Source organism: Mustela putorius, unplaced genomic scaffold (assembly GCF_011764305.1).
Source record: "Mustela putorius furo isolate JIRA1106 unplaced genomic scaffold, ASM1176430v1.1 tig00000174_pilon_pilon_pilon, whole genome shotgun sequence".
NCBI lineage: Eukaryota > Metazoa > Chordata > Mammalia > Carnivora > Mustelidae > Mustela > Mustela putorius.
The window spans coordinates 32519571-32641466 of record NW_025421304.1 but is presented as its reverse complement, the minus strand read 5'-3'; the positions used below and the strand labels follow the sequence as shown (position 1 = coordinate 32641466).

The 121896-nt window shown below is 44.4% G+C and overlaps 1 protein-coding gene across 4 annotated transcripts; it reads left to right on the top strand.

Moving 5' to 3' along the window:
• The first annotated feature begins 4247 nt into the window (after positions 1 to 4247).
• On the top strand, positions 4248 to 97286 carry WDR59 (WD repeat domain 59). Of its 4 annotated transcripts, none has more exons than XM_004754003.3 (27): positions 4248 to 4438; positions 22311 to 22360; positions 27048 to 27183; positions 31609 to 31694; positions 32734 to 32814; positions 35802 to 35839; positions 39104 to 39192; positions 42081 to 42197; positions 46308 to 46385; positions 48264 to 48420; positions 51650 to 51729; positions 53101 to 53233; positions 53368 to 53492; positions 55485 to 55649; positions 58672 to 58767; positions 58900 to 59056; positions 59537 to 59606; positions 68062 to 68215; positions 71868 to 71924; positions 77380 to 77513; positions 78862 to 78943; positions 81950 to 82062; positions 83492 to 83642; positions 83724 to 83796; positions 85710 to 85836; positions 85991 to 86133; positions 96416 to 97286. In XM_004754003.3, exons 1-27 carry the CDS (start codon positions 4385 to 4387, stop codon positions 96649 to 96651), a joined length of 2982 nt encoding a protein of 993 aa, XP_004754060.1. In that variant the 5' UTR covers positions 4248 to 4384; the 3' UTR covers positions 96652 to 97286. The 4 variants fall into 4 exon arrangements, with proteins under 4 accessions (XP_004754060.1, XP_004754061.1, XP_044932241.1 ...); XM_045076306.1 differs by lacking the exon at positions 4248 to 4438 and adding an exon at positions 6763 to 6946 and having other exon boundaries at positions 27092 to 27183; XM_004754005.3 differs by lacking the exon at positions 4248 to 4438 and adding an exon at positions 6763 to 6946.
• The last annotated feature ends 24610 nt before the right edge of the window (positions 97287 to 121896 follow it).

Here is a 121896-nt window from a genome sequence, read left to right as displayed (position 1 = left end):
TCAGTGGGTTAAGCTGCTGCCTTCAGCTCAGGTCATGATCTCAGGGTCCTGGGATCGAGTCCCGCATCGGGCTCTCTGCTCAGCAGGGAGCCTGCTTCCCTCTCTCTCTCTCTCTGCCTGCCTCTCCATCTACTTGTGATTTCTCTCTGTCAAATAAATAAATAAAATCTTTTAAAAAAAAAAAAAAAAAAAAAAAAAAAAGAAGAGGCCAGCCTCTGTCACCTCTGGCACCACGGAACAGTTGAGAGCCTGAGCTGGGGGTGAATCCTCTACTCTCCCCAGTATGATGACACCAGGCTCAGGTGCCCTGTGGGATTCTGACTAGCAGCCTCTCTCAGGCAATGCCCTTGTTATCTCCTTGTGCACTTAGTAAAGAGCAAATTTCCTTTGAAATTAAAATATTCAAATGCAGAACAGGGCAAGTTCCTCATTCAGTAGCTTGGCTCTACCCTTTACATCTTAGGGAGAGTGTCTCAGGGCATAGCAACAGGCATGCACAGAGACTTGCAAGCTCCAATTAGTTGATTAGTTTCATTTTGTCATTTGTTGCATTCAGAGTCCAGTAGGGGGGCTGCAAGTTTCTCCTGTGGATTCTTGGTCGGAAGTTAATGGGTCTGGGGAGGTTTTGAGTCATTTTGGATGCTCTCAATGCAAGGCAGTCAGATGCAGAAAGGGCCCCAGCTAGACTGAGGACTCTGTTTTATTATTTTTTATCTTCCTGCTCTCTCTGACCCTGGGTGAGCTGCTTCCTGGCTGTTCTTCGGCTGTGAAACAGGGTTAATAAACCACGGACCCACCTACCAGAACTGATAGGAGAAAAGGCTGATGAGACTGGTGTTGCCAAACCCTGCAAATACCAGAACATAACAATGTTACAAAGCCCCAGTTTCAAACATCTCTGGGAAAATGTAAGTCTGGGAGATTCCTGAAAGGTTTGGAAAATGAGGGAAACAGCTTGCTGGGGCCAACTCCTGAGAATCCTTGGGAAACCTGTGGCCTCCTTCCTCTCTGTCTCCATGAACCACGTCTTTGGGGGAAGTCCTCAGCAGTCCCTCTAGGGTAGATAAGTTTCTCCCAGTAAGAAACTTCCCCCCAGATTTCTCAGAGCTCATTACATTTGTATTATTTTGCTTGAAAAGAGAAAACTTAGAGAAACCAGGCCAATGGGCAACCAAATGCACAAAGCCAGGAGCACGAGCTTGTGTGCACGTTCACAAATATTTGTTGATTGATGGAGAGGAAAATTACTAGTGGGGCTCAGGGCAGGATTCCAAGATTCCCAGATGTAGAGAGACTGAGGGGTGGGCTAACTCCGCATTCTGCGGAAGAGGAAACGAAGGACTAGAAAGATAAAAGATCTGAGTTAAAACTTTGCAAGGGCAGTTGCTGATAACATCCAGCAAAAGCCCTGGATTTCTGGGTTGACCATATCCCCTGCTTTCCTCTGGGATGGCTGGCAGGTGACCTTCTGAAAAGAGTTTGCTTGGTGATCAGAGCCCTGTGGCCAGGTCAGCAAGCTGAAATCTACTTGACAAGGGAACCCCTCCTTCCCCGCCTCCCACCAATAGTTCCCAGTCTCTGATTGAGGCAGGACATTCATCGGTGGGTCTCAGAGGCACACAGCAATCAGGAAGCAGCCACAGAGCTCTAGATTTAGCTCCAGAGTCCCCACTCTTTTGTGATGACAGTGTGGGTAGGAGACAGAAAAAGGAAGGGCCCCAGGGGGCAGTGTGAGTGGTGCTCATGCTCCTTCTCTCAAAAATTCTACTGGGGCCCTTTCCACATCTAACAGAGAAAATATTGAGAGAACAGAGAGCACCAAGGACTTGAAACCCGAAGTACTTTCTGTGCCTACCAACCATGACAAGCAGATTTGGAGAACTAGACAAATACGAAGCAAAGAGGTGGGAGTGGGGGAGGGTTGTAGAAATGCTCAGGCGAGGGCAAACCTACCAGTTCCAGTGGGAAACAGATTACCAAGCTATATATAGACAGAGAGCTTTGAAATACCTGTATCTCTTTCTCCATCTCCAAAATAAAACTCAAAGGCCTAAGCAGGGCCCTTCCTCACTAGCCCTTTCCAACATTTTTAGCTGTACTTCTCGCTACGTCCTGTCACATACCCTAAGTTATAGCCATACCTGATTATTTGTTAGTCACTTAGTGGATATTTATTGAGCACCTACTATATCCAAGGCTGTAAGCAAATAAACAAGAATATGACATGTTAGATGAACGGACTCATTTATTCCCCTGTGACAGTGTGAACGCTCATAGAAAATATTCTTTATCTTTTCTTTTCTCCGGCCTTGAACCTGCCTTGGGATTTTTGTTTTGTTTTGTTTCTTTTGCTTTCTGGCCTGGTGAGCTGAGGCTCTTCTCTCCAGAGCAGTCTTTGGCCCTTTGTGATAGAGAACTGGGAGGAAACTTGAGAGGCAAGAAGAAAGGCCACTACAGAAGGGTGAAGGCCAGGGCTGGAGGGGTTTTTGAAGGGCTGCGGCGAGTGAGAATAACTAAGAAGTGAAGTGTTTTGAAGAGAAGGTGGTGTGGTTCTGAATGGCCTTGTGGGTGTAAAGAGTTACAAGTAAAGGGGTGCCTGGGTGGCTCAGTGGGTTAAGCCTCTGCCTTTAGCTCAGGTCATGATCTCGGGGTCCTGGGATCGAGCCCCACATCGGGCTCTCTGCTCAGTGGGGAGCCTGCTTCCTCCTCTCTCTCTGCCTCTCTGCCTACTTGTGGTCTCTGTCTGTCAAATAAATAAATAAAATCTTAAAAAAAAAAAAAAAAGAGTTACAAGTGAAGACCTTGAATGGTTTTAGAAATTACTTTCGGTTTCACAGAAGACATCCTTTTGGCCTAGACAGTACTCTGACTCTATATGCTTTTCCCATTCATTAATTGGACCAATATGGAAGGTCTTGATGCGTACTTACAAAGCAAGGCTGAACAAAACAGATCTGGTCCCTAGCCTCCCGAAGCTTGAAAATATTAAATAAACAAACAAATATTGAATTACAAATTGTGATGTGTCTTCCGAAGGAAAAGAAAGCAGCACGGCTCTGTGACTGTTTTGGGGGGAACTGCTTTATCTTTGGAACGCATCCCCTGTCTTCACACTTAAGGGTCTTTGTTCACTTTCAATGCTGAAGTGCTTTTTTTTTTTTTTATAGTATCTTCTATGAAAATGCTGATATTATACTGAGAACCTTAAATGTCACCTTGCATGGGATGCCATGTCGGGTTTCATATTTAGGGTGTCCTTTCCTAGTACATTGCTTGCCAGTCTTTTATAAAGCCCAATTCAGGGGTGGCTGGGTGGCTCTGTGGGTTAAAGCCTCTGCCTTCAGCTGGGGTCATGATCCTGGGGTCCTGGGATGGAGACCCACGTCGGGCTCTCTGCTCAGCGGGGAGCCTGCTTTCTCCTCTCTCTCCACCTGCTTGTGATCTCTGTCTGTCAAATAAATAAATAAAATCTTAAAAAAAAGAAATTAAAACTGAGAATTTAAAAAATATTTTTTCATGATTTCACTTTAATATCAATGCACATTAATATTAATAATACATTTTGTAAGTAAAAATATCTGTGTTTCATAAAATGAAAAAAATTTAGTGGGAAGAGTGGCAAATCTTTTCAATGTCTGGCTTAATAGAAAACCGCTGGATTCTCCTATCTGCTTCTGACGTTCAGCTTGTCACTATATACTACATAGCCTCTGGAAAACCACTGTATTTTACACTGGTGAAAAAAAGAAACTGTAGAAGGTAAATAATGGCCTTAGTAGAATTATGGGAAGTTTCGCCTTTGGAGACCCTCTGGGGTCCCTGGTCACTTTGGTAGGCGCTGCTGTACTGTAAGAATAAATCGTGCCTTCAGACTTATCAATGCCTTTACGGCAGGCCTCCGGGGATGGAGTAAACCTTTGGTTTGCGCGAATGCTGGGCTTTGGTTTGTAGGCCATCTGGGCCTCGCAGGGGACACGAGCGACGAGATAGGGAGGACAGCATGCACCTCCCCTCGCCAAACCCGCACTCGCGAGCTCTCGGCGAGTTACCCACGCGCTGCTCACCCTTGGACTACGACTCCCGGTAGAGCTTGCGGCAAGGGGGCGTGTACCACAGCGGCAGGGAGCGTGGGTCACTCAGGCCGAGTGACGGAAGTGGAGGGGGCGTGCCTGTTTTGGGTCGGTGCTGTGTCGCAATTGGAGGATCCGGGAGGAGGGGCGGAGCCTGTATTTGGGTCAGCCAATGGTTTGAGGTCTGGAGGAAGAGGGGGACGGGGCGTGGCAGGGCTTACTCGCGGGCTGCCTGGGGCTCACCGAGCCCAGGAACGCGAGTTTGCGGGGTGTGGAACGCGAAATCCTGGGGTGGGGGCGGTCGGGTGCAAGAGATGGCGGCGCGATGGAGCAGCGAGAACGTGGTGGTGGAGTTCCGTGACTCCCAGGTGAGTCGGGGGCCAAATGGAGCCTTCTGGGCATGCGCCCTCTCTGGTTCCCCTCCCCCACGCTGCCGGGTCCGTCTCCCGGGTGGCGGAGCGACCCTCCATCCTGGGCTGGGGAGATGGTTAAGGGGGTGACCCGGAGCTGTCAGACCCGAGCGAGCGAGGGGAGCCTTGATGACCGTTGGGGGCGGTTGGGGCGGGCGCGGACGGGGTATGGGTTCCCCGCGGGGGTCCGGGGAATAGGGTCTGCCTTGGGACACCGAAGCGCAGAGACTGCGCGAGAGTGAGTGTTGAGGGGAGGCTTCCCAACACCGGGGTGGTGAGCGAGTGGGTCTGCTCTGCAAGGCTGGGGGACTCGAGGCTTAGTGACTTTGGATAAGTCGGGGGACTCGAGGCTTAGTGACTTTGGATAAGTCGCAGAACTTCTCTGAGCTTCAGCTGCGTGGAGGTATCCTTGCCTCACAGGACTTTGGAATGGATTCGATTAAAAGAAACACAAAACTATAAAGTGCCTGTTTCGGCAGCTAAGCTTTGAAGTGGCTGCTGATGCTAGAATAGTGGAAAATACCTTATAGGGAATAGGAGTGTGCGATGTACATATTGCCCAGGTTCAAATACCTGGTTGGAAATCCCAGCCGAGCCCTAGCCTGTCATCCCCTCTCAGCTCATCACCTTTCTCACCTGTGTGAAGGTGAGAGTCGTGCCTGCCTCACAGGGCTGGCGTCAGAATTGTATGATGTATTATTATATTTAGGATATGTGGCACAGTGACGGGCACGTGTTAGCCTCAAGGAACTTTAGCATTTACTAGTTTTCTTTTTTGTTTGTTTTTACCATTTTTTAATCTCGTGCCTTCCTAATGCTAGCCCTTGTGCTAAGGGATTTATCTGCATTTACTTTCTCTAATTCATGAGAGAACCAAGATAAATAGTTATTAGCCCTTTTATCCAAATTGGGGGTGGGATGGATCCGTGTATAGCTGATCTCAGGTAACTTGGCCAAGGTCTCCCATTATGTGGCGCATTTGGGCTTTGAAGGCAGGTATCTGACCTCAGGGCTCTTGTTACTTTGCTTCATGTTTTAGCAATCTGGGTCCAGTCCTTTCACAACAACTAACCCATTTCCTCTTCTCCATCACCTAGGACAGTGTCTTGGTGATTCTCTCCATTGACTCAAGAAATATTTATTGACTACCTTCTGTGTGCCAGGCTTTCATCCACAGATTCATTCAACAAGAATTTACTGAGCCCTTGCTAGGTGAACACTGCACCGTGTATCAGGACTCAGATGATTTATACTGAAGGCAAATCTGGATTACAACAAGGGGTGAAGTGGTTTCTTCTTTCTAAAACTCCATCCCTTTTTTTGCCATAAAGATTTACAAGTGGAGGAGCCCCCCACTGATTTGCTCTGTGGTTCCCTCTGACACATAGCCCCCATGGAGAATGTGAGCAGCAACATACAGATTAAAGCATTCTAAGGTACTTTGCACTGTCAGCACGGTGTCTCTGGGAGGCCTGCTGTCCCATGGGAGGCGCCAGACCCCTAGGGAAAAAGAACTGTATTCTTGTTACCCTTCTTGTTAATTGCTTTCCCTGGAGACTGGGAACAGTCATGTATAGTTACCTCTGAGCCTATTAATTTGGAAGCTACTAATCTGCAAATGCTTTAATTCTCAGGGAAGCTCAGGTAGTCTCACCCCTTCTGTATAGAGCTGTAATTGGAGAGACCTGCAGAGAGGGTGCTGACACATATATTAGGATGTATGAAGTAAAATCAAGTAATTAAACCAGAACAGCAGTGGTCATAGTAAGAGAACAAAGTAAATTGGGTAATTTCACTGCCTTGCGGGGGTTTCTGTTTTTTCTTTTTGATTTTTCTATTCAGTTGGAAGGGTACGACTTAGTTTGAATTAGCATGGTTTTGTGGTTGTTTCTGGTGGCAACTGGAAGGGATCTAGACCCACTTTATTAACTTTATTTATTCATGTGGAAAGAAAAAAAATCAAAGCTCTTCATACTGTTTTTCTCACAAGGGAGGACAGACCGATAAACTTGTCAAAACCCCTTGCCTCTAATTAAAATATTTTGTTTTTTCAGAGGAAAAAGCCCAGCCTGAAAGGTGAAATTCTTTTTCTTCAGTTTCTTTCTTTTTTTTTTTTTAAGAGTTTATTTATTTATTTGTCAGAGAGAGAGAGCGAGAACACGAGTGGACAAGCAGGCAGAGTGGCAGGCAGAGACAGAGAGAGAGAAGCAAGCTCCCTGCTGAGCAAGGAGCCCAATGCAGGACTCGATTCCAGGACCCCAGGATCATGACCTGAGCTGAAGGCAGCGGCCTACCCAACTGAGCCACCCAGGTGTCCCTTTTTCTTCAGTTTCTACAAGTGCCATTCACTTTATGAAACCATGCCTTCAGATGTTACCATCCCCGATTAACAGCGAAGAAATTGTGGTACTTAACAACTACTCTGAAGTGATCCCTGGAATGGATGAGTGTTAAGAAAATGTAGAGGTAACTTTCTAGAAAATTCAGTAGAATTTTCTGCGATGATGGAAATGTGGCATTGAACAGTTGAAATGGGGCTAGTGCAACCGAAAAATTGTATTTTTAATTTAATTAAAATTGAATTAATTGCCATGTAAATAGCCACTTGTATCGAGTGGCTGTGCTTTTCCAAAGTGCATGGGAGATGAGATCATTACCCCTGGCAAAGTGGTCGGATGGCAGAACACGTAGTTCACAAGCCTCTAAAACAACGGAAAGAGCAGAAACAGTTCAGAAAATGATGGGAAGAAGACAGGAATTTGAACTCATGGCTCATAGCAACAGTTTGCTTAATGTCTCTGCTTTGGCATCGTGAGATGTTTCAAACTCAGTTTTCCAAAGTAGCCAGCCATACTCGGGGGCCACTCTCCCTGTACCCTAGCTTTTCGCTGCTTTCCAGTTCATCCTCCACAGAGTCAGAGCGGGTTTTTTGTTTTGTTTTTCCTTTAAAACCAGGTTTACTGGGGCGCCTGGGTGGCTCAGTCGTTGGACGTCAGCCTTCAGCTCACATGATCCCAGGATCCTGGGATCGAGCCCCACATTGGGCTTCCTGCTAGCATGGAGCCTGCTTCTCCCTCTCCCACTCCCCCTGCTTGTATTCCCTTTCTTGCTCTCTCCCTGTCGAGTAAATAAAATCTTTAAAAAGAACCAACCAGGTTTATTGAAGTATAATTAATATACAGTAAAATTCCCCTTTTAATGTGGACAGTTTGTTGAGTTTTGCCCGTGTATGTAGTCCTGTAACCAGTGTTACACTCAAGAGTAACGCTCCAGAATTCCTTGGTGTCTCTGTGTAGCCAGTTGTAGTGCCTCCCTCTGGCAGCTGCTGAGGTGATTGCTGTAAGAAAAGGAATGGACAGTGTGGAAATCTCTGAACTTGGCCTCTCACCCTTAACTGAGTGCCTTTGAGATTGATCCATGTTGTTGAGCATCAGTTAGTCTGTTCTTTTTTTTTTTTTTTTAAGATTTTATTTATTTATTTGACAGAGAGAGAGAGATCACAAGTAGGCAGAGAGGCAGGCAGAGAGCGAGAGGGAAGCAGGCTCCCCGCTGAGCAAAGAGCCCGATGCGGGACTTGATCCCAGGACCCTGAGACTGTGACCTGAGCCGAAGGCAGAGGCTTAACCCACTGAGCCACCCAGGTGCCCCTAGTCTGTTCTTTTTTATTGCCCACAGGTAGTACTCCAGTGTATGGAGAGACCACAGTCTTTATCCGTTCACCTGTTTGTGGATATACAGGTTGTTACCACTTTTTGGCGATTATGATTAAAGCTGTGATAAGGGGTGCCTGGGTGGCTCAGTCAGTTAAGCGGCTGCCTTTGGCTTAGGTCATGATCCTGGGGTCCCAGGATCAAGTCCCATGTGGGGCTTCCTGCTTCGTGGGGAGTTCGCTCTTTCTCACAAATAAATAATATAAAATCTTAAAAAATATAAAGCTGTGATAAAATATCACGGTGATTTTTTAAAACCTAACTTTAAAACCTTAGGGGAACCTGGGTGGCTTAGTCAGTTACGTATCTGACTTCAGCTCAGGTCATGATCCCAGGGTTCTGGGATTAAGCCCCACATCCTGCTCCCTGCTCAGTGGGGAATAAGCTTCTCCCTCTCTCTTTGCCACTCCCCCTACTTGTGCTCTCTCTCTCTCTTATTCTCTCTCAAATAAATAAATATCTTTTTTAAAAAAACCCTTAACTTGGGATGCCTGGGTGGCTCAGTGGCTTAAGCCTCTGCCTTTGGCTCAGGTCATGGTCTCAGGGTCCTGGGATCATGGGATCCAGTCCCGCATCAGGCTCTCTGCTCAGCAGGGAGCCTCCCCCCTCCCTCTCTTCCTGCCTCTCTGCCTCCTTGTGATCTCTCTCTGTCAAATAAATAAATAAAATCCTTAAAACAAACAAACAACAACAACAAAAAACTCCTAACATCCCTCCTTCAATGGAAATGCTTCAGTGACTTCCTCCTGTTGGACTGAGTGTAGAATATAAATTCCTTATTTTGGACTGTTTCATGGGCTGGTCTCAGCCTACTTCTCGGATCACATCTTACACCTACTTTCCCCCTCTGTCCCTGTTTGTTTTCATCTTTCTTCATCTGTTCCAGTGTGAGCTCCCTGAGCGTAGAGATTTTGTCTTGTTGACTCCTGCTGTCTCCCTGGTGCCTTGAATAGTGGTTGGTATACAGTAGCACCCAGCAAGTATTTGTTGAATGAATAAATTTTAAAAAATGAATTATGTTGATTAGTAGTATTAACAGGAATTAGGAAAAAGTGTTTAGGTTATCATGGTTTTTTAAAATAGATTTTAGAATAATTTTAGACCTACAGAAACAATGGGAAGATAGTACAGAGGGTTCCCATATACCCCACACCGGGTTGTCCCTACTAAAAACATCTTGTACTAGTATGGTACATTTTCCACGATTAATGAATCAGTATTGATATTATTAATGCAAATCCGTACTTTCCTCATATTTCCTTTGTTTTTACCTAATGTTCTTGTTCTGTTCTGGGATTCCATTCAGACTACCACATGCTGTGTGGTCATCATGTCTCTTCAGACTCCTTGGCTATGACAGTTTCTCAGACTGTCTTTGATGACTTTGACAACCTTGAGGAGTACCAGTCAGGTATTTTATAGAATGTCCCTCGGTTGGGATTTGTCTGATGTCTTTCTCGTGATTAGCCTGGGATTATGGGTTTTGGGGAGGAAGACCTCAGAGATAAGGTGTCATTCTCATCCCATCATATCAAGGCTACTTGCTGTGAACATGACAGATCACTGTTGATGTTGACCTGGCTGAGGTAGTGCTTGTCAGGTTTCCCTACTGTAAGCTTGACTCTTTTTGCTTTCTGTCTGTTCTGTACTCTTTGGAAAAGAGTCAGTAGATGCAGCCCAAAGTAAAGAGTGGGGACTGCTTTCTTCCTTCCTACCCCCCCTTCCTTCCTTCCTTCCTATCTTTCTTTCTCTCCAATTAGTTGCTTATATCAGTGTGAATTCTTAGATACTTACTTATACTTTGGATTATAATCCAGTACTACTTTATTTTTATTATTTTTACTTTGTTTCTCAGATTGTCCCAGCCTTCACCTTTGGGAGCTCTTCAGGTGGTTCATGTGTTCTTGTGACATACCCCCATCGTTGTTTTCATTTGTTCGTATGTCTTTTACTTTTTTATTATTTATTATTTGTTATTATTTTTAAAAACATTTATTTGAGAGTGAGAGCGAGAGAGAGCACAAGCAGGGAGGAGAGAGAGGATCAGGTTCCCTGTTGAGCAGGTAGTCCCATGTGGGGCTCCATCCCAGGACCCTTGGATCATGACCTGAGCCCAAGGCAGACACTTAAGTCACTGAGCTACCCAGGTGCCCCTGTGTGTCTTTTAAATATACAGTACTTTCTTATTTTTTGGCACTGCAAGTTGCTAAACTCTTTTTATTTTATTTTATTTTATTTTATTTATTTGAGGGAGAGAGAATGAGAGAGAGAGCATGGGAGGGAGGGTGAGAGGGAGAAGCAGACTCCCCGCTGAGCAGGGAGCCCCATGTGGGCCTCCATCCTGGGATTCCAGAATCAAGACCTGAGCCGAAGACAGTTGTTTAACCAACTGAGCCAGCCAGGTGCCCTCAAGATGCTTAACTCTTATCATGTATATTTCCTGCCGTAGTCCCCAAACTAGCCATTTCTCTAAGGATCCCTGGTTTCTTTTATTGGAGAATGACATCAGAAACCAAGATCTGGTGCTAGATGTGCTCACTGCTCTTGGGGTGTTATTGCCTGTAGGAACTCTCATCTGACAAAACAGGAAATGTATGTGCATACTAATTCGAGTGTGTGTGTGTGTCTGTATATCTCCATATGTAATCATCTGTATATTAAGCTGAACATGAGTTTACACTTAGCATCTTCTACTCTAATCCATTATCACAAGTGTCATTGTGGCACCCTTTGCCTACTAGTAACCTCCCACTCTTACTGTGAGAAGCAGGGCCTCCCCTGCCATCCTCCATGCGTTTACGTACTTGTTCATTCCAAAAGCCTTGTACAGTGGCTTCAGAATTGTTCACCTGTATAGCAGGGACTTTATATACTCGAGCACAGTGCTTATGTACAGTTCTTTTCCCTGTTAGTCTTACAGATTTCATTAAGGTTTTCATCTTTTTTTTTTTTAAAGATTTTATTTATTTATTTGACAGAGAGAGATCACAAGTAGGCAGAGAGGCAGGCAGAGAGAGAGGAAGGGAAGCAGGCCCTCTGCTGAGCAGAGAGCCTGATGCGGGACTCGATCCCGGGACCCTGAGATCATGACCTGAGCCGAAGGCAGTGGCTTAACCCACTGAGCCACCCAGGCGCCCAGTTTTCATCAATTTTTTTATTTTAAAGATTTTATTTATTTATTTATTTGACAGGTAGAGATCACAAGTAGGCAGAGAGGCAGGCAGAGAGAGAGAGAGGGAAGCAGGCTCCCCACTGAGCAGAGAGCCCGATGCGGGACTCGATCCCAGGACCCTGAGATCATGACCTGAGCCAAAGGCAGTGGCTTAACCCACTGAGCCACCCAGGCGCCCGGTTTTCATCAATTTTTTTTAAAAAATATTTATTTATTTATTTGACAGGTAGAGATCACAAGTAGGCAGAGAGGCAGGCAGAGAGAGAGAGAGAGAGGGAAGCAGGCTCCCCACTGAGCAGAGAGCCCGATGCGGGACTCGATCCCAGGACCCCAATATCATGACCTGAGCCGAAGGCAGTGGCTTAACCCACTGAGCCACCCAGGTGCCCGGTTTTCATCATTTTTAAGCAGCCTTTTTCACTTCTCCACACTGTGGTCCAGTCGTTTCTTTCTTTAATTTAATTTAATTTAATATATTTTTTTGAGATAGAGAACACAAACAGTGTGAAGGGGCAGAGGGAGAGGGAGAAGCAGGTTCCCTGCTGAATTGGGAGCCTGTCTTGGGGCTTGAGTCCAGGCTCCTGGGATCGTGACCCCATCCAAAGGCAGATGCTCAACTAGCTGAGCCATCCAGGCACTCCCTGTTTTTTTTCCCCTCCCTAAGATTTTACTTTATTTAGTTTTTAAAGATTTTATTTATTTAGAGAGAGTGCACTTGTGTGTGCTCAAGCAGGGTGGCGAGGGGAAGGCAGAGAAAGAGAGAATCTTAAGCAGACTCTGCACTAAGCATGGAGCCAGACACTGGTTTTGATCCCATGACCCCAAGATCGTGACTTAGTTGAAACCAAGAGTCAGTCGGGAGCTCAACTGACTGAGCCACCCAGATGCCCCTTAAGATTTTATTTCCAAGAAGTCTCTACACCAAACTTGGAGCTTGAACTCACAACCCCAAGGTCAGCTGTCCCATGCTTCACCGACTGAGCCAGCCAGGTGCCCCTGTCGTATAATCTTTATGAAGCATTACCTTCTCTTTTCTTTTTCTTTCTTTCTTTCTTTTTTTTAAAGATATATTTATTTATTTTAGAGAGCTACCCTACTTAGGTACCCTAATATTGGGTGACTTACTAGTCTCAACATTACTGCTACTTTTCCAGACAGATAAAAATTGAGGCCTTGCTTTGTTTTCTGCTCTAAATAAAATAAAAAACAAAACACAACTTGGCAAATTTTTTAGCTAAGAGGAATGTTGTGAATAGTTGATAGTCCAGACGTTTCCTGGGGCCATCCAGCTTTGGTCCCTGCTTTTCTAGTTTCTCTTCAAGTTCATTTTGGAAACTATGGGGATGGAAGGGCACAGAGGGCTGTTTTGGGTGGAAGAGACTATTAGGTTGTAAAAGCTGCAAATTATTTGTTTTCTAGAAAATTTGATAGCAAAATGCAGTGAAGAATGGGGGAGGAGTAGGGTACCGCCAGGGAGTGCCAGTGTTAGGACCCAGGTTCTATCATCTCACTGCCATGTGATCTTGAACAAGTTAGTTCCTTTTTAACCTCAGTTCCTTTATCTATAAAACAAGAAGAATAGTATCTGCCTGTGTCCAGGAGTCCCCGGAACCTTGCCTAGTTTCACTAGGAGGATTCACATTCGTATTTGCAGTTAGGATTTATTGCAGGGAAAGGATACAAAGCAAAATCAGAGCAAGAAAGCACATGGTGTGAAGTCTGGAGGAAGCTAGGTGCGAGGGAGCTTTCACCGTGGAGTCCCTCAGGACATGCTTAATTCCTCCAGCATCAAATTCTAGCGATACCTAGGAAATGTGACCAGGGAAGCCCATCAGAGTCTCAGTGGCCGAGTTTTTATTTGGGGCTGGTGACGGAAGCATCGTCCAGCTAGGTGAACCACACCCCAGAAGGGCAGCAGGTGCTCAGCATAAACCACATTGTACTCGAGGTGTGGGTAGAGTGAGCCACTCTTATCAGTTGGGGAATGGTGGGAACATTCCAGATCCCAAGTTCCCAGGCGCCAGCCAAGAGCCAGCCTTGCAAGCAGGCCTTTCTGAGGTGAGCAGTCTTGTGCCTGCTACGCTCTTTTCTGCAACATTACGTGACAGTGACTGCGAGGATTAGATGAGATAGTTCCCACCTAGCACTTGGCACAGTGACCAGCTTATTTTAAGTACCTGATACATGTTAATTATTATGGTTATATCAGAAAACTTGGTAAGGAAGCAACAAATAGCCTGACAAAAGAGCCTTATGGAGCTGAGGGAACCTTTGGAAGACAGCTCATCCACTTTCTTATTTTATAGATGGGGAACCAGGGACTTAGGAAGGAGAGGTGATTTTCCTAGTCATACCCAGTGTGAGCCATTCAGCTTGTGAGAACGCAAGGATGTTCTCATTTTAAAGAGGGAGACTTCCCGGAAGTGCCTGGGTGGCTCAGTGAGTTAAGCATCTGCCTTCAGCTCAGGCCATGATCCCAGGGTCCTCAGCAGGGCGCCTGCTTCTCCCTCTCCCTCTGCCACTCCGCCTGCTTGTGCTCTCTCTCACTCTGTCAAATAAATAAATAACATCTTAAAAAAAAATAAAGAGTGACACTTCCCAGAAAACACCCACTGTGCCGAGTGTGTGAACACTCAGATAGAAACCTCTAGAAGGTATTATATGAAGATGGTTCAAAAGCAGCCCTAGCAGCAGTGTCTCTGATTTAGAGACTGGATCTCGTCATTTGAAACGTTCTGATCCTTTTTATGTCCATCGGTTTTAGTTCATGGTTTTATTCTGTGAAATCCAAGAGTATGTACATTACAGTCGTTACTCGGGCACGTAACAGACTGAGTTTCGGGGACCTGACCTAGCTCTGACTTGTGTTGATTGGATGTTTCTACTCTGCATCATTTCGAAGGATGAACGGGCAAAGTGTTTTTGTATTTTTGAACAGCTCTTTCTAATTCAGCTGAGGTTGAGAGAGGAAGAGTTGATTTCTTTCCTAGTTCCTTCAAGTAAACCGAGATTTTGTTCTACAGACGGCAGTGGTCTCTGTAGAGGGGCTTTCTTCTGTGTTGAATCAGGGTAGAAAGGTAGTCTTATGAAGTTATATATTACAGATTCTTCCTAGAGAGATAAACTTTCTGAGAGAAGCATTGTGTTTGTACCAAAATTATTTTTTTAAAGATTTTTATTTATTTGACAGACAGATCACAAGTAGGCAGAGAGGCAGGCAGAGAGAGGAGCAGAGAGCCCGATGTGAGGCTCGATCCCAGGACCCTGGGATCATGACCTGAGTGGAAGGCAGAGAGGCTTTAACCACTGAGCCACCCAGGTGCCCCTGTACCAAAATTTAACAGTAAATCCAACATGGATTGGAAATGCAGTCTATCTCGAAATTCATTGTCTCCTGACTATTGTGAAGTATCATCCCTGTTGTTATCTAAAAGATGAGAATATTATAGTGTAAGCCTTTTTCAGTGGTAGTTTTATTGAAATATCGTTGACACATCATATAATTCACTTCCTTGAAGTGTACACGATTTAGTGGGTTTCATTATATTCACCAACTGAGACCAGTGCCACCATCATTTGTAGAACATTTTCCTCACCCCCAGAAGAAACCTTGTACCCTTTAGCCATCACCCCTTAGTCCTCCAACTCCCCCAGCCTTAAGCAATCACTGATCTGGTGTCTTCTCTATAGATATGCCTTTATGGATGTTTCATAGATACGGAAGCACATATGCAACGACGTGGCTGAAACTAGAGGGTATTATGTTAAGCCAAGTAAGGCAATCAGAGAAAGACAATTATCATATGATCTCACTGATATGAGGAATTTGAGAAAAAAGACAGAGGACATAGGGGAAGGGAGGGAAAAATGAAACAAGATGAAACCAGAGAGGTAGACAAACCGTGAGAGACTCTTAATATCAGGAAACAAACTGAGGGTTGCTGGAGGGTAGGGGGGTGAGAGGGATGGGGTAGCTGTGTGATGGGCATTGGGGAGGGTATGTGCTATGGTGAGGAAAAAATAAATGTAAAAAATATATATTCTCATATAAATACAACTAAAAATAAAAAGAAAAAAATGAATCACATAGTATGTGGTCTTTGTGATTAACTTGTTTTGCTTAGTTTTTGTGTTTTGTTGTTGTTTTTTTTTTTTTAGAGAGAGCATGTGCGTCAGGGAGTGGGGGGAGGGCCATAGGGAGAGGGAGAGAGAATCTCAAGCAGATTCCCCGCTGAGTGAGGAGCCCGAGGATGGGCTCCATCTCATGACCCTGAGATCAGGACCTGAGCCAAAACCAAGAGCCTGGCACGCAACCAACTAAGCCACCCAGGCACCCCTCACTTAGTTCTTTTTTTTTTTTTAATAAGATTTTATTATTTATTCGACAGAGAGAGATCACAAGTAGGCAGAGAGGCAGGCAGAGAGAGAGAGAGGAGGAAGCAGGCTCCCCGCTGAGCAGAGAGCCCGATGTGGGACTCGATCCCAGGACCCTGAGATCACGACCCGAGCTGAAGGCAGTGGCTTAACCCACTGAGCCACCCAGGCGCCCTCACTTAGTTCTTTTTAAGGTTCATCTTTGTTATGGTCAAGTAATATTTCATTGTAGGGCTATGTCACATTTTGTTTATCCATTCATCAACCGTTGAACATTTGGGTGGTTTCTCTATCTTGGCTGTTAGGACCTATGCTGCCATGAGTGTTTGTGTAGAAGTTTTGATGCCGCATAAACTTTTAAGACCCCTGTTGTCCATGGTAGCTCACATTTATGCAGTACATACCATGGGCTGTGCCAGGCATTGTACTAGTGAGTCAGTTTTTACCCTTAAGCAATTGCAGTCAAATGGAGGGGATGTATCAGTAAGTAGAGAGTTATTATAAAATATCACAAGTACTGTGTACAGATAACCCTGGCGTACTACAGAAGCACGAGGGAAGCACTGGTGAGCCACTGGGTGTGTGCAGGAGGGGGTGGGTCAGAACTTTCTGGGACAAGCATGCCCTGAACTGTGAAGGACAAGAAGGGATTGGCCAGGTGAAGAAGGGAAAAAAGTGTCATCCAGGCATAGGAAGCAGCAGGTGTGGGGATCCAGAGGTGAGGGGGAGGGTGGTGCTTGCTTGAGTTTGGAGGGCTGGCGGGGATTCATAGTAAAGAATTCATCATGGCCGGAGTGTTGGGATGGGGTTGGAAGGTGAGCGATGTGAGCTGGGCTGTAGAATTGAGCCCAAGAGAGGCCTTAAGTGATCTTTACTATCATGCTAAGGGTGCTGTCCTTCATTGTGTGGGGTGTGGGAACCACTAAAAGAGGTGCCGGAGTAAGGAGTAAGCCCCGTGACATACCCTGGATGCAGCAGAAGCCCTGAACGGGGAGGAGCAAGGCAGGTATCTTGCTGCACAGGTGTCTGACCCGGTGAGGACTGACACAGGTCTGACCGAGGCAGAGATTGGGAGAAATGGATTGATGAGGAACAGACCAGAAGGGGACATCCAGAGTCAGGGGGGAGCTCAGAAGAAGGTCAGTCATGTCATGGTAGCCATAGGTTTTCAGGAGGGAGTGATCATTTGTTTTTAAAATTTTATTCATTCATTCATTTATTATTTTATTTATTTATTCGTCAGAGAGAGAGGCTGAGCAGGGAGCCTGATGTGGGGCTCGATCCCAGGACCCTGGGATCATGACCTGAGCCGAAAGCAAAGGCTTAACCGACTGAGCCACTCAGGCGCCCCTCATTAGTTCTGATACTGCCTTTTTTGTGTGGAGGCTTACACAGTCTCACGGAGTTGATACCTTTTTATTTGCCGTCAGCCTGCCTTTCCACATCTATTAGTTACATATTTTCCAGGCCAGCAAGAATCAAGCACCACTGTCAATGCTATGGTAGTCTTATTTCATAAAGGTCGTATGACTCCTGAAGTGTGTCACCAAAGCCACCATCATTTGGAGGAACAAGGGCTAGGAAGATCTTTATTCTCTTTGGTTTAAAGATACTGCTTTCGATAGGAAACAGTTCTGAACAGTAAGTCTATTTTCCTGCAGGCGGGAGAGGACTTTTCAGTATCTAAAAACAAGGGTTGAAAGAAGGTATGATTGGAATTTTACATTATAAAGCGTGGCTAAGATGCACACATTTTGTTCCTTGGGTTTCTCTATTCTAGTTGAAGGCTTCACACAGCAGGCAGTGAGCTACTGAAGTTTATTATTCTAGAAGGTATTACAGAAGAAAAGGAACTAAGATAAATTCATGCATGGTAAATTATCAAGGGAAACTACTGAAAAAAATTCTTTGAGATGTCAAGGAACACCTCCTTGGCTCATTATGGGCTGGAGGAATCCAGATTTTGACCTGCTTCTGATCTGCTTTCCAAACAGCACATGTTCACAGAGCCCCTCTTTGGGTGCTCTGGGAGAAATAAGATAGATCCTGCTCTGTAGGGGATCCCTAGCTAGTGGGAGAAGATAAATGTGTTCAGTAACAACTACCACATAGCCATTTCACAATGTGAACACAAATGTGTTCAGTAACAACTACCACACAGCCATTTCTGTGTCGGGGTTAGGAGGTGCTTTGCGAGAAGGTAGAATCCCCGTCGTGGACTCTGGGTGAGTTTCTTAGAGGAGGTGTGTCTTAGGACCTAAAACATGAGCAGAATTTCCACAGCAGAGTAGGAGACAAGGACTTTCCAGGTGGAAAGATGAACTTAAGCATCTTAGAACTGGGAACTTTGCTGACCTTCCAGAAAGGTGAATGCTTCGAATGGGTGTGGCCTGGGCAGGTAGAAGAGGGAAGGTTAGATTGGAAGGTTCTATAAGCATCTTATTTGGAAGGATCTGAAGGCTGAGAAGTTGCCACTTGATTATCTTCAGTGGAAAACCTGCAAGGTTTTAGAGCAGTGGATTGATGTAATCAGAAGTCTGCTTTCAGAAATTTCAGTGTGGGGCGGGAATGGAAAATGGAGAGGGGAAGGTACGCTGTTGGGAGGGAGTTGCTGTAGGCTGTGGGGGTGGGGGGGGGCAGGCCTGGATGGCCCAGGCCAGGATGAGAGGCATGGAAAGGGCAGAGGCTTGGGATGCCTTGGAAAAATAGTATTTTTTATTATAAAATCATGTGAATTTGTAAGTAATACAAAAACGTAGGCTCATGTGGAGGAATGAAACAAAAACCCCATAGGAGTAACTACCATCTGAGCATTCTGATGGGCTTTCTTCAGGGTTTTTTAGGCATAAGTAGCTGCTTGAAATTTCATTTCATAGCACAGTATAAAATTACGCTTTCTTCACTCCTGTAAGCTGTCTGTAATCTGTCCCAAGCCCCTTCCTGCGGGCTAGTGGGAAGTTCTCTATCCCTATCTCTCTCTCTCTCTCTCTCTCTTTGTGTGTGTCAGTCATCATTGGGGCTGCGCTCCCTCTCTTGCAGTGGGATCTTGTGGTTCCGGGGATTTTTAACTCCGTGACTCCCAGACTTAGCATCTCTCAGCTGCTCCCTGCCCGGTGCCCTGAGGTGGGGAGGCCTCCAGGGGGACTCCTATCCCCGCCCCCCCCTGAAGCGCCAGCTTTACTCTGATGAGGTCCCTTTCTCCTCTCCATTCTCTCTTTGTGACAGCCTGGCATGACGTTCCTCAGTGTGCTACGAACATGATGTTAGCCCCTTTTTTCTGGGGTAGGAGCAGGAACACATCAGTTCGGTGTGTTTTTGTGTCTTTTTAAAAATAGCTTCCTCTGATGAGGTGATATGCTCTCTTTGCAGTTTTGGATCCTGTGTTTTTCAGTGTCATTTTTAAACACTTTGAGAATGTTGGTATAAAAATATGCATCATTTACTGGTAGATAACATGAAATAAGCCGCTCTGTGTATAGAAGTTTTTCGGTGTTTTGGGTGGATTCTGGAGGTGGAATTTTTGAGTCAAAGGCATAACTTTTATCATCATGATTATTATTATTATTACTACCGGGCCACTCTCTGTTATCACCGCAAACTTAGTGGCTTGGAACAATACCCATTTTTTAGATCCCAGTTCTGTAGGTCAGAAGTCCAGGCGTTGCTTGTTTTCCATTCTGAGTCTCCCAAGCTGAAGTACAGGTATCAGTTGCTGGGCTGTCCTCTGGAGCCTCTGTTGGCTAAGGAAGAATCGAACGGGCTCATTCAGTTTTTTGGCCGAATTCACTTCCTGGGGGTTTTAGGATTGCGGTCCGTCCCTGTTTTCTTTCTCTTTTTTCCTTCCTTTCCCTTCCTCCCCTCCTTTCTTCCTTACTTTCTTTCATTTTTTTAATTAACCTGTACTCTCAACATGGGGCTCGAACTCATGACGCCTGAGATCAAGAGTCACATGCTCTACCAGCCGAGTCAGAGCCAGGCACTCCTTTTAAAAAAAATTATTTAAAATAGGCTTGATGTCTTTTATTTTATTATTTTTTAAAATTTATTTATTTATTTTTCAGTAATCTCTACACTCAGCGCAGGGCTCGAACTCATGACCCCAAGATCAAGAGCTGCATGCTCTTTCCACTGAGCCAGACAAGCACCCCAACCCTTTTCTTTTTTAATTTTCTTTTTAAATTTTTAAAAATGTATCTAACAGAGAGCGAGAGAGGGAGAGAGAAAGAGAGCAAGCAGGGGGAGCAGCAGGCAGAGGGAGAGGGAGAAGCAGGCTCCTTGCCGAGCAGGGAGCCCAATGCGGGGCCCAGGTGCCCTTTTTAAGATTTACTTTATTTGTTTAATTGAGAGAAAGAGAGAGAGGGAGGGAGAGAGAGCACGGAGAGCAGGACCGAGGGGGCTGGAGGGATCCACTCAGCATGGATCCCACGACTGTGAGATCTTGACTCGAGTGGAAATCAAGAGTCAGACACCCAACTGACTGAGCCACCCAGGTGTCCCGAGGTCCCTGTTTTCTTGCTGATGGTTATATAGGGTTCACTGTCAGCTTCTGGAGGCCACTTTCAGGGCTTTCCTTTCACAGCCAGCAACCATCTTCCTCCCATTAAATGCCTTACCTTTAGAATCTCTGACTACCTCTGTCTCTAACCTCTGGCCCTAGATTTAAAGGGCTGACGGGATGGGGTTTCTCTGTCTCCCCACAACCCTCAAGAACTTCTCATCATCTCAACAGAAACTCTGAGGGCACCTGGATGGCTCATTCGGCTAAGCGTCTGCCTTTGGCTCAGTCCTGGGATTGAGCCCTGGGTCCAGCTCAAACAGGGAGCCTGCTTCTCCCTCTCCCTCGCCCCCTGCCGCTCCCCTGCTTGTGCTCTCTCTCTGTTAAATAAATAAATAACATCTTAAAAAAATTCAAACACAAACTGTATTCATTAAATAGTAACTCCTCATTCCCTACTTCCTGCCCCCTCCACCTCTATTCGACTTTGTGGTTTAATGGATAGACCTATCTTAGGTACCTCATGGAAGTGGACTCATGCAGTATTTGTTCTTTTGTGCCTGGCTTGTTTCACTTAGTGTAGTATTTTCAAGTTTCATCCCTATCATGGTATGTGGGCCATTGTATGTGTATACCACGTTTCGCTTATCTATTCCTTTGCTGGTAGCCATTTGGGTTGTTTCGGGTCTCTTTATCTTAAGGTCAGCCGATTTGGGTACTTAATCATGTCTGCTAAATCCCTTCTCAGCAGTCCTTAGATTAGTGTTTGAATAATGGGGAGAGTGTGGATATGTACCAAGGGCCCAGAATGTTGGAGCCATTTTCGGATTCTTTTTCTTTTAAAGATTTTATTTATTTATTTGACAGAGAGAGAGAGATCACAAGTAGACAGAGAGGCAGGCAGAGAGAGAGGGAGAAGCAGGCTCCCTGCTGAGCAGAGAGCCCGATGCTGGGCTCTATCCCAGGACCCTGAGATCTTGACCTGAGCCAAAGGCAGAGGCTTATTAACCCACTGAGCCACCCAGGCGCCCCCATCTTTGGATTCTGCCTACCACACACCTTCTAGAAAGACTGGAGGTACCATCTTGCCTTCTTTCATACCTTTGTCTATGAATTGTTCAGAAGAGTGTGAAAATCACATCTCATTTCATTGCCTGCCTTTCCAGCTGGGCTTTTCTCTGCTCACAACTCTGGTTGGACGAAGAATGCATAACAATGACTTTTCAGCCTCCACTGAGTGCTCTGGCTTCTCTTCCCCGATATTACCTGTGACATACTTCTTGAGGATATATGAGATTGTGCAGTAATGTCCTGAGAATGTAGCAGGATTTGAACTTGTCCAAATTAAGAGAATTTAGGGCTATAATTGTCATGATTAGAGTTAGCCTCATGCTTCAGCCTGAATGCAAATTCATTTGACTCGTTCTGGTCTTCTGGGAATTGGACATTGGATCCTGAAAAGATGGTGCTCCCTAGGACCTGGGATACTTGGGAAATGGAAATCATTAGAATGTGCTAGAAATCTCAGATTAAATTGGAGCTGAGCATCTCAATAACAAGACTGTGGCCATGGATTCAGCATGGGTGGTGTTTGAATATTACTTCTTGCCATTTGGCTTGGAGGAGGAGTCGAGGCCCTTTGGGAAAGGGATGGGGGTGGTGTGGTCTGGGATGAGGGGTGTGTGTGTGTGTGTGTGTGTGTGTGTATGCATGTGTGATGTCCCAGGTTAGGTTTTGCTCAGAAGGGGAGGGGCTCTTAGTTGCTCTGTTAGCTCTGAGGTACTTAGATCCTCTAAGGGTCCTAGGACGATGTCTTCTCAATTTAGAATATGCCAGCTTGCTTGTGGGTAATCCTGGTGTTGGGGAACAGATAGCATCAGGTGAGTGGCAGGTGAGTATGAGGTGTGGATGAGGATTTGAAGTGGGTAAAAGCGTCCACTGCAAACAGTGAATCCTTCCTGCCCGCTGGGGACTTCCCCCTGGCCAGAGGAAGAGAAGACGCCGAGGTGACAACCGGCGTGTCTTCTCTCTCCTGAGCTCGCTTTGCTGGCAGAACTGAATGTGTGTTCTCTCTCGCAGGCAACGGCGATGTCTGTGGACTGTCTGGGACAGCATGCTGTGCTTTCCGGGTAAGTGAGCGTGCAGTGTTCCTCTGCTGCGATTTCTGGGAACAAATGGCAAATCAGGAAGGAGGTTTCTGGGAAGTCAGAAAATACTCCTTCTCTTTAAGGATTGTGGCCCTAGGGCTTAGTTCTCTCCTAGTGACCTCGGGGGGCACTTAGAGGGATTGTTAGCAGTTTATTTTTGTCTCTGCCCTAACGTGCAAGCAATAAAATTCCTTTGAAATTTTAGTGACTGGGACTTTGGTCTTGGAATTACAGTTTTTTGTTCCTTGCACGGACTCTGTAGAAGGATGCTCTCTGTTGTGGTCTCACAGGTAGTTACCGGGATGGAGGGCATCTGGGTCCTAGTTTGGCACTGCCATTAATGACAAGGCCTGGGACATTTATCCAGTCGGCCTCCTTGGACTTCAGTTTTCCTGTGAAGGAATTTGATTTCATTATGAAGACATCAGCATAATTTCTGTGGTGTCTTCTGGCCCCAGCATATGTAAGATTTTGGCAAGTAAGCACTACCCCAGCATTGCTAGTTACTCCATCACAGTACCAGAGTGATCCCACTTAATGGCCAGAATCTCACCTCCCCTCTCATAATCACTATCTCTCCAAGTTTGCTGTATTTTCATTAACTTAGTTGTTTATGAACCCATTTATAAATTTTTTTTTTAAGATTTGATTTTTAAATAATCTCTACACCCAATGTGGGGCTTGAACTCACAACCAGGAGATGAAGAGTCACATGCTTTACTGACTGGGCCAGTCAGGTGTCCCTGAACCCACTTAAAATTAATGAATTATTTTCTTTCTTTTTTTAAAAACAATATTTATTTGAGAGAGAAAGAGAATGAGAGAGAGCAAGCAGGAGAGGGGGAAGGGCAGAGGGAGAAGCAGACCCCCTGCTGCGCAGGGAGCCTGATGCAGGACTTGATCCCGGGACTCTAGGATCATGGCCTGAGCCAAAGGCAGTTGCTCAACGCACTGAGCCAGCCAGGCACCCAATGAATTATTTTCTACTTCATTGTTTTATTTTGAAATAATTTTTTTTTTTTAAGATTTTATTTATTTATTTGTTAGAGAGACAGCGAGCGAGAGCGAGCACAGGCAGACAGAGAGGCAGGCAGAGTCAGAGGGAGAAGCAGGCTCCCTGCGGAGCAAGGAGCCCGATGTGGGACTCGATCCCAGGATGCTGGGATCATGACCTGAGCCGAAGGCAGCTGCTTAACCAACCGAGCCACCCAGGCGTCCCTTGAAATAATATTTTAACTTACTTTAAAAAATGTAGCAAACATTTAAATAATTAAAAAGGCTATAGGTTGAAAAGCAAGATTTCCTCCTCCCTTTGGCCCCCTTCCCCAGGGACAGTTACCATGACCATTTTCTTCTGTCATACTGGATGCATAGATGAGGAACGATTGGTATGTCTCTTCACTGCCGCCTTCTCACTCAGAAAAAACAGAAAAAACAGCTTTATTGAGATATAATTCACAGACCATGCAGTTTACCCATTTTAAGCATACAAGTCAGAGGTTTTGGGATATAGTATTCATTAACTACTCAGTTTTTAAGCCTTGTTTTTTGAAAATCAAGGAAATACATATATATAGTTGAAAAAGGCAGTATAGCATTACAAGGATTATATTGTCCAGACAGCAGAATCCTACGTTTTGCCTACCCCTGATCCCACTTACTGGAAGCAACTAATTGAGACTCTTTTAGCTATTTCTTCGGGGTTGCCTCCCATTTTTCCAAATAGTATACCTATACTCGGTATCTTGATTTATCCATCAAAGATCTAACAAATTGACTTCTAAAAACAGGTGAGGAGTTAGAACTTTTATTTTCCTCTGTGAGTCCCTTACAGGACCTTCCCCCTCCTTCCAGTATAGTTATATAACAATTTTTGGGTTGAATTGGTATTTGGGGTTCTTTTCTCAGAGTAATTGTGAGAGGTCCTATACCATTCTGATTCTGGACTTTGTAAGTGACCTATTTTTTTGTCTTTGGAAGCTTTAAAATGCTATCTTCGTCTCTAGTGTTACTTTTACCTCCAGGTGTGTGAAATTGTTACTGCCACTGCCTTGGTGTATGTCTTTTTTTCATTTCTTGCGCTGGGCACTTGGAGGGCCCCTCTTTTTTTTTCCATCTTGCCTTGTTTTATCTAAACAGATGAAACATAGCATATACCTGGCATCATTTAGCTACATTAACAACCCATAAAATACTGAGGTGCTCAGGAATAACTGTGTGTCAAATGTTAGACTTTTCTGCATTCACTGATGTGACTCTTGTCATTTGTAGCATCGTAGGAGAGGATGAGATCGTGTCACTGGAGAGCAGGTCAGCATTCCTTCTTTGGTGTGCTCTAACATACAGATATATTTGTCTTCTTTTTCTTTTTTTTAAAGATTTTATTTATTTTATTTTTAACAGACAGAGATCACAAGTAGGCAGAGAGGCAGGCAGAGAGAGAGAGAGGAGGAAGCAGGCTCCCCGCTGAGCAGAGAGCCCGATGCGGGACTCGATCCCAGGACCCTGAGATCATGACCTGAGCCGAAGGCAGCAGCTTAACCCACTGAGCCACCCAGGCGCCCCATATTCATCTTATTTTTCTACAAGATCTTGAAGGTTCACCATTTCATATTCTTACATTGAACTTGAAAATATATAAATGAATATTTATATTCATATAAATATATGAAAAATATATACAATAGATAATATAATAACTTTATTATATAAAGTTTATATATAATATATAAACTTGAAAATATATACGTATATAATATATATAACACTTAATATATAAATATATATTTATATATTTAAGTGAACAGCTCAAGTAAATTTATAGATGTATACACCCGTGTGATCCCTAGTCAGATTGAGATCCAGAGTAATTTTTCGCAGTGTTGGAAGGCCCTTTCAGTCTGGAAGTCTGTGTCTTCCAGAGAAGTTTTCCTGCACTGAGTCTCAATTCCACCGCCCCCCACCCTGCAACTTCCTGCTCTCATTCTTTCTGGAGCTGCTCTTAGTCTATGTTGGATATCCTATGTGAATTCTCTTTTGGTCCATTTTGTTTTGCATTCTGGACATTTCCTTCAGCTTTAACTTCCCACTTTTAGATCAGATTTCTTTATTTCAGTTATGCTTTTCATTTCCAGGAGCTCTCTCTTGTTCTCTGTTCTTCACCTTTTCTTCTTTTACCTCTCTGAAGGTGTTCATTCTAGGTTTCTTCGTTTCTCTTTGCTATTTCTTTCTAGTTCTTTCGACTGAGTTGGTGCCGGCCTTTCATGTTTCCTCTGGTGACTGATACTCACGGGCTCTCTGTTGCTGTCAAAGAGTGATCAGTTTACATGTGTGACGGTGGGGTTCATTGGAGGGAGATCAGGTGGGAACCAGACCCCCTTTTCTCAGAGGGTGCCCAGATGTCGTTATCTCTTGGGTTCTGTGTTGTTAACTTGTTTGCTTTTGTTTCTTTCTTGGGCTGGTCATTTTCCCCTGAGAAGAATCCTCTTGTCACATGTTATCTGAAGACAAAAGCTCAGTGTTGTGAGTGTTGAGGAGGGAAGAAGCCGGGGGGCATCATACTCTACCTCATGCCCTGTTTTGAGCCCAGCTCTTCATTCTCACCCGCCCCGTGCCTGTTGTCCCAGGCCCGGGGCTCCCCTCAAGTAGTTTCTCCGAAGCACATCTCCCCTGTTCTGCCGGGTGAAGGAGAGGTGGTCATCTGGCTCTCTTGGGGTGCACATAAACTGCTCTCCTTAGTGCTCTTTCGAACTCTGTTTCTTCCGTTCAGTGTTTGGTTCTCCAGCCCTCTGTGTTCCCCTTGCCCGGAGGCTGAAGCTTCCAGCTCCCCGGCCGGCCTGGGCTCTGCAGTGTCAGTCAGCGTCAGTCAGCGTCAGTCAGCGTCAGTCAGCTGCCTGTCGTTCCCGGCCCCTCTGCGGTTTGCTTTCTCTCCATCAGTTACCATTTGTCCTTGCGCTCTCCACTTCCTCTCTCTGTCTTTGTCTTTGGGGGTTTCTGTATTTTACCTTGAATGGTATCAGCGCTTAATACGTTATTTTCATTATTACTTTATTGGTTATTATTTCCTTCCCGGTGGACTTAATTTAGTTGCTTTCACCAGGTTACCGACTTGCAAGGGAATTTGAGATTTTCTCCAGAGTAGTTGGCTAAGGGATGAGTGATGTGTGTAGTGCCTGTTTCCGAATGCAGAGCACTGTGCCTGGTGAGGAGGGACCTGCAGAGATGGAAGACACAGTCCCTACTCCACTCACTCAGTTCAGGACCGAAGTCTTACCATCAGTAGTTGTCCTGCACAGATGAATGCTACCGTCATAATGCAAACTGCTCGGGGGGCATAGTGCAGAAGCAGGGGACCTATCCTAGCAGGATGATTAGGAAAGACCACAGAGGCTTGGACCTGAATCCGGTGGGCAGATGTCAGACTCCCAAAGATCTGGGGTGGGGAAGGTCATGTCTAGAGACAGGCTCTCCCAGGGATGTGGCTCCCACTCACTGAATAGTCACCTTGACGTCCTCTTGTCCCTCAGATGCCTTTCAGACGAGGTAAAGGTCGTACACATCCAGGGATATTTTTGAACTCTGTTTGCAAACCATATGTAATTCCAAATGTGCTTTTCTGTCTTAATGCTAATGCTGTTCTCTCGTTATAATGTTGATGTTGTTTTCCTAGCCGCCGATTCTTATACATCGTTAATCTAGATGCCCCTTTCGAAGGTCACCGAAAGATCTCTCGCCAGAGCAAATGGGACATTGGAGCCGTGCAGTGGAACCCTCATGACAGCTTCGCACACTACTTTGCAGCCTCGGTGAGGTCATTTAAGGGGTACAAGGAAAAGGCTTTTTATAAGTATGAGCTGGGGCCGGTAGGTCTGTGTTCTATGTAGAGAAGAGAATGTAACCCTCACTTGTCAGGCGGAAAAGAAGTATGGATGGTTCTAAAAGGAAGATTGAGGCAAATTGCTGACATATATGTACACGTGCGTGTGTTTGTAAATGGGAGCAGATTTGCTGGCACTCATGGTGCAGGATCTTGTGTTTCTGAGGCTCCAGATTTTGAAAGGGAAATGAGTAGATGCCTCTGTTCCTCTGTGTGATAGGAACCTGTTTTCACTGGCAGGAAGGTAACTGGCTAGTGACTCTGACCTTCATTGCTTGCTTTTCAGAAGGATCAGAAGACTCCACACACCCTTCCACTCGAAGGGAGGGATTCAGTCTCGATTGGGATTTTATTAGATCAGCTAAGCCCCTGAGATTTTTATGTGCCTCTTTATCTGTGAATTTTTCCATGGAAAATGTGCACACGTTTTACTAGGTTTTTCAAGGGATTCATGGCTGAAAAAAGATCTGGGCTAGATCCATCTCTGGAATCTTTCGCCAGATTCTCTATTAGCATTTCTATTCTCCTAGAACAATTCGAAATCTAAACCTTTGCCTCTTTTGCATGGGACCGGGAGGACAGTATTTAAAGGAAACCCTTCTTATCATCCAGGAGATGCAGCCATTCACGGGGCTGTCTGGGTCTTTTCTTATCAGAAATGACAGTCTGTGAGAGGAAAGCATCTGAGGAAAGAGAAAGAAGAGCAGTGTTGTCAGCTTCAGGAGGAACAAAAAGCTGCTCTTCCCCGTCATTTCCAAAATAGAATCTGACTGTCTCACTCTCACCATAGACATCTGAGGTGGAGCTGGTTTAGGGACTGTTCCAAAGGAGAAACGGGGGCCGGTCTCCTGCTTTCCCATTCCTGACCCCTTTCCCGTGTGTTAGGAAAGTGCTCTTTTTGTTGGCTTCTACCTTTAGGACTCTCTGTCCCCTCTCACCCGCAGCCCCTGTTCATTTGGTCCAGGGGTCCTCAACCTGGATACTAGTGACATCTCAGGCCAGATAGTTCTTTGTGGTGGGGGGTGTCCCCTGCATTGTGAGAGCTCCAGCAGCATCCCTGGCTCCCATCCGAAGTCCCAGTGGCCTCCTCGTCTTCCCCCTCATCGTGACAACCGGAAATGCTTCCAGACATTGTTAAATGTCCCTGGCAAGTAAAATTGCTGTGATGAGAAACCACTGATTGAGGCCAACCAGTCAGTACTTGGCCTGAGTGGATTAGCCCTGCATTTGTTTATGAGTGGTGAGATAGTCTTTTTTGTGGGGGGTAGGAGAGAAACAGTTGTTTTCTTTTCTTTTTTCTTCTTAATTTCTTTTGACAGTCATTTTAAAGTGGACTGTTTAATGTCAGTTACGACATTCACGATATATACAACCACACTCCTCTCTAGTTCCCAAACATTTCCATCACTCCGAAGTAAAACCCCTTACCATTCAGCCATCTCTCTGAATTCCCCCTTCCCACTCCCCTGGCAACCACCGGCCTGTGCTCTGTCTCTGTAGATTTATCTGTTCTGGATATTCCACATAAACAAAACCACACACTATGTGCCTTTTGTCTCTACCTTCTTTATCTCTGTCGTAGCATGAATCAGTGCTTTCCTCCTTTTTATGGCCAAATACTCTTCCATTGTACGGCTGTAATGCATTTTGTTTAATGGTTCTTTTACCAGTGGACATTTGGGCTGGCTCCTGTGAATAAAGCAGAAATGAACATGGGTGTACATGTGCTTCTTTTGAGTACTTGTTTTCCGTTCCTTTGGGTATATACTTAGGAGTGGAATTGCAGGGTCATATGGTAAGTCTGTGTTTCACTTTTTGAGGAACCATCAGACTTTTTTCTGTGGTAGCTGAATCATTTTTTAGTCCTACCAACAATGGGTGAAGGTTCTGGTTACTCTATATCCTCAACAAAATTGTTGTTTTCTGTTGTTTTTCTTCTTTAATTTTAATTTTTTTATTTTTAAAAATATTCTGCTTATTTATTTGAGAGAGAGGGCATGCAGGAGAGCACAAGCAAGGGAGAGGAGTCGAGGGAGAGGGAGAAACGGACTCCCTGCTGAGTAGGGAGCCTGACGCAGGGACTGATCCTAGGACTGGAGGATTATGATCCAAACTGAAGGCAGATGCTCAACTGACTTAGCCACCTAGGCGCCCCTTTTTTCTTTAATTTTTAAGTTATAGCCATCCTAGTGGGTATAAAGTAGTATTTCACTATGGTTTTGATCTGCATTTCCTTAATGACTAATGCTTTGAGCATCTTTTCGTGTGCCCGTTGGCCGCTTGTACATCTTTTTTGGAGAAATGTCTGTTGAAGTCCTTTGCTTATTTTGAAATTGGACTGTATGTCTTTTTGCTGCCGAGTTGTCAAAGTTATTTATATATTCTTGATACTAGACTTTCTCAGAGATACAGTTTTTTTTTTAAAGATTGTTTATTTATTCATTTGAGACAGATACAGAGAGAGAGAGCATGAGCAGGGGGAGAGGCAGAGCAGACTCCCTGCTGAGCTGGGAGTCTGACTTGGGGCTCAGTCCCAGGACCCTGAGATCATGACCTGAGCCAAAGGCAGACCCTTAACCATCTGAGCCACCCAGGCTCCCCAAGATAAGATTTTTAAAAAAGGTTTTATTTATTTATTTTAGACAGAGAGCAGGGAGAGGAACAGAGGGAGAAGGACAAGCAAATTCCCTGCTGAGCACAGAGCCCAACTCAGGGCTCAGTCTCATGACCCTGAGCTCATGACCTGAGCCAAAGCCAGGAGTCGACTTATCCCACTGAGCTACTGAGATGCCTCAGACATATAATTTTCTTTTCATTTATTTTCTTTTTTTATTAAAGTTGGTCTTTTTTTGTTTTTTGTTTTTTAAGATTTTATTTATTTATTTATTTATTTGACCAAGAGAGACACAGTGAGAGAGGGAGCACAAGCAGGGGGAGTGGAAGAGGGAAATGCAGGCTCCCCCCCCAGCAGAGAGCCTGACTTGGGGCTCGATTCCAGGACCCTGGGATCACGACTTGACCCAAAGGCAGACGCTTAACGAGTGAGCCATCCAGGCCCCAGAGATATGATTTTCAAATATGTCTCTAATTCTGTAGCTTGTCTTTTTACTTTATTGATAATGTCCTTTGATTTTGATGAAGTTTAATTTATTGATTTTTTTTTTGTTTTGTTTTATTGCTATTGGTTGGAAGACAGCGTTTTTCAGAAGAAAGAGCTTTGGAATTACGGACATCTGAGGTCAAGGCCTAGTTTTGACACTGTTTTATCTCTAGTGCTCTCCCATCTCTCCAAGCCTCAGCTGCCTCCCTTGTAAGGTGGGTGATGGCAGCCAGTGTGCAGCGTGGCACGGGAGAGCAGGAAGCAGGGCTCTTAAGATTCCTGGGACGTAGACTCGCAGAGCCGCGCAGCGGAGATGGGATAGTGTTGTAAGATGAGGGGAACTTAACTTCTCATTCCTGTTCCCGTTGGAAGCTGTTTTGAATCCTAAGCTTTAGACTGGGAACCTTATCTATTTAGAATTGGAAACTGGCATTTCTGGATTAAAACCTTAGAACTTTGTACATCTGTCTATCTCTGAGCCTAAAATGAAAATCAGTCTGGTAATATATAGATATTAATGAACCTGCATCTTTTGTATTTGTTCAGAAATTATTAGATACCTATTAGTAATCAGACTATTATAATCTTTATTCACTTTTGGTGTGTTTCTTAAGCTCTTAATATTTAAGTATTTTGCTGGCTGGTTGAAACATGGCTTTTTCTTTTCTCCTTTCCCTATTGTAGTGTGGTTTCTTCTGGCCAGTTTTTTCCCCGTATCTTTTTACTTAATCTTTTAAGAAAGTATAGGCATATTTCAAGCCTCCTAGGACATGCCTTTGGTGTTAGTTCTGTTTTCTTTCTCTGCATATGTGTTTTTAAAGCGTGGTGAAAGGACTCCAGGCATTTGATAAGTGGGAAGGGCGAACTAAAAACATTTCTAGTGTGACAGCAGCTGGAGAGATGGGTGTGTGACCTTCCGAGTTGGGAGGCAGTCCCTCTAGCGGCCAGGAACATCTCCATAAGCCATTGCTCATATGTTCAGTACTGCTTCTGTAGCTTCCGTTCAGCTGTACCTGTTCAGGGTATCTTCACTCTGAAGATAGCACTGCCCTTTAGTGCTGTGGACTGAGCTAAGGGTGGCTCAGATGTTAAGTGTATTCATTTCTCTTGGCTTCATAAGGAAGTCAGTCTGTAAATCTCTGCCATGCGAGTTGGTTTCTGCATGGCTTCCCCTTCTCAGCCCTCGGCAGATTGCGGTGAGAGCATATGTTCTGATGTGCTCCTGCCTGCCTTCTTTCCCTTGTTTCTTTTCAGAGTAACCAGCGGGTCGACCTTTATAAGTGGAAAGATGGCAGCGGGGAAGTCGGCACCACCCTACAAGGCCACACTCGTGTCATCAGGTAGGTACCAGCCCTCTGCAGCTCCTGGCCTGTCTCCCTTTGTTGTAGTCTCGTGGGAACTAAAATGAAGACACCGTCCTCCTTGCGTGGCCTGACCCTCTGTGTTGCGTTGGCCGTGGGTGGCTGTTGGGTCCTTAGCGTTCATGGTAGTGATGGCCCTCATAGCCAAGCAAGATCAACCAGCTTTGGTGTAACCGCTAACCCCGATTCCAGGAGACACTCAAGACAGATACAGCCCAGTCTGGAGTGAAGGATTAGAGCTGATCTTTTGCCATGGGAGGGAGCTAGCAGAATTACTCTGCTGACAACCAACAGTGCCCAGGAGTACAGAGGGCAGGATGCAGCCCTTTGCTCTTTCTTCAGCAGCTTGGGGCACAGATCTCCTGCAGCAGAGTTTATTACCCAGCTACATGGCCGCCTCCTGCCTGTGGCCTTGGCCTCTGGAGTGTTCCTTGATCCATCCTATCCTTAGGTCACTATTTCTGGGTGGGGAATACTCCTTCTGGGAGGTAGCAAGAAGAGAGTATAGGAGTAGGGCAGCTGGCCCAGGAAATGCTGGGAAAGGCTGGATCCCTGGCCTGTGTTAATTGCACAGGAACTGCCTTTCTAGGAGGGAGGACATGGGTAGGGTGGCCTTGCCCTTCTTGAAAGCTATGTGGCAACGTGGCAGTTTGCCACTGCTCTAAGAGGTGTTGGTTTTACTCAAGGTACCTGTGGCTGAACCTGATTTAGAGAATGATAAGTCAAAAATTACTTTGTGTTTTTGCTGTGTGTGCACACACACATGCACTTGAAATTGAAATCCTCCATCTCTTTTTTGGGAGCAGGTGATAATATAGCTGGGGATGACAAGGGGGGAGGGCCTGGAAGTTTCCCCTGGAGCTCACTTAAGTCTTGTTTGGAGAAGTTTGGAGATTGCTGCCTTAAGTCATGTTAGGGAGGACCATGAGTGGTGACTCTCGGAAGCTACTAGAAACTGAGTCTGCTGGCACTTTGGAACTGGACTCTGAATTGTTCTGTTTATATCTCATATTCCCAGTGACTTGGATTGGGCCGTGTTTGAGCCGGATCTCCTGGTTACCAGCTCCGTGGACACCTACATCTACATTTGGGATATCAAGTAAGAACAATTAAAATGCCAAACCACCAGGCTTTGGGACGATCTGGGATCTTTGTTTTAGAGATCAGGGGTCTTAGTTTGGTTTCTCTGGGATGCGGACCCTGAGATGAGGACACGTGGCCGGCACATTGTTTAGGAGGTGACAGAAATGCCTGTGGGGGACAGAGAAGAGAGACAGGACCAGGAAGGCTCCAGGCAGGGGCGTGTTATCCTTCAGGTACCCCTGTGAACAGGTGGCGTTTACTCCTACTGGGGGCTGCTAGGTGCTAGTGCAGAACTCCCTCCTTGGAGGTGTCCCGCCCTCAAGAGCTAAGGAAGTGGGGGTGCTACCCATTGGCAGTCATTGGTTGAAGCCTGCACTCTGGGGCCCCCCTTCCCTGGCACTTCAGGCCCGTCACGGAGATTTGCAAAGCAGGCCTCAGCAAGCAGGGAAATCCCTCTGGCGGAGAATTAGGTGCTGGTATCTGGAAGTCCAGTGGAAGTTTAACTGAAGTGACAGGTGACGGTGGGGGGGCTTGGTGGGTACAGACACACATGTGCTACGGCAGGCAGTGCTCTAAGGCACGTCTGCTTTGCTCTTGGCGAAACTTCCATCGCCCACCTGTAAGTGCCACTGAGAGCCACCTCTCAGGGTTACTCTTCATGAGGTGACAAGTGAAGGAGCACCCGGCTCGGGGCCTGGCGTGTCAGAAGTTCTTAGTAAACGTCTTTTCTTCTCCCTTCGTAGAACAAAGTTCCCTTTGCCATAGCAGCTGCGACTAACCAGAGGGTGTAGTCCGTAGAGTCCCCCGGACGGAACCCCCCTGCTCTGCTCCCAATTGGCAGGGACTCTGGGATGATTTACTCTAAGAGGTGGACAGACCAGGGAAAGGGAGCCACGACTCAGGATGTGTGTGGCGGACTTCACCCTTAACCCTCTCTCGTTAGTGCCTCAGCAGCAGTTGGTCTAATGGCAGCACCGAGTGGGGAAGGGCACAAAATCCGGGAGTGATGGAAGGAGGTTGCTCTTAAATACACAAAACCCCAGGGGGCACCTAGATGGCTCAGTCGGTTAAGCCTCTGCCTTCAGCTCAGGTCATGGTCCCTGGGGGCTGGAGTCGAGTCCTGCAGGAAGTCTCCTTTCCCTCTGCCTCCCCCCTGCTTGTGCTAGCTCCTTCTCTCTCTCTCTGACGAATAAATAAATAAAATCTTTAAAATAAACAAACAAACAAACACCAAAACAAAACCCCTAGGAACTACGGGGCAAGGTTAGTGTATTCCTCACTGACGTGAAATAATTTGTTTTCATAATTTAAAGATAAGGGACACTGAACAGATGATTCCTTCTCAGATTTTCTGGATTGTAAGTAAGCCTCAGCTGCAGATTGGCCATCCATGCCCAAGGTCTAGATTGACGCCCAGTCATGTCACGTTACCATTTGGAGGTGAAGTTGCCCTCTGGCTTTACAGTGAACCCAGGAGTCTCTCTCTGAGAGTCTCCCGTTCTATCCAGGAGTAGGTTTTTGTTTTGTTTTGTTTGGTTTGGTTGGTTTGGTTTTTAATTGTGGTCAAAAAACCCAAAACATAAAATTTACCATCTTCATTATTTAAAAAAAAAAGATTTTATTTATTTATTTACTTATCTATTTAGAGAGCAAGGGGAGGGGAAAAGGAAGAGAGAAAATCTCAAGCAGGCTCCACACCCAACTGAGAGCCTGATGAAAGGCTCTGTATTGGGACCCTGAGATCATGACCTGAGCTGAAATCAACAGTTGGTCAGTCGCTCAGCCAATGGAGCCACCCAGGCGCCCCGATCCTCGCCATTTTTTTTTTAAGATTTTATTTATTTATATGACAGATAAAGATCACAAGTAGGCAGAGAGGCAGGCAGAGAGAGAGAGAGGAGGAAGCAGGCTCCCCACTGAGCAGAGAGCCCGACATGGGGCTCGATTCCAGGACCCTGGGATCATGGCCCGAGCTGAAGGCAGAGGCTTAACCCACTGAACCACCCAGGCACCCCAGATCCTTGCCATTTTTAAGTGTGCAGTTCAGTAAAGTATATGCCCAGCACATCCCCAGAACTTCTCATCTTACAAAGCTAAAACTACTCATCCCACACCTTCCCACTTTCTGTTTCTGTGGCTTTGACTACTTGAGATACTTCATATAAGTGGAAATGAAATCATTTGGTGTTTGTCTTTTTGTGACGGACTTATCTCACTTAACCTAATGTCCTCAAGGGCTGTCCCTATTGTAGCTTGTGACAGGACTTCCTTCCGTCTTCAGGCTGAATAATATTCCATTGTACGTATAGACCACATTGTGTTTATCCACTTCTCTGTTGGTGGACCCTTGGGCTGCTTCCCCCTCTTAGCAACTGGGAATTTGAGAGTCACCTTTTACTTCACCTCTGAAGTCCTGCCGGGAAGGTCCTTGCAGAGTTAAGCCTCCATGACTGTCACTTGGTTGCCACTAGGAGAAATGGCCCCGGGAAGGGATTCTTTTGGCTTCTTCCATCCCTATATCAGGGTCAGGCAGGCCATGCTGAATCGTGTAGTTCACTTTCTATGGCTCCAATTATGTGATTTGAAATTCACCTTCAGCCTCATTTGAAGGAGCTGAGAAAGTTTGTCCCTGAAGGGAGATAGGGCTCTCTTTACCTTTGTTTTTTGTTTTTTTAAAAATATTTTTATATTTTTATAAAACAGAGATAACAAGTAGGCAGAAAGGCAGGCAGAGAGAGAGGAGGAAGCAGGCTTCCTTCCAAGTAGAGAGCCCGTTGTGGGGCTTGATCCCAGGACCCTGGGATCATGACCTGAACCAAAGGCAGAGGCTTTAACCCACTGAGCCACCCAGGCGCCCCTTTACCTTTGTTTTTAAGGCCCTCATGTTCCCTCTGAACTCTAAGCTCCCACTGAAAGGGGAGGGCGAACTGTGTGCAGAGGGCAGAAAGTACCAGGGTGGTAGCATACGGTTCGGGCATTTCATCTCTGACTTTTCTATTCCAGAGACACAAGGAAGCCCACGGTTGCACTGTCTGCTGTAGGTGAGTGTATGCTCCCCCGGCTTAGGTCATTCCTTCCGTCCCTCCTCGCATGGGGCTGCCCCTGCACCAGTCTCCAACTCAGACGGGTGGGATTTTAGGTCCCTCCTGGCAAAGGGCTTGTTTTAGGTTGCTTTCGGAAGTTAGAGTCAGGAGTGCTAAGCATGGTCAAGACCTCATTTCAGGATTCAAGGACAGGAGCCAAAATGGTTTGTTTTTAAACTTTTTATTGTGGAAAATTTCAAACACGTATGAAAATAGAAGATGAAATTGCTCTATGTTTATGATCCAGCTTCAACAACGGTCACTGGCGGGCCAGTCTTATTTATTTCATCTTTGCCTCTACCCACTGTCTCAGCCCAACTCCCATCTCTTTTGGAGTTATTTTGAAGGGGTGCCTGGGTGGGGTGGCTCATTTGGTTAAGGAAGGGTCTGACTCTTGATCTCAGCTCAAGTCTTGATCTCAGTGTTGTGAGCTCAAGCCTCACGTTGGGCATGAAGCCTGCTTTAAAAAAAAAAAAAAGAATTTTTTGAAGCATTTCCTGGGTGTTATATTATTTCTCAATGAATATTTCAGTAGGTGATATTTATGCAAGAGAAGAACCCTGTAAGAAAATATGATCACAGCAGACCTAAAAAGGTTAACAGTGGCTCTTTAATATCAGATATTTAAGCAGTATGCAGATTTCCCTAATCTCAGTTGTTGTTATTTTACAAATTATTTAAGTCAGAATCCAAATAAAAAACGTACTTATAAGTGGTTGATCTATTTCTCATCTTTTGCAATTGGTAGGTTTCTTCCTCCTCTCCTTTTTTGGTTTATTTTTCTTTTCCTAAGGTTTATTTATTGAGGAAACCAGGTTGTTTGTCTTATGGTTTCCCCATAATCTAGATGAGGCTGATTGTGTCTCGCATGTTGTCATTTAATGTGGATGTACTGAAACTTTGAAATTACTTCCCAGTCCCCCTGTTTTCTCAGTTGGAACTGATTGTTTTTGGAATTCTGCTTTGGGACTGTTGTGGGGTATTTACAGAGAGTAGAATTTGGGCACAGAAATAGTGTATCTTACAGTGATGAAGCCCAGTCATCAGCATTGTGTTTTGAAGGTTTATTCATCTATTTTTGGAAAGAGAGAAAGAGTGGGGCAGGGGCAGGGACAGGGAAGAGGGAGAGAATCTAAGCAGACATCTGCACTGAGCCCAGACCCCAACGCAGGGCTTGATCTCAAAACCCCAAGATCATGGCCTGAGCCGAAACCAAGAGTTGGTGGCTTAATTGACTGCACCACACAGGTGTCCCATCAGTATTGTATTTTGACATCTTTGTTAAAAATATACATTATCTGTCTCTTAAATCCTGCTCCTTTGTATTTTTTTGGTACTTTTTTTTTTTAAAAAGATTTCATTTATTTATTTCCAATAGAGCAAGAGCAAGCAACACAGAGAGCAAGAGTGAGAAAGCACAAGCAGGGGGAGTGGTAGAGGGAGAGAGAGAAGCAGGCTCTCCACTGAGCGGAGAGCCCGATGCAGGGCTCAATACCGGGATCCCGGGATCATGACCTGAGCTGGAGGCAGAGGCTTAACCCACTGAGCCACCCAGGCGCCCCTCAGTGAGATTTCTCAGTGGTAGCAAAGCTGCTTTGGGAGAAAAGAGGCAAATGAGAGGCTGTGGATTTGGTGAGCTGCTTGATCTACCATTCCCTGAAGGTGAAACTTGGCCAGTTTTGCTCCCTGGAGTCCGTGGTCCTTTATCTCTCCATGAGCGTGTTTCTTATGCCTTTGGGGTAAGGAGTAAGTAAGAGCCCGTGTGTACTCCAGACTATTCTCTGTTCGAGAATACCCAAGGTCTGGGAACTGTTTGACCCTGTTGTCGCAACTCTAGTAGAACAGATTGAATCAGGGGGTTCCCAGAACCCTTTGGCAATCCTCATGGTCTGATGGCCCTCCACACTGGGGAAAGTATATTTCTTTTGGAAGTCTTCGAGTAATCTGTCTTGAGGAAATGGGGCAGACTCTTCCTACTCACTTTCTCCTGCAATTGATACCCTTTCTTGCAAAGAAACTGGGTCTCCTACGCTAGCTTCCTCCTTTAAGGGTCTCCACTGTTCATTCCTAGGTGACTTAAGATTCCTTGTGTCTCAAGCAAAAAAACACAAAAAACCAAAGCCAAGCAAGGATAACTTCTGGGTCTTAACTCCATTTCCTGTTAGATTCTGAGTCCTTGTTGTGTCAAAAAGCCAAAGCCAAGCAAGGATAACTTCTGGGTCTTAACTCCATTTCCTGTTAGATTCTAAGTCCTTGTGTTGTTCCCACTCTTCTTGGATCAGGGCACCATAGTGTCCCCAGTAATAAACACCCCACCCAAAGGGGGAAATGCTTGTGGCCTGAGCAAGGACAAGAAGAGATGGGAAGGAGAGCCATTGTGTTGTTCTGGTGTAACTGAATGAACTTGGTTATTTTTCAGAGCCAACTACCAGTGCTGATACGTCCTAGATTTTCACAGGTCTCAGCCCGTCTGGCATCTTACGCTAATGCCTCCTCTCAGATAGCTCCCTTCTTACTGTTGTTACCTCTTTGTGTTGGTAGAGTGGGGAAAGGACTCAGTTCACAGTGTGGGGGGATATTCCCGTTCTCTGACTGAATCCAGGGCCGGGGGTCATGTGCAGCCGCTGATGGAAAGGGAAGCACAGGAGGGGGCAGGTGCACACACCCTTCTGAGGGCAGAATTGAGCAACTCTGGGCCTTATTCTTCAGCTGAGCTTCGGGAACCTTTGTTTCTCCAAGGTTGCCCTCCAAAATAGGGGAGTGAGGGAGGGAGGGAGAAGGTGGGAGCCAGCATTGAGCTGAGGCTCTTCGGAGTGGGAGAGCTGGGCTGGCCCCGGTGATGGGGATGAGGAAGAGACAGACCAGACCGTGTGAGGAGTAGTCATTTGCCCCCACCCCCACCCGCCATGGCGCAATGTTGGGCTGCTGCTCATTAGAAAACGTGCTTCCCTGCTGATTCTGCGCGGAGGTCACCAGTAGGGTTTTTTCCTGAGTGCGATTATTTCCTCAATTAGGTGACTCTGATTCTGTTCCGACGAGTTAATTCATTAATTTTTTGGCTTCATTTTCTCTTTAATGTGGGGCTGGTGCAGTCACAGACACTTGACGGGTTCTGTTCTCCTTCAGCGGGACCTCATTATCCAGCCGCCTTGGAAGCGCTCGCTACTCTGGTGCCAGGGGGGTTGAGGGTAGCCGCTTTCTTCCCCTGATTTTCCTTTGCAGCCGGTGCCTCACAGGTCAAATGGAATAAAAAAAATGCTAATTGCCTCGCCACCAGTCATGACGGGGATGTGCGGATATGGGACAAGCGGGTGAGTAATCTCTTGTCGCCCACCCCAGTTGGTCCTGGGGGTGTGAGGATGGTGCTGTGAGTAGCAGGACTCATCTAGAAAGGCCAGGGTGCCCCGTGGACTGTGGCAAATTGCCATTTTAAGATCATAGTCCTGGAAGACATTTGCTTCCTGATCAAAACTCATGTTGAAGGAAGATAGAGAGTATTAGGATCAGTGGTTAAGAAAATGAACTGGGCCTGCTAAGTTAGAGCCCCATTTTGCTGCCTCCTAATTACATTATCAGCTGAGCCACTACACTTCTCCAAGCCTTGGTTACCTGATCTTCAAAATGAAGATACTGATTGTGTGTCACTGAGGAGGTCAAGCCCGGGGACCAGACACTGTTCTAGAAGGTCAGCCTGCTCCATATTGCAGAGGGCAAACTGGTTGTTCTAGGACATATTCCACCCTGGATGTTTCTGGTAGAAATCACCAAGGCGAGGGACTTAGGGTGCTCAAATCCTTCCTTAGACATCCAGCTGTCCTCTTAGCCTCACAGAAGCTCGCAGAGCATATATTCTCCCTGCACAACCCATGTAACTGATGGGCACGGGAGAGGGACAGGCTCCCGGGTGGCTGCCGCCATGGAGAGTCTATTGAGAGTTTGGTTTGTTGGCATCAGTGAGGACAGAGATGCGGGAAAATGCTCCCCCGTGTCCGACTCCCAGATGATGGGGTCATAATGCACGGGGCAGTTGACTTTGTAAGACGTGGGTGTCATGCCACTTCCTGCTTTCCGACAGTGGGGGCTAGAGCTTCTCAGCTCCTGTGGGAAGCAGCCACTTGTAGTTTCCCGAAACTGTCAGCCGGGATGCGGTCTCATCCCAGCATGGCTTCTGGCAGCCCTGTCCTTTCCCTTGTGGCAGGGAGTTGGTCAGACGGTTGGGCAGAGGAGAAGGAAATGAAGCAGATGGGGGGTCGGGTGAAGTGGGTGCTACAGCTTGGTAGGGAAGCTTGTGCTGGCCGAAGCCCTCTGCCTTCCATGGCTCCTGGGTGAGAAGGTGATTTTGTACATAAGGGTTGGTTGGGTACGTCTTCTGTGTGTTAGTTTTTGTCCCTGTCCCTTAGTGCGGTCTCGTATTAGCCATTCTCCCCTCTCTTGATTCCCTAAAGTGTTGATTGGTTTTGTTCCTTTCATCACTAGTATAGTGTTTAAATATGTAAATGGTTTAAATAAAACATTTGGTTGGTTTGCAGTGCGTACAGACTTGCTTTAGACTGTTTTCAGGCCATCCGCAATATGAACCATTTGGTAGTTTGCCCTTGGAATCCCTGTCAGTATTTGTCTTCTGAACTAGTGTTGAGAAACTAGTAGTGTTCCTGATCTTCCAGAAAGAGACGGCCAGACTGTTCCTGTCGATCTACTGAGAATCCTGACTTCCCTCAGCAGTTTTATCTGTTTTGTTTAAAGGATTTTAACTCCCCCTGCCACCCATAATTAATACTTGGGACTTTTGCTCAGATGGGTTGTAAAACTCGTAGGTCATATTTTTACTTCTCTGGCACTTCCCAGTATCGAAGTAGCACTCTTGGCACCAGGCGTCAGAGGCTTAAAAAAGTGCAGTATCGGTGGCAATGTTGGATTTCATTCAAAAACCCCAAAGACGAATAGTCGTAACATTTACTGCATGTTTTTTATGCACAGGCATTGTCCTAAGAACTTGCTTTATAACTAGCCTTTAAAGTAAGTACTGTCTTTATCCCCATTCTATAGATGAGTAAACTGAGGCCTGTTTGTTGTTGGGATTTGAACTCAGGGAGGCTGGCTCTGAAGACTGCTCTTAACCTCACAGACTAGCACTGATTATAGAAGTAATACATGCTCTTTGTAGAAACTGTAGAAGAGAAAATAAAAAACATTCATAGGCCCATTCCCCAAAAACAAATGCTAGCATTTTGGTGTGTTTTTTTGTGCTTTTTAAAAAACATGGTTTATCCTGTTACATACATGGTCATACTTACTTTTTCCATTTAATAGCATTTTCCCTGTCCTATAATCCCTGTGTCTAACATTTAGTCTCTCTTCCATACTATGTTGGATAGCTGTACCGTAGTTGATCTAAAATTTAATTATTCCTCATGTACTGTTTGTGTTGCTTCTAGCTTTCTGGTATTCCCAGTATCACCAAGATGAACATCTTTAGTTATCTAAAGCTTTTTGTGAAATTGGAATATTCTCCTAGGAAAGGAAAATCTTAAGTTGCTTGGTAAAAATTGTCAAAGGTTTTTGCCGAAAGGTTGTACTATTTTGTATAAACACCAGCAGTGACAAAGGGAGCCTTGCCAGCGTCGAGTATTATTTACAAGTATCTTCTAATTTGATAGTTTAATAAAATCTGACTTTAACATGTATTTCTGAGGTTTCCTCCTGAGTTTGCTTATTTTATATAAGCTTATTAATCATGAAGAGTTATCTTCTGTGATGTGTGTTCATTCTCTTTGAGGGGTCTTGGTGCACGATTACTTTAAGATTGGTGGTTTTCCCTCCGGTTGCGAGGTTGAGTCTGTCTGGACATCACAGCCCCTCTCCTTGGGGTGATAGCGAGGAAGGGAGCGGTGATTGCAGACTCCACCAGTCAGCGAAAGAGCTCCCACTACCTGGTATCCTTCATGAAAGCCGTGACTGGGGCTGGAGCGGAAAGAAATGAGGTTCACAGGCCTGAATACAGAGCATGTATGAAGGAGGGTTGGAGAAGGCTTTTTCTGTTTTGTTTGTTTTAAACAAAATAAAGTGGAGTTTCTTAAGGATAGAGACAGTATCGGGTAGTGTTTCTGTGTCCCCACCCAGCCCCCAGCAGACCATTTTATGGTAGACACTCAGGGAGCTCTTTATAAATTGACAACACTCTGTGCCCATCCTGTCGTAGAAACCCAGCACGGCAGTGGAGTATCTCGCAGCACACCTCTCCAAGATCCATGGCCTGGACTGGCACCCAGACATTGAGCACATTCTTGCTACCTCCAGTCAGGACAACTCTGTCAAGGTGAGTGACCCTTGGGGACAGCTAGGGGTGCTGCGTGCAGGAAGCATTAGATTTTGAAGCAGCACCTGGTTTGGAAGGAAAGCTACACCAAGCACAGTGTGTGTGTGCTGTAGGGGTTCTGGGCGGGTAAGCCTGGTCGTGTGGGCCAGTAGGAACGGAGAGTAGCATATCTCTGATAGGGTTCCTGGGATCTGCTTGGAACATTTTTTCTTTCCCTTTGTGAAAGGAAGTCGGAGACTAAACCACTTAGAAAGGAGAAGTTTATTTGCCAAGAAGTTGCCAGGAAATCAGATTTCAGGGGAAAAAAAACCCCACCACCACCACACTAAACCAAACCAGATACATCATAAAGGAGAAAAGCTGATAAGGTTAAGGTTAACAAATTTGTTAAGGTTACCAAGTTTCTGACTAGTCTCCCTGGGATGAAAAACCAGCACTCTTCGAATATGATTATCCCATCCACAAAAGTTAGGACATCTTCAGCCAGCAGCACTGCAAAAGTCAGGGACAGGGGCACCTGGCTCAGTGGGTTAAGCCTCTGCCTTCAGCTCAGGTCATGATGTCAGGGTCCTGGGATTGAGCCCCACATCTGGACTCTCCACTCAGCTGGGAGCCTGCTTCCCCCTCTCTGCCTGCCTTTCTGCCTACTTGTGATCTCTCTCTGTCAAATAAAGAAATAAAAATCTTAAAAAAAAAGTCAGGGACAGAGTTGACAGAGAGTCTCTCTCACTTACAGGAAATGCTCTAGGGTTTTTATGTGTTTCTGTAACCCTATTATTTTTGGTTTATCTCAGAGTGCAGCATTTCTTGTTTGTTTTTCCTATCTCGACTGATGTGTTTAGAAGGATGCAGGGCACAGGGCCAGCCTCATTCCACAGGCCCTCCTTGTGGTCAGGTCTCTGTCTGGAAGGACAGAGATTTGACCACACTAGTTGGCTTAGCAATTTTCTGATTCAGCATCATTAACATAATGATTTGTTTACATGGGCACACAGACAATGTCATTTTATGGTATGGTGAGCAAAACTAGAACCATAACACCGAGGCCTGAAAAGTTAACTTCTGTCTTGAGGTTTGAAAATCCCTTAGGGTTGTCATTTACTTTTATGTGCTGGAATGGGTTTTTTTGTTTGTTTATTTGGGGCTTGGATTTTTGGCACCTTGTCACCCAAGTTCAGAACCCAGAAACCATCCAATTTCCCTCCTCCTCTTTCCTCAAGTTTGTCCTGTTCAGCGACATCTTTACTACCTGTAGGCTGGATTCCGTGGGTATTGAAGCAGGCAACAGGTCAGTTTCCACATGTGAGACTCAGTCCTTGTTCCTTACTTGTAGGCAGAGCTTAGGAATTAAATGAGACTTTTGACATATTTAATTTATTTCACTATATCCTGGTGGAAGGGAGGCGTTTCTGTTGAATGTATATAAATAGCATAATTGTGATTGAAGCCGTATCAGAGCTACTTGCATAATATTCAACCATATTTATTAGTAATTTGTATGTTAGTATCAATATGTCATTTTTTCCTACATAATCTTTTTTTTAAGATTTTATTTATTTATTTGAAAGATATCTCTATCTGTCAAATAAGTCTAGATATGAGACAGATATCTCTATCTGTCAAACAAGTAGGCAGAGAGGCAGGCAGAGAGAGAGAGAGGAGGAAGCAGGCTCCCTGCTGAGCAGAAAGCCTGATGTGGGGCTTGATCCCAGGACCCTGGGATCATGACCTGAGCTGAAGGCAGAAGCTTTAACCCACTGAGCCACCCAAGCGCCCCTGTAGTAACACATTTTTATTATATTTTTGTTTTCTGAATTGAAGGGGTACACCAGAACAAGATACCACTGAATGTTTCACCTGAGTTTATAAATTGTTAAACTGTGAAACTGTTGAATTGAGGGTTAGAGCTAGATCGAGAAGAAAGAAAAGGATTTTTCTTATCTGGCTGTTAAAAATAGAACATTAACCACAATGAGATGACTTCATACCAGTTTAATGATTGTTTTTGTCCCGATCCTGGGCTAAGCTGTCAAATTTGCGATATTCCCTTCTTCTAGAGGAGCAGCCCTGGAAATCCAGACACAGATCCTTGGTCCATCCTGACAGATGTGTGTCTGCCTCTGGGTCAACAAGGTCAGCCTTACTGAGAGTCCTGTACCCACAAGGCTGTTGAGAAACCTGGTTCTTTCTTGCCTGAGGCTCTTCTGATATTTCTTCAGAAGCCTTCCTTTCTGATCTGTAACTTGTAGCAAGGGCCTCCTGGCAAGTAAGAAAAAAGCAGAAATCACCTATGGGCGAGAGGATGGCATGGCTGCTCTGGTACTTTTACTAACCAGTCTGTCAGATGAAATAGACTGAAGCCATTCACATGCAGCATATCATCATTTCGTAAGACTGACAGTGGTTCTTTTGAGAGTAAGATCAGGTTATGAAATGAGTGAGGACTTGGTTCAATCCCCAGGGTCCTCTAACTTGTCCATCATTATATGTTGTTATTATATGTTATAATGCTCACTAGTCGAGCATATTTAAATCTGGAAACGTCCTTTTTTTTTTTTTTTAAGATTTTATTTATTTATTTGACAGAGAGAGATCACAAGTAGGCAGAGCAGCAGGCAGAGAGAGAGGGGGAAGCAGGCTCCCCGCTGAGCAGAGAGCCCAGTGCGGGGCTCGATCCCAGGACCCTGAGATCATGACCTGAGCTGAAGGCAGAGGCTTAACCCACTGAGCCACCCAGGCAATCCCATCACTGTAGTTTTGTCGTTTTGAGAAGATCATTTAAATGGAATGATTCAGTATGTACTATTTGGGTTGGTTTCTTCCATTCAGGATATCACCTTCAAGATTCATCCAAGGTACTTTAAGAATCGATAGATCATATACTTTTAGTTGGCGAGTGGTAATCCACTGTATGGACATACTACGTTGATCATCTGTTGCCCCATTGAAGAACATTGACTGGGCTGTCAGCAGTTTTTGATGATTGTGAATAGAGCTGCTGTAAACATTCACAGATAGATTTTCCTGCGAATGGAACTTTTCACTTTTCCAGGACAAATAGTTAGGAGTTGGGATCAATGGCCTATGGGTCAATGGGTCAATGGCATATGCGTGTTTAACTTTTTAAGAAGCTGCCAAACTGTCATCTATTTTTGATAATAATTTCTTAATACTGGAATAGCGCAGAGTTGCAGTCTTGGTTCTCCTGCCTCTACGGTTTTCCTGCTTCACAACCGAGGCTCAGGCTCCAAGTATAGTTGTGTCCCTTCATTGAAAGCGCAGGCATCCCTAAGGTGGAGTGTGTCTGGCTCACCTCTGTGCATTTCGCAGTCTCGAGTTCTGCATGGTCAGTGGCGGAGTGGGTGATAGTGTATGTGAGTGCGTTGGTGTCCAAACAGCCACCTCTTCCCTGTGGGACCTTGGGCAAGCTGGATTGTTTTCGTCATTTAGCTTCTACACTTGAGAAAGAACTGAATGACACCCTTAATTTGGTTGTTGCAAAGATTAAATGGGATAACAAAACCTAAAGCTCTCAGCTTGGTCTGGAATGCAGTAAGTAGTTAGCACATTGCCTGTCATTAGTTCTTACTTTGCCCTGCATGGTATAAAAGTGACATGGGGGAAAGCTTGTCACTCTGACCTTTTACCTCTAGGCCTGTTTAATAGGCAGACGGAAGCTGATGATCGGCCCCGAGGGCTGGTCCTGGTGATGTTGGGAAATTCTCCTGTAATGTTGATATATGGGAAAGGTTTGTGTGTCTGCCCTGCTCTCTTGGCTGGCAGTGCTGCTGGGAACACACCGAGGACAGAGAGTGGAGCGTCTGCAGGCTGTGCTTATTTCAATTGTTGGTTGGTTTTTTTTTGTAAGATTTTTATTTATTTATTTGACAGACAGAGGTCACAAATAGGTAGAGAAGCAGGCAGAGAGAGAGATGGGGAAGCAGGCTCTCTGCTGAGCAGAGAGCCCGATATGGGGCTCGATCCCAGGACCCTGGGATCACGACCTGAGCCGAAGGCAGAGGCTTAACCCACTGAGCCACCCAGGCACCCCAGTTGTTGGGTTTTTTAATGGCATTTGTTTAACAAATTACCCTGTTTTCTTTCTTCTAGTTCTGGGATTACCGCCAGCCTCGGAAATACCTCAGTATTCTCCCTTGCCAGGTGCCTGTCTGGAAGGCCAGATACACTGTGAGTGGGACACCCCACATCCTGCTGGGGAGCTTCCCCTTAGTGTCTAGACATGGGGGTCAAGGACCCTTTTCTCTTATTTTCTTTGTGAGGCAGTTTCTCTTTCTGTCTTGGCTGGGGGGTGGGACAAAGGCAGTAATGGCGGCATAAAAGCTGGTATGTATTTAAAAACTTGTCCTTGAAATGTTGGGGAAGAACCTGTGCAAGAGTTGCTGACCATAGCCTGGGAGCCCAGGCCACGTGAAGGTCGTCACTACTGGCAGGGAAAGCGGGGAAGACGGGGCCACAGGGTTTGGGGCTTGCAGTCAGTGGACCATGGTAGAAAGAAATCTGGCTTAGATTCAGAAGACCTGAGTTTTGGGCCCATTGGTGCCTTTTAATTTTTTCCCAACATTTATTGAGATGTAATTGACCTGTAGCATTGCATAAGTTCAAGGTATACCCCCATGGATTTGATATTGCAAGACTGTTAGTACCCGAGGGTTGGCTAATACCTCTGTCACATCACATAATTGCCATTTCTTTTTTGTATTGAGAACATTTATCATATACTCTCTTAGCAACTTCCAAGAATATAATAGAGTGTTATTAACAGTCATCCCCAGGCTGTGTATTCGATCCCCTGAACTTGCTCATCTTCGAACTGGAAGTGACTGAGCCACCCGGGCGCCCCTTTATTCATCCATTGATGGACACTTAGATCACTTAGATTGTTTCTGTATTTGCAATGAGCCATTTAATCTTTGTGTGGCCTTGGGCAAGCTGCTGGATGCTTTTGAGCGATAGTTTCCTTTTCTGTAGCATCTGAATAATCATTTTTACCAGGCCTTCCTTTTTATTATTGTGATAAAATTTACCATTTTAAAGTATGCAATTCAGTGGCATTTAGCACATGTACAATATGCCTTTCCTTTTGAGAAATGGTATGTGAAAATGCTTTATAAACCATAAAATGCTGCAGAATAAAGCTATTAGTCTTTCAGCAGTTTTTCCATTGCCACATTGATAGCTTCTGATCAGAGATAATATATTTTCTTCATTGTCAACTTGAAAGGGAGCGCACAGAGATGAATAAAGCTGCCTTTATGTGTTAGGCTGTCACTCCGACGCGCTGTGGAACATAGAAGATAATTTAGGTATTAAGTGGCTTTTGCATCTGGGAGTGCTTGTCAAGAAACCAGACATTGTTCTTATGAATTGAAATAGTTCTCTGGATTAATATGTTTACTTTAAAAAATAAACAGAGAAGTCCAGGAGTACTGCCAGGAGAGAAAGTGAAGATAAATGTGCTTTTAGGTGACCGTAGTTTATTCCTTCAAGAACAGAGTCTGATTATTTACCCAGTGGGCCCCTTTGCTACTTAGCTGATGAGGTGTCGATAGGTAAAGCATGCCAGTCCTGAGATTGGAGTGTTTCCCTCTGAATAGCTGTGGTTTGGGGGGCGGGGCGTGGGAAGGTGATGCTTCGTGTGGCTGTCGTGCTGCTGGTGCGTTTCCACATGGCAAGAATCCTGCCCGCTGCTCTGGGGTTTTCCCCAGCGTGTCTTGCATACTTGCTCTGGATGTGAAACAGTGTGTTCTGGTGTGCAGCAGTCAGAGCCGTTTGCTTATTTTAGAATTTCAAGTACTCCAAGTATTTGGCTTAGCTTTATTTTTTTACTCGCTGCGGTCCCTTCCATGCACAGGAAAAAGTAGAATAAATGCAAAAGAAAAGTGGAAGGATGGTTAACTTACGGTATTTGGAAAACGTTTCCCCAGATGGGTTGGGGCCCTCCGTCATCTCATTTATGTTAGTTAGGAAAGCATTCCAGCCTTGGTAATTCAAGATTCAGCTGACTCTCCCTGGAATAATTCCCTGCTTTTCCCTTTCCTGCCATAGCCTTTCAGCAATGGATTGGTGACTGTGATGGTCCCCCAGCTTCGGAGGGAAAACAGCCTTCTTTTGTGGAACGTCTTTGACTTGAACACCCCCGTCCATACCTTTGTGGGGCACGATGACGTGGTGCTGGAGTTCCAGTGGAGGAAGCAGAAGGAGGGTGAGTGGGGGCCTGATTTCCTTCTGAGCCCTGTTCTACAGCAGCTCCAGTGGGATTGGCTGTGTGGTCCAGTGTGGAGGACGTAGACCCCTCAGCACTGGGCTTGAGGAATGGGAGAGTCAGGGGGACTGCCACCATTCACTGTAGATGAGAAAAGGGGTGTGCCTGTGGCTTCTGTCCCAAGCTAGTGCCGCTTCTTGTAGGTTCAGTGCCGTCTCTCACCTGCACGGAAGAGATCTGTAAGAGATGGATAGACTTGCTTTTGGATCATCTCTAGGGCTGAAAAACTCTGGGGTCACAGTCCTCAGAAGTCTGATGTTCGCTCCTTGCCACTCTGGGGAGGAAGGAGACCTGAGGTCGCCATCAGGACCCCGCCTACCACGTGTTCCTAGTTCCCTTCACAACACATAGTGGTGTTTTATCTTGCATCTCCTTGAAGATGGGTTTGGCCACATGGCTTGCTTTGATCATGAGACATAAAGAGAGGGATGCGATCTCTTCTGGGTTGAAGCATTAGCAGCCATTGTACAATTACACGCTGTCTTTGCTGCGGCCACCACAGCTGGCAGAACTCCAGCTGGAGCTGCATCCGTGAGCAAGGTGTCCTTGCTTTAAGCCCCTGAGATTTGGGCATTGTTCGTTATTGCAGCTTCGTCTAGCCAGCCCTGACCAGTGCAAGGTCAAGTGTAATGGAGTCAGAAGCCCTTGGCCTTCACTTCTCCACCAATTCATGCAAACTTAGTAGCAGCTTCTCTTCTCCTGAGATCTTATTGTCACGATATCTAAAGGTTTTAGGGAACAGAAGCATATTTCTTGGTCTTTCTGTATTAAAGAAGGAAAACCAGGCAGTGGAGTGATGTGACCTCTCCAGAGTCCCAGGAAGGGTCTTGGGTAGACCTGGGATTAGAGCGCTCAGCTTATCCCGGCTTCTTGACCTTCATGAGCCTCTCTTCCAGGATAGTTTTTGAAGAGACTCTTTTGGTCATCCTCTTAATTTTCTTATCTTTATTTCCCGAATATCCCTGCTTCTAGAAACATGAGGCTGCTTGGTCTTAATCCCATCAATTTGCATGCATAACTTTGGCTTTCATCTTCGTCTCTTGCTTTTTGCCGTAGTAAACAGATGATGTCGTTTCTTGTGGTCTGGCAGGGAGAGGTTGGCCTGTAGTTTTGGCTTGAAACGAAAAGTTTCTAGCAACCCGCTTTCAGTTATCTATCATCTGTAAGCTGGCAAGGTGAATTGTGTAAATTGAGACTATCTAGTCAGTAGTGAGATTCTGAGTGCAAGTTACAGGTATTTCTTCAAACTCCTTTTTCTTGCAAAGTATATCATCTGTCTAGAAAGTTGCATAAAACCTGTACAGTCTTACAAATTTGGAAGAGAAAAGCTGTGTAACTACCAACATGGTCTAGAAAGCGAACATTGCTCAAGCCTCGGACCACAGTCCTGTCCCTTCCCGGGAAGGAAACACTGTCCTTCTATTTATGAGAGTGATTGCTGTTCTTATTTTTATTGTTTACCACCCGTTTACGCAGCCCCTGAAATGGCTTCAGCTCACTTGTTGGACCTTTCGTAAATGTAATCCCCCCACACGTTTCTTGTATTTTACTTCTTTTTCAACCGTTGCCACTTCGTTTTATTTTACTGCCATGTCTTAGTTTTTACTGGGTTATCTCAAGCTTTGACTTGGGTTTTCACTGTGGTGCAGGAGCTCCTCGAGAGCTATCAGGAGAAGCGGGGTGTCCTGGCCAAGGGGCAAGGGTGCTCCACGAAGGAAGCGCCAGTCACTGTTTCAGATGTTGCTGAAGAATCACCTTGTAGAATAAGAGAAAAGCCCTCAATTGTACAACTAGGAAGCGATGCGATCATTAGGAGACGAGTTCCAGAAGCAGACTGAAGATAGAGGCCAAATTGTAAGGCAGCGTGGACAGAGGCAGCAGGAACTGGTTTTGTGATTGAAGTTCCCTTCACAGGCAAGAAGCAGACTGAATTGATCTTAGAGCCTCTGCCTTCTCCCTCTGAGGGTGAGGAGAGGATGCAAGAGAGTGGGTATGTGGGAAAGCTAGGGCCTTGTGAGGGTGAGAGGGAATGGGGGTGGAGGCACTGGTAGAGGGGTCGGGATTAGAACGGAATTAGGAATAACTTTTCTCCACAGTCAGGGACACGAAAAGGAGCCAGATGTGGAGGCAGACGATTGCTGATGTAAACCTGAGTCTGCACGGCCGGGGGACTCCTGGCAGGCAGCTGTTCAGAAGACTTGTGTCCTGTTAGGCACACACAAGGATACGGTAACACGCTGAGGGAGTGAAGCCCGATTGAGGGCAGTGACACAGAGAAGGAACTTCTGTCGCTTACCTCCCCTTTTAGCTCGGACCCGTCATGTTCTCTGTGACCTCCATTTTCCCACCTGTAAAATGAAGGAATTGGATGAAATTCAATTCTAAACTCTTCTAAATTCTTTGCTCTCTAAGGATGGCCATAAAGGAGATTCTAGATATGACCTAATTACTCCGAAGTGCCCCGATCTTTTCATGAAGCTCCCTAAACGATTTTGGAATAATTTCCCTCTGACCAGATGTGACATGTGAAAATATAACTCAGTCAGTTAAGAACACTCAAGATCGATTATCCATTTCATAAAGAGGTGCTTCTCTTTACCAAAGAATTCTTTTCAGTGGTAAGATTCCATTATGCATTTAAAGCAATTCATTTCACAAAAAATCATATTCACGCTCAGCTCCTCTGGAGCGTATAAAAGGAGGAACATTTGTGGAGGCGAAAGTTCAATGTGACGTTAAATCCCAGCGTCCCTCTTCACCTGCTGGGCTGCCAGATATCATTTCACTTCATTTAAGTTTCTGCTCAAATGTGACTTCCTCAGGGAGGCCTGTCTAAAAATAGCTTCGCCATCAGTTCTCTTATCCTGGTTGTTGTTTCTTCTTCTTCTTCTTCTTTTTTTTTTTTAATAACACTGTCCCTACCACACATTTTATTATGTATTTATCCATTCTTCTCTTGCCACCGCTGGATTGTGAGATCTGTAAAGACAGACACTGGAACAGTCCTGCTTGTTCTAGCACTTGGAGCAGTGCCCGGCATGTAGAAGAGGGTCAGCAAGTCTTTGTTGACTGGGTGGGTGAAGGAGTCTCACCCCATCGGAACCTGTAGCAAAAGTGATGTCGAATTAAAAAAAAAAAAATTGCAGGATTCTTACTTGGTGATTTCTAGGGTCCAAGGACTACCAGCTGGTTACGTGGTCACGGGATCAGACCTTGAGGATGTGGCGGGTGGATTCCCAGATGCAGAGGGTACGTACTCCGCGCTGTTATGGAGGAGCGCGCCTGGGTGTGCTTACAACTTACAGAAAGTACAGGCCTGAGTCCTTGGAGTCAGAGGACGTGTGAGAGACATTCACTAACACTTGCTGTTGGCCGAGTGGTGTATGGAGGCCACACTGAGGCTTTCAGGGCTTCAAGAGCCAACTCCAGCGTTGGGCACTTTTAAGCATCAAGAGCCTCTGACCGCCTTTTCTCTGGTCCCGGCATGAGAGTGTGGGCAGCCTACCGAGCAGACGGCCTGTGGGCTTCATTTCTTTCTCTTCTTCTAACTGAACTGGGACGTCTGACCTCACCTGCAGTGTTCAGAGCCCTTAACGTCCACCCGCAGCACCTGTCCTGTGAAGCCCTTTTCAATTTTTGCCCCTATTAAATGATACCTGTTTCTTACGTGAAGCACAGTGGTTGGTACCTGGTGTGAACTGCCGTGGCCCTGGCTGTGCTGTGCCTCAACACGGTTTTTCCATTCCGTGGCGACGTGCCTTACAGGCAGGAACTGTGCGTCCTCATGTGGCCTCCCGCGTGGGGGTGCCTGGCTGGCTCAGTTGGTAGAAGAGGCAGCTCCTTTTTTTGGTGCCAAAACCTGGGAACGAGAACATGCAACTCTCTCTCTCTTTGTTTTTGTTTTTTGTTTTTTTTAAGATTTTTAAAAATTAATTAATTAATTAATTAGAGAGATCACCTGTCTGGGGAAGAGCAGAGGGGGAAGGAGAGGGACACGCCAACTCCTGGCTGAGTGTGGAGCCTGATGTGGGCCTCGATCCCATGATCCCGAGATCATGACCTGAGCTAAAACCAAGAGTCAGACACCCAACCGACTGAGCCACCCAGGCACCCCAGAACACATGCAGCTCTTGATTTCAGGATTGTGAGTTCGAGCCTCACGTTAGCTGTAGTAATTACTTAAAAATCAGCCGATCCATCAGTCCTTCAATCTTAAAAATAAAATCTGCAGCACTGCTCAGTACAAAGTCACTCTTGAGTGTTTGGGTCCAATATCCTCACCTTACTGCCTTTCAAATATATTTTTTCTAGAAAGTACCATTTGTTCATTTTTGGTCTTGGGTTAGCCGAACAACTCAATAAAGGCTTGGAATTTAAAATAATGTTTTCTGAGGCTTGCATAAACTCGGAACAGGAAGAAAAATTTCCAGGGTAGCTGAAACTCTCATCTCCTGTGTATTTAACAAGGGAGATTTGGTAATGGGTAAAGCCTATTTTGATCAGTTTTTGGCTGACACCTTTAGCCTTTGTGCTTCCCATTTTTAAGTCAGAACCCTAACCAGACATGGAGATCGTTTCCATTGATTTCTGTGGACCTAGATCTTCTACCCTTTGTTGCAGCTTTGTGCAAATGACATACTAGATGGTGTCGATGAGTTCATTGAGAGCATTTCTCTTCTGCCGGAACCAGAGAAGACCCTGCACGTTCAAGATACAGATCACCAGCACAACCTGAGCCACGGGGAGGAGGAAGGTAATTGGCCAGATGGGTGTTTCAGGTGACGTACCCCCTGTGCATCTCAGAGTTTCAGCACATACCTAGAACGGCCCTCGGACCCGTTTTCAAAAGTGTTTGCCAAAAACTGAAGAACCTCTCTCCCTTGCCAGTCTTAAAGGAAGACCCCCCGAGCAGTATCCTGGAAGAGAAGAAATCGGAGCAGCCGGGGCTCCCGCAGACTCTGCAGCAGGAGTTCTCCCTGATCAACGTGCAGATCCGGAACGTCAATGTGGAGGTGCTCACTGGCTCACCACCTCGCTCCCCTGCTGGCGCGTGGCCGTTGGTGGGCCAAGGGACTCCTCCAGCTCTCATTTCGGCTAGCAGAGAGCTTTGCTGCTCCAACAAGTGAACCTCTCTGCTGGCTTTTTTTTTTTTTTTTTAAGATTTTTATTTATTTATTTGACAGGCAGAGATCACAAGTAGGTGGAGAGGCAGGCAGAGAGAGAGGAAGAAGCAGGCTCCCTGATGAGCAGAGAGCCCGATGCGGGGCTCGATCCCAGGACCCTGGGATCATGACCTGAGCCGAAGGCAGAGGCTTTAACCCACTGAGCCACCCAGGTGCCCCTCTGCTGGCTTTTTTATTTCCTAGGTTTTCTAGAGAAATAGATGTTTTGCAAATGCAAATTATAGCCTCACCGTAGTATTTTCTCGTCAGATGAACCGAGGAGTAAGCTGATGCTCATGTGTGTTGAAATCCTCCTAGCTGCTCCCAACACCTCGTTTGACCACTTTGTGTCAAGTTACTTAGAGCCAGGAAGGCTTAGTGCTTTGGCAAAGGTTACTGGTAGAGTTAGTGGCAGAGCTGAGTTTGAAAGCCAGATATCCTGACCCCAGCCCTCCACCCCCCAGCCCCCAGGTTCTTTGTGCTCAGCTGTACTGCCCTCCCTTAAAGCTGGCCATTTCCTTAATGACTTAGATTCATAGTAAGAAGGTCGTCAAACATCTTTGTTCATTTAACACATGAAAACGTTTACTCTCTTCCTTTTGGGGAGATACTGAAATGCTTTCCTTCAGAAAACTGAGTCTGAGTTTTGAAGCTTGATTTGTTCTTTTTTTGCCCAGATTCAACTAACAGGTATGGATATGTGTGTATGCATAATTATCTCCTTTGGCCTTTTTGGGGGTGGGCGTGCGGCAGAGGGACAGAGAGAATCCCAAGCAGGCTCCATGCCCAGGATGTAATCCAAGACGGGGCTCCATCTCACACCCCTGAGCTCATGACCTGAGCTGCAGTCAAGAATTGGATGCTTAACCTGTTGAACCACCCAGGGGCCCCTCTTTTGGCCTTTAAAACAACTCTGCAATACATGCTTTTATCCCTACTTCACAGAGGAGAAGCTGACACTAAGAGATGTCATGACTTGTAGGAAGTCAGCAGCTATTTGAATCTGTCTCCAGATTTCCCATGTGTGCGCCTTTCTTTGCTCTACTCCAGCTGCCTTCTCCGGATGGCAGTGCGAGAAATCAAGAGAGAGAAAGGATTCTTTGATTAATTGATTATCTGTATCAATCAAGAGAGAGAAAGGATTCTTTGATTAATTGATTATCTGTATCAATTCAGATCATACCCCTCTGTTGAGAACAGGTAAGACTGGTGTGGATAGCCAAGTGATTCTAGTTTAAGAAGGAGGTCTTGATTCCTTTTCCAGGAGTGCTTTTTTAAAAAGTACTGAGATGTAATTCACGTAAGTATGAAGTTTGCCCTTCTAAAGTGTATAATTTGGTGGTTCATAGAATAGTCACAGAGCTCTGCCATTATCACCACTAATTCCACAGCATTTTCATCATTTCATCATCCCTAAAAAGTCCTATACCCATTCACGGCCCATTGCTGGGGGGGCCCACCCCACCCCCACCTGGGCACCACTAATCCGCTGTCTCCGTGGATTTTCCCAGGAGTACTTTTTTAACTCAGACCGGTATTTCACTTCTTCCTGCTCTCTTTTCTCATCTCAAAATAAATATAACAAGTTTCAGTCTACCTCACAGCTTCAGGCTGAAGCTTTTTTAAGTCAAAATACTTTGAACTTATTAAATCAGTGCCAAAATTAAAAATCTGTCTTCAACACGAGTTGTCTCAGTCTTCCAAATTGGTTTGTCTCTGGAAAGTCTCCCTTCACCCCGGTCCCGGGAACCTCGAGCTTGCAGTCAGCTTGTTTAAATGTATTAGTGTCCGGAGATGCCCGATGGTTCCTCTCCTAAGCTGTTGCTCCTTTGTTGCCTGTAGATGGATGCGGCGGACAGGAGCTGCACGGTGTCTGTGCACTGCAGCAGCCACCGTGTCAAGATGCTGGTGAAATTCCCCGCACAGTACCCCAACAACGCTGCCCCTTCCTTCCAGTTTATCAACCCTACAACCATCACATCCACGATGAAAGCGAAGCTGCTAAAGGTGGGCTCTCTGTTCACATGTTCTCCGTAGTGTCGTAAGAGGAAACGTCTGTTCATGGGCATCAGCATCTTAAGCTGCATGGTCAAGTTGAATGAAAGCTCCAGTAGATGAGATTTGAAAGTCCATCTGTGCGGATGTGCTTCTCTGTTAACTTTATTGTCTATAGAAAACATCAGGGCCGTGGTTCTTAACCTTTTTGGATCATGGAGCCCCTTCAAACATTAAATGAAAACAATGAACCCTTCCCCAGAGAAATTTGTACAGATGCCTTATATAATCTTAGAAATATTGCGTGTAAATAGTTGTAGTTCTGTCGTTGTATATAATCTGCTCATAGATCTCATTAAAACTCTGCATGAATCCCAGGTTAAGAACCCTGCAGTACATTTTCATTTATCTGGGAACAGTAGGCTAGGTGTATTCTGAAGCTAAAAGGTATTTTATAATTGGAAAACAAGGGATGCCTGAGTGGCTCAGTCAGTTAAGTGTCCAACTCTTGATCTCAGCTTAGGTCTTTTTTTCTCTGGTTTTTGTTTTTTTTTTTTCTTTTAAATCCGTTCCAGGATGCCTGAGTGGCTCAGTCGGTTAGGCGTCTGCCTTCAGTTTAGGTCATAATCCCAGGGTACTGGGATTGAGCCCCAAATTGGGCTCCTTGCTCAGCGGGGAGCCTGCTTTTCCTACCACTTCTCCTTCTGCCTACCACTCCCCCTGCTTGTGCTCTCTCTCTCTCTGACAAATAAATAAATCTTTAAAAAATAATAATAATTCTGAGAACATTAAAATTAAAAAATAAAAAAAATAAAAAAAATTCATTTCATGGAAGAAGGTGGTGCCCTGCTCAGGTGAGGCTGGCTAGCTCTCCAGGTGAAGTGTCTAAAGGGATGGCAGTGCCTGAATGGTGGTAGGATAGCCTGGCATCTGGTCCTTGCTCCTGTGGACTCAGAAAGTTGCTTTTCCTGCAGAGCTGATAAGGCAGAATCTCTATTAAAAATGCCCCACAAGGGGCACCTGGGTGGCTCAGTGGATTAAAGCCTTTGCCTTTGGCTCAGGTCATGATCCCAGGGTCCTGGGATCGAGCCCCACATCGGGCTCCCTGCTCAGCAGGGAGCCTGCTTCCCCCCTCTTCTCTCTGCCTGCCTCTGCCTACTTGTGATCTCTGTCTATCAAATAAATAAATAAAATCGTAAAAAAAAATGCCCCACGAGCTGGGCATGGTACACCTTTTTCAGTTTGAGCAGCATCATGAGTGAAGTAACTGAAATGTCCTGACAAACCAAGATGACCCAAACGCTATTCAGCCTTTGCCTCGTTTCTATCATAGACACTTGACCCATCTTCCTGGAGGGAGATACGTGACCAAGAAATTTTTCAAGGGGTGTAAGGATCTCTCAAATGCTACTTTGATTTTGTTATATAGGTACATTTTGTGCTTGGAAATTTTTTTTTTATCCAAGTATAATTAACATGTAGTGTTAGATTAGTGTCAGGTATACAATATAGTGACTCAGCAATTCTGTACATTACTCAGGGCTCATCACAAGGGCACCCCTTAATCCCTAGTACCTGTTTCACCTGTTATCCCCACCCCCCTCCCCTCTGGTAATCATCTGTTTGTTCTCTAGAGTTATGACTCTGGAGTTATGAGTTTTTTTGTTTGTCTATTCAGAATTTGAATATTTCATTGTCTTATTTGCACATACAAAAAACATAGATGTTGCTATTGTTATAAAAATGATAGGATTAAGAGGTATCTTTAAAGGTCTAATTCAGTGCCATCCAATAAAAATAGAATGCAGGCTACACATAATTTAAAATGTTCTAGTATCCACACTAAAAAAAGAAAAAATTGAAAGCAGGTAAATTAATTTCAGTAATATTTTTAGTTAATCCAATATATGCAAAGTATTCTCATCTCAACATGTAATCCATATAAAAATTATTGCAAGAGTTTGCATCATTTTTTTTTTGGTACTAAATCTTCAACACTTGGTATGAAGTTTACACTTACAACACATCTTAATTCAGCATGCCTAGCAGCTGACATTGGGCCTTTCCTTTTTTTTTTTTTTTTTTTAAAGATTTTATTTATTTGAGAGAGAGAGAACAAGCAGGGAGGGCAGCAGAGGGAGCCTGAAGCTGAGCTTAGTTCCAGGACCTCGAGATCATGACTTGGGCTGATGCCAGACGCTTAACTGACTGAGCCACCCAGACCCCCCCGCACATCTCAGTTCAGACTTAACCTCTCTTCACATGCTGTGTAGCCCCCGTGGGTAATGACTTCTGTAGTGCAACCCACAAGCCCAGTTAACACGCCTGTCTTCAGTATGTATGTTGGTTTATGTCTATAGCATGTGCTTTAAAATGTTAGGATTTGTGTTTTTAAAGAAGCAAAAAAAAAAAAAAAAAAAAAAAGATACGTTGTGATTTCCACTGAAGTGAAATCTGTTCACCCTGGCTTGTATTGGGTATTACTTCTAGGATCCTGAGATTTTCATGAGGGGGTGGGGGTTCAGCTGGAAGGAGAGGAAAGGAGTAGAATTCACAGGAAAGAATGTGTTTTCTTTTTTTTTTCTTTTTAAAGATTTTATTTATTTATTTGACAGAGAGAGACCACAAGTAGGCAGAGAGGCAGGCAGAGAGAGAGAGAGGGAAGCAGGCTCCCTGCTGAGCAGAGAGCCCGATGCGGGCCTCGATCCCAGGACCCTGAGATCATGACCTGAGCCGAAGGCAGCGGCTTAACCCACTGAGCCACTCAGGCGCCCAAGAATGTGTTTTCTTAAAAAAAAAAAAAATAAGAATGTTTTCGCTCAAGCCTTGCCTGCCCTGGCTAAGGAGAGAGCTTCTCGAATCTGCTCTGTGAGCCTCTAGAGGAGGTGGGAGGGAGGATGCTTCATTGGAAGCCGCAGACACAGCCACGCTCCCGTCTCCCTGCATCTTCACGACTTCCCACTGCTTTGAAGAATAAAAGTGAATCAGGAGAAGGAACGTTGCTATTCTTGACTGTGTTTCGTGCCTTTTCTAGATCCTGAAAGACACTTCTCTGCAAAAAGTGAAACGAAACCAGAGTTGTTTGGAGCCCTGCCTGCGCCAGCTCGTCTCCTGCCTGGAGTCTTTTGTGGTGGGATTCTCCTACCAACCTCTGCTTTGATGTTCCATTTTGTTTCTTCCTCCCCAAACTAATGTGTCCGTATTTTGTAAGTCAGCTTTAAGACAGCTTGTGGGTTTTAGTCTGTTAATTTTTAAATTTCAGAACCAAGAAGACAGCACTTCCAGCAACCCCTTTGCACTCCCAAACTCCGTCCCTCCACCCTTACCAACGTTTGCCCGGGTGACCACTGCCTACGGGTCGTACCAGGATGCCAATATTCCCTTCCCTAGGACCTCGGGGGCCAGGTTCTGCGGAGCAGGTGGGTCTCTTTTTTTGGTTCTCTGATTCTAGATTTTGAGAGCAAGAAGCCCAGAGTGTCCTGTAGTCTATAAAGAAATCTCAGAAAAATCAGGAAATTGTCATTTGGTTTTGTTTCCTGGGAACTCTGCTGTAGTGTTAAATGGTCTAATGCCAAATTAACTTCTGCAGACACATCATAAGAGTGTTCAACCGAATTACAGTTTTAATTTTTTGCATTCTCATGAGCATGAACTTGAGTCTTATTCAGATCCCTGATTCTCAACACAGGACAGGACCCTGTCCTGTGTTTATATACAGATATAAAGTATCTGGGAAGATTTTTTCCATGCCACACACAATCCATCCCTCCTGGATTCTAGCGATTCTGACCCTCGTCCTTGTTATGTATGGCTACAGTCAGGGCTGACCAGGGCGGCTTCGGATTTCCCACGTGCAGCTAATTGACCTTGATGTGCACATGTGGTGTCTCCTTTGTCAGGGTATCTGGTGTATTTCACAAGGCCAATGACGATGCATCGAGCAGTGTCTCCAACAGAACCTACTCCGAGGTGAGCCTGAGAGATTCAGATGTCCATTGTGTTCACGGGGCCGTAAGTGGGCAGACGTCTGAGAATGTGCACTGAGTTTGTCTTTGGACAGGTGCTTTTAGTTCTTCAGTAAATACCCACTATAAGATTTATTCAAGAAAGATGAGGTTCGTGAAATTGCCACTAAGCTAAGATTTGGGAGGTCCAGTTACTACCAAACCATCAGAAGTAGTTTGATGAAAGCTGTTGTTAGGGCACCTGGGTGGCTTAGTGGGTTAAAGCCTCTGCCTTCAGCTCAGGTCATGATCCCAGGGTGCTGGGATCGAGTCCTGCATCGGGCTCTCTGCTGAGGAGGGAGCCTGCTTCCCTTCCCCTCTCTCTCGGCCTGCCTCTCTGTCTACTTGTGATCTCTGTCTGTCAAATGAATAAATAAAATCTTAAAAAAAAAAAAAAGCTGTTGTCAACACAAGGCAAATTCTTCTTTAATGTGCTTTTCCCCTATTGCTAAAGTATCACTTGAACATTGAATAAAAATAAAAAAGTAATGAAAAAGATCATCTGCTGGTCCACAGCGCCAATATGGCACTCCTAATATTACTGAAACATGTTAAATTATTTTAAAAATGACATTAAGTGGTTGGAAAAACTCACAATATGGAAGTTTTAAATTAAAATTTGAAAGCTCTCCTTTTCCTTGGCGAGTCACTGTTAGCATTTCAACATGCTTTCTGTCTGGTCTCCGTTATTTTTCTGTGTGGGGGTTTTTGGTTTATTTGTTTTGGTCTCTTTTTAAGACGCAATCTAAGTAGCAAATGGGAATGTGGACTTTGGAGCCAAGCCCCTGGGGCCTCTTGTTGGCCCTGCTGCTCTGTAACCTTAGGCAAATTACTAAACTGGGCTTGAGTTTCCTCAACAATAACTTGGGGATGATCCTGGCACCTGCCTCCTTCAGTTGTTGGGAAGATTAAATGTGTAAATCCCCGAGAAGCATTTAGAACAATGGCTGGCATGTTGCTCTGTGTTTCCTATTATTACTACTGGTTGTTGGTGTGTGTGTGTGTGTGTGTATGTGTTCATGTATTTGTTTATGTTTATACTGTTTTATTGAGATATAATTCACACAGGATATAGCTGACCCATTTAAAATAATTGTTGTATATTCACAGAGACAGAAGGTAGATAGTGTTTGCCCAACCCTGCCTCTAGGGTACCTGGGAGTGTTGCCAGGTTGGGGGATACAGCTTCCTTTAGGGGTCATTTAAAATGTTGTAGAATTGACTGTAGTGACGGCTGCACGTAAATTTGCCTATTCTGGGCATTTTATATAAATAGAATCATATAGTTACGTGGCCCTTTGTGACAGGCTTCTTTCACTTGGTGTTTTGTTTTCAGGGCTCATACATGTAGCACGTATCAGAACCTCCTTTCTTTTTATTGCCATATAATATTCTATCATACATATATGCCACCTTTTCTTTCTTTATTCATCAGTCGATAGCCATTTGGGTTATTTCCACGTCCTCGTGATTATGAATGATGCTGCTAGGAGCATTTGTATGCAAATTTTTGTGAGGGCCTAGATTTTCATTTTTCTCAGGTACATATCTAGGAGAGGAATTGCTGGGACATACTGTAAAGGGTGTTTTTTCTTCATTAATCAACTTTATGTTTTAGAACAGTTTTAAATGTGTAGCAAAATTGAGTGGGAAGTTTGGGTACATACCCTTGTCTCCACACACGCGCAGCCCCCCTGCCCATACCACTAGTTTTTTATTTTATTTTATTATTTTTTTGTTTTTTATTTTTTTATTTTTTAAGAGATTTTATTTATCTATCTGACAGACAGAGATTGCAAGTAGGCAGAGAGGCAGGCAGAGAGAGAGGAGGAAGCAGGCTCCCCGCTGAGCAGAGAGCCCGATGCGGGGCCCGATCCCAGGATCCCGAAGGCAGAGGCTTTAACCCACCTAACCACCCAGGCTCCCCTACCACTGGTTTTTTAAGCTTAAATATTACCAGTTGCATATGTAGACTTCTGGTTCTGCAGTGTAGCAACCAGGATAACACGGAAGCCCTCCCGGTGCAAACATCTGGGTGTGCTGGTTGGAATAGAATCAGCATATTTATAGGAAAGAGAGAAGATTCACCTCCTGCTTTCCTGAGAGTCTGCCATTCTCTGCAGTAACCCAGGCAGACGAGACCTTGGTGGACAGGACTGAGGAGTTACATGTCAGAGACCCTGTAATTGCTTTGGGTTTCTTATTTTAAACATTGTATTAAAAATCAACCACCTACTCTCAAAGGGAAACCAGAAGATGAGTATCTGGACTTTGGAACAGCATTTTACTGAGGTCTAATTTACAGTACACCAATGGGAATTGCATGCCTTGATGACCAGCACCCAGACCAGGGTACAGAGCCAAGTTTCCCCTGTCCATCCACGCAGAGGAAACCTGTCTTGTGACGTCCATCACTGTAGTTCTAGTTTTGCCTGTGCTTGAACTTCATCTAAGCAGAATGTCATGCAGCATGTGCTATTTTTTATCTCACCTATTTTGTTCAACTTACTGTTTTTGTTTTTTAAAAAAATTTTTTTAAAAGATTTTTAATTTATTTATTTGTCAGAGAGATAGAGAGAGCACAGGCAGGCAGAGTGGCAGGCAGAGGCAGAGGGAGAAACAGATTCCCTGCGAAGCAAGGAGCCCGATTCGGGACTCAATCCCAGAATGCCAGGATCGTGACCTGAGCCAAAGGCAGCCACCCAACCGACTGAGCCACCCAGGCATCCCTGTTTTTTTAAAATTTCTTAAAGATTTTATGTATTTATTTGAGAGAGAGAGAATGAGTGGGGGGCGGGGGCAATTGGAGAGGGAGAGGGAGGAGCAGACTCCCCGCTGAGCAGGGAGCCCTGATGTGGGGCTCAGTCCTAGGACTCTGGTATCAAAGTGACTGAGCTGAAGGCAGCTGCTTAACCAACTGAGACACCCAGGTGCCCCCAACTTAATGTTTTTGAAATGGATCCATATAGCTATATATGTCAGTGGTTCCATTGTATGAAATAATGCATTTTATTTATCATTCTCTTCTTGAGGGATATCTGGGTTATTTCCAGTTTGGGGCCTGATAAAATAAAAATTACCACATGGTTGCTCTACATTCTCTCAAAAATTTGGTGTTTTCAGTCTTTTCAACTTTAGCCATTGTGGTAGGTGCGCGGTATCTCATCAAGGTGATGGCTAGTGATGTTGCGCAGCTTTTGTGTGCTCATTGAACATTTGGGTTTCTTTTGTGATATGCGTGTTCAAGTATTTTGCCCATTTCTTTAGGTCTATTTTTCTTATTACTTATTTGTGTTAATTTTTTTTTAAAGAATTATTTATTTGACAGAGAATTCTCAAGTAGGCAGAGAGGCAGGCAGAGAGAGACAGGGAAGCAGGCTACATACTGAGCAGAGAGCTCAATGCAGGATCGATCCCAGGACCCTGAGACCATTACCTGAGCTGAAGGCAGAGGCTTAACCCACTGAGCCACCCAGGTGCCCTATTGTGGTAATACTTTTTTTTTTTTTTTAAAGATTTTATTTATTTATTTGACAGAGAGAGATCACAAGTAGGCAGAGAGGCAGGCAGAGAGAAGGAGGAAGCAGGCTCCCTGCTGAGCAGAGAGCCGGATGCGGGACTCGATCCCAGGGCCCTGAGATCATGACCTGAGCTGAAGGCAGTGGCTTAACCCACTGAGCCACCCAGGCGCCCCTGTGGTAATACTTTATTCTGGTTGTAAATCCTTTACTAGAAGTATGTGTTAATTTTCCCTGAGTCTGTGGCTTATCTTTCTCTTTCCCTAATTATTTTTAGTAAACAAGAAGTTTTTAGGTTTTTTTTTTTTAAGATTTTATTTATTTATTTGACAGACAGAGATCACAAGCAGGCAGAGAGGCAGGCAGAGAGAGGAGGAAACAGGCTCCCTGCTGAGCAGAGAACCGATGTGGGGCTCTATCCCAGGACCCTGAGATCATGACCTGAGCTGAAGGCAGAGGCTTTAACCCACTGAGCCACCCAGGTGCCCCAAGAAGTTTTTAGTTTTGATGAAGTCCTGTCTGTCACCTAAAAAATTCTATGATTAATGCCTTTGTGTTCTAGAAAAAAAAACTTAGCCTACCCAAGGTCACAAAAATATTCTTCCAATTTCTTTTAAAAATTTATAGTTTTAGATCCCTTATTTAAAGGCTATAGTCTATCTCAAATTAATTTTTGTCTATGATGTGAGTAGGGGCCAAAGTTCACTTTTTTCAATTGAGATATATAATTATTCCAGCACCATTTAAGGAAAAAATGGAATTTTCTTATTGAATTTGCATTGATTAAAAAAAAATTGCATTAGGATGCCTGGTGGCTCAGTTGCTTAAGCCTCCTCCTTTTGTTCAGGTTACGATCCTGGGGTCCCGGGATTAAGCCCTGTGTTGAGCTCCCTGCTTGGTGGGGAATCTGCTTTTCCCTCCCCTTTTGCCCTTTCCCTCACTTGTACTTTCTCTCTCTCAAATAAGTACATAAAATCTTTTAAATAAAATTGCATTTGATATCATTGTTGAAAATCAGTTGACCCTGTTTGTGGGTCTGTTTCTGGAGTTTGTTATTTTTCCCCTTTGATCTATAGGTTTTTCTGTATGCCAACACTGTCCCCCCCTTTTTTTTATTAACATATAATGTATTATTTGTTTCAGGAGTACAGGTCTGTGATTCATCAGTCTTACACAATTCCCAGCGCTCACCATAGCACATACCCTCCCCAGTGTCCATCTGCCGGCTACCCGATCCCTCCCATCGCCCTCCACTCCAGTAACCCTCAGTTTGTTTCCTGAGATTAGGAGTCTCTCTCGCTCTCTTCTTTTTTTCATAAAGATTTTTATTTATTTGTCACAGAGAGAGAGAGAGAGAAAGCACAAGCAGGAGGAAGGCAGGTAGAGCAGGCAGAGGGAAAAGCAGGCTTCCCATCGAGCAGGGAGCCTGATGCAGGACTTGATCCCAGGTCTCTGGATTGTGACCTGAGCTGAAAGCAGATGCCCAGCCAACTAAGCCACCCAGGCATCCTGAGTTTAGGAGTCTCTTAATATAGGTTTGTGTCCCTCTCTCATTTCCTCTTGTTTCATTTTTTTCCTCTCTTCCCCTGTGATCCTCTGCCTTGTTTCTCAGATTCCATCAGTGAGATCATATGATAATTTTCTTTCCCTGATTGAGTTACTTCGCTTAGCATAATACTCTCTAGTTCCATCCACGTTGTTGCAAATGGCAAGATTTCATTTTAGTGATGGCTGCATAATATTCCATTGTGTATATACAATCTTCTTTATCCATTCATCTGTTGATGGACATCTGGGCTCTTTCCATAGTTTGACTGTTGTGGACATTGCTATTGTAAACATTGTGGTGCAGGTGCCCCTTTCATATCCCTACATTTGTATCTTTCAGGTAAATTCCCAGTAGCGCAATTGCTGGGTCCTAGGGTAGCTCTATTTTCAACTTTTCAAGGAACCTCCATACTGTTTTCCAGAGTGGCTGTACCAGCTAGCATTCCCACCAACAGTGTAGGAGGGTTCCCCTTTCTCTGCATCCTTGCCAACATTTGTTGTTTCCTGAACAGTTAATTTTAGCCATTCTGACTCGTGTGAGGTAGTATCTCATTGTGGTTTTGATTTGTATTTCCCTCATGCTGAGTGACGTTGAGCCCTTTTGCATGTGTCTGTTGGCCATTTGTATGTCCATTTGTATGTCTTCTTTGCATAATGTTCTGTTCATGTCTCCTGCCCATTTCTTGACTGGATTAAATCAAGGTGTTTTGGTTGTTGAGTTTGACAAATTCTTTATAGATTTTGGATACTAGCCCTTTATCTGATATGTCATTTGCAAGTATCTTCTCCCATTCTGTCTCTTGTCTTTTGGTCTTGTTGACAGTTTTCTTTGCTGTGCGAAAGCTTTTTATCTTGATGAAGCCTCAATATTCCATTTTTGCCTTTGCTTCCCTTGCCTTTGGCGGTGTGTCTAGGAAGAAGTTGCTGCAGCTGAGGTTGAAGAGGTTGCTGCCTGTGTTCTTCTCAAGGGTTTGAGAAGGATTCCTGTCTCACATTGAGGCCTTTCATCCATTTTTAGTCTATTGTGTGTGTGGTATAAGGAAATGGTCCAGTTTCATTCTTCTGTATGAGGCTCTCCAATTTTCCTAACACCTTTTGTTGAAGAGACTTTTTTCATTGGACATTCTTTCCTGCTTTGTTGAAGATGAGTTGACCATATAGTTGAAGGTCCATTTCTGGTCTCTCTCTTCTGTTCCATTGACCTATGTGTCTGTTTTTGTGCCAGTACCGTACTCTTTCGATTACAGCTTTGAAATAGATCTTGGGGTCTGGCATTGTGATGCCACCAGTTTTGGTTTTTTTTTTCAACATTGCTCTGGCTATTTGGGGTCTTTCCTGGTTTCATACAAATTTTAGGATGGTTTGTTCCTGCTCTGTGAAAAAAGTTGATAGTATTTTGATAGGGATAGCTTTGAATGTGTAGATTGCTCTAGGTAGGATGGACATTTTAACAATATTTATGCTTCTAATCCACAAGTATGGGAACATTTTCCCATTTCTTTGTATCTTCCTCAATTTCTTTCCTAAGTACTTTATAGTTTTCTGAGTACAGGTCCTTTGCCCCTTCGGTTAGGTTTATTCCTAGGTATCTTAAAATATTTGGTGCAGTTGTAAATGGGATCGACTCCTTAATTTTTCCTTCTTCTGTCTCATTGTTGGTGTATAGAAATGCAACTGGTGTCTGTGCATCGATTTCATATCCTGCCACTTTGCTGAATAACTGTATGAGTTCTAGCAGTTTTGGGGTGGAGTCTTGGGTTTTCCACATAAAGTATCATATCATCTGCAAAGAGTAAGAGTTTGACTTCTTTGCTGATTCAGATGCCTTTTATTTCTTTTTGTTGTCTGATTGCTGAGGCTAGGACTTCTAGTACTATGTTGAATAGCAGTGGTGAGAGTGGACATCCCTGCCATGTTCTGACCTTAGGGGAAAGCTCTTAGCTTTTTACCATTGAGAATGATACTTGCTGTGGTTTTTTCATAGATGGCTTTTATGATACTGAGGTATGTACCCTCTGTCCTTACTCTGGGAAGGGTTTTAATCAAGAAAGAATGCTGTACTTTGTCAAATGCTTTTTCTGCATCTACTGAGAGGATCATATGGTTCTTGTCCTTTCTTTTATTAATGCATTGATTAACATTGGTTGATTTGGGAGTGTTGAACCAACCTTGCATCCCATGAATAAATTCCACTTGGTTGTGGTGAATAATCTTTTCAATGTACTGTTGGATGCTATCTAACACTATACTTTAAAAAAAAGTTTTTTTTAAAGATTTAATTTATTTATTTGACAGAGAGAGAGAGACACAGCAAGAACATGAACACAAGCAGGGGGAGTGGGAGAGGGAAAGCAGGCTTCCCGCCAAACAAGGAGCTTGATGAAGGGCTTGATCCCAGGACCCTGGGATCATTACCTGAGCTGAAGGTAGACGCTTGATGACTGAGCCGCCCAGGTGCCCCTAACATTAATACTCTCTCTCTCTTTTTTTTTTTTTTTAAAGATTTTATTTATTTATTTGACCGAGATCACAAGTAGGCAGAGAGTCAGGCAGAGAGAGAGAGGAAAGCAGGCTCCCTGCTGAGCAGAGAGCCCGATGCGGGGCTCGATCCCAGGACCCCGGGACTGAGCCACCCAGGCACCCCTAACATTGTACTCTTAATGTAGTTTTTATACAGTAAGTCTTCGTGTTTGCAAAGGTGTGTCCTCCAACTTTATTATTCTTCAGGATTGCTTGCTTACTCCAAGTCTTTTGTAGTCTTATAAAAATATGAAATGGCTTATTGGTTTCTACAGAAAAAAAGCCTATTCATATTTTAATTGGAAATGTGTTGACTCTGTAGATCAATTTGGAGAAAATGGACACCTTAACAATAATAATGGAAACTTCCAATCCACTAACATCATATATGTCTCTATTGGTTTGGGTTTTCTTTAATTTCTCAGCAATATTTTATATTTTCAATGCACATTTTTAAATTAAATTTGTTTCTAGGTATTTGATGCTATTGTAAATGAAAAATTTTTAATGTTTATTTCCAAATGTTTGTTTCTAATGTATAGAAATAAGTAGATTTTTATAGATTGGCCTCCTATTTAAATTCACTTATTTGCTCTACTAATTTGCTGATTTTCTTGAATTGTCTATGTATACAATTGGAAGTATTCTCTGTTTTAACAGACAAAGCGTTTTTGTTTTGTTTTGTTTTATAAGTTCATTTTGGTCTTTTTCTTTTTTTTTTTCCCCATTTTACCCATCTTTTCTCTTGGTTTCATCATGTGCTTAAGAGCAACACTACTTGGAAATATGGGAAGACTGTAGCCAATATGGATAATTCTGCATTTTCAACCACAGGTCTCTGTCAGCCTTGTCTGCTTATCATACTGGCTTGATTGCGCCCATGAAGATCCGCACAGAAGCCCCTGGGAACCTTCGTTTATACAGTGGGAGCCCCACTCGCAGTGAGAAGGAGCAGGTCTCCATCAGCTCCTTCTACTACAAGGAGCGGGTAAGCAGCAGGCCATGGTCTATGATTCTAATTCCGACTGGATTCTTGTTTTTTGTCTCCCTACCTGCTATGCACAGCAAAGTTAGTAATCCACCTTAGTCTTCAACTTCCAAAATTGGTTTGTTCAAGAAGGACCTTTGCTTTGTTCCTTACAGTTGATTTTAACTATTGTGAATTGTGTGTGGAGGGGTGAGTTGGTTCTGTTATAATCCATATTCTTCACTCCCCATCTAACCCTATCCCGTTACCCCATTTGTTAAGGTGATTCCCATTGTTTCAAGTAGAATTATTATTATTATTATTTTTTAAAGATTTTATTTGTTTATTTGACAGACAGAGATTACAAGTAGACAGAGAGGCAGGCAGAGAGAGAGAGAGGGAAGCAGGCTCCCTGCTGAGCAGAGAGCCCGATGCGGGACTCGATCCCAGGACCCTGGGATCATGACCTGAGCCGAAGGCAGCGGCTTAACCCACTGAGCCACCCAGGCGCCCTCAAGTAGAATTATTAACCTGCAGATCTTCCTTAGTGTTCTTATGTTTGTCCGCAAATTAAGGGAAGCTTCTGAAGGCTTGCGATCTCAAGATATTTAGAACGTCACAGCGGTGAGAAGTTTTAAAGTTGATCTGTGAGGGGTCTTATGGTTTTACTGTCTGCACCAGAGTGCCCATCTGAACGGATAAGTTTATATGAAAATCCCCTGAGCCCATCCTTGTGTTCCTGGGTTCTTCAAGAACTCGTCATCCCTAATGTAGCTATTTAGCTGTCAGAAGCCTTTGGTGACGATAATGTAGAGAAGGTTGGCAGAGCGTAGGAATGCTAAGAACTCTCTCTGTGTTGTCAGACTGAGAGGCTGGTTTAAACTGGCTTTTAACTGACAATGATGTTTTAAACAGAGCTACCGCTGAGTTATTAACCAGCTCAGTCCTTAGGAATTCTTTGTTTCTGTCCCCAACTAATTGGGAAATGATGGATTGACTATAGATGGAATGTGTTTTTTAAAAAGTTGAGTTATTTTAAATAAAAACCCAATTTCCAGCTAGTGTCAGAGGTGCCTGCACTTTGATTGCAATGTATTGTCTGGCCTTGGTCCACACTGGTAGGTGGCCACCTCTGACTTGTCGAGTCTTAGAGTTTGTATGCGACTGAAATGGACAGCAGGAGCTGATTGAGGTGGACCAACCTTGGACAAGACCACTCCGTTGAATGGAGACAGTGATTATTGCCGTTCTGTAGGCCCCTTCACCTCTCTGGTGGAATTGTGCCCCTCTGGCTGTCCCTGACTTATCTTCCCAAGTCCTTTACATTAAAAATTCTTAGGTTTTCTTCCCTCTAAGCAAGCTAGCAGGCATTTTATTGACTAACAGTCAAAACAAACTCGTGGTTGGGTAAGTGGGGGAATTTTATTCAGCATCAGGGCCAGGCTGAGGAGATCTTTTAGCCAAGAGCTAGGTCTGAATCCTCCTCTGAGTCATGTCATGTGTTACTCGTGCTTGGGTTTGGATTGGGAAAAGAGGTAGACTAGCATTTTGACTCTGACAGTGCAGAAAGGCCACGCCTTAGTCAAAATAACTCCCGTTCCATGGTGGGACCTCTCCTAATGCCAAAACATTTGTATAGCCTTATATTCATGTTTTTCATGGTCTGCCATAAACACCATAATTATAAAGAGGGACCAAAAGCACATAGATAGTTACCTTTTACCAGACAGGATCTGTTGGGGAGGAGGGGAAAGACTGTGATACTTCACTTTGGGATGACTCCCAGTATACAGCTTCTCCACAGGCTATGATAGTCCCTTAGGATGACCTAGTATAGTAAGTGATCTTGACGTTGTATTTCAGAGACTGACCATATAAAATACGGGTAGTTACTAATGGTAATTTTATATGAAACGTTTGTATTTCTGTGTGATATACATACAGAAAAGTTCACAGATCATAAGCATATAATTCAGTGAATTAACAGTCACAAGGGCAAAGAAATAGAACATCGTAAGAACCCTAGAAGCTCTGGGGGAGGGAAGCACATCTCAGTGGGTAACATATAGTAATTCGGTGAAATCCTATGAAATTACTGATACTTGACTGTTTTTAACCTCAGAAAGTTTCATGTGGTTCAACCTCATAAGCAGTTAAACGAGTGAGTCATTTTGTGATGAATCTGAAATTAAATTGATCTCTCCTTGAGCCTTGTTCATGTCCGTCCCATTACATGGGGCCGAAGGCGGGGACTGGGGGAGTGAGGGAAATGAAGTATGGCCGTGATATCTTACAGAGACGATCTTCCTTCCTTTTAGAGGTCGATATAGTTTTATTCCTCGAGGAGTATTTTTTTATCCTCAGGTATCTAGTTTGACATGTCAAATAATACCACTTTCATTACTTTTGTTCTCAAAATGATTCTAGATTACTACATTTCTTTGTGCTTAAGTCTTTATTTTCAGCCCCCGTTTTCCCCCTACATATCTTTATTCTCTTTCAGATCTCTACCCTTGAGATCATTAAATGAGTAAGAGTAAAGGAAAAAGAATATAACTGCATTAAAGTATAGCATGTAAAGTAAAGCATGAAGTAATTATAGAGTGTTTTGGAGATTATAAGAAGCTTTATGGACCCACTGGGGATTTTACTGTTTGTTTCTCTTGTTTTTATGTGTTTTTAACCTGCCCTACTTAGGTCATATTATTATATTCACCCAAATGTTCTCTGGATGGAATTCCAAGATTCATTCCTAAATATTAAAAAAATGGGAGAGACCTAAAAAAAAATCAACAACCAAAGCCAACTGTCAAATTTCACAGGAAGTTAGAAAGCCCAGAGAGATGCTAACATTCATCTGGTAACTGGACCAACTATTAATAGTTGATGAAATATTGTTTAGTCTTAGGGCAAATCAGAGGACCCAGAACTTGTGATAAACATTAGGCCTTGGCCTATAAACATTTCTAAAATTCTGCAACCTCCACCCATGCTTCAGTTTATGTAGCTAAAATAGAGCTAATGTAAATAACTGAGGCGGTCTTGAAGTTAATAGAATAATTTCTGATTTCCATCGGCAGTGCTTTTCCGCCCCAGTTTCGCACTCATGCCATTAGTGAGCGCCCTCGGGAGGGCAGCTCTTCAGCCTTGCTCCCTCTTTCTCTCCATTTCCCGTGTGTGCTTGCTCACCCATCACTCCGAAAATAGACCTGTGGCCCTGAGGTCAAGGCTCCCAGTTTCCCCTGTGCCCCCCAAACCACACACCAGAAACAGTTTCTACCTTTTTAGGAATGAGAATCTTTTCACACATACGTATGCTCTTGATGGAAAGGGGAGACCCTCCACCCATCTCTCGACTTGCCCTGGCATCCTCCCTAGAGAATCCCAAGCTTGAGCTCAGCCTCCTTATATCTTGAAATGCATTTTGAGCTGAAGAACGAGGACACTGAAGCTGGGTTCAGAGTGCGATGGGTCGGGAGGGCGGTGAGGGCGTTGAGATACTGCTGTGTTTAAGTTCGGATGGGTAGTCATACAAACCCAGTTTTGCAGTGTATTGTGGTACCTTTTAATCCATCAGATGTGTGGGAAGCTTTCATTTTATTCTATATTTTTCCCTTTTAATTTTCTTGGTGTTTTTCTTCCCTCCTCCTGGGTGTAACGTTTTCACGCACAGATGTCTCCTCGCTCTGCCCGGCGACGTTGGTCCATACAAGCAATTAACGACTTCCCGGTACTGTGCGCTGTGCAAATGCTCTCCTTGACTAATCCTGTCTGCCCAAAGGCCCAAGAATAAAATGCCACCTGCCTGGCTTTGAGGAACCTGAGAGACAGGCTGGCTGGTTTTCAGGACCAGCACAATAAATTTTTCGTTCCTGGGAGTCAGGCCCCAAGGACTTCCTCCTCGTTTTATCCAGTTTCCACTGGGCGAAGACTGAGACCGTTAAGGATCCTGAACGGGCTTCTTTGAAAACGAAGCCAGACACTGGGTTTCTTGCAAAGAACCCCAACTGTAAGCCTTTTGCTCACCTGATTTCATTTGGAGTATTTGTATCATTTCCTGGGCTTTCAAAAGCCTACCTTTGGCATGGGGTGAAGCAGAGGAAGATAGAAGAGGCTTCCACCATTTTGTCTCTCTGTTTTTATCGTCTTGGTCTAGTTTAAAGAGGGAAGTGCTCACCTGCTTCATTGGCATGATGCATAAGCTAGTCTTTAATCCTTCGGGAACTTTCTGGAACAATTTTTTTTTCCCCTTACCAACAGTATTTTGCACTGCAATGAAACCTCTGCTGTGGACTTCCTCGCTTCCTTTTCTTTCTCTCTTCCTCATTCCCGTTGGCCATCCCCCCTCTTCTGTCTTCCTCTCCCAACCCCTTCATGTTTCACTAGTGCCAAGGTGAAAGGCAGCCTTGCGCCTTTTGTGTAAATTTCATTCGGTGTAAAAAATTTGGTGGGGGAAGAGTCCTTATAGCCTTTTCATATCGAAACCAGTTGAAATCAGGAGCCCTGACTAGCACGTACCACTGCTGCTGACAGCTTGCAGGTGGAGTGGCCATCGTGGCCGCCATCCCTCCAAAAGCCTGTCCCAGCCAACCTGACTGCTGGATTTCCAGTGATTTCCAGAAGTCTCTCCTCCTGCTGCTATTGAAATAGGAGCTCACGTTGACTCACTGCCCACTCTGCTGATTATGCATTGTTGGTGGGGTTGCTGCGAAGCAGTTGGTGGCTTATTCTTGGGCTGTTTTACATTTAACCCATTTATTGGCATTGATGTTGCCTCCGATTGTAGCAGTAACACTGGTGGTACAGTCGCAAGCTGGCTATATTGGTTGTCATTCAGTGCTATTCGCACCAATGCCTCCCCCCGCCCCCACCTCTCCCAGTCCTTTCCTCCCTGTCCTCCTTCCTATGAGTCCATGAACGCCTTCTTGGTATGTTCAGAGGAGTATTCTGGTGCTCATCATGTGATAATTGTCTGTCTCGTTTTGTCTCTCTTCCTCAATCCCTGCTTATGAAATCTGTGGGGCAGGGGTGTTTTCTGGGATGGGGGCATTGAGAAGACCTAAGAGAAATGCGGGCCCGTTGCCTCCCAGAAGGACCGAGCCTACTGCCCAGAAAAGCGCCCCCGTCGAAGCCCGTCAGAGTGGGACTAGAGCCATGCGGGAGGTTTCGGGGGCTGTCAGGCCAGAGTGCCCTCCCCTCACCTGGAACGCTCAACCACACCTCAGCCTGGTGTGTCGCTGTTCTCTGCATGTTGTCACCTGACAGTGGCACAGATGAGGGATTCCTCCAATCACCAGCAAGATGTAAGGGAAGAAGTCGTCTTGGGGACGTGTGGATGGAATATGAACCCTTTTTGCTGCAAGGAATTTACCTGTGCTCCTTTGGGAGCAGCAAGGACCTAAGGCTCTGACATCTGCTCAGAGACTGAGCATGTCTTTATGTACATAGGCAGACTGGCTGTATCTGCGTCCCCAGCATACATGGTCACTAGCCTGGCATACTGGGTGACTCCCCTAGTCTGCAGGGGTGGCACTTCCTATTTAAAAACCACCAACCACTAAATAGAAAAAACGAGACTCTTTTTTATGGCCCCTTACAGATTTTTGATAACATTTTGCACTCGCTCCTTACTGGATTAGATGAATGTGCAGTGTGGTCCCGTAATTGCTCTTATAGTTTGAGGCCTGGCGGCAGCTGTACTTAGACCCACCCAATGCCCAGCAGATGTCCTGTTACAGGCTCAGAGGCAACTGAGTGAGTTCCCACCACACATCGCCTGCACATCAGAACGGATCAGGGGAACCAGCTAGAAGCCTGCCATCTCAAGAAGTTGCCAGGCAAGTCCCAGGAAATCCGGACTACGATTTCTATAGTTCAGTGAAGGGCGATCACAGAAGGTTGTCCAAGACCACTGTCGACGTTTTCATCAAGTACCTGTTGACTCACGCGGGTTTTTTTCCTCCCCATCTCTGTAACCAAGGACCCCAGATGGGCAGAGGAAAGAGTCCTAAGGCATCTCTTTGGACTCTGTTCTCTTCCCTCTGAACGTGCCTACCCCTCCCACTCCCAGAAAGGGGATGAAACAGAGTGAGGGGCTGACCCTGGCCTGTAATATAGCATCTGGGGCTGAGCCCGGGGAACCCCCATGTGAAGCCAGTAGCCATGGCCGCCTCTTGTCTCTGCTGGTGTTTAGCCTGCGGCTCTGGCTCGGCTCAGGGTGCCCGGGGTACTTGGCAGAGAAGTGAAATGAGCAGTAACTGGAGGGCCTGGGGTGTCGGACAGGCCTCACTCCCATCAGACGTTCATCTCCTATGCAGAGATGGATGCATTTAAAGGTGGGCCAAACAGTTCACATAGTAACAAGTAGCTTAGTCTTAGGGCTTCTTTTTTTTCTTTATAATCCAAAATCATGCACTCAAGAGCAGGTTAATAAGGATGGGCTTAGCAGCCTGACAGCCTGTGTTCAAATTTCAGCTCTTAGGAGTGTGGCCTCAAGTAAGACTCACATCGTCATTTGTCAGATGGAAGCAGCAGCCCCTCTTTCAGGGAGCGGTGGTGACGGCCACACTCGCAGTGAGGGAACATCCCAGAGCGGGAGCTCATGTTGTTCATAATAACAGACAAATCTGTAAAGCCTAAGTCAAACATATATGCTCTTGGACTTGCGTCCAGGACATCCCTCATTTCCTGCGCAGAGGACCCTCTGTGGCCATTTGAAGGTGAGGCTGTGGGGAGATGGGACAGTTGCTCACGATCTTCCATGGTCTGTGTTACCCAGGTCCTTCTGCTCAAGTCCATTTGGCCTTCTGAAGTGATCACTTTCAGAAATAACACACGTCTGCTAGGAAAAACATTTTTAAATGAGCTAGTCTATAGGCAAAGGGACCACTTTTGGCACATGGGCCTTAATATTCTGTTTTCATTAAGTTTGCTTAAAAAGACGGGAAATTGTGGTGGTTTTCTGTGTGGCCTGAAAGGTAGCAGACCCCATCCCTCATGAGGCCTCCATTTATTTCCACGGAGAGTTACGTGGAGCTGTGGTGAAGTGGCCGGTTCTTCGGACGCCGCTCATTTTCTCTTATAAACAACGAGCCAGAGTGTCTGCCTGGAACAGTGTTTTAGACGCCTTCCACCCAGCACAGAAAACCAACGAGATGGATCATACTCCATTCCAGGTGGAATCTTTTTAGTGTCCATCTTTTCCTCTTGTTTCTTTCTTACTTTTTTAATCCAGTACCCTAAATCTCATTTGAGGTATTCAATTATGTGGGACCTATGGGTGTTGTTTCCTGGAATTTTTAAACTCCTGAAACCTGGATTAAAAAAGTTTGTGTACCTAACACCCTCCCTGTTTCAGTTCACCACACTGTGCTGTTCCTGTCACTGCCCAGTAGATGCCCACAAAAGTACCCTGCCTCCAGCCAGTCACGTCAAATGATCTCACGCACATGGGCGACATCTGTCTTGGGTCGGTTAACGCCGTCTGGCTCCAGCCCGTTCTGACAGGCGGTTTACTCTTCAGCCCATTCTCCCTGTATGCGTCCTTGTCAGGATATCTGTGGCTCCAAAGCTAGTATTTTTGTGAGTGGGTACATAATTCTTTAGAAACTAGCCCGCACAAATCGAGAATCAAAGGGCTGCTCGACGTAGTAGCTGAGGCTTCTCTTAGATTGATAGTAATGATGTGTATGAATCAAGATCACAGAAAAACTCAGTTGCTGCCAAAGATCAACTGGGTCAGAGTTCCAAATGGATAACGTAGCACATGTATTTACAAATTAAGATAAACAGTTTATATCCTCAGCCAACCTTTACCCACCACGATCCAAGTCCAGGTGTCCTGGATCTAGTCGGTTCCATAACACTTACGGAGCCCATAGGAAGCTACATGCATTGGGCATCTTTGGGGATTAGACCGGACATTGCTGGTCAGAAACGACTAAATACAGACCATGACTCATGAATGGAAGAGCAGTTGTATAAAAATCACTTGCAAAAAATCAATTATTTGTGAGTAACCTAAGAATGGTCTAATCTAAATTCCTGAAGGCTTATAATACTTTTATAATCATTACAGATTTTTTAATTGCACGTTTTCGGTCTGCACTCTCACCTTTCCACTGTGGCCTTATTAAACTTGCAAGATCAGAATGGAGCTCATCGTGAGGCATAGTTCTCAGCGAGCAAAGAGGATGACATGAGACTAAGTTCATAGCAAATAAGGAGCTCGCCCAGGGTCACACTGAACCAGCACAGGTGGTAATAAGACCCACACACCTTGGTTTTCTGACTCCTGATTGCAGACCCCTTCCCTAGCCACTTTGTTAATAAGTATGTCACCTCCCCCCTGAGTTGAGTCACTTTGGTGGGCTCCCTTTTAACTTCCAGCAATAAAATAAAGTAAAATATTGTTTCCTCAGCTGCTTGTCATTTTGAGGATACCAGATGGGGCTATCCTGATAATGCCCCCTTTCCAGGACATCTCTCATTTCCCACACACAGGGCTCCTTTGTAGGGGGTGCCCTGGGGAAATAGGCCAGTTGCTCATGGTCTTCCATGTCCATTACCCAGGTACCTCCGCTCAAGTATTTTTGACATTCTAAAACGATCCCTTTTAGAAGTAATTCAAGTCTGCCAGGAAAAACCGGGTAATTCTCCTTGAGCTGCTCTGTTTCTCGGTCTGCCTGCCACAGATTAAGGTTTGCAGAGCCCACACTGCTGAATTAAATTTTCCACAAACCCGATTAAAGCCGTCTGAGAAGAAAAAAAAGACTTTGATTAGTTTCAAGCAAGAACTTTGACCCTAAGGCTAATCCCAACCTTAAAAGTTGCTCTTCTTCCACAATTTTGTGGTCTTTACTAACTTATTTACCTGCTGTTCGTTCTTTTTCTTTTCTTTTCTTTTCTTTTTTTAAATTCTAGATCCAAGGTATCTATTTTTGGGCACCTGCACAATGTATGTAGCCCTGCACTAGGTGCATATTTTCCTGTTAGGATTTTGGAACCAACAACTCAATGCCCTCTGCCATCCTTTTATTTCCTACAGATGCTGATTCATGTAATTGTGGGCATGATGTAATGCAAAGTCTCTGCAAATAACCAATGACCCAACTCTGATGTGCTCTGCAACTGTAGATTTCCATTCATCAGAGTCCCCATTAGTTATATCTCGTCATCTCCCCCAGAAATCCAGGAGGTGGAAAAGCAAGCGTGAGGGGTCAGACTCTGGCAATCGACCGATCAAGGCTGCCGGGAAAGTTATCATCCAGGACACTGCGTGCCTTCTTCCAGTTCACAAATCACTGGGGGAACTGTACATGTAAGTCTGCCGTGCTTATCGCACATCATAGTCCACGTGGCTTCCTTTCTATTTTTCTTGAAGTTTTGGAAACCTTTCGGGGCGCTTGGGTGGCTCAGTCAGTTAGGCGATCGGCTCTTGATTTCTGTTCAGGTTGTGATTTCAGGGTTGTGAGTTCAAGCCTTGTGTCAGGCTCCGTGCTGGACATGGAGCCTCCCTGAGATTTTCTGTCTCCCTCTCCCCGCCCCCTGCCTTCCCGCACCCCACCACGCACACTCTCTGTGTCTCTCTCTTTCTCTTAAATTTAAAAAAAAAGGTAAGGGTTGGAAACTTTTCTTCAGAAGTTTTAGGAGGAGACCAGTATATGAGCTTTCTATTGCTGCATAACAAGGTACCACAAACTTAGCAACTTAAATTAACATATATTTGCTGTCTCAGGTTTCCGTGGGTCAGGGTCCAGGCATGGCTTTAGCTGGGTCCTTGCCTATGTCTCACCAGACTGAAACTGTAGAGGTGGCCATGTAGTGGCCTTATCTAAAGCTTACAGTCCTCTTCCAAGCTCATTCAGGTTGTTACTGGAATTTACTTCCTTGAAGAACTCAGTGATTTTCGTCTTCAAGACCAGTAGGAGTTTCTCTCTGATGCTTCACTTTCTTTCTGAGGTCTCATCTGATTAGGTCTGGCCCACCTAAAATAATCTCTCGACACATTCAGAGTGGACGGATTAATAATCTTATCTTGGGTGTGATAGCCCATCAATATTCACTGGTATCACCCGTAATTAAAGGAAGGGGATTATATTAGATGTGTGGTGGGGGGAGGCACAGAAATCTTGCGAACAGCCTCAGAATTCTGCTTTCCATACCGATATGTAAAACAGTTAAAAGCAGAGCCACTTTGGTTGAAGGGAGTTGGGAGGCCAGTGCCAGGCGCATAGAGGCTGCCCCGTGGTCACCCTTGTTCTTGAACTGAACACATAACAGAAAGTGTTTATTTTTTAATATGTACACAGCACACCACTCTTTGTGTTAGAAACCACAGTGTTGCACATATTTAAATTCCTTTTTATTCAACCCTTAAGTGTGGGGAAATCCACAGAAAAGCTCGTTGCTAAATTATCGTTCGGGGCTGGCTTCCCGTCCTGACTTTAGAGAGGTGAACAATTTCATCTTCCCCAGGCGCGAACCTGCAGCCTGGACTGTAGGTAAGCTTTTTCTCCATTATGTGACTTGAAGGGTGAAGCTTAAGGCTAAAGGAGACAAAACGTTTTGGGTGACAATGAAAGGGACAACTTTTAGTTTGTTAAATCAGGGGTCACTGATTTAGGAGGTGAGACCAGAAAGAAACTTAAATTCTTTTTACATTTCAGATTAAATGTGAATGATATTCAAGAAACATGCCAGAAGAATGCCACTTCTGCCTTGCTTGTTGGAAGGAAGGACCTTGTCCAGGTTTGCACATCCCTTCTCATGCCCATCTGGAGTTCTCTTTTTGAGCTGATCATTTTCACTTCATAATTTTGGTTTAGTGACCTTTCAAGGAGTGCTTCCTATTTTGCAATTTCTCTACCATATTCTTTGCCCAACTACAGGGCTGGAGTAGCTTTCTATCTAAATCCTTTGGGTTTTCTCTCTTTCTTAAAAAAATTTTTATTTAAGTAATCTTACCCCCAGTATGGGGCTTGAACTCATGACCCCGAGATTAATAGTTGCATGCTCTTCCAACTGAGCCAGCCAAGCACCCCACTCTGGGTCTTTTTCTTATTAGAGCTTAGTTGAGAAGATCCTAAAGCACATTCTGATAACTTTTTTATTACATTTCTCATTTACTCTGGTACCATGGTGATTATTATACACGTAAATGTGGGTATCTGTGCCTGTGCCATTTGCACTGTCAATTCTGTTTTGCTGGGGTTTTCATGCTTTTAAAGATGCTTTGTTTCAGGGGTGCCTGGGTGGTACAGTCAGTTGGGCATCTAACTTTTGGTTTCGGCTCAGGTTGTGATCTCAGGGTCATGAGATCAAGCCCCCTTTTGGGCTCCGAGTTCAACATGGAATCTGCTTCAGATTTTCTTCCTCCTCTTCCTCTGCCTCTCCTGCTGGTGCTTTCTCTCTCTCTATTTCTCAAATCAATCAATTTTTTTTTAAATGTTTTATTTCAAGGAGGGGCCTGGCTGGCTCAGTCAGTAGAGCATATGACTCTTGACCGTGGGGTTGTTAAGTTCAATCCTCATGTTGGGTGTAAAGATTATTTAAAAATAAAATCTTTAAGGGGCTCCTGGCCAGCTCAGTTGGTTAAGCATCCAACTTTTGATCTCAGCTCAGGTCTTAATCTCTGAGTCATGATTTTAAGCCCCACATTGGGCTCCATGCTGGGTGTGAAGCCTACTTTAAAAAAAAAAAATGTTTTGTGATCCTGGGCAACACTTAATCTTTCTGAACCTCAGTTTCCTCGAATATGAAATAGTCCTGATTCTAGTACCAGTGAGGAAGAAATAAGGTCATATATGTGAAACTCCCATATCTGTATCTGCTAGATGGCAAATAGCCCACGTATGGGAGAGTCGCCACTCTGTTCCTGTAATCATCGTGGTCATTAGTGGCATGGTACTTGTAAAGGGACAGAAGTGGCATCGGTGCAAATGCTTGAAGAATATTTTCTGGGGCGCCTGGGTGGCTCAGTGGGTTAAGCCGCTGCCTTCGGCTCAGGTCATGATCTCAGGGTCCTGGGATTGAGGCCCGCATCGGGCTCTCTGCTCAGCAGGGAGCCTGCTTCCCTCTCTCTCTCTCTCTGCCTGCCTCTCCATCTACTTGTGATTTCTCTCTGTCAAATGAATAAATAAAATCTTTAAAAAAAAAAAGAATATTTTCTGGTTCTTTTTTATGCATATGTTGATGATGATGTGTCTACTGTAATGTAAAAAGTTGTAGAAATAAACCCACGTGTCCACTATTCCTATTAGAGCCATTTAAAAAATGTGTATTAAAAGTGAGGACGTAAGGGGGCGCCTGGTGGCTTGATGGGTTAAGCTTCCGACTCTTGGTTCTGGTTTAGGTCATGATCTCAGGGTTGTGAGGTTGAGCCCTGTGCCAGGCTCCACGCTCAGCGGTGCATGTTGGGCGGGGATGTCTGCTTGAGATTCTCTCTCCTTCTCCTCTGCCCCTCCCGTGTTCTGTCTCTCTCTCAAACGAAAGAAATCTCTCTCTCTCTCTCTCTCTTTTTTTAAGATTTTATTTTTATTTATTTGACAGAGATCACAAGTAGGCAGAGAGTCAGGCAGAGAGAGAGGGGGAAGCAGGCTCCCCCGCTGAGCAGAGAGCCCGATGCAGGGCTCGATCCCAGGACCCTGAGATCATGACCTGAGCCGAAGGCAGAGGCTTTAACCCACTGAGCCACCCAGGTGCCCCTCTCTCTCTTTTTCTAATCCGAGGAAGTAACATCCCTAAATTGTCAGGGTAGTAAACATCCTCTCCCATCCCAGAAAGACATTAACTTCTCCCAGCAACCATTCAGGCAGGTCACTGGTTAGAGAGATGAAAAGAAACCTTGTGATTCTTGTCTTAATCGATACTTGCGTGTTTGAGTATATTAGTGCCACCTAATTTAATAGGTTTTTACTGTGTATTTGAGGTGTTTCTCTACCCGTTTTTCAGAATTTTTGTTTGTTCTTTTTTCTTAGATTATTGACTCCTTGATTAAACTCTGTATTTTCTTCCTTTCAAGTTTCTCACAGAGTCTAGCCTAGTGTTTTCAGTTAGTGAGCATGCAGTGATGTATTGCCGCTAAGAAAGATTCCGCAGTAGTACTCCGTTTTCAAAAGTGTGGAGGGAAGGAGCCTCTGTTGACGGCGTGATGTATTTAATATAGTGTGTGCTAAATCTTGGATTTAATAGATACCTAATGGATATTAGTTTCTGCTTGATGACCCCAAGCCCCGTGAGAGTTCAGGTTTGAAGATATTCCTCAGATTCGATGTCAACAAAAAGAAAGTCAAGTCTATTTTGTCCTGGCCTATTTTTCTTTAGCTTTAAGAGTATGCTGAAACTTCTGTGATGAAAGCGACAAAGTTTCCCATTACTGGGGCAAAGGACAGATCTGAAATGTGATAAGGAATGCTTTTATCCCCCCCTTTCCCTGCCTGTTCACTAATGAAGCAACAAACGAAGTCATTTGAGACAACCCATTGAGATTAACATGTGGTGTCATTTCTTTGATGTTTGCTTAATAAAAGTTTTTAAGACTAGGGTTTCTTGAGCATTAACAGTCCTCCGAGAATCTTGTTAAAATGCATATTTTGCTTCAGTGTGTCTGGAAGGGGCCCTGATATTCCCAGTTTGTGTTGCCCTCAGAGCAGCAAGGCTGTAGGCTGTGTGTGGAGGAGAGGTAGGGTTCTTTCATGCTTCCTGGTCCTGTCCTCACCAGTCTGACTTCGAGTGTTTGTCTTCGATCTGTTCCAGGTTTGGTCGCTGGCTACAGTCGCTACGGATCTTTGCCTTGGTCCCAAGTCTGACCCAGATTTGGAAACACCCTGGGCTCGACATCCATTTGGGCGACAGCTGCTGGAGTCTCTGTAGGTTTTGAGAGCTAAAAGTGAGGAAAACAAGTGATGTAAATTTTAGGTCTGTAAACCTTTCCAGTGTTTTCATCGAGGAAGTCTGAGAAATGGGAAAATATGAGCTCTTTCCCATTAGTGCTTTAGTAATTTCTGTGCAGAACTGAATTCTTATAGCAGAAGGAAGTATACACTATTTTTTATTTACAACAAGGATTTGAGTTTCATGTGTCCTTTAGAGATTTATGCCTTAGCCCATAAGTCACACTAGTCTGAGACACAGGAGAATGAGCTCTTGAAATGGTAAATTTCTGGGGTGCTATAGAGTTTTGGCCCCAAGAGCAGATTCTCTAACTCTATGTTGACTTACATGTTTCCTAAGGGCGATGATGTTTTCACTCTACTTGGCAGTCTACGAAGGTTGGATTTATTGCTCTGAAATGTGGCAGGCTGGAAATACAATGTGAAAATGGTTTGCCACCAGGTCCAACCACTTGAACCTTCATAACTGTGAGGCTCAGAGCCTGACAGAGAGACAGAGAAGCTCTGATGCCCTCAGGTGGAGAATTGCTGGACTTCCTTGTTGAGGCTGGACCTGGGCCCTGTGCTGAAGCTTCAGTCGCCTCATGGTGATGCAGGGATGATAATGGTTCTAGCCACATCACATAAGGCTCAAATATGATGGTGTGAAAACACTTTTAAGAAACACCAGGCATTGGGGTGCCTGAGTGGCTTAGTTGCTTGGGCATCTGCCTGCTGCTCTACCTGCTTGTGCTCCCCTCTCTCTCTGTCAGATAAATGAAATCTTTAAAAAAAAATTAAAAAAATGTAAAAACCCACCATACATTGCTTGGCAGGAAAGTATCAGTATCATTCTATCACAGAGGCCATGTTGCTCTGATCCCTGTCTCACATCCTAGCGTAGTGGTCCTAAAAGGGGCAACGAGGATGTGGGTAAAAGGTAAAAAAATCCCTTGTTATTCATATTTAATAGCTCATATTCATAATTCCACCTTCGTGTCTTTTGTCAACTCTCCACACCATGGTGATGGTACAGTGTTCTGAGCACCTTTATGTAGCATTAGGTTATGAGTGAAGACCGGGAGACCGAGTACATGCATGGCCCCATTCAGATGTTAGTTTAGTCCTCTTAGTTCTTGGAGAGGCTACACTCGAGTCTGAGCCGTGCCTGGACGCCAACTAGAATCTTTCACTTGGGTTATCCAGCTTATTTGTAGTACTTGGATACATTCTTTTCCAAAACAAATTTAGCCAGACTCAAAGTACAAGCTGCCGGGTCTGTAGAAAGCCCTGGATCCTGACGACTTGGTGAGGCAGAATTAAGAATCCTCCCTTCTACCCTCGGGCCGCAGCCCACCACAACGGGGACGGTTATCCTTCCTCTGTCTCTTCTCTTGACTTTTTCTCCTCTTATCTCTTCCGCCAGGTTGGCTCACTACTGCCGACTCCGGGACGTCCAGACATTGGCCATGCTCTGCAGCGTGTTCGAAGCCCAGTCTCGGCCTCAGGGAATACCAAACCCCTTCGGACCCTTTCCCGGCCGGTCGTCTAACCTTGTGGTGTCCCACAGCCGATACGTAAGCCTGCGGCCTCGTGCGTGATGTCCGACCGCTCCTAAAGGGAAGCCTGTTCTGACGCCGCTTCTGTTTGTCCTGCAGCCCAGCTTCACGTCCTCGGGCTCCTGCTCAAGCATGTCAGACCCAGGGCTCAACACCGGTGGCTGGAACATAGGTTGGTATGGCGCTGCCTTGGGCACGCTGATTTCTGGCGCCCTGAACACTGTGTGTGAATTGTTACTGTGTCAGCTTCGGTTGGTAGATGCATCTGTGTTTTCCTTGTTCCTCATTTCTCTTCCAATTTAATGTGATGGGGATGCTGACGTTAGCAAGGCCTGGACTTGAACCGGCCAGTTTCTGGGATGTCTTTGTGCCCGACTGGGTGGCTTTTGAACTTGTAACCTTGAAAGACTGGCAGTGGGACTGCAGTGTTCACCCGGTAAACCCGACCCTCATCCTTTCTCCCTCATGTGCACCCCTCCCCTGCCCCACCCAGACGGGGTAGGGCCATTTGTTAGCTGTCTCTTCCCACGTGCCACCTTTCAAGGTAGAGAAATAAAGATGAGCCTGATTCCAGCTGGCCATAAAGGTCTATTTAACAAGTGTATTTGTGGCTTCTGGATTTTTGAAATTTTTAAAAAATCATCTTAATTTTCTTTTCTTCCTTCCTTTTTTTTTTTTTCTTACTCAGAATTTATTCTTCTCTTATGTAGAACTTGCATGAGCTTAGTGATTTAGTTTCCTAGTCTATAGAAGAGAAGCCACAGATACAGAGACTTGGAAATAAAAGGTGGAGCCCGTTAGAGGCAGGGCAGGCGAAGAAGACATAGTTACAGTAATTTGATAAGAAGAGATAAAAAGTATTAAGAAAAAAAAAGACCCAAACAAAAATCAGCAGTTTGTGCTCAGTAAGTACAGTGTCAAATAATTTCCTGAGAGAATATCACTGTCTTGCCAATCTGGGCCATGCAGAAAAACATTTTACCAGTACTCTTTGCACAAGAAGTCAGGAAAATTCATTTTATTTAAAATAGTTTTAAAACTATGAAACTTAGGACATCTGGGTGGCTCAGTGGGCTAAGCCTCTGCCTTCGGCTCAGGTCATGATCTCAGGGTCCTGGGATCGAGCCCCACATCAGGCTCTCTGCTCAACAGGGAGCCTGCTTCCTCCTTTCTCTCTCTGCCTGCCTCTCTGCCTACTTGTGATCTCCCTCTGTCAAATAAATAAATAAAATCTTTAAAAAAAAGCTATGAAACTTTAAAATGTTTTGCAATTTTAAAATGTTTCAACAAAGTGAAGTTTCTCTTTCCTGGAAAACCCATTCAGGGAGGTGGGGCAGGGAAGACAGAAACCTTGTTCCTTTGATTTTCTTGATGATAAAAGTAATTACATGGGGGCACCTCCGTGGCCCAGTCGGCTGAGTGTCCAACTCTTGGTTTCAGCTCAGGTCATGATATCAAGGATGTGAGTTTGCTAGAGATTCTCTCCCTCTGTCTGCCCCTCTCCCCTGCATGTGCACATAGACACACATGTTTTCTCTCTCTCTCTCAAATAAGTAAATACATCTTTTAAAAAAATAATACATGCCCACTATTAAAGAAGTATTAAAGATGAAAATAATCATCACTGAACCTTCACCTAGAAATATTGTCTATTAACATTCCAAAACACTTTTCCCAATTTGCGTGTATGTGTGTTTGTGTGTGTGTGTGTGTGTGTGTGTGTGAAGGGTCATTCTATATATATATGATTTTGTGTTCTGTTTTTAATTTTATCATGAGAATTTTCTCACATCATTTAAAAAGTCTTTATCAATAATGACTGCTTTATCTAATATCCTATATCACTGTACCATAACCTGCTGCTTAATTGTTGTATGTACTTCGTTCTTAGGTTACCTTAACAGTAAATATGTAAATAAAAAGGCAAGGCTATGGAAGAGCCTTAGGTACATTTCTCAGCATCTTCCCCTTAGCTTATTTTTCTTCTGGCAGCTAACTTGAGCACACTCTGCATTATGAGAGTTTCCAGACAATTTCTACGCCTTCTCTGATTTCTCTCTTCCCTTCCTGTTCGATTTGCTTCAGCGGGAAGAGAGGCAGAACATGTCTCCTCACCTTGGGGAGAGTCTTCTCCAGAAGAAATCCGCTTTGGGAGTCTTACCTACAGTGACCCCCGTGAACGAGAACGTGATCAGCATGATAAAAATAAAAGGTAACAACCTTCCCTGGCGAGAGCTGCAGTTTCATAATGCTTAGAGTCCCCAAAATCAAGACTCTTGCTGTAAGAAAGGTATGTTAAGATCATTAGGGATCGAGCTTGTTTTTCCTTAAAGAAACTGACAGGAAATCTTTTGAGTTTTATCCAGGCTTCTGGACCCCGCCAATACCCAGCAATTTGATGACTTTAAGAAATGCTATGGGGAAATCCTCTATCGCTGGGGTCTGAGAGAGAAACGAGCTGAAGTGCTGAAGTTTGTCTCTTGTCCTCCTGATCCTCACAAAGGCATTGGTGAATATGAACTTCTTTCTTTTCCCGTCACTGTCTGAAAGGTCCTATAATTTAATTTGTCCTTAAACATAAGACTTGGAGTGAAAAGTGTTCTAGCTTCTTACTTAGAAACAGATTTCTAAGGGATTTTCAGTCTTCTCTAACCTTCCAAAAACCCTTGCATTTCATGATCAGAGTATGTTTCTCTTCTAAGGGGAAGTAATTTTACATACGGTACTCAGATGCTGATTTGAAGGAAGGGTAATCATTCACCTACTCAACTAATACATACCGAGCTCTTGTGAGGCACAGTGCTAGCACATTCCTTCCCCTCCTGGAACTCACAGACTAGTGGGGGAGAAAAATGAAATAACTATAGGTTGTGGTCACTGTTGATGAGCAAACAAAAAGGATGTTGGCACAGGTAGAGCAGGGAGGGGGAATTTCAGGTGATGTCTGGCCGTGCGCGAGGAAGGCCTTTCTGAGGGGCTGCAGTGGAGGGATGAGAAGCCATCTGAGGAGAGCAGCAGACATTGAATTAGGAGAGAAAGCCCAGGGCTAGAACACAGTGAGCGAGAGGGGTACCAAATTAAATTGTAGGATAATTAGGGACTTGCAAGTCATGGTACAGAATTGGGATTATATTTCGAGTCCAATGGTAGGCTTCAAAGGGTATTAAGAAGTAAGTGACATGCTTTGGTTTCTATTTTGAGAGAATCACTGACTGTTAAACGAAGAAAGGATTGGAAGAGGGTGGGGTAGAAGTTGGAAGACCTTTGGGGTAGTTGAGGGAGCTCAACGGCCTGGTCTTGGGCGATGTCAATGGAGGTGGAGAGTGGGGTAGATCAGAAATACTTTCTAGAGGTAGACTCCGCATGATATGCTGACAAACTGGATGTGGGATTGAGGGGAAGGGGCAAAGCTTAGATGATTCCTAGGTTCCCAGTTTGGGCAACTGGGTAGGTCATGGTGCCACAGTCTAAGATAGAAGAGGCTGGAAGAAAGTTAAGAGGTGTGTTTGGGACCGCTGGAGATGTGGGCGAGCTGTCAGACTGGAATGTCACCTGGTGGCCAGATGGGAGTCTGGAGCTCAAAGGGGAGCCTGGGGCAAGAACTAGCAGTTTGGGGCATTCTCAGCATGTAGGTGGTCCTGGAGCTGTGAGAATGGGTACATTGACCTGGGACCTGGGGGGCAGGGAGGAAGAGTACAGGGAGAGAAGAGCCCACCCACTCCGGGCCTTGAGAGAAGCCGGTACCTGCAACTTAAGTCTAGAGGAATGGCCAGAGACAGACTCAGAAGGAGAGACCAGTTTTTGAGGAAAAGCAAGAGTGTGATCTGAAAGGAGCTAAGAGATGAGTTTTTTGTTTTGTTTTGTTTTGTTTTAAGATTTTATTTATTTATTTGACAGAGATCACAAGCAGGCAAAGAGGCAGGTGGAGAGAGAGGAAGGGAAGCAGGCTCCCTGCTGAGCAGAGAGACTGATGCGGGGCTCAGTCCATGGACCCTGGGATCATGACCTGAGCCGAAGGCAGAGGCTTTAACCCACTGAGCCACCCAGGCGCCCCAAGAGATGAGTTTTAAAGGGTGACGTGGGAGATCACTGGAGAGGGTGGTCTGAACACATGTCGATGTCCTCTCCCCCAGAGGCCCCCCATCCTGACAAGCATCTATCCAGAGCTTTCCTGAAAAGGTATCACCATGCAAAGAGAATCATGTTGTTGATAGCATTTGGGACCAGGGAGACAGCTTAGTGGTTACTGATTTTATGGGGCCTGAACAGACAGGCAGAAAAACAGTATGACACGCAACAGAACGCCCATCCCTCTCTGCGCTCCCCCCACCGTGATGGCTCAGAATTTAGTGATGCTTGGCACCTCAGGAAGTGGCACGAAGGTGAGACTAAACACAGGAGTATTGTTGGGTGGCTTTTTTTAGGGTCCCCAGGTCCCTGCTCCCAGTTTGCAGAGCAGGTTATGAGCCTTCCTCTGTCACAAAAGAAACTCAGGAATTTTTGTTCTCCAGAGAAGGCAGACAGCTTTCCAGATTGAAAGGGCGCACCAAGCACCTAGTATAGTCAATGAAGAAAGACCCGGGATAAAGAAAGACCCAGGAGCTTCCAGCGAGCACAGGTCCCACACAGAGGATAAGGAATATGGGCAGCACCGCACCTCGCAGGAGTGGCGAACGGGGAAGGAGAGGATGAGGTGGCATTGCCTTCAGAATTCTCCAGAAAATTATTTCTGCCCTAGAATCCTGCCCCAGATGATTAGTCCCCGTGTGAAAGTAAACCTTCTGCCTATCCGGGAAGGCAGGGAGTCGGGATGGTGATGAAGGGAGACCCACCCGGCAGACCTGGAGGCAGACCTGGAGGCAGACCCCCTCCAGGCTGGTGCTGAGGAGCATCGTCTCCAAGAAGAGAAAGTTAGAAAAATAGCTAGTGGATTTCAGTGTCTGCTCTGTTTTTAGAGATTCATGCATTTGAGAGAGTGTTTGCAAATGAATTACGGTAAGCAAACTAAGCAAACAACAATAAGACAGTTAGAAAAGCCAAGTGTGCAAGAAGGGAAAAGGGGTCGTGGTGCAGGGCTTGGCTCGAGTAACGCTCACCTAGGTAGATCATGTGAAAACAGAAGGCTGATCTAACCAAGTAATAATGAAACTGTGTGGGGAAGATGAGGGACGGGGTGTGTGTGTGGTTAGAGGGCATTTGGGGAGTGAAAGAAGCTTCCATGGGAAAGTAGAGAATGCTTAAATGTGGAAACTAAAAATTAGCTTCATAAAGGGGTGTTTGGAGATAGAAGGTAGAAATAAAAAGTTAAATGAGTTGGAAGGATTTCCTCCCGGGAGTGATGGGCGAGGGGGTGGAGGGGAATGTCGGTTTTGTTAATCAAACGTATAGTATTATTTGACTCTTTAAGCTGTATGTATGTGGTTTCAGTTAAAAAACCCAAACAAGGGACGCCTGGGTGGCTCAGTGGGTTGAGCCTCTGCTTTCGGTTCGGGTCATGATTGCAGGATCCTGGGATTGAGCCCTATATCGGGCTCTCTGCTCAGCAGGAAGTCTGCTTCCCCCTCTCTCCCTGCCTACCTCTGAGCCTGCTTGTGATCTCTCTCTCTGTGTCAAATAAATAAATAAAATCTAAAAAACAAAACAAAACAACCCAAACAAGGTGCCTGGCTGGCTCATCGATAGAGCGTGTGACTCTGGATCTTGGGGTTGTGAGTTCGAGCCCCATGTTAGGTGTAGAGATGACTTAAAATCTTAAAAAAACAAAAACAAAAACAAAAAAAACCCCAAAACCAAGCCAGAGTAATATGGAGATTTAGGTATCGAAAAACAAGTTTTGTTTTAATATGGATTATTTTGGTGTCTGTACTTGAGGGAATGCAAAGATGCAAAATGCTATGTGGACATTGTATTTTTCAGAGAATCTAAGTGCATGGAAGTTTATCAGAGAGAGTCACGAAGGCCTGGAACAATTTGTCATTTAGAATTAGTTTTCAGGGGTGCCTGGGTGGCTCAGAGGGTTAAAGCCTCTGCCTTCGGCTCAGGTCATGATCCCAGGGTCCTGGGATCGAGCCCCATATTGGGCTCTCTCCTTGGTTGGAAGCCTGCTCCCTCCTCTCTCTCTTTGCCTGCTTCTCTGCCTACTTGTGATCTCTCTCTGTTGAATAAATAAATAAAATCTTAAAAAAAAAAAGAATTAGTTTTCAGGAAAATATATGAATCCCAGAGATAGGTAATGGATACATTGCACCCTTATGACATCTATTATTATTAGTGTCATGCCAGGTTCTGTTGGCCATACAAGGGAACATGAGGCGTGGTTTGGGTGTTACTGTCAAAATGTCTTCAATCAGTGAAGCAAAACAGGAACTCATGGAGACTTCAGTGATCCTGAAGCATGAATAGTGAGTCCTAATACCATTGCAAATGGTATTGCAAGATTTCAAAGGGGAGGGATTCTAGTAGAGAGACTCACAGACAAAAGCATTACGTATTTTTGTCTTTATTAGTTATTACTTTGGAAGAATTGGACTGCTCAAATCTAGCAAACAGCAGATATTGAAAGAGAAATTCTCCAGGGTTACCACGGCTGCAGTTAGTCTAGAAATTGCTGGAAACCAGCAGTTTCCTCTTGGGCTCATCACATCTGCAAGGGTCATCGCATATCAGCAGCAAATTTTAGGGATAAAATTGGTTTCGTGTGAGGGGTTATATTTATAGAAAGGGCTTGAGGTTCATTTATCTTGAAGGGATAGTCCTAGACAGAAGACTTTTTTAATAAACCATCTCCATTACAAGATGATTTTTTTTTCATTTTTAAAAATTAACATATAATGTATTATTTGTTTCAGCATTACAGGTGTATGAATCATCAGTCTTACACAATTCACAGCACTGCCCATAGCACATAGCCTCCCCAGTATCCATAACCCAGCCACTCTATTCCTGCCCTCCCCACCCCCAAGCAACCCTCAGTTTGTTCCCTTAGATTAAGAGTCTCTTATGGTTTGTCTCCCTCTCTGCTTTGATCTTGTTTTATTTTTTCCTTCCCTGCCCCAATGACCCCCTGCCCTGTCTCTCAAATTCTTTATGTCAGAGAGATAATAAGATAATTGTCTTTCTCTGATTGACTTCGCTTAGCATAATACCCTCTAGTTTCATCCATGTCGCTGCAATTTTTTTATGGCTGCATAGTATTCCATTGCATATATACCACATCTTCTTTATCCATTCATCTTTTGATGGACATCTGGGCTCTTTTCATACTTTGACTATTGTGGACATTGCTGCTATAAACATTGGGGTGCAGATGCCCATTTGGATCACCACATTTGTATCTTTAGAGTAAATACCCAGTAGTGCGTTTGCTGGGTCATAGCGTAGCTCTATTTTCAACTTTTTTGAGGAACCTCCATACTGTTTTCCAGAGTGGCTACACCCGCTTGCGTTCCCACCAACAGTTTAGGAGGGTTCCCCTTTCTCTGCATCCTTGCCAACATCTGTCATTTCCTAACTTGTTAATTTTAGTCATTCTGACTGGTGTGAGGTGGTATCTCATTGTGGTTTCGATTTGTATTTCCCTGATGCTAAGTGATGTTGAGCTCTTTTTCATGTGTCTATTGGCCATTTGTATGTCTTCTTTGCAGAAATGTCTGTTCATGTCTCCTGCCCATTTCTTTACTGGGTTATTTGTTCTTTGGGTGTTGTTTGACAAATTCTTTATAGATTTTGGATACTAGCTCTTTATCTGATATGTCATTTGCAAGTATCTTCTCCCATTCTGTCCATTGTCTTTTGGTTTTGTTGACAGTTTTCTTTCCTGTGCAAAAGCTTTTTATCTTGATGAAGCCTCAATAGTCCATTTTTGCTTTTGCTTCCCTTGCCTTTGGTGGTGTGTCTAGGAAGAAGTTGCTGCAGCTGAGATCGAAGAGGTTGCTGCCTGTGTTCTCCTCAAGGATTTTGATGGATTCTTGTCTCACATTGAGGCCTTTCATCCATTTTTAATCTATCTTTTTGTGTGTGGTATAAGGAAATGGTCCAGTTTCATTCTTCTGCATGAGGCTCTCCAATTTTCCCAACACCATTTGTTGAAGAGACTTTTTTCATTGGACATTCTTTTTTTTTTAAATATTTTATTTATTTATTTGACAGAGATCACAAGTAGGCAGAGAGGCAGGCAGAGAGAGAGGATGAAGCAGGGTCCCCGCTGAGCAGAGAGCCTGATGTGGGGCTTGATGTGGGGCTCCATCCTAGGACTTTGGGATCGTGACCCGAGCTGAAGGCAGAGGATTTAACCCACTGAGCCACCCAGGCGCTCCTTCATTGGACATTCTTTCTTGCTTTGTTGAAGATGGGTTGACCATAGAGTTGAGGGTCCATTTCTGGGCTCTCTATTCTGTTCCATTGATCTGTGTGTCTGTTTTTGTGCTGGTACCATACTGTTTTGATGATCACAGCTTTGTAATAGAGATTGAAGTCTGGAATTGTGATGCCACCAGCTTTGGTTTTCTTTTTCAATACTCCTCTGGCTATTTGGGGTCTTTTCTGGTTCCATATAAATTTTAGGATTATTTGTTCCATTTCTTTGAAAAAAAAAAAAGATGGTATTTTGATAGGGATTGCATTAAATCACACATTTGATTTTGGCTGTGTTTTGGTCTATTAGAAGAAACATGATGAAGGGATGGAATATGACTGTAAAGATGAAAATTTAAAAAGATTCTAAAAAAGGAATTGATAAGGTAAGAAGTTAGCTAAAAATAGAAAAAAAAAAGATGGAAGAATGTGACCCGGCTGGAGACTAGAACAAAGCCATGCACTAGATTTAGAGTATATTTTGATCTATTAGAAGAAACTGTATCCCAATATTTTAAAGAAAGAAAAACCTATATGTATACAAAAAATAAGGTTAAATATAAGGAAGGGGTAAATTTAAAATTTAAAAAGATTTTTAAACAGATAAAATTAAAAGATTTTTTAATAAAACAGTTTAAAATGTTAAAACAGGAAAGAGGAAAAATTAAATAGAATAAGAAAATAAGTAAACTTCAAAAAATTTAACTTTGAAAGACTAAAGAATCATGGGAAATAAGCGATGAATTCTGTGTATGTCTTTCCTCTAGCTCTGGAGTTTCACAGTTCTCAGTAATCAATGAGCTTGGTCTTGGCTGGAAGTTCTTGCCGAGTAGGGTCTGTTTCTGTCTATTCCGTGATTCTCAAATGTCTTCACCTGAGGCCGAATTGCACCGCCTTTGCCAGGGGTCGGCTAAGTAATCTGCTCAGGTTCGCTCTCCCGAGCTTTTGTTCCCTGAACGCTTTCCGTAGAGCTCTGGAGAACAGGAATGAAGATGGCGGCCCCCCAATCGCTGGCCAGAAGAGCCGAGAGCTGGGACCCCACTTCTCAATGCTCCCTCAGAGAAAAGCCATTAGTCTCTCCCATCTCCCTGTTCTCTGGCGGCGGTGCATGCTCACCTGGCCTGTGACCGAGTGTTTCTATCTCTGGCACTTGGCCCCGTTTGGAGTCTCAGCGTGCTCGCGTGCCGCTCCTCCCAGAAGAGAAAGGGTCTGCCTGGATCCAGGGATCCACCACCTGTGCGTCCCCTGCCGGCTCATCCTGGTTTAAGGTAATCCTGAGCTGAGAACCCTGACCTTGGCTCCAGCTCTGATGTGGGCTTCCCAGGTGTGATACCTGGCAGCTTTGCCACACTCATACACCCCCGTCTTCCTGTGACCCCGAGGGTCCTGAGACCACAGTGTCTCAGGGCTCCGCCCCCACTTAGCCTCTGGAGCAGACTTCAGTGGAGCAGACTTCTAAAAGTTCTGATTTTGTGCTCTGCTCTATCACGTGCTGGGAGCCGTCCCCTCCTCCCGCAGTCTATCTTCCAGTGGCTTCAGATTCACTTCTCTGCACGTCCTACATTCCAGAAAGTGGTCGATTTTCTGTTCCTAGAATTGCTGCTTTTCTTCTCTTCAATCTCCTGTTGAGTTTGTAGGTGTTCAGAACGGTTTCATAACTTTCTGGCTGAACTCCTAGGCCCTGATTCAGGTCTTCTGCTCCTCTGCTATCTTGCTCCTCCTCTACAAGATGATTTTTGATTTTGTGGGGCTTTTTTTGTTTTGTTTTGTTTTGATTTTAGGTTTTTTTTTTTTCCTTTGTGGTATGTGGTGCTTGGTAATTATGGCGGCACAGGTGAGGTGTTTGGGACGCCCCCCAAATCCTGCCCCAGAGGCGTGTGTCTGCTCACCTAAATTTTGTTCTCAGCCCTTTCTGCGTCTATGTCTGTTAATTTAACATCTTATTCATCTTGCTGGTTTTATTTACATTTGTGTAATTGCTGGTAATTAATACACATAGCTCTTCTGTATGTAGGGTCATGTGGTGTTAAGCCTTGGGAGCTGGCTTCTGCTTGCGGGTTTCATAAAGCCTTAGGAGTCATAATTTGATCATTTATGTGCCAGACGTTTTTTATTGTCCTTATTAGTTTGCCCATTGAGAACCAGGAATGCTTTGTTTTGCCTCTGCCAGCTTTCCCGTGCAAAGCTTGTACCTCATATGCTTCCTTCCCTGAGATTCCCCAAGTTTGTCAGGGTTTCTGGAAAAGACACCTTGACAGCTTGTGATTTCATACAAACTCTGTATCCCTTTGTATCTCCACTTCTGGCAGGAAGTGAGTCTGTACATCTGCGTGGCCCAGGTGCGTGCCAGTCCTTCTCAACTAATGGCCATTCCATTATGTAGAACAATAAGAGGCAAGAGAAAAATATTAAAATCACACGTAGTGACTTAGTGTTTTTGTATTCCCTATCTTTGTGAATTTATATCCACTTAGAAATTGGCTACATCTCCCCAAATGACTCATTAATTAACTAAATGAAATATTAGTTCAGGGGACGCCTGGGTGGCTCAGTTGGTTGGGCGGCTGCCTTCGGCTCAGGTCATGATCCCAGCGTCCTGGGATCGAGTCCCACATCGGGCTCCTTGCTCCGCAGGGAGCCTGCTTCTCCCTCTGCCTCTGCCTGCCATTCTGTCTGCCTGTGCTTGCTCTCTCCCCCTCTCTCTCTCTGATAAATAAATAAAATTTAAAAAAAAATAAACTAATTAGACTTTTCACAGGAACATAAACCAAACTCTTACCTAGAGGTTGTGCATAGAGGGATAAGACATGGCTGTTTTTCACCAAACTTATCAAACCAGCCTAATTAATCTCAGGATTTACCTGAACTGGGACCATCATAAAATTTTTCCTTGGTTACCATGTATTTTAAAAGTCTTTACTGGTACATTTTTTGTGACTGCCACTTGTCCTGAGTCAGAGAAATTGGCTCAGGTTCAAGAAACAAGCCTTCCTCTGTTGTAGGAGGTGGACGGGGAAGAGGAAAGTAGGAAGTCGGAAAATGTGAAGGTTTGGTGGCTAGAGATGAAGGCTTCTCTGAGGGAAGAGGGGAGGCCAGCAGGTGAGGGAGGGGAGCGCTGCTTGGGCAGGGCCACACGGGCTGTGGTGGAGGCAAGAAGCACCCCCGGGAAAATGGCAGCACCGCCACGGGGCAGCCCTGGGAGTCTGCTGGTCGGTTGTTGTGTATTTAGTGAGAAGTGTATCTTGCCGGCGCACCTTCCCTCAGGAAAGCTGGGGGCAGATGTGGGATAAGCAGCTGGTAGCGCTCCTTGGCCTGGGGGTTCTGGTTCGGGCCGTGGAGGGAGAGTTGGGGAGACTTGCAAAAATGTGATGATAATGTTGGTCCATGTCATTCGGTCTGACCTCAAGGGAAACTGTCGCCAGAAAGGGTGAAGGCAGCATGGGGAGGTCGGGTGAGCAGAGGTTCAGGGCGTGGGTTTTGAAGGCACCAGGGATGGTGCCAAGAACTGGGGTCAAGAGAAGAAAGAAAACCAAGGACAAAGTCCTGAGAGAACGGGGTGTGGGAATGTGTGTCCAGAGTGCCGTCGGTGAGGGCAGCGAAGAGGCAAGGGTGGCGAAGCCAGGTGGCATTTCCTCCAGGGGAGAGGCGATGGTCTTGAGGCAGTAATGGGGCGCGGTCTGCTGCGCCACCTCAGCGCTCCTTGGGACCCCAGATGGAAGCAGCCTTTCCTGCAGAGGCCCGCAGAGGCGGCAGGCAGCAGGCTCTAGGCAGGGCCAGACAGAGGGCGCCGTCGGAGGAGAGTGTGTGGCCGTGGTCTGTTCCTGGGGAAGCACACTGGAAGCTGGGTAGGGGAGACGGGGGTCCGCATGGGCCACCTGGGCTCAGGGTCATGCCCAGGGTGCACTAGGACATGCAGATGGTGGACTTAGCCCTCGGGGTCTCTTCCAGGTTGCTGGGGACCCGGCGGTCCTGACTGCAGGATCCTGACATGGCACATCTGTGCCACCTGGTCTTTGGTGTTCAAATAGGGAGGACTAGTGACAGTGATCAGGTGTTGCTGGGTGTCACTGAGTCCGTCAGTTCTGTCAGCCAACAGTTGGTGACCACCTCTATGAGCCAGGCCCATGCAGTCATCAGCATAGGAGAGGATGAAGGGTAGCCATCACCTGGCCTTTTCACCCTGGGCCTCCCAGCAGCCAGGCATCTCCTGCACTGTCCACCTGCACCCAGCCTGCAGTGACAGCAGCGTGTCTTTGTAAGACTTAGCAAGATTGTGGAAGAAGGGCATCTGCTGTTTAAAAAAAAAAAAAAGAATCTTTGTTGTAATAGAATCCTTGCAGACTCCTCACATGAAGACATTCTTACTGACCGTGCCCAGTTGCGTTTCGCAGAACTAACCTTCCGCGTGTCTTGTTTTGGCCACCTCCACCCATCTGCAGAGTTCGGTGTGTACTGCAGCCACTGCCGGAGCGAGGTCCGCGGCACACAGTGTGCCATCTGCAAAGGCTTCACATTCCAGTGTGCCATCTGCCACGTGGCGGTACGAGGATCATCCAATTTCTGCCTGACCTGCGGGCATGGTGGGCACACCAGCCACATGATGGAGTGGTTTCGGACCCAGGAGGTGTGTCCCACCGGGTGTGGATGTCACTGCCTGCTTGAAAGCACATTCTGAATTTATGGACCAGGGAAGTTGTCGCCAATCCCAGAGGACTCCATGAATGTTGGATGACAAGCTCTTCACCAGAAGGGAGGCTCCAGCAAGCCATTCCCGACCAGACTGGAGCACATACTCCTCAAAGACTGCCACCGCACCACCACTGCAATAGAAAAGTACACGAGCTTTTGCTTCTTTTCCGTTTGGCTGTTGGTGGCATAGAGGTCACCGGGAAGGAGGGGACAGATGTGCAGAGCCATGGAGCCAGGTGGAAATCTTCCTGAAGAAAAGCACCTGCCTCCAGAGCCGTGTTTACCTTCAATGTGTGAACCTTAAACCACTGAACAGCATCCTTTCTGAAGTCATTTCAGACCAAGGTTGGATACAAAGAATGGTCTCCTGAGCCAAAGGACAGTGTACATTAACTCAGTTGATAAGGGAGTCTGTGATACAAGTTGGTACGTTTCAATGAACTGATGGATAGTAGCCTTTTAAAAGTGACACTTAAATTATAAATACATGATGTAAAGGACCGTAAAGATGTATCTTATGTTTGTTATTTCTCTTCAAGCTGCTCTCCCTTGGCTAATAAAAGTCAGGTCATTGTTTGGGGAATTAAAAAAAGGAGATGATTGAACAGTGTTTTAATGAAATTGTTTTTAATTTTTTTTCTAATGAAGTTAACTCCTTGGGATAGGACCAAAGTCAGTGCTCAGATTTTCAAAGGAATGCTGATTTACTCTTGTCATTGGTTGGGATAAAATAGAATTTGATATTTTAAGTTTCCAATTCCAAGAGTTTTTTGTTTTTTAAGATTTATTCATTTATTTTAGAGAGAGAGCACAGGGCTGGTGTGGAGGGGTGAGGAGGAGGAAAAGGGAGAGAGAATCTTCAGCAGACTCTGCATTGAGCACAAAGCCTGATGTGGGGCTTGATCCCATAACCCTGAGGTCATGACCTGAGCCAAAACAAAGAGTTGGATGCTCAAATGGCTACACCCCACCAGGAGCCCAATCCCGGAAGTCTTTTAATCATTTCATTTAGCAAAAGGAAAATGAGCTGGCTTCACGGCATTGATACTCCAGTCTCTTATTGCCACTGGGAAGGTTGGCTGAATTCTCCTAAGTTCCTACCACTCTTCATTTGGGCTCCCTCACAGACTTTCTGTTTTTTGTTTATCTGCATTCCAAGTGGCTGTGACTCAGATGTCCACCTGTTTTATTCTTCAGAATGATTTCCAACTCTTCACATATTATATGTGCCAGGAAAGAGAAATATTTTTCATATTTCTACTGGAATATGTATTTGTTTCTTAGAATTTTACAGTTCCAAGTGGATTAACTTAAGAAATATAAGTATGTGTCTCAAAATGTGTTGTACATCCCTGTTTTAAACTATAGATCAGGACCCAGTAATGGATTGTGAAATCAATTTAGTATATAAAAACCAGCACTAGGGGCGCCTCAGTGGCTCAGTGGGTTAAAGCCTCTGCTTTCGCTGAGGACATGATCCCAGGGTCCTGGGATCGAGCCCCGCATTGGGCTCTCTGATCAGCAGGGAGCCTGCTTCCTCCTCTCTCTCTGTCTGCCTCTCCACCTGCTTGTGGTCTCTGTCAAATACATAAATAAAATCTTAAAAAAAAAAGCATTAAAAAAATGAAATAGAGTAGAGGAGAAATAATGAGCATGTACCATAAAAAGGATAAATACCATTTTGTGTGACCTGTTTATGAGTGTATATGTACACATTCACATATATGTATAATGGATTACAGTGTAAACTCATTTCTTACTGAGAATTTTGAGGCGAAGATCCATTCATATGTTACCTACAAGTGACTCATTTTAGACCTAAAGGTCAAGCCCTGCATTGGGCTCCACACTGAGCATGGAGTCTGCTTGAGATTCTCTCTCCATCTTCTTCTGCCCGTCCCTCTGCTCTCTTTCTCTCAAATAAATAAATAAATCTTAAAAAAAAAAAAAGGGCACTATATAATAATAAAGGGGATAATCCAACAGGAAGGTATAACAATTGTAAATATGTGTACATCCAACATGGGAGTACTCAGATACATAAAACAATACTAACAAACATAAAGGAACTAGTCTATGATTATAATACATTAATAGTAGGGGACTTTAACCTCCCTATTATATCAATGGAGACAGGTCACCTAAACAGAAAACCAACAAGGAAACACTGGCTTTGAATAACACACTGGTCCAGATGGACTTAGCAGATATATTCAGAACATTTCATCCTAAAACAACAGAATATACATACTTTTCAAGTGCATATGGAACATTATCCAGAATAGATCACATATGAGGCCACAGAACAGGTCTCAACAAATACAAGAAGATTGAAGTCATCCCATGCACCTTTTTTGGCCACAGAGCTGTGAAACCAGAAGTCAACCACAAGAAAATATCTGGAAATACCAAAAATACATGGAGGTTAAATAAGATGCTACTAAACAATGGATGGGTCCACCTGGCAATAAAAGAAGAAATTTTTAAAAATACATGAAAATGAAAACACACTTGTCCAAAACCTTTGGGGTACTGCAAAAGTGGTCTTAAGAGGAAATAGATAGTAATACAGGCCTATCTCGAGCAAGAAAAATCTTAAATAAACAACACAACCTTCAACTAAAGGAGCTAGAAAAGAGCTATAAACAAAGCCTAAAGCTAGCAGAAGGAAGGAAATAAAGATCAGAGCAGAAATAAATGATACCGGGGCGCCTGGGTGGCTCATTTGTTAAGCATCTGCCTTCCGTTCAGGTCATGATCCCAGGCTCATGGGATAGAGCCCAGATCGGGCTCCCTGCTAGGTGGGAAGCCTGCTTCTTCCTCTCCCATTCCCCCTGCTTGTATTCTCTCTCTCACTGTGTCTCTCTCTGTCAAATAAAATCTTTAAAGAAATGATACAGAAACCAAGAAAAGGAAAAAAAAATAGAACAGATCAGTGAAACCAGAAGCTGGTTCTTTGAAAAAATTAATAAAACTGATATGCCTTTATGAGATTTATTAAAAAGAAACAAAAAGTACCCAAATAAATCACAAATTAGGAGAAATAACGAATAGAACAGAAATACAATTACAAGAGAATATTATGAAAAGCTATATGCCAACAAATTGGACAACCAAGAAGAAATGGGTAAATACCTAGAGTCATATAAATTACCAAAACTGAAACAGGAAGACATAGGAAACTGACTGATTACCAGCAAAGGAACTGAATCAATAATCAAGAAACTCCAGCAAATAAAAGTCCAGGACCAAGTGGCTTCACAGGCAAATTCTACCAAACATTTAAAGAAGAGTTAATACCGACTCCTCAAGCTATTCCAAAAAATAGAAAAGGAAGGAAAACTTCCAAATTCATTCAATGAGGACAGCATTATCCTGATCTCAGAACTAGATAAAGACGCCCCTAAAAAAGAGAACTACATCCTGATGAATATAGATGCAAAAATTCTCAATAAAATACTAGCAAACCAAATCCAAGAATACATTTTTAAAAATCTTCCACCACAATCAAGTGGGATTTATTTGTGGCTTGCAAAGGTAGTTGTATATGCAAATCAATGTGATATACCACACTAATAAAAGAAAGGGTAAGAACCATGTGATGATCACTTCAGTAGATGCAGAAAAAAATTTGACGAAGTACAACATCCATTCATGATAAAAAAAAAAACCCTCAATAAAGTAAATTTAGGGGGATCATACCTCAACATATAAAGGCCACATATGAAAAACCCACAACTAATATCCTAAATGGCAGGGGGGAACCGAGAACTTTATGGTCAGAAACAAGACAGGATTGTCCATTCTCACCACTTTTATTCAACATAGTACTAGAAGTCCTAGTGACAGCAATCAGACAACAAAAAAACATAAAAGGCAACCAAATCAATAAGAAAGAAGTAAAATTTTCACTGTTCACAGATGACATGATGCTCTATATAGATACCCTAAAGACTCCACCAAAAAACCTGCTAGAACCGATAAACAAATTCAGTAAAGTCTCAGGATAAAAAATCAACATATAGAAATCTGTTGCTTTTCTCTACACCAACAGTGAAGTAGCAGAAAGAGAAATTAAGGAATCAGTCCCGTTTATAGTTACACCCCAAACAAAAAGATGCCTAGGAATATCCCCAACAAAAGAGGTGAAATATCTATACTCTGAAGACTACAAAGTGCTGATGAAGAGATTCAAGACACTGTTTGTCGTGGCACCTCAGAGGTGGTCAGGTGAAGCTGAACATCTCTTTCCCAGCTACTGGCTGTGAGGAACTCATTGAAGTGGATGATGAATGGAAATTTCATACGTGTTATGAGAAGCGTGTGGCCAAAGATGTTGCTGCTGATGTCCTGGGTGAAGAATGGAAGGGTATATGTTCCAGATCAGTGGTGGCAATGTCAAACAACACTTCCCCAAGAAACAGCATGTCTTGACCCAAGGCTGTGTCTGCGTGCTGCTGAGTAAGGAGCATTCCTGCTACAGGCCAAGGAGGACTGGAGAAAGAAAGTGCCAATCTCAGTGTTTTCAATTTGGTCATTGTTCAAAAAAAAGAAAAAAAAAAGGGAAGAAGGATAATCCTGGACTCACTGATACTACTGTGTCTTGTTGCCCAGGACCCAAAAGAGCTAGCAGAATCTCAAACTTTTCAGTCTCTCTAAAGAAGATGATGACCACCAGTATGTTTTGAGGAAGCCCCTGAACAAATGTGCTCAGGATTCAGCATCTTGTTATTCTATGTGTCCTCCAACACTGAGCCACCCAGGCTCACCTGGGACACTTTCTAACACCATACAAAATGGATTAAAGACCTAAATATGAGACCTGAAAGAGAGTAACCTCTTTGACATTGGCTATCAAAACTTCTTTCCAAATATGTCTCCTGAGGCAAGGGAAACAAAAGCAATAATAAACTATTGAGGGACACCTGGGTGGCTCAGTGGGTTAAAGCCTCTGTCTTTGGCTCAGGTCATGATCCCAGGGTCCTGGGATCAAGCCCCGAATTGAGCTCTCTGTTCAGCAGGAAGCCTGCTTCCTCCTCTCTCTCTCTCTGCCTGCCTCTCTGTCTACTTGTCATCTCTGTATGTCAAATAAATAAATAAAATCTTAAAAAAAATAAACTGTTAAGATTACATCAAAATTAAAAGCTTCTGCACAGTGAATGAAGCCATCAAAAAAACTAGAAGTCAACCTATGGAATGGGAGAAGATATTTGTAAATGACATATCTGATAAAGGGTTAGTATCCAAAATACATGAAGATCTTATAAAACTCACTCCCCAGGGACCTCTGGGTAGTTCAGTTAAGTGTCGAAATTTTGATCTCAGCTCAGGTCTTAATTTCAGGGTTGTGAGTTCAAGCCCCTCATTGGGCTCCATGCCCAGCATGGAGTCTACTAAAGAACCAAAAGAAAACAAAACGCCCCCAAAATGAATAATTCAATTTAAAATGGTCAGAAGACATGAACAGACATTTGACATACAGTTGGTCAAAAGACACATGAAAAGATGCTCAACACCTCTTATCAGGGAAATGCAAATCAAAGCTGCAATGATATATCACCTTACATTTGTCAGAATGGCTGAAATCCACAACAGAAGAATCAACAGGTGTTGGAGGATGTGGAGAAAGAGGAACTCTCTTGCACTGTTGGTGGGAATGCAAACTGGTGCAGCCACCATGGAAACAATATGGGGGTTCCTCAGAACACTAAACATAGAACTACCCTACAATGCAGCAATTTCACTACTAGGTATTTACCCAAAGAATACAAAATATTTATTCAGAGGGATACATGCACCTCAGTGTTTATAGCAGCATTATCCACAATAGCCAAATTATGGAAACAACCCAAGTATCCACTGATTGATGAATGGATAAAGATGATGTGAGATATATATACGTGTGTGTGTGTATATAAATGGACTATTACTCAGCCATAAAAAAGAATGAAATCTTGCCATTTGCAATGACATGGATGGAGCTAGAGAGTATTACACTGAGCAAAATAAGTCAGTGAGAGAAAAATAAATGCCATATGATCTCATTCATATGTGGAATTTAAGAAACAAAACCAAAAAGCAAAGGTAAAAAAATGAGAGAGGAAGAGAAAGAGGGAGATAGACTGCACATCAAGAAACAGACTTTTAAGTATAGAGAACAAATTGATGGTTACCAGAAGTGAGGTGGGTTGGGGGATAAGTTAAATAGGTGGTGGGGATTAAGGAATGCACTTGTTATGATGAGCACTGGGTGATATATTAAAGTGTTGAATAAAAAAAAAATGAAGTAGACTTGAACTCTAAGAAAAAAAAATTGAAGTAGAGTTGACACACAGTATTACATTAGTTTCAGTTGTACAACATAGTGATTCAACAACTCGATAGGTTATGCTATGCTCAGATCCTTCCCACAATTATAGCTGCTATCTGTCATCCTATAGGCTATTACAATACCAGTGACTATATTCCCAAGGCTGTGCCTTTATCTCCATGACTTACTCATTGCATAACTGAAAACCTGTACCTCCCACTCCCCTTCACCCATGTTGCCCAAGTCTCCACTCCTCCACTTCTGGTAACAATCAACATGTTCTCTGTAATTATGGGTCTGTTTCTGCTTTTTTGTTGTTGTTGTTCTTATGTTTGATTTTCTAAATTCCTCATCTCATGTGGTTTTATTACATCTTCTTTATCCATTCATCTATGGATGGGCACTTGGATTTGTGTATAACATCTTCCATGTCTTGGATATTGTAAATAATGCTACATAAACATGTATCTTTTCAAGTTAGCATTTTTGTTTTCTTTGGGTAAATACTGAGTAGTGGAATTACCAGATAATATGGTATTCATATGGTATTTCTATTTTTAATTTTTGGGGGGAATCTACTGTTGTCCACAGTGGCTGTACCAATTTACATTCCCACCAACAGTGCATGAGACTTCCTTTTCTGCCACACCCTTGCCAACACTTGTTATTTTTTGTCTTTTTTATTCTAGCCATTCTAACAGGTGTAAGGGGATATCTCATTGTAGTTTTGATTTGTATTTCTCTGATGATTAGTGATGTTGAACATCTTTTCATGTGTCTGCTGGCTATCTGTATGTCTTTGGAAAGATGCCTATTCAGGTACTCTGCCCCTTTTTATTTGGATGATTTGTATTTTTGATGTTGAGTTGTATATGTCTTTGTATATTTTGGATAGGAACTCCTGATCAGATATACTATTTGCGTATATTTTCTCCCATTCCATATGCCATTTCATTTTATTGATAATTTCCTTGCTGCACAAAAGCTTTTTATTTGATGTAGTCCCAATAGTTTACTTTTGCTTTTGTTTTCCTTGCCTTATGAGACATATCTAGAAAAATGTTGTGACAGTCAATATCAAATAAATTATTTCCAATGTTTTCTTCTAGGAGTTTTATAGTTTCATGTCCTACATTTAGGTCTGTAATCCATTTTGAGTTTATTTGTGTGTGTGTGTATGTAAGAAAGTTAATCAGTCCACTTTTATAACTATTTTTATTTTTCAGTTAATCTTTTTAAGCTGTTGATCCATTTTTGAAAAACAGAGATATGCTATACATACCAGTAAATAGTGAAAATGCAAATTTAATAGACATCACACTCATTTGATAGACAAAATGAAATGGCCAACACAATTTTATATGCACATATGCAGTCTTTGGGAATATCATTAAGAACATACTAATTAAAAAATGAGATGTTTATTAAAATTGTAGTTAATGTTATGTGTCAAATTTGAGGAAACATATACACATACCAAATTATCTTTTTCCCCTGGAGGGCTTGACTTGCAGACCAATTAGGAACACCCGTGATTTGAGGATCTTACTTGAGAAATAACTGCTGTAGATGATGGGGAGCCTTCGAGGGAGGTTAAACGGGAGACCGACAGGTCAGGTCTTAGTTTGACCATGTGCAAATTAGAGGTGAAGAGATGGTGGAAAGGGACATTGGTTAGAAGTCTATTTCTGTGTCTTAATTAGGACAGCAACAGTGGGAATACAGACTCTAAGGCAAAAGGAGATGAAAACCATCTCTTTGGGAAAAATGTGTGGTCAGCCTTGGTACTACTTCCCAGGATGAGAGAGCAGCTGTCGCTAAGAACAAGCACAGGGAGCTTATACTTCCCTGAACCGCTGTTTTATGGTGCCAGAATTATTATTATTATTATTATTATCATTGCATTTCATGACTTTTTTTAGTTTTTCATTTTTCTTTTTTAGATTTCATTTCTTGTTATTTATTATTAAAGTGTAGTTGGCATGCAATGTTGTATTAGTTTCACATGCACAGCATAGTGATCTGACAATTCTGTACATTATTCAGTGCTTGCCCTGGTAAGTGTAGTTACCATCTGTCACCACACAGTGTTATTGCAGTATTATTGACTGAGTTCCCTCTGCTATACTTTTCACCTTTGTGACTTACTTATTTTATAACTGAAAGTTTGTAGCCCTAATCTCCTTCCTCTATTTCACCCATCTCCCCACCCACCTCCCCTCTGGTAGAATTTGTTCTTTTAATCTTTTTATTTTTAGGTCATTGTAGATTCACATATGGTTCTAAGAAATAATACAAAGTAATCTGGTGTCTTCTTCACTCAATTTCTCCCTAGGGGAACATCTTGGGTAATTGTAATAAATATCACAACCAGGAAGTTGACTTTGGTACTGTCCATCAACCTTATCCACCAATTTTAGATGCACTTGTGTATGCGTGTGTGTTTAGCTTTCTGCAATTTTATCACATCTAGATTCATGTATCCACCACAACCACAGTCAGCATATAGAGTAGTGGTCCCTCATGCTGCCCTGTGATAGCCACTATCACGGTCCCCCCAACACACACACACACCACCTCCTAAGCTCCTGGCAGCCACCAATCTGTTTTCCAGATCTGAGATTGTGTAGTTTCCAGAACGTTCTATAAATGGAATCATACAGTGTATAATCTCTAGAGATTGGCTCTTTTCAGTCATTGTAATTCCTTTGAGATCCAGCCAAATAGCTTTGTCCCTTTTTATTCCTGAGTATATTCCATGGTCTGGATGGACCACAGTGTGCTTAACTGTTCACCTATTAAAGGACATTTGTGTTGTTTCCAGTCTTCAGAATTGATTTTTTAAAATTATTTTAATTTGTTCTTCAAAAACAAAAAGTTTTCACTGTAATCGGTGAAAGAATACGTGGAAACAAAATTAATAATCTTCCTCCTGCCTCCCCAGCAATCACTGTTAACAGCCTTGTGCTTATCCTTACACACTTTTCTCACATACAAATGTGCAAACAAATACTAGAAGGTATTTTTTGTTTGTAGAATAATGTGTTTGTATTATATGCTTTATACCACAATTAGCCTTACTTGGTAATACTTTATGACATCCCTCCAGTAATAGATGTCAAAGAAGAACTTTCCTTTTGCAGCAGTACACCTAGAAAATACCAAAATGGGTACAGTAGTGGACTAGGACCTCTGGTCTGGGTAGGACAGGGTAGGCTTGCCTCTCCCTGCTCCTCCCTGCAAAGTGCAGCTGTTAACTCTGGAAACAGTACAGGTGACAACCAGAGAACTTTGCAAGGTGTAAAAAGAAAAGTGAATTGCTTGGGATGCCAGGGCTGGAGGAACAACATAGAGGGAGAACATTTTACAACCACCTCCCCCACCAGCTGAAGAAAGTAACCTGCTCCCAGCATTTTCCAACCCCCAGCCTAACAGTAGAAGACAGCAGTAGAAGACAGTAGAAGAGAGCTCCACCAAGGCCAGCTGAGTCATGCAGCCCCAGCAAAAGATTGATTGGGGACCTGCTGACACCAAGAAGGGGGCAGTCCCATTTATGCCTAGCAACTACGGAGATGTTCTCCCTCCTGTCTGGGTCTGAGACCCTCTTCCCTACTGAAAGACACATGGTGACCAGTGAGCACTCTCACCCTAAGACACTAGGTGGCCAGAGACACTGGCAAGAGGAATCTCAACATAGTCAGCACCTGGCCCAGGAAGCCTCTTTAGTCCTACCGTCCCAGAGGGACCAGGCAGCCGGCCTGGAAAACTCCTTTAGCCCCCTCAGACAGCATTAGCAGGAACCAGAGGAGCCCCAGTGGCTCCAGATAAATTAAGCATCCCAAAATAACATCACAAAAGCTCTGAAAATTAAATTGTCATTGGAACTGCAGCCCAGAAAAGTAGGCCAGGCCCACTTATAAACATTAAACCTGAACAAGGTGACTGCTTGCTCAAATATAAGATTTAAATAGGACCCAGCGCCTCCTAACATAATAGCCGAAATGTTCAGGATACAATAGAAAATCACCTGTCTCACCAAGAACCAGGCCGACACAACTTGAATAGAAAAAATAATTGACTGATGCAACACTGCGGTGTTAGATGTTAGAATCTCTTGACAAGGATTTTTTTCCTAAGATTTTACTTTTTTATCTGTCAGAGAGCACAAGCTCTCTGCAGCAGGCAGAGGGAGAAGGGGGCTCCCCACTGAGCAGGGAGCCCGAAGCAGGACTCGATCCCAGGACCCTGGGACCATGACACTTAACATACTGAGCCACCCAGGTGTCCTGTTGATGAGGATTTAAAGCTGTCATCATAAAAAAGCTTCTACAACCAATTACAATTTCTCGCGAAATAAAAATATAGACAAGTCTTATCAAAGGAAGAGAAGTTATAAAAAAATAGCTAAATGGAAATTATGGAACTGAAAATACAATAACAAATTTTTAAAACTTGCTGGATGAAGTCAAGAGTAGAATGGAGATGGCAGAAAACAGAATTAATGAATTTGAGGCTAGAATTTACCCAACCTGAACAGAGAACAGTTGACTGGAAAAAAAAAAAAAAAAGAGATCAGAATCTTAGGAACAATAGGAAAAGGTATATTTGGACCATCAGAATCTCAGAAGGGACTGAAAGCTTTTAAAAAATTGCAGTCAGGGGCGCCTGGGTGGCTCAGTGGGTTGAGCAGCTGCCTTCGGCTTGGGTTGTGATCCCGGGGTCCTGGGATAGAGCCCCGCATTGGGCTCCCTGCTCAGTGGGGAGTCTGCTTCTCCCTCTCCCTCTGCCTGCTGCTCTGCCTACTAGTACTCTCTATCTGTCAAATAAATAAATAAAATCTTTAAAATTTTTTTTAAAAATAACATTCAAAGAAATAATGGCCAGAAACTTCCCAAATTTAGTGAAAAACATAGAACTACTGTTCATCTACTTGGGATTTATTTATTTGTCTAAAAAATTTTTAATTTACTGATTTATCAAAACAGGATAAACCCGGGGCACCTGGGTGGCTCAGTGGGTTAAAGCCTCTGCCTTCGGCTCAGGTCATGATCTCAGGGTCTTGCGATCAAGCCCCTCATCAGGCTCTCTCCTCAGCAGGGAGCCTGCTTCCCACCCTCTCTCTGCCTGCCTCTCTGACTACTTGTGATCTCTCTCTCTCTGTCAAATAAATAAATAAAATCTTAAAAAAAAAAAAACCAGGATAAACCCAAAGAAATCCATGTCAAAACACATCATAATTAAACTTCTGAGAACAAAGGACAAAGAAGAAATCTTGAAAGCACCAGAGAGAAACCACATGTTATCTCCAAGAGAACACCAATTCAAATGACAACTAAGTTCTCATCTGATACTCTCTCTGGAGGCTTGAAAGAAGGAACACTACATCAAAAACTAATGATGTATTGTATGATGACCAACTTAACACAATTAAAAAAATAAGAAAAGAAGTGGACATTTTTCAAGAGCCGAAAAAGAGGAGCTATCAACCCAGAATTACATGTCCAGCAAAACTATCCTGCGGAATGCAGGAAAATGAAAAGAATTTGCAATTGTGGCCATACCTTGAAAGGATAGCCAAAGGAAGTTTTCAGCTAGAAACAAATGTTAGAAGAAGGGATGTTGGAGCATCCGAAAGGAGGAAGGAACCATGGCAATACCAGAAATATGAGTCCATGCAATAATTACCCTCATGAGTTTTATAAATCATGTTTAACAATAAAAAAATTATAACATCATTTGGTACTCAAGACAATGATATTTAAAAGTGGGGAAGTAGAGGGACTTAAATGGAAGGAAGGTTTCCACACTTCACCCAAAGAGGTAAAACGTTGATACCAGTAGGCTGTGTCGTCACACCAAATGTTGTAATACCCATTGAACCACCACTAACCAAACTACATGGTGTGGTACACTCAAAAACACTCTGAATGTAAAATGGTATAGTTGCTGTGGAAAACAGTATGGCGGTTCCTCAGAAAGTTAAAAACAGAATTACCACACAGTTCTATGTGGAATTAATGGCAATTTCACTTCTGGGTATGTACCCGAATGAACAGAAAGCAAAGGCCCAAAGAGTAATCTGTACAACCATGTTCATAGCAGCATTGGTCACAACAGCTAAAACATGGAAGCAAGAACCCAAGAGTTCATCGTCAGTTGAATGGGTAAGTGAATGCAGTGTATTTATGCAGTGGAATATTATTCAGCCTTAATAAAAGAAGGAATTCCGCAATGTGCTACAAAATGGGTGAACCTGGAGGATGTTATGCTAAGGGAAATCAGCCAGTCATAAGACCGTATGGTTCCACTTACATAAGGTTTTCAGAGTCATCAAAATCATAGACAGAAAGTGGAATGGTGGTTGCTGGTGGCTAGGGGCAGGAGGGAATGAGGAGTTGTTACTTAATGAATGTAGAGTTTTCAATTTCAAGATGAACAGATTTATGGAGATGGATGGGGTGATGCCTATGCAACAATGTAAATATACACCTAAAAATGGTTAAAATAATAAATTTTACATTTTGTGTGTTTGGTCCCAATGGAAAAATTTGAAAGGAGAAAATAATATATACATAAATCAAGATGAGATTCTAAAAATGTTCAAGTAACCACAGGAAGGCATGACATGAGAAACAGAGGAAACTGGGGCACCTGGCTGGCTGAGTCGGTGGAGCATGTGACTCTTGGTCTCGGGGCTGTGAGTTCAAGCCCTGTTTGGGTGATAGAGATTACTTAAAAATAAAATTAAAAAAAAAAAAAAGGAAACAGATAAAATCTTACCACAATGGCCAAGATTTGTGATAGCCCCCAAATGGCATTAGCCTAAATGTCCTACAATAAGTGACTGGTTAATGAGAGCACATCTGTACCAGGAACACTACTTAGCAATAACAAGGAATGAGCCAGTGATACCCGTAACTACCTGGATGAGTCTAACAGGAATTATGCTGAGTAGAAAAAGACAATCCCAAAAGGTCACATTAGTATGATTCTCATTACATAAGACTCTTGAAATGACAACATTATCAGCCTAGAGAAAAGATTACTGATTGTCAGGGGATGGAGGAGGGGCAGGTGGGCATAAGGCTGTCTAAGGGCACAGGAGATCCTTGTGACAATGGAGCAGTTGTGTATATTGATTGTGGTGAATACATCCCTACACAGGTGTTAAGTTGCACAGAATTACACACGAATAAGTACAGGTAAAATTGCAGAAATGTGAATAATCAGTGAATTGCATCCATGTCAAGATCCTGGGTGAGACCAGACTTGCAGAGATGTGGATGTATTTATTACCTTGATTGTGGTGATGGTATCACAAGTTTATACATATGTCCAAACCCATCAAAATGTATACATTAAATGTGTGCAATTTTTAAAATACGAATTACAGCTCAGTAAAGCTATAAAAAGGGGAGAAAAAAATTTTGGGTATGATATTGTACTGCAGTCTTGCAGGATGTTGCCTTTGGAGGAAATTAGACAAAAGGTACATGGTGTCTATATTATTTTTTTTAAAGATTTTATTTATTTATTTGACAGAGAGAGATCACAAGTAGACAGAGAGGCAGGCAGAGAGAGAGAGAGAAGCAGGCTCCCTTCCGGGCAGAGAGCCCAATGCGCAACTTAATCCCAGGACCCTGAGACTGTGACCTGAGCCGAAGGCAGTGGCCCAACCCACTGAGCCACCCAGGCACCCCTGTATTATTTCTTAAAACTGCATGTGAATCTATAATTATCTCAAAGTTTAATTGCTAAAAAAACGAAAAAGAAAAAGAAAAAAGAAAAGTGAGACACTGTGATGCACCACAATTGGTTCTGAGAAACAAGTATGAACTTTGGGCATCACCTGGGATGTGCTGGACCAGCTCTGGACCTAATTGAAGACCTTCTTGAGTAACGATCAGCAGATCTTGTAACCAGTCACACAGAGTCTTGTGGACTTGCTCTGTCCAGCCCAGCGGAGGAGAGGAAAAATTAATTCCTTCCCCCATCTTAGGGTCTAGAGTCTCATCTGGATTTTAGTTCTCATCTGTTCCCTTATGGTGGTTGTAATTATTTTCAAGCCACACCTGTGGTCTGAAAAGCAGTTAAAACTCCCGGGAGTCGATGACACATGTGGCGTCTGCCACCGTTTTGAAAATAGACGACTCATCCTAGGAGACTGGTTATTACCTCCCAGATCAGACTTCAGAAATCCCCAGCGCTGCCGCCAGGGACACTGACTGTCCATGTATAGGAAGGCCCATCAATCAACTCTTTGAGACTGGACTAATAGAAAACCAGTGAGAAAAGGACATTTCTTGTATCATAAAAATACTTATTCCAGTAGCATAAATCTGGAAACAATCTTTCATTCCTACCTTTATTTTGCTACGTTAAGTCCAGATATGATATAAAGGAAGAGAAAATGATTAGGTTAAAATGACCTTTGTTTTGTCATTGAACTCAGCTCTTGGCTGTCAGGCTCTCTGCATTGCCATTCAGGAAGACATTCTGTCTCACCCTCTGGGGCTTTCGGAAGGTTGCAAGTTTGCCAGCACACACAGGTCCAAACTGGGAGGGACTCTGTCTTAAAGGCCAGGGCCAGGCCAACATTACCCTCTTCTGTTACTTTCTTAATTTAGAGAACCCCACAATATTGTGTTTTTTCTACTTTTCATAATGGAAATCAGAAATGGAGAAAAGATATTAAAAAAGAAAAAAGAAAGAGAAAGGAAGGAAGGAAGGAGGAAGGAAGAAAGAAGAAAGAAAGAAAGAAAGAAAGAAAGAAAGAAAATGCAACAAAGGTGAGTTTTCTTTCCCATCTGGAAAGCATCCCACTAACTAATGTTTTTGCTGGCTTTAAAAGACTTGGGTCAATCTGTAACTTTAGAGGAATCAAAACTTTTTGAATATTTTGGACACATTTGGACACATTTGGTACAACAGAGTGTAAAGTTTGTGCAGTACAAATAGAAGATATACTGTTTCTTGTTTTCTCCACAAAAGCCTCTGATAGATTTGGAAAATCTGAAGTAGAGAGGGTGGAAAGAACTCAAGGTGTAATTTTTAAGAGCCCAGGACTTCCAGAACATTCACATCTTTGAAGCTGAGAAATTATTACCACCAGGTGGCAGCAGAGACCTTGTTCAGAGAATCTGACCAATTCCCAGGTCTGAGCCGAGGTTGAGGATAAAGGTTAATCCAGACTAGACTGTACCTGTTTCTCTACTTGTGAAATGGAAAATCTGCCTTATCTATAATGTGCCCTAGTTTCATTGATCCAGGGATTGAACAGTATCCCCTGAAAAGAAAAGCCGTTTGAAATGCTGTCCCGCACCTTCTTGAGTATGAACGTGTCTCATGCACTGCTAAAACCTGAGCTTTTTTAAAATTTTATTTTATTTTATTTTTTTATTTGTCAGAGAGGGAGAGAGATCACAAGCAGGGGGAGCGGCAGGCAGAGGGGGAAGCAGGCTTCCTGCTGAGCAAGGGGGCCGGACATGGGATTCGATCCTATGACTCCGAGATCATGACCTGAACCGAAGATAGACGCTTAACCCAGGTACCACCTTGGTCACCCAGGTACCCTTAAAATCTGAGCTATTAACATTGATTTTAAAAATTGTATTTTTAAATGAGAAACCTAGTTTAAAATACAGGTGGTGGGCGAGGTGGTTCAGTATCCATTCTGGAAGTGAATGAGAAAGGCAGAAACTGAAGTACGGAGAAAGTAAAATAGTTAAGTAAAGCTGAAGTCAGGTGTCACGTTATTATGGGTATAATGTGACTCTCAGAGTCTCACGGTACTCTCATTTAGGGAAATAAACTTGATGAGCCCCTTTGGGTATGAGAGGTGGGCTGCCTCTGACGCCATCAAAAAAAGATGCCAAAAAATAAAACTTTGTTTTCCTGTCTAATAAGGCAAGAGGAATTTCACACTCCCGGGGAGCTACGGGGAGGAGAGAGACACCTGGCAGGTCTAGCCCCACGGAGGGACATGCTGAGAAATTTGCTGACATGGGGAAATGGCTGAAAAGTTTCTCAGAGTAGTGATACTTAACATTCCCTTTCGGATCATTCCCTGTTCTGTGCTCAACTACAACCAATCCTTCCATCCAAGTCGGCCACACTCAGTATCTTTGTGTCGCTGGGTTTGGGGAAAGGAAAGCAGAGGAGTAAGGGTCAGGATGGAGTGATGGGTTAAAGGTGGCATTGAATCTCGTCCCCACGTTGCAAGCAAATAGGTTGCAGCCCAGACGGTCTGGATTCACATCGGGCTCCAGGAAATCAGTGAGAGCTGTAGGGAAGGCAGCCCATAGCCTGCCTTGCTAAGATCTTAAGGAGAAAAGTCGGGGTGCTTGGGTGGCTCAGTGGGTTAAAGAGAAAAGTGACATCAGTGAGATGGAGGAGTGGGGGCGGGGGCGGTGTATCTGATTACATCAGAGGAGACTTCAACTTTGAATTGTTTAGCAAAAGGCAGTGAGCTCCCGGTCACTGAAGAGTTCTCCTAGTAGCATCTATCCAGAGGATCATAGGGGGCGTTCTTGTTTTGATTAGGAGGCTCCGCAAGTATCTCCATGAGAGAAAATCACTGCCTTTCCCTCTACCTACTTCCTGATACCGTTTCACGCAAAGATCAACCTGCGGGTTTACAGAAATGTAATGTGCCTCAGTGCACTGACGCTCGAGGGATTTTTTCTTTCTTTCTTTCTTTTTTTAAAGATTTTATTTATTTATTTGACAGGGATCACAAGCAGGCAGAGAGGCAGGCAGAGAGAGAGGAAGGGAAGCAGGCTCCACGCTGAGCATAGAGCCTTATGTGGGGCTCCATGCCAGGACCCTGAGATCATGACCTGAGATGAAGGCAGAGGCTTAACCCACTGAGCCACCCAGGCGCCCCTCTTTCTTTCTTTTTTAAGATTTTATTTATTTATCAGAGACAGAGAGAGCACAGCCAGGCAGAGTGGCAGGCAGAGGCAGAGGGAGAAGCAGGATCCCCACTGAGCAAGGAGCCAGATGTGGGACTCAGTCCCAGGATGCTGGGATCATGAACTGAGCCAAAGGCAGCCGCTCCACCGACTGAACCACCCAGCGTTCCTCAAGGAATTATTTCTTTTTATTTTTTATTTAAAAAAAAATTTTATTAACATATAATGTATTATTAGCCCCAGGGGTACAGGTCTGTGTATCACCAGGTTTACACACTTCACAGCACTCACCATAGCACATACCCTCCCCAGTGTCCATAACCCAACCACCCTCCCCCTACTCCCCTTCCCCCCAGCAACCCTCAGTTTGTTTTGTGAGATTAAGAGTCTCTTATGGTTTGTCTCCCTCCCAATCCTATCTTGTTTCATTTGCTCTCAAGGGATTATTTCTTTTCCTTTTTTTTTTTTTTTTAAAGATTTTATTTATTTATTTGTCAGAGAGAGAGCGAGCACAGGCAGACAGAGTGGAAGGCAGAGTCAGAGGGAGAGGGAGAAGCAGGCTCCCTGCGGAGCAAGGAGCCCGATGTGGGACTCGATCCCAGGACGCTGGGATCATGACCTGAGCCGAAGGCAGCGGCTTAACCCACTGAGCCACCCAGGCGCCCCAAGGGATTATTTCTTAACGGATGTTCCACTCATTCTGATGCCACTTTTCCATCCCTTCGCTTAACAAGTATCTGTTGGGTTTCAGGCACTCTGAAACGTTTGTAAGGCACACTTGTTACTTGGACACCATCCCTGCTCTTCTATGATATTGCGTTTTGGCTTGCACAGCGCTGGTTATAAGGAGGGCTTTCTGGGTTCTCGATCTGGGGCGGTGGGAAGGGCGCTGACAAATCGGAGACCTTAGTTCTCACCCCAGCTTTGCTGGGTGTGGGCAGAGCAAGGACGGGACTCCTGTAAATCTCTAATCATCACTCTATAAAGCAAAGGTGCAAAACTATTCCAGGTGTCACCAACTCCAAAGCCTGTGGTGTTCCTGCATGTAACATAAGTAACATGAGGCAAGCAGATATTATGATTTGTTTCATAATGATACCATAGTAGAATTCTCTGGAAAGGCTCTTTGCATAGTAAGCACACTGTGCTTCCATGAGTCATTGTGTTGTCTCCCATTCTTTTTTTTATTTTGAAAAATGTTAAAATGTATTAATAGTTAACATCACATAGTTAATTCGACTAGCTCTTTGTTAAACACAGCAACATCCCGACTTAGTGCTCAAAGATTTGAGATTCAACTTATCCCAAAGATTGAGATTCACTGGATTTACATCAGGCAAAGCAGCATCAGCAAGGAGCTGTCACCTAACTGTGGGAACACAGACATTCAAAATGCATTTTCCGGGGCGCCTGGGTGGCTCAGTGGGTTAAAGCCTCTGCCTTCGGCTCAGGTCATGGTCCCAGGGTCCTGGGATCGAGCCCCGCATCGGGCTCTCTGCTCGGCGGGGAGCCTGCTTCCTCCTCTCTCTCTGCCTGCTTGTGATCTCTCTCTGTCAAATAAATAAATAAAATCTTTAAAAAATAAAAAAATTTAAAAAATGCATTTTCCTTTTTGGAAACCAATAACATTCTTTTCTTGACACCCTCAGTCTTCCAGGTCTTTCCACGTATCTTCCCACACTGATAGAGTCCTGGTGTAAGAGATCTTAGGGGCACTCAACAGACTTTACCACAGCTTTTTGAAGCACGGAAGAGATTTATGAAAGAGAAGTAAGTCAGAGAAACTTGAGGTGGCCTCAGAAATCAGGTCTGGGGGCCCTTTAGCCCGAGAAAAGGGTTCCAGGCCGGGTACAGGATGCCTAGGCAATTTGCAGTTCAGCTGGAACATGCTTGCTTGCGGTTAATCTGAAGTTCAAATTTAAGTGGGTATCTTGTATTTTTAATTGCTAAATCAGCAACCCTAGCCCAGGGTCATGCCGAAATTATACCTTGGGATGATCCCAGCTGCTGGCTCCAACAGCGTACCACCCTGAGGTCTTGAAAAGACTTCCATTAGCCTACAAACCAAAGGCCAGATAACCGGTCTTATGGAAATGCAAGTTAAGACTAAGGAGATAGCATCCGTGAGACGGTGCTCACAGGGGTAGGAGCCTGGAACCCGGTGTCCAGACTGCATGGACTGCCTCTCAGCTCACTGGTGTCCTTGGCATGGTGCCTCAGTTTCCGCCTCTGCAAAGTTTAAGTAACACGACAGTAGTTCCCCTTACCTGCAGCTCACTACCGTGGAACTACCCACAGTCAACCCTAATCTGGAAGCCAGTGATCCTCTTTCTGACATGTGGCCAGGTCAACAGTAGCCTGAAGGTCAACACCCATGCTAGTCACCTCACTTCAGGTCATCATGTAGGCACTTTACCATCTCACACCCTTACATGAGGGCCAAGTTCAGTACAGAGAAGTCATTTTGAAAGAGACTACATTTATAATTTATATATAATTTAATAATTTATAAATCCCACATTATCATAGGTATGTGTGCATGGGGATAAACACAATATAAGGTTTATTTCTATCTGCAGTTTCAGGCATTCACTGGGGGTCTTGGAACATACCCCCGGCAATAAGGGAAAACTACTGTACTTACCCCACTGGGGTTATTCTGAGCAATGTATTTCTATAGTTCCAATATTGCCTCAGAGTTCATTGTACTGTAGCATAGAGTTCTCTCTAGTCCCCTGGCAGGGTCTCTTAGAGAATGAGGGGTCTCTTGCCCCTAATCCTCAGCCTTGCTACCACAATTTACTTTGGAAACCCTCAAGACTCAATTCATCACCTTAACCTTTCTTTATGTCAACACAGGAAGTTTATAAACGTATTTATTTTTTTTTTAAGATTTTATTTACTTATTTGACAGAAATCACAAGTAGGCAGGGAGGCAGGCGGAGAGAGAGGAGGAAGCAGGCTCCCCGCTGAGCAGAGAGCCCAATGCGGGGCTTGATCCCAAGTCCCAGGGACCATGACCCGAGCTGAAGGCAGAGTATCAACCCACTGAGCCACCCAGGTGCCCCTATAAACGTATTTCACTCAGCCAGGTGATCAAGGTCAAAAGCAACAGTGATTAGTCATGTTGACAGTGTGATATGATAGTGGATAGGGTGTGACCAACAGGGCACTCTACCTCTGGGGTCTTCCCCCCCCACCTCTAATCCATAAGCCCAGTCTAATCACAAGAAAAACATCAGACAAATCCCAACTGACAGACATTCTACAAAACACCTGGGCAGTACGCAAAAGTGTCAAGGTCATCAAAAACAAGGGAAGTCTGAAGAACTATCACAGCCAAGCGGAACCACAGGAGGCATGACAGCTAGAATGCAATGTGGGATCCTGAATAGGATCCTGGAACAGAAAAGTGATCGGCGGGAACGACGAATGTCAACTGTTACTAAGGAGGGAGACTGAGTGTGAGGCATGTGCAATTTTCCGGTAAACCTAAAATGCTTCTAAAATAAAAAGGGTGGGGCGCCTGGGTGGCTCAGTGGGTTAAAGCCTCTGCCTTCTGCTCAGGTCGTGATCTCAGGGTCCCGGGATCAAGCCCCGCATCGGGCTCTCTGCTCAGTGGGGAGCCTGCTTCCTCCTCTCTCTCTGCCTACTTGTGATCTCTGTCTGTCAAATAAATAAATAAAATCTTAAAAAAAAAATAAATAAAATAAAAAGGGTTAGGGGACGCCTGGGTGACTCAGTTGCTTAAGCATCTGCCTTCGGCTCAGGTCATGATTCCAGGGTCCTGGGATCGAGTCCCTTGTTGGGCTCACTGCTCAAGGGGGAGGGGGCGTCTTCTTCTCCCTCTCCTGCTGCTGCTCTCCCTGCTTGTGCCCCCCCCCTCAAATAAACAAAATCTTTTTAAAAAATGTTAGTATGAGGGACGCCTGGGTGGCTCAGTTGGTTAAGCAGCTGCCTTCGGCTTAGGTCATGATCCCAGTGTCCTGGGATCGAGTTCCACATTGGGCTCCTTGCTCAGCAGGGAGCCTGCTTCTCCCTCTGCCTCTGCCTTCCACTCACTGAAAGGACACCCAAACTGTGTGTAAGTTGTGGTCCTATTCCTGCTTTTTTTTTTTTTTTTTTTTAATTTGAGAGAGAGAGATCACAAGTAGGCAGAGAGGCAGGCAGAGAGAGATGGGGAAGCAGGCTCCCCGCTGAGCAGAGAGCCCAATGCGGGGCTCGACTCCAGGACCCCGAGATCATGACCTGAGCCGAAGGCAGAGGCTTAAACCACTGAGCCATCCAAGAACCCCCTATTCCTGCTTTTTTAAAAGAATAATAAATGCAGATACATTTATAAATGCAAGCATACACCAGTCATAGGAATGTTTTCTCGAGAATTGTCCTGGAAGGGTTTGGGGTGAAAAAAGATTTTTACGTTTTATTTTTAATTTTTTGAACTGCTTGATTTTTATTTTTATTTTATTATTATTATTATTATTTTTTGCTATGTTGCTTGGACTCTTTAGTGTAAAAAAGAAAAAAAACTAGTTAAATATTATAAGTCTTCCTTGCCAAAAGCAAACAAGCAACTTTCTTTAAATATAAAAAGAGAAGTTTTTCCTGGCTGCTTAGTGCCTGACTGAGAACAATTTTGTGTTGCTGGAGACAGCTAGGCTTAAAGCACGTGAGCCCCTCAATATAGCTTTGAGTGGGACAGCTGTACCTGAGGCAACATGTTTCTATGGGCCGGAAAAGCCCACACCTGGAGAATATGTGCTCGTGATTTAGAGCTCTATTGAACAGGATTATCACTAAATAAATTCCACGGGTGTGTTTTCCATTTTATTTTATTTTATTTTATTTTATTTTTTTTTTAAATTTTTATTTTATTTATTTATTTGACCGAGAGAAATCACAAGCAGACAGAGAGGCAGGCAGAGAGAGAGAGAGGAGGAAGCAGGCTCCCTGCTGAGCAGAGAGCCCGATGCGGGACTCGATCCCAGGACCCTGAGATCATGACCTGAGCCGAAGGCAGCGGCTTAACCCACTGAGCCACCCAGGCGCCCTGTTTTCCATTTTAGATGCAACATCACTTTGCTCTCAAGTAAGCGGACTGTCCTCATCACCTTAAGGTTCATAGCTTAGTTAATAGGTGGTGACAAACCCTATTTTAAATGTCCTTCCCTATAAAAAGTGCTGGCATTTTTGTATATTACAAGGTCCTTGGGATAACAGTGGTGCCCAAGAAAATGTAACTCCTTCTTATTGATTTATAAGTAGGCTGGGGGGTGGGAGGCCCGGCTGGCTTAGTCGGTTAAGCATCTGCCTTCCACGCAGGTCATGATCCCAGGGTCCTCAGACTGAGTCCCACATCAGGCTCTCTGCTCTGAGCGGAGCTGCTTCTCCCTCTGCACCTTCCCCCAGCTTGTGCTTGCGCTCTCTCTCTCTTGCAAAAATAAAAGAAATCTTAAAAAATAAAAATAGAGGGCGCCTGGGTGGCTCAGTGGGTTAAAGCCTTTGCCTTCGGCTCAGGTCATGATCTTAGGGTCCTGGGATCAAGCCCCGTATCAGGCTCTCTGCTCAGTGGGGAGCCTGCTTCCCTTCCTCTCTCTCTGCCTGCCTCTCTGCCTACTTGTGATCTCTGTCTGCCAAATAAATAAATAAAATCTTAAAAAAAAAATTGGAAGTAGGACCCGCACCCAGCATGGAGCCCATTGCAAGGCTTGAACTCCCAACCCTGAGATGAAGACCTGAGCCAAGATCAAGCCCAGCGTTTAACCGCCTGAGCCACCCAAGCGCTCCAGTGACTGTTGTAAAAGAGTCTCAGAAGTTGACTAGAAGGAGTTAAAAAAAAAGACGGAATGTTACCTCAGATGGATAAGGTCTGTTCTAAGACCTTCGAATTCAAGAAATTGGGAGCAATTGGGAGCAAAGGATGATAATATTAAGGAAAAAAGATACAGGGAAGAACTTTTATTTATGTTAGAATTCCAACTTTATCAAACAAACAACCTGCACACGGACATATTTAAACATGGAATAAGGGGGAAAAAACATGTAATAAGAATTGTTTCCCAGTCCAGTTTACAGCCCCTCCTCCCCGGAGGAGCAGCTGTGGCCCCGAGGCCGCTGGGTAAAGTGAGGCCCCGGCCCGCCCAGCCCCGGAGAAAGGTGCTTGGCATGAAGCTGGAAGGGTCCTGCACGGTGGTCCCGGTGACTCCCTGGGCCCTGGGAGAGGAGGTCTACACTGGCCTTCTCGAGGATGCACGTCTCTGGGGCGCCTGGAAGCCCAGAGTGGAACAGGTAGGCTGGGCGGGGAGTGGTTACCCAGAGACAGGCAAGCTGGGTGACGGGAAGGTGATCACTACCTCCCCCGTGGGAAGCGATCGTCACTGAGGGTTGATCTAAGAGCATTTGAGGGCAGGGTCCGCTGTTTTTATCCATTTCAAGAAAAAAAGCTTGTAGGCTAGGATCCGACGAGCACCCCTGTAGGTAAAGAGGAGGGCTTGCTGCCTCCTTGAAGAGGGGCCGAGCACCCCCCAGGGCCCCTGGCTTGCTCGCTCCATGGTGGGAGGGACCTGACTGCAGGATCTGCACGGGCGGGAGCTGATCTCACGTGGGGCCATGGAAACAAGCCTTGGCTCCGGCTTGGATGTTACCTTTCTGTGAGAGGCAAGGCTTGTTCTGTGACTGGACACGTTAATGAAGGTTATAGGAAGGGGAGCAGGGAGGGGTTACAGCTGGTACTGGTAAAGCAGCAGCTGGGGGTGCCCCCTTGGCTGGGGGGGTGGTTCCTTGGTGGTACTTTGTGGCTTGATGGAGTTCAGGTTCTGTCTGTTATGGGGCATGAGGCCCCCGGGGTTCGGGTTTGGTCTGGCTCTGGCCTGGTCTCAGCGTGGTCCTGTCTGCTGTGGATGCTGGGGAGGAGGACAGCAGGACCTAGATGAGAGGGGGGCCAGTGGGGTGGGGTGGGGGATGGAGCTTTCCTGCCTCAGGCAGGATGACAGCAAATCGCAGGCTGAAGCCACGGTTGGAGTAACAGTAAGTTCTTATCTACTAACCAAGTCCTTAGCTTCTTGGTAGTTTGAGAGCCTCAAGGAGTTGTTTTATGTTTGTTTTAAACAAATTATACAAGAATGTTATCACGGTGTTTATCAGTCAGAATCTTGATTTCCTCACCTTAATTCAGGGTCATTTACCTGTCAGATGCGGCAAGAAAGATCCTCAGGTGAACAAAAACACACGGTATGATGCCGTGCATTTTCTGTGGGGCGTGTGTGTGTCTATATTGAAAACTTTCTGGGGGTGCCTAGGAGGCTCAGTCGGTTAAGCGTCTGCCTTTGGTTCAGGTCATGATCCTGGGGTCCTGGGATCGAGTCGCCTATCGGGCTTTCTGCTCAGCGGGGGAGGAGGGGTTGTCTGCTTCTCCTTCTCTCTCTCCCTCTCCCCGTGCTTGTGCTGTCTCAAATGAATACATAAAATCTAAAACAACAACTACGACGAGATTCTGGAAATACACATGCTAAACAGATCGGTGTGGTTCCCCGGAGTGGGAGACAGACCAAAACAGGCAGTGATACCTCACTTTTTTTTTTTTTTCCTTTTGAGAGAGAGTGTGAGCACGAGCAGGGAGGGAGGAGGGAGAGGAAGAATCCCAAGCAGCCTCCACACTGAGTGCAGAGCCCAATGCAGGGCTTGATCTCACGACCCTGACATCATGACCTGAACCAAAACCAAGGGTTGGATGCTCAACCAACTGAGCCACCCAGGTGCCCCAATACCTCACTTTAAAAAAAGAAAATCTTTATTTTTAGTTTTTAGGTTCATAGCAGAGTTGAATGGAAAGTACTGAGGTTTCCCACATACCCCCTGTGTCTACATACGCACGCACAGCCTTCCCATTCCCAACATCCCCTACCATAGTGGCTCGTCTGTTACAACTGAGGGACCTCACTGAGACACGGTCCTCACCCAAAGCCCGTGCTCAGGGCCACTCTTCTGTCCTGCATTCTGGGGGTTTGGA

Excerpts from the sequence above, each read along its gene's own strand:
- WDR59 (XM_004754003.3), top strand. The coding sequence starts at position 4,385 with ATGGCGGCGCGATGGAGCAGCGAGAACGTGGTGGTGGAGTTCCGTGAC. Across the intron at positions 32,815-35,801 it reads ATCTACATTTGGGATATCAA|AGACACAAGGAAGCCCACGG; the intron begins GTAAGAACAATT and ends TTTCTATTCCAG. Across the intron at positions 82,063-83,491 it reads CGACAGCTGCTGGAGTCTCT|GTTGGCTCACTACTGCCGAC; the intron begins GTAGGTTTTGAG and ends CTCTTCCGCCAG.